The 136498-nt window shown below is 47.4% G+C and overlaps 4 protein-coding genes across 5 annotated transcripts; all 4 read left to right on the top strand.

The window, feature by feature from the left end:
• Positions 1-10789: 10789 nt before the first annotated feature.
• Positions 10790-14825, top strand: FNDC10 (fibronectin type III domain containing 10). Its single transcript, XM_083454283.1, has one exon. It carries the CDS (start codon positions 11298-11300, stop codon positions 12117-12119), a length of 822 nt encoding a protein of 273 aa, XP_083310409.1. The 5' UTR covers positions 10790-11297; the 3' UTR covers positions 12120-14825.
• A 22044-nt stretch (positions 14826-36869) lies between these two features.
• On the top strand, positions 36870-38151 carry LOC310683793 (actin-related protein T2-like). Its single transcript, XM_083454178.1, has one exon. The coding sequence runs from the start codon at positions 36971-36973 to the stop codon at positions 38069-38071; it is 1101 nt and encodes a 366-aa protein (XP_083310304.1). The 5' UTR covers positions 36870-36970; the 3' UTR covers positions 38072-38151.
• A 1285-nt stretch (positions 38152-39436) lies between these two features.
• SSU72 (SSU72 homolog, RNA polymerase II CTD phosphatase) lies at positions 39437-89039 on the top strand. The gene is made up of 5 exons (XM_083454368.1): positions 39437-39871; positions 60500-60643; positions 81788-81927; positions 85462-85580; positions 88316-89039. Exons 1-5 carry the CDS (start codon positions 39792-39794, stop codon positions 88415-88417), a joined length of 585 nt encoding a protein of 194 aa, XP_083310494.1. The 5' UTR covers positions 39437-39791; the 3' UTR covers positions 88418-89039.
• Positions 89040-96990: 7951 nt separating this feature from the next.
• TMEM240 (transmembrane protein 240) lies at positions 96991-135549 on the top strand. 2 transcript variants are annotated; one of them, XM_083454341.1, is made up of 4 exons: positions 96991-97409; positions 99464-99570; positions 129592-129800; positions 132274-135549. In XM_083454341.1, exons 2-4 carry the CDS (start codon positions 99479-99481, stop codon positions 132420-132422), a joined length of 450 nt encoding a protein of 149 aa, XP_083310467.1. In that variant the 5' UTR covers positions 96991-97409; positions 99464-99478; the 3' UTR covers positions 132423-135549. The 2 variants fall into 2 exon arrangements, with proteins under 2 accessions (XP_083310467.1, XP_083310466.1); XM_083454340.1 differs by lacking the exon at positions 96991-97409 and adding an exon at positions 98083-99186.
• Positions 135550-136498: the final 949 nt, after the last annotated feature.

Raw genomic sequence — 136498 nt, 5'->3', positions numbered from 1 at the left:
CTGGCCTGTGGGCCAAATTTGGCCCAAATGAGCCCCGATTTGCCTTGAGGGCCTGCTTGCCCTCCAAACAACGTACACAAGCCCTGCATCTGACGTCAAATGTGACTTCAGGTGTAGGCAGTGAGAGAAGTGGCTGGATCGGGGACACAACTCAGTTTTGTGTTAACTCAATAATGCAGCTGATCACCACCACTGTACCAAACATTTGGCTGCGAGAACAGGATGCTGGGCCCTTAGCCTGATCCAGCAGGGCTTTCATTTATGGTGGAAGGAAGGATGCAGGCAGGTGGGGAGCTGGGTGGGGCCACAGTCACACTTAATGTACCAGACTCAGCTGGTAGCAGCCAGGATGCCAGGTGCAAATGTCAGCTCAAAAGCCCAAGAGTTTGGAGCTGTGTAGCTGACGAAACTGTGAAGCCAGGGATTTCTGCTTGCTTTTGTGCTCTTCCCTCTCAAACTTTGATTTAATGCATCGCCGTCCCTCGCTGCCTGCCATGAATAGCTCTTTCCAAACAGATTAATCAGAAGCTAATTCGTCTGCTGGGCCATGTAGCAGTCAAACGACATCCCCAACTCACTCCGGGGATGCGGCCCTTTTCATCACCAGCTGGGATTCTGATCTGAGCTGACATGCTCTTGGTTTCGACATGGCCGTTTCTCTGCCAAAGCCTCCTCTGAGAAATGAGTAATGGGGGTGGATTTTCTGCCTGAACCTTTGCTCCTGTCCTCCTTCCGCCAATCTCCTTGATGGAATAAATGAGCTGTGCCGCTTGTCCCAGGCAAAGTCCAGAATTATTAGTAGCATTGAAGCTAAAATGTACACGCTACAGCAGCCTTTCTGAAGCTTGGTTCCCCAGATGCCGTGACCACTGTTTCGGCTAGATAGGGATGATGGGAGTTGTAGTCCAAAAACATCTGGGCCCCAAGGTTGAGAAAGGCTGATCTGGAGGGCCAAGTTAAGTTGCCGGTTAAGTTGTCGAGGGCTGATTTCTTGTCCTGTGATAAAATTGCTTCTGTTTCGATCGCCAAACCTTTCAGGGGACCATTTGCAATGGTTTGGCACCATTTTTGAGTAAATTGCCTAAAGTCAGCATTTTTGCTGAAATTGTGACCCCGGGGCTTAGGGATTTTTTCAAAAAAATATTTTTCCGCCGGTTAAGTTGTCGAGATCGGATTTCTTGTCCTGTGATAAAAAGCCTTCTGTTTTGATCGCCAAAGCTTTCAGGGGAGCATTTGCAACCGGGCACCATTTTTGAGTGAATTGGAGAACGTGAGTTTTTTTATGAAATTGTGACCCCGGGGCTTAGGGATATTTTCTAAAAAGCTCTTCTTCCGCCGGTTAAGTTGTCGAGGTCTGATTTCTTGTCCTGTGATAAAAAGCCTTCTGTTTCGACCGCCAAAGCTTTCAGAGGAGCATTTGCAACCGTTTGGCACAATTTTTGAGTGAACTGCCGAAAGTCAGATTTTTTCTGAAATTGTGACCCCGGGGCTTAGGGATATTTTCAAAAAAATCTTTTTCCGCTGGTTAAGTTGTCGAGGGCTGATTTCTTGTCCTCTGATAAAAAGCCTTCTGGTTCGACCGCCAAACCTTTCAGGGGAACATTTGCAACCGTTGGGCACCATTTTTGAGTGAATTGCCGAAAGTCAGATTTTTGCTGAAATTGTGACCCCGGGGCTTACGGATTTTTTCAAAAAAAACCTTTTCCCACCGGTTAAGTTGTCGAGGGCTGATTTTTTGTCCTGTGTTAAAAAGCCTTCTGTTTAGACCGCCAAACCTTTCAGAGGAGCATTTGCAACCGTTGGGCACCATTTTTGAGTGAACTGCCGAATGTCATATATTTGCTGAAATTGTGACCCTGGGGCTTAGGGATTTTTTCCCAAAAAATCTTTTTCCACTGGTTAATTAATTAGGAAGCTGATCTGTTTTTTAAAAAGCCTTAGTACAAGTACGTCGATAAACAGCAGGTGGCTAACACTATCTCAAGACGTTTGGGCTTTTGCAGAGGTGGCAAGTTGCCATTGGCACAGAAAGGAACACTCCTTCCTGTTTCCGGATCATTCTGAGCTGTACTCAGTGGCAATAATTTGGCCTGACACACAAGCTGTCATGGAAAATCTTCTGGGGACTAGGTGAAGGGTAAAGGGACCCCTGAGCATTAGGTCCAGTCAGTGGCGTAGCGTGGGGGGTGCAGGGGGGGCCGGCCGCACCTGGCGCAACATCTGGGGGTTAGGATTAGGGGGCGCAAATCCACGGGTTAGGGGGCTCAAATTACTTGCCTTGCCCCGGGTGCTGACAACCCACGCTACGCCACTGGGTCCAGTCGTGACCGACTCTGGGGTTGCAGCACTCATCTCGCTTTATCGGCCGAGGGAGCCGGCATACAGCTTCCGGGTCATATGGCCAGCATGACTAAGCTGCTTCTGGCGAACCAGAGCAGTGCACGGAAACGCCGTTTACCTTCCCGCCGGAGCGGTACCTATTTATCTACTTGCACTTTGGCGTGCTTTTGAACTGCTAGGTGGGCAGGAGCTGGGACCGAGCAACGGGAGTTCACCCCATCATGGGGATTCGAACCGCCAACCTTCTGATCGGCAAGTCCTAGGCAGGCCACAAAAAATGGCTCAGTGGGCCTATTTTGGCCCATGGGTTGTGGCTTTGACACCCCTGCTGTAAGTTCCAAGCATCCACATGTTGCTATTTTAGAAGCTCAGCTCAGCAAAAGTCAGCATGGTGAGCGAGACATGTCTGGAATCCTAGAGTGCGGTTGCCAGTCTGCGTAGACCAGTCCTCTTCAACCTGGCGCCTCATTTCGGACTGAAACAGGTGCCCAAGCCACCTGGTTTCTCCCACCATGATGAGATGTATCATTTCCCCTTTTAAAATGATTGCAATTATTCCAAACATCTACAAAACCCCTCCTCCTTGGTCTCTGGAGCCATCGTGCAAAATGTGGTTATGGAATTTTAAGAGGCATCCTAAGTCATAGCCAAACGACTGTCCAAAATATATTGTACCTGGGCCTATAAATCAGCATGTGCAAATTAGCACCTTTTTTGCTTTCTCTTTGAGATGGTGAGTTTCCTTTGGTTTTGGCCACCGCTGTCCTCTTTGACGCTGAGGTTTGCGCTGGGAAGAGAGCAGTAGAGTCAAAGATGGGCGTGATGATACTATCAGCTGTGGTTCGCCCCCCCCCCCTTTCGCTTTCCAACACTGCCAATTATGATCTATTTGTCACCATTTGCGGTTCTCTGTCCCTTCTTTAAAAATATCAGTGGCAGTGTCCTTTCTAAAAATGGGACGGAACAGTACCTCTAATCTAATTAGCCTTTTCTCTTACCCGGAGGGAAGAAACAGAAAAGCAATAACCCATAACCCTTAGTTTTCTGCACAATATTTTGCAGTCTTGCTTTGACGAGTCCAGCGCATCTCAGCAGTGAGCAATCTTGAGCAGGGTCTGCTCAGGCAGGGGTGAGATACCCGAGGACTGCGGGCCTAATGTGGCCCTCCAGGCCTGTCAACTGGCCCCCGCAGGACTCACTCCAAGCAGCATTCCTCCCCAGATGACATCCTTTCTTCACAGGCCTTCTTCCTCGCTGGCAAAGCTCCTTATCTGGAAGTGCCCTTGAATGGCAATAAGGCCTTCCCTGGATGGAGTGCAGGGCCTTCAGAATTTGGCACAGCTGGAATGTAGCCTACTCTACAGACAGAGTTAGTGTCCTGTCAGTTGTTCCACCCACTTTTCCTTCTGGCCCTGCCAGCCTTTGCCAGGTGGTCGTTGAAAGGTTGCGCATGATGCAGCATGGCCCCTAGGCTGAAAAAGCTTCCCCGCTCTGGGGCCAGGGCATAGACACGTTTAAAATGGGCATCAAAAGATGTCAAGTTAAATTAATTGGAAAAAGCTTGCAAATACCGGATAGGCTTAGGATTTAAATATGTAATATATGATGAATTGATATGTTTAATACTGAATTGGGAAGGAAGAAAGATGTTAAGTGATTAAGTTAATTTTAGAAGAATACTGATTTGGAAAACCGTTAAAATGATATCCATTGAAATCCAACCAGGGGGATACGAGGAAGTCACTTAACACTGTTAATTAGATTAAGGTTTAAAAAGGCTATGATTTATGTTTGCTTGTTTATTTGTTTGTGTGTTTAAATTTTTGTGAAAAAATCAATAACTTTTTTTTGGAAAAAATAAATAAAATGGGCATCAAAAGAGAGGTTTTTGCACAAAGGAAGAAGCAAAAGGAGCCTCTGTCAGGCGTGCAATTCGGGAACAGTCTTCCCCCATCGAATCATAGTGTGTTACTCCAAGGTTGGTTTTTTCCTGAAGTTTTCCAAAATTCCACACATACATTTCAATGCATAAAAAAACCTTTTTTTCCCCTTTTTACTTCCCACCCTCTTTTCCATGGTGTTTCTGTTTCTCTCCCTCTGCTGCACCCAGTCTTCTATGTCTTAAACCTTAACAAAACTACTATACTGTAATCTTTAATCCCTTCTGTTGCTCATCGTTCAAATCCTGCTGGGGGGTTCATCATATAATATTTCTTTAAATAATCTAAAAATGGTTTCAAGTCTTCCACAAAACCTTTTTCATTAGGTTCTCTTTGTTGGGATACTGCCAGGGAGACAAAGGCCATCTCCATGCCCCACGCTGTCTCCGGACGATCTATCGACCTCTGGTAGAAACGCAGTATCAATCAATTAGCGACAAAAGCCTCGGAAATAGCTTCCCACATTCCAAGACTGTTGCACGCTTTATCAGCAGAGTTCGTACAGCGAAAGATGCACTCAGGAGAACATTATTTACAACTTTATTCAGCGTTGGTCAGAACAAAGAGAAAACATGACTGCCTGCTCCGATGTTCAGGCACAGAGAGAAAAAACGAAAGCATATACAAAACATAAACTTCCTGTGAACAGGAAATACACAACAACCTGCTCCCTTTTTAAGGTGGAACGGAAATATGCTAACACTCTTAATTTAGCTGTTAATTTTGTCAATTCTGCATAATCCATCATCACCTTGTTTAGCCATTCTTCCCTCAAGAGTCATTTAGTCCAACCCCCTGCAATGCAGCGAAGAACAGCTCTGGAACATCACTGATTTCCAGATCAAACTGGTTGCATTTAGAAAAGCTATCTTGTGCCTCCTTAGCCACTGGCAATTTCACCCTAAGTGCTGGGGAGCTGGTCCCTCTGGAGCTGGCAGAGCGGAATGTCGGGAGCCCAAATGGTGGGCGGAGCTGGAGCCAACAGGAGGCGGAGTCAAGAAACAATAGTTGTGTCTCCACCCTCCTCCCTGCTATGTTCCCCAAGGTGTAGGACAGCGGTCAGCAAACTTTTTCAGCAGGGGGGCGGTCCACTGTCCCTCAGACCTTGTGGGGGGCCGGACTATATTTTGGGGGGGAATGAACAAATTCCTATGCCCCACAAAGAACCCAGAGATGCATTTTAAATAAAAGGGCACATTCTGCTCATGTAAAAACACGCCGATTCCCGGACCGTCTGCGGGTCGGATTTAGAAGGTGGGCTGGATCCGGCCCCTGGGCCTTAGTTTGCCTACCCATGGTGTAGGTGGTGAAACTAAGGAGGAGCAAGCTGGCAGGCAAAGCCATTCTCTGGACTGGTCCTAAACAAGAAGGCAAGCTGTAATGCTGCTTTGAAATTTAAGAAGGTGCCTCAGACAAAGTCAGCCGATTGGCCCATCCAGCCCAGCATTGTCCAATCCAGTGTTAAGGAATCTTTGCCAGCATTTCCTTTTAGCCAAACTCCCAAGGGCCACATGCCAGCATTGGGCAAAGAAAGGAATGCAAATGTTATCTTGGCACACTAGGCTGGTTTCTATAGACATGCAAGCACATAGGAGCTTTATACTGTGCCAGACCACAGGGCGATCTCAGTACCGCCTACACCATGGGTAGGCAAACTAAGGCCCAGGGGCCGGATCCGGCCCAATCGCCTTCTCAATCCAGCCCACGTATGATGTGTTTTTTACATGAGTAGAATGTGTCCTTTTATTTAAAATGCATCTCTGGGTTATTTGTGGGGCCCACCTGGGATTTTTACATGAGTAGAATGTGTGCTTTTATTTAATTTTTTTATTTTTTAAGAATGATTGGAAGCTTTTTACAGAAGACTTTACTGGCTAAGACATGATGCTGAATAAATATCTGGTGCTTTTAATTGTTATTTCCTTTTTCTTTTCTTGTTACTTTTATTTTTTTTTTTGTATTTTTTGATGTGGAGAATTTTCCCCCTCTCTTTTCTTTTTTCTTTTTCTTCTTTTCTGTGCTTAACTTTGTTGTACTTATCTTTATTGTAAGATTGTATTTTAAACCAATAAAGATGTATTTATTAAAAAAAGAAAAGAAAATGTGTGCTTTTATTTAAAATGCATCTCTGGGTTATTTGTGGGGCACAGGAATACGTTCATTCCCCCCCCCCCAAATATAGTCCGGCCCCCCACAAGGTCTGAGGGACAGTGGACCAGCCCCCTGCTGAAAAAGTTTGCTGACCCCTGACCTACACCAACTTGAACCAGCTCTCCAGAGTTTCAGGCAGGAGTCTCTCCCAGCATTATTTGGAGGTCCTGGGGATTGACCCTGAGGTGTTCTGTGTGCAGGGATGCAGGTGGCGCTGTGGGTTAAACCACAGAGCCTAGGACTTGCTGATCAGAAGGTCGGCGGTTCGAATCCCCGTGACGGGGTGAGCTCTCATCGCTCGGTCCCTGCTCCTGCCCACCTAGCAGTTCGAAAGCACGTCAAAGTGCAAGTAGATAAATAGGTACTGCTCTGGCGGGAAGGTAAACGGCGTTTCTGTGCGCTGCTCTGGTTTGCCAGAAGTGGCTTAGTCATGCTGGCCACATGGCCCAGAAGCTGTACGCCGGCTCCCTCGGCCAATAAAGCGAGATGAGCACCGCAACCCCAGAGTCGGCCACGACTGGACCTAATGATTAGGGGTCCCTTTACCTTTACCTATTCTGTGTTCAAGACAGGTGCTCTACTACTGAGCTACATCCCTTGCCCCTTCTCTAGTCTCCATCCAGAAATGCAAGAGGCATTAAAAGAGGTCAAGGAGACATTGCAGCCAGATTTTAGAAAATAAAAATACTTTGCATGCAAAGCAGGGCTGGGAAGGGTTATGACCTGGAGAAGAGCTGGGAGGGACAGATGGAGAAATATCAAGGGTCACTTTCAGTCTACTCTGGACCTCAGGGAGAGAGTGTTTTTTTTTCCATTCCCTGCCAGTGTTTCAGCAGGCGACGCCAAGGATTCAAGCAGGTGCCTTCTGCATGCCAAGCACGTATCCAGCCATTTGAACCACGATCCCTCTCTTTTGAGCAGTTTCAGCGCAGGGGGCAGGAAACACCCTGCTGGACAAACGCTTGGCTTGACCCAGCAAATCTGCTGTGGCCCATTAGACAGATTGTATTCTAAATTTGGCTTCATTTGCAAGCGAGACGGCCCCGTGTCCCCAGCGATCTTTTATTAATGAGCCTTTTTGCAGGGAGCTCGATGTTCCCTGGGCGGAGCAGGTCACCCGGAGCAGCCAAGAGGCGGTTGGAAAGGAAGCACAGGCATTTGTCAAAGCAGCCACTACAAGGTGCGATGTTTTGCTTGGGCAATTTCTTCTGCTGCTGCTGAATTCTCTCCCTCTCTAAATGGGCATTAAATAGGAATAGGAAGCAAGAGGGGAAACGACTCTGTTCAGACTGTGACCTGGCAAGCCAAACGCAGCCCTTGCTAGACACGCAACAAGGTTTTCCAAATGCATTACATTCCCCCTCGCCCCCCCCAAAAAAACCCATTTATGCAACTAGAATGGAGCTGGTAGCAGAAAGATGATTTTAAGATTATGGTAAGACATGGTGGATTCGAAAACCCTTCAGGCGTCCTCACCCTAGGAGCAGATGTTGTTGCTGGCATCTTTCTATCTCGAGAATGGAAAATGATTTCTTTTTCTTTTTGCTAGAGAGAGAGGGAGCCATGCTGCAGAGCTCTGTGTGTGTTTATATGTAAATAAAGTAGATTCGCCAATATGCTGAGTTGCTGAGGTTTGTTATGCATGATGCACAAACTCTGCAGATCCCTAAGTGCGCTGGTGTCAGTTGGCATCGGTCGCTGTGATGTTCAGGCTGAAGCAAGCTTTTGAACAATCAACGAGGAGGGAGGGAACGTGCCAGTCGGGCATGTGTCTCTGCCAGGGTCCTACTCGAGTGTAGGCTGAACTCCTGATACTCCAGGAGTGAAGTCAAACCACTGTGTTAGCAGCATCAAAGTGACTTCCTTGAGATGCAAGCCAGGGCAGTGTGTATGGAGTCCTGGGCAGTGGCGTAGCATGGGGGGTGCAGGGGGGGCCGGCCGCACCGGCCGCAACATCTGGGGCGCGCGCTCGCACTCGCAGCTCTCTGCCCCTACCTGGCTCACTCACTCTAGGGGGTGCAAATTACTTGCCTTGCCCCGGGTGCTGACAACCCATGCTACACCACTGGTCCTGGGCTGCCCAGACAACAAGACCCCATTCTTGGCCTTGTTGATGTGGTCAAAAGGAAAGCAGAGCAATACATTTGGCACAGGCTTGGCTGCAGGAGTTGCCAGAAGGAAGCGTACAAGGCACCATCCAACCGTGTTAGGGACTCCAGATTTGGAGAGGGTTTACTCCTTAGCCTGATCCTTCTCCCAAATGTATCTCCTAGATCAGTGTTCCCCAACCTTGGGCCTCCAGCTGTTTTTGGACTACAACTCCCATCATCCTTGACCACTGGTCTTGCTAGCGAGGGATGATGGGAGTTGTAGTCCAAAAACAGCTGGAGGCCCAAGGTTGGGGGACACTGTCCTAGATGGGCTCCCTTCCCAGGTTGACAAGACCCCTCTAGGAGTGGATAGGGACCTAAGAAGAGCCTACTGGATAAGGCCAATCATCCTGATCTAGTCCAACATCCTGTTCTCATCCTGTATTTTTTGATCCATAAGACGCACTTTTTTCTTCCTAAAAAGGAAGGGGAAATGTCTGTGCGTCTTATGGAGTGAATGCGTTGTTTCTGGAGCCAAATTGCCCAGGGGCAAAAAGCAGATCATGCTTTTTTTAAAAAAAGAGGGAAGTGGGTGTTGAAACAAAGCCGCTGATTGTTTGCCAATCGGGGAGAGAGATAAGGGACGCTAGCGGAGGCTGCCTGGGAGTGGGGAGGTAAAAGCCCATGGATCCTCAGGATTTTTACATATGGTCACCCCAAATTCACCATCAGATCACATAGCATGTCCATGGCTACAGCCTGCACCAAAAAAAATCACGCATCCACCGTTGCGTGGGGCCACAATGGCACAAGAACATGGTTACAAAGCACAGATCCACATGGATCCTCAGGATTTTGGGTCACCGCAAATTCACCATCAGATCACATGTCTGTGGCCACAGCATGAACCACAAAAATCATATATCCACTGTTTCGTTCAGAATATTTTTTTTCTTGTTTTCCTCCTCTAAAAACTATGTGCGTCTTATGGTCAGGTGTGTCTTATGGAGCGAAAAATACAGTAAGTGGCCAACCAGGAGCCTCTGGGAAGCCTGCAAGCTGGATCTGATCACAAGAGCCCTCTCCCCTCCTGTGGTTTCCAGCAGCCGGTATTCAGAAGCATTGCTGCCTTCTCCATGGATTGGTCTAATCCTCTTTTAAAGCCATCCAAGTTGGGGGCTGACACGGCTTCCTGTGGGAGTGAGTTCCACAGGTTAAACTACACACTCTGTGAATAAGCGCTTTCTTTTTTGGCGGTCGACATTCAGTTTCATAAGAAGCCCCGAAGCTGTAGTGTTCTGCAAGGGATATATAAACCTTGCATAGAAGCCAACTCCTAGGGGCCAAGGTCTCTTAACTCACTCCCTGAAATATTCCCCCCCCATCCCAAGTTCATGGGCATTGTCATTCAAAAGGTGTGTTTGCGACCCATCATGTGATTGATTGATTCTGTGACATAAATCAAAACAGCTTCAGCAGCATTACTCTGGAACCAGCTCTGGATATGACCTCACTGACTCTGCAGAAAAGCAGAGACTTCACCTTGCCAACAAAGGTCCATATACAGTGGTACCTCGGGTTAAGTACTTAATTCGTTCCGGAGGTACCGTTCTTGACCTGAAACTGTTCTTAACCTGAAGCACCACTTTAGCTAATGGGGCCTCCTGCTGCTGCCGTGCCGCCAGAGCACGATTTCTGTTCTCATCCTGAAGCAAAGTTCTTAACCCGAGGTACTATTCCTGGGTTAGCGGAGTCTGTAACCTGAAGTATATATAACCTGAAGCGTATGTAACCCGAGGTACCACCGTAGTTACAGCTATGGCTTTCCCAGTAGTGATGTATGGAAGCGAGAGCTGGACCATAAAGAAAAGAAGGCTGATCTCCGAAGAATTGATACTTTTGAATTATGGCGCTGGAGGAGACTCTTGAGAGTCCCACGGGCTGCAAGAAGAGCAAACCTATCCATTCTGAAAGAAATCATCCCTGAGTGCTCACTGGAAGGACAGATCGTGAAGCTGAGGCTCCAATACTTTGGCCACGTCATGAGAAGAGAAGACTCCCTGGAAAAGACCTTGATGTTGGGAAAGATGGAGGGCACAAGGAGAAGGGGACGACAGAGGACGAGATGGTTGGACAGTGTTCTCGAAGCTCCCAGCATGAGTTTGACCAAACTGCGGGAGACAATGGAAGACAGAAGTGCCTGGCGTGCTCTGGTCCATGGGGTCACGAAGAGTCGGACACGACTAAACAACAACAAGCTGCACAACCCTGTGAGGTAGGTTAAGCAGAGAGCGAGGGGCTGGCTCAACGCTTCAGAGCCAAGGCCGGATTCGAACCCAGGTCTCGCAGGGGTGACACTCTACCTACTACACCACACTGCCTCTATACAAAATGCACTTTGAATGGTTCCCACGCGCACCCCCTCTTCTCTCCGATTCCACCTCCCAGACCCAGCGAGAGTTAACCGCGCCGCCGCCGCTGCCGCCGGGAGGAGGAGGGCCGCTGGGCGGCGCCCGAACCTCCCGGATCCCACCCGAAAGGAGGCGCCACCGCCGGCGCCAGCGCCTCCGCCTCGCCCTCTTCAAGTTGGCACTTTGAAAATGTCCCTGCCGTTTGCCCGGGAAAGCCGAGGTCGCCGGGGTCCCGCCTCGGCCTGCCTCCGGCCGGGGCTTCCCTTTGCGCCCAAGCCCCGCTAGAGCGCGCCGGATCCCGGCCCGGGAAAACCGTTTCCACCGCGCTGCTCGTGCTCCTGCTCCTCCATGCCCCGGCGCCAGCCATGCTTCTCCGGCTCCTGCTGCTCGCCCTGCTCGGCCTGGGCCGGGCGCCGCGGCCCGGAGGCGTCCCGACGGCTTGGGGAGCCTCGGAGGCCCGCGGCGCGCACCGGGACCCGCCGCCCGGAGGCGCCGAGGACGCGGGTGCGGAGGGAGACCCGTGGTGCCCGTACAAGGTGCTGAGCGAAGGCCCCGACGGCGTCGGAGGAGCCTCGGGGGCGCCGGGCGGGCGCCTGTGTTTCCGCAGCCGGGCGCGGGGCTTCCAGTGCGCGCCGCGGAGCTGCAAAGCGCACCGCTCGCCCGGGCGCGCCCTGCTGGCCAACGTGCTCCTCAACGGCAGCGTCCTCCTGCAGTGGGGCTGGCCTCCCTTGCTGGCCGAGGGGGAAGAAGACGGCGACGACGAGGGAGCCGAAGCTCCCACCTCCTCGGCCGAGGTCGGCCTGCTGCGCGGCTTCTCGCTCTCGTGCTCGTGGGAAGGCGCCTACACGCGTTTCCAGTGCGACCGCGTCCAGCTGGGCGCCGCTTGCCGCGACTACCTGCTGCAGGACGCGCACGGCAGCGTCCGCTACCGCCTCTGCTTGCAGCCCCTCTTCGCCGCTGCTGCCACCGCCAACGGCACCGATCCTGATTCCGCTCCTCCTCCCCGGTGGCCCCCGGAATGCGTGGAGTTCACCGTGGAGCCGGCCGGCATGCGGGAGATCGTGGTCGCCATGACGGCCGTCGGGGGCTCCATCTGCGTCATGCTCGTCTTCATCTGCCTCCTGGTCGCCTATCTCACCGAGAACCTCACGCCCTCCGCCGCGCCCGCCGCCAAGAGGGGAAACTGAGGCGGGTTAAGCCCCGAGGAGCGCGCAGTGAGACCCTGGCTGCCCTCGGGTGGACGGGGGAAGAGAGCCCCAGCGAGCAACCATTGAGCGTGCGCATCTTGCCGAGGAAGCACAGCCTTGATCCCTGCTCCGAATTACTTTATGTAATCACGGGAGTAAGCCATAACGGGGTGTAGCGTCGGAAGCCCACCCCCCTTTCAGATTGGTTTCACATCGGATGGGGGACCTGTGTGTGGAGATTCTTGCATTGCAGGGGGTTGGACTAGATGACTCTGGGGTGCCTTCCAGTTCTGCAATTCTAGTATTCTTTCAGGTTTGCTTGGCTATAAAGCCCCCCTCCCGGGGGTTGCTTTCTGAGTAAGCCTGCCCAGGAGGAAGGGGCTGTGCAGGTGGGATCCCCGGTCACATTTACTTGGGAGCAAGTCTGGACTTTAACTGGCGAGCGGATCCATTTGCAAATTAGGGCTGCAAAGGGTCTTGGCCTGATTGGGGGAAGCACTTCTTTTCAAAATCCTTTTAGCTCAGTTAAAAGGGTGCCTTCTTTGGATTAATGCCACACTTTAAAAAAAATAGATATATTTGGGTTAATTTCTAATATTTCCCCTCTTCTCACACATCTGGGAATGCATCTTCCAACAAGAGACATGACATTCTTTCTCTCCTCTCCCCCCCCCCCCACTTTCACTGCTGGGCATATTTATGCAAATTCAATTGGCTGACCATTTAATCAATGAAAACTCATAGGATGAATCGACATGGGGCCCTTTTAGATTACCTGTTTATATTGCATTCATCCTGATATGTTTGCAGGGTGGTTAGACAACTCCTGAAAGGAAGTGTTGCCCTTCTAGTGTGTTTTCACTGTTACTTTCCTTATTGCAAAAACTCCAGTCTTTTGGGGGAAGCAGGTTTGCTGCCAAGACTTCCCCACTATAATTGACCAGGCGGTAGGTAGCTCAATGGTAGAGCATCTGCTTTGCATGCAGAAGGTCGCAGGTTCGATCCTGACGTCTCCAGCAAGGGCTGAGAATGTCTCCTGTGTCTAAAACCCTGGGTCACTGCTGCCGGTTGGTGTTGCCAATACTGGGTTATATGGACCAAGAGTCATCTTCCTGCATTTCTAGAACCTGAATTTGCTGGTATGTGATTGGACCCCGCTCAAAGAGAGCGATGGTCTGGAAGCACCCTAAGATTTGTGAAGTGGTTATGAGAGTGATGGTAGACTGCGCTGGACCCACCCTTTCTGTTGGGGGGGCAAGGAGAGAGGAAGGCTCCCTCCCCTACTTAATGAAACAGTGGTTCTGGTCCTCTCTGCCTAGAGACCTCTGGGGGAAGCCCTCACACAGTCGCCCAGGACTCATCTCCACACCTGCACACATCACGTGACAACTGCACCATCAAGTGACGACTTGACTTGGGTTTTTGGATTGTGGGTCAGTCACCACCTAATAGGAAGCCCACTTGCTCCAGGTCGCCCTGCTTTCAATGGTGTGAGCTCCCCATTCACTGCCTTTTCTGGTTCTTTGAGAAATTTGCAGGTAAAGTCCCACATGCTCTGTTAACCCCTCACTGACTGCACTCACCTTGCCTGCCTGCACAACGTACAGATGTCGTATTTTAAAGAGGCATCTCCATTTTGGGGGGAGCAGCCCTTTTTGGTGAGAAGCGGTGCAAAATGCCTCCAGTCTTGGAGATCCCAGGGATAAGGACCATGTCTGTGGGGCTGCTGACTATTAGGAAAGAGACTAGTGTCTGCTCTGGGAGCAGGCGGGGAATAAGAGGGGAAGCTAGGACCAAGGGGAATCCCTTGGGTGGGTGAGCAGACATATAAGGGCTAGCTGAAGATGATGCTGGGAACAGCTGTGATGGAACAAAGCAACCTCTGGCTGTGCATTCATTTTTTCCCCTCCCCAAAGAATCCTGGGAACTGTAGTTTGTTCTGGGTGCTGGGAATTGTAGTGCTGTGCAGGGTAAACTGCAGTTCCCAGGTTTCTTGGAGTGGGGTATGCTTCAAAGGCACTTTGTGTATGCAGCCTCTGTTTCTTCCTTGTTCAGAAGTCTGTTCTGAATGCCAAAGCTCGGGTGGTGTAGGAAGTGCAGGAATAAATGCAAACTGTGCAAAGTGCCCCTGAGCGTGCGCAGAGTCCTCTCCGAGCTAAGCAGCGGTTCCCTCCACCAGCTGGTTGGGGAAGTGGGGGAAGCTGGACACTTTCAGAAAAAGTATAGAAGCATCTCTCCACGGCACCTGGCCCTGTTGAAGCAAAGTAGGGTTGCCTCCATTGCATCAGCTTTAGCTTAGAGACACACCTGGACCGGTCCAGAATATGCATCTTCTCATCCATCATGTCTGGGACTTGTTAGCCTGCATCTGGACCGTAGATGGAACTGATGCCTCAAGTAAGGAGAACCAGGCACCTCTCTTCCCCAAGAGTTGAGCTGAATTCTTGAAGCAGAAAACCCCAGAACTCAAATGTGACAATCTGCAGTTTGAAGTTTTGAAAATGCAGTGTTTTTAAAAAAACGATCTCGAAGTAACTTTTTCTATGCTGTCGTAATCCAACACCTGCTTAGACGGGGGACAACGTGTAGCAATGAGCACATATGTGGGTGGCTCTAGGTATGTCCCCAAACCTTTGACCTTCAGCACAAAGAAGTAGATTCTTTTAAAAAAGAAGGGGGGAATGGTTTTCAGGTTTTATATATGGGGGGAAATTGAATTTGAAGTCATTCGTTTCAAATTGTTGTCAAACATCGTTCTGTGTCTAACTGTTCTCAAATAACTTTAGAGGGAGATGGAGGCTTCCTTGAAACTAGAGTTTCCCAGAGACGAAATTCAGGTTTCAAAAGCTTATCAAATCAAATCAAATTTTATTAAACGGTCACAGACCAGATTAACTCGTACAGCTAGTCAGCGAAACATAACACCAGGAAAAAGAAAAAAAAAGGACGATTTCAATGCAGATTAGGCCATAACAGCAATTTAAAGTTAGGCAGCATGAATAGAATTAAGTATTTGCCTGCATATTGACATTGGCAAGCTCTTGTTTCCTACGCCTAATAGCGGCTACACAGAATTTGGCAACATTGATCGTAATTTCAGGAACCTTATCCTCTACCAAGGCTCTCATACGTTGGAGTTCTGGTACATTTTTAAGCTTTTGTAGAACCGGGGCAATAAAGGTCAGGTGTAGATCCTCGTACGGTTTCAAAAGGATTTTAGAAGCATATATGAGTTAGACTAAGGGTGGCTAAGATGATGGTTTCTGGATGCCCCTGAGTTTTAGCTCGCATCATCTGCTGGCTTGGCCCCTCCGGGTGTCGCTGAACTACAGTTCCCACCATCCCTGGCTATTGACCATGCTTGCAGGGACTGATGGGAGTTGTAGCCCAACATCAGTCAGAGGGCACCAGGTTGACTGTCCCTGAGGTCAGACTTTGCATTAAAGCAGATGTGGGGAACTTGTGGCCCTACAGACATTGCTGGACTAAACTCCCATCCTTCCTTGCAAGTGTGGCCATAGCCAGGGAAGATGGGAGTTGTAATTCAGAGACACCTGGCAAGCCAGGGGTTTCCCACACCTGCTTAGAATAAGATTGGTCAACGGTTCTGTTGCTCTGTTTGCTGAATTTTCTCTGGCTTGGTTTCAAGGGAGGAAAAACTTTCATCTCGCTCAGGTGCTTAGATATCGTTTTCTGTTTCTGTGATGGGAAAAGGTAACACAGTGGTGAAATGGGGAGCATAGATGCTCATTTGATCAGACTTCCATGTTTGGGTAGCAGTAATGTGTGTGACGCGGGTGGCGCTGTGGGTTAAACCACAGAGCCTAGGGCTTGCTGATCAGACGGTTGGCAGTTCGAATCCCCGCAACGGGGTGAGCTCCTGTTAATCGGTCCTAGCTCCTGCCAACCTAGCAGTTCGAAAGCACGTCAAAGTGCAAGTAGATAAATAGGTACCGCTCCGGCGGGAAGGTAAACGGCGTTTCCGTGTGCTGCTGTGGTTCGCCAGAAGCGGCTTAGTCATGCTGGCCACATGACCCAGAAGCTGTATGCTGGCTCCCTCAGCCAATAAAGCGAGATGAGTGCCGCAACCCCAGAGTCGGCCACGACTGGACCTAATGGTCAGGGGTCCCTTTACCTTTAACATGTGTGAACTTTCTGCTAGTTTTAGTTGAAAGTCCTGCATCACCGGGGGTTGGACTAGATGTCCTTCAGTGTCTCTTCCAGCGCTACTGTTCTATTAAATGGTCGCTCTAGGGCAAAGATAGGAAATCTGTGGCCCTCCAGATATTGTTGGACTAGAGCCGCACACCAACCGATGTGTTTCTTTATTTATACCCACCGTAAGGTCCTTTTGCAGGTCTCAACAATACGGAAATACAGTATTAAAATCAGTTAAAACAATTGGTAATTGGAAGAACAGGGTGGGCCCTAGAAAACCCTATCGGGCCAAATTTTGGGACCTCCCAGGTATGCGCCACCAGTGAAAAAGCCCTCCTCCTGTGCCCGCTTGCAACTAAGCATCAGGCCGTGGTGATAAATAACTGGACTCCGTTAGTAGTGCCCTTACCAGGCAGTGAAGAAGAAGGTGATTCTTCAGGTAATCAGCTCCAGAGTTATTTGGGGCTTTGTTCGCAAGGAGCAGACCCCTAAAACTAGTTTGGTGGCTACATAGGTGTGGACCCTGACTTGGTTCCCATTGGGATAGCTCAGTCGGTGGAGCACGAGGTTGTGGGTTCGGTTCCCCGTCCTTGTCTGGCCTTGAGGAGGAAGGGCAGGGCTCATTTAAAGGCCCCGGAGTCTGAAAGGTGGAAACGTGAAGTGTAGTGGATGCTGGCCCTTTGGGGAAAATGAGGCAGTGCCCTACTAGCCCCTGGCTGCCCTCCGCCAGGCCATTCCCACCTCCCTGCCTTCTTACAATCAGTCCCTGGCTGGCGGCCTTCCTCTTACCCCTTGTAAAACTCACCAGGGAGGAAGATGGGGTCAAAACTTGCCTGCCATTGCCTTTGGCTCCCCCTACTGTTGGCCTCCTACATTTCAGCCTGACAGACACCAGTCACCGGAGTGAGGAGAACCTTTAATAAGCATGATGTAAAATTGACTTCAGTGGGTGATTTCCCCTGTCACCAATGCACCGAAGCTGTCCTTTGGCAAAGGCACCTCCCATCACTGTGGTCCACTAACTGTTGTCAACTGTTTGGCCATCTGGCTCTCAGTCCTTCTCGCTTGCCGCTTCTGTAACACCCCAGTTGTCGCCATGCTTTGGTATTAACTATCTTGTGCCTTAAGTGTCCCCTCTCCCTTTGTGCTCTCTACACACACACACACACACACACACACACACCCCGCTGGTTTCCACTCCATCAGTTTTACGGGATAACAAATACTTTGCTGTTGTCTCTTTTACAGTAGCTGTAAAGGCATTTTAGTTAACGAGCTGTTAAATTATGTTTAATTTGGTTTGTTGGTGATTTCCCCCACCCCACCACCAAAAAAAAAAAGCAATTGCCAGATCTCATCGTAGGAGATCCGTTTGAGGATCTTTGAATGGTAGTTGTGGTTTTCTCTTTTTTTGGTTAACACAATTAAGCTGTGTCTAGTCGTTCAGCATTTCTACAGCAATACCAATGTGTGTAGATTGTTTTAAAAACCGTTTCTGCTAGTTCCCCCCATGTAAACAGATGGGAGCTGTGCCCCACAGAGAATAACTAGCCCAAGGCTATATGCCGTGTTCCCAGCTGATTTCTTTTGTCATTTTTTTAAATAAAAAAAAACACATTATGAATGCTTTTGGGAGCAAACACGCAAAGTGGCTTACACACAATTAACATATGTATTAAAAATCAGTTTCTGGGTCCTATCTCTTTGTCACCGTGTGGCGTGACCAAGAAATGGAATTCAGGGTGGAGCTATGCAAATAAGGAGCGGGCTCGATTCTCAGTGGCTCCCATTACCTTCTGTCAGGAGCAAATAAAAGTTAATAAAAACAAGTATATGTCTCAGTGTGTTGTTTCTTGCATGAAGATCAGGTCTGTGTTGATTTATACATCCAAGCTATCCGTTTAAAGCAGCATTACGCCTCTGCCCACAAAGCACCCTGGGAACTGTAGTTAGTTAAAGGTGCTGAACGTTGCTAGGAGAACCCTATTCCTCTCCCAGCACTACCATTTCCAAGGTTCCTTGGGAAGAGCGGTTGCCTGTTAAACGACCCCAGGAATGGTAGCACTGGGAGGGGAATAGGGGTCTCCTAACAACTCTAAGCACCCTTAATGAACTACAGCTCCCAGGATTCTTTGGGAGGAAGCCAGGACTGTTTAAAGGGGCATGGTGATGTTTTAAATGAGTAGTACATGTGGGGACACTGGTGGCGCTGTGGGTTAAACCACAGAGCCTAGGGCTTGCCGATCAGAAGGTTGGCGGTTTGAATCCCCGTGACGGGGTGAGCTCGCGTTGCTCGGTCCCTGCTCCTGTCAACCTAGCAGTTCGAAAGCATGTCAAAGTGCAAGTAGATAAATAGGTACCGCTCCAGCGGGAAGGTAAACGCTGCTCTGGTTCGCCAGAAGCGGCTTAGTCATGCTGGCCACATGACCTGGAAGCTGTACACCGGCTCCCTCGGCCAATAAAGCGAGATGAGTGCCGCAACCCCAAAGTCGTCCACGACTCGACCTAATGGTCAGGGGTCCCTTTACCTTTATTTACATGTGGGGCCTACTGGAGAGATGTTTGGCTCTTTTTCAGGTACAGTTGCTTGCAAGGCTAAGACAAGCACAGAAGCAGTAGCCAATCAGATACTATGTGGGTTTGCCCAATACCTAGTAGAGGCTGGACCATTTAAGCTGAGCGGGGCACTGCCTCACCAACCTAAGCCAGCACCCACCTGCCTGCCTTCTGACATCCAGGCCAGAGGGTAGAGGCACTCTTCCTTAGTCTCAATGCTGCCCTTGTAAAACACACCAGGGAGGAGGATGGGGACAGAACTAGAATAAATTGGAGCTGCCTGTCATTGTCTCTGGCGCCACCTACTGTTGGGCTCCCTGCTTTCCACCCTATCGGTTCCAAGAGGCACCAGCCACCACTGCCAATACAGGATCAGAATGCCTCCTTTTCATTGCAAACTTTCGCCCCTGCTCTTCCCACTATCAAAAGAGTCCACTGGAAGCTGTCTTCCTTGTTCCAAAGAACCAAATGACACAGACCTCCTTGGATTACAGCCCTTCGTTTTGCAGGTGTGGACAGGTGCAGAATCACAGGACTGAATTCTCCCATGTGCACCTCTGCACGTGGAAAGCTAGCTCATCAAGGAAAAGGGCTGGATCTAATGCTTTACCCTGCCAGACTAGATTTCAAGATGCAGGGAAGTTTGTTTGTTTAAAATGGAGCATTGCAATAACAGGGGTCAGCAAACTTTTTCAGCGAGGGGCCGGTCCACTGTCCCTCAGACCTTGTGGGGGGCCGGACTATATTTCAACGAATTTCTATGCCCCACAAATAACCCAGAGATGCATTTTAAATAAAAGGACACATTCTACTCATGTAAAAACCTGCTGATTCCCGGACCGTCCGCGGGCTGGATTTAGAAGGTGATTGGGCTGGATCCGGCCCCCGGGCTTTAAGTTTGCCTACCCATGCAATAAAGGTTTCCTCAGGTGAAATTGGAATCTGTACAATAAAAGCAATTTGCAAAGAAATACATTTGCCGATGAGCCTCGGATCACCTTGGTGCTGATGTTTAAGAAGTTGCCAGCATGGCGGAACCTGGTGTGTAAGAAAGTGGAGGAAAATAAATGTCAGAAACATTTATGTGGTTCTAAGCTACCAAATGGGACGCAGGTGGCGCCGTGGGTTAAACCACAGAGCCTAGGACTTGGCCATCAGAAGGTCGGCAGTTCGAATCCCTGCGATGGGGTGAGCTCCCGTTGTTCGGTCCCAGCTCCTGCCAACCTAGCAGTTTGAAAGCACAAAGTGCAAGTAGATAAATAGGTGCCACACCAGCGGGAAGCTAAACGGCGTTTCCGTGTGCTGCTCTGGTTCGCCAGAAGTGGCTTAGTCATGCTGGCCACATGACCCGGGAGCTGTCTGCGGACGAACGCCGGCTCCCTTGGCCAATAAAGCGAGATGAGCGCCGCAACTCCAGAGTCGGTCACGACTGGACCTAATGGTCAGGGGTCCCTTTACCTTTACCTTTAAGCTACCAAATTGGGCAGATCGATGCCAGTGGGATTGTGAAAAGGGTATCCCATTGAGGTTTTTCTCGCTGTCCATTTGCTGCTGCCGCCTTGAGCTGGCGGTGGATATAAATAGGGACTCTTTGCTTCCCCGCCTCCCTGCCTGGCAGGTTTGGCAGATGGTGTCGCATGTGACAGGGGACCCAGATGAACAGATGGTTCTGTGAAGAGCTTATATCCTGTGCCATGCTGGCCGCCGGAATCCACACAAAACAGTGCATCTGCCTTCTGAGGAAATCCTGGGTTGCCCAAACCCTTCTCTCCCGGCTCCCACCCTCAGACAAAAGCCTTCGGCTCTCAGTGTGGGAGGTTATGGGGTTACACAGCTCCAAAGGCCAAATCCACACCATAGATTCAAAGCACTCTTAAACGGTCATGGCTTCCCCCAAAGGATTCTGGGAGCTGTGGTTAGCGGTGCCAAGACTTGTTAGGAGACCCTTACAAGCACAATAAATATGAATATGGTATCTGTGTAAGCCTCTAAACAACGATCTAGACTTGTTTCAGTGTTTTTTATGTTCAGATGGGCAAGGGTTTCGTTCTAAAACAACTGAGCCTCTCGCAGATAGATGAAGAATTGGAGTCTTTCCTTCCTTCCTTCCTTCCTTCCTTCCTTCCTTCCTTCCTTCCTTCCTCTCTCTCTCTTTCTTTCTTTCTTTCTTTCTTTCTTTCTTTCTTTCTTTCTACCCCCCACACTTTTATGTTTTTATTGTATATAGATAAAAGTATTGGTTTGGTTTTTTTTTAAAAAGGGAAAAGATATTAAGTCTTGTATGTTTCTCTATAAACCTTAATAAAATCTATTTTAAAATAAATACATGAAGCAACTGAGCCCATGCTAAGTTAACACACACAGCCCCCCCCAAAAAAACTCAGAAGGTATCACAACCTCTGCACAGGTGAATCAGACTCTATTCACCTCTCCTCCCCACTCTCTCCTTTTACAAAGGACATTAATATCCCTAAAAGCAATCCCCTGCCCTTCCCACGCCCTGGAAATTGCAGCTCTTAAGAAAATGCAGCCAGGGCAATTCTTTATCAACCCTCAGATTTGTTCTGGCCTATCGGGGCGACTTAAAATAACTCCCTCTCCTTCTTTTCAAAGGGATAAGAAGAGGCGCCAAGATCAATATGACCGACCTTGAGCTTAAAAATGGGAGGCAGCAGAACGATCCATTTAGGATGCAGCAGTTTCCTTCCTCCTTTTAAATGGGGGTAATTTGATTTATTGGCAAGATAACACTGCAGAGGCTTGGAAACAGAGCACTGGGGAGAAGGGGGATGGTGATGGGACGTTGTGCTCAATGGACAGCGTTTTTATTTAGGGGAGAAGGAGGGAAAACACCTGAGTTGAATCAGCAATAAATAAAGCTGGCAGTAGCCAGACTTCAGGCTAGTGATTCCTTGCATTTCTGTCTCCCATCCTTCCACCGAGGATATCAGGGCAGAACACAAGGCTAGCTCTCCTTTTTATCCTCTCAAACAACCTTGCAATTTAGGTTGGACTGAGAGAGTGAGGCTCGTTTACAAGGTCACTCCTTTAGCTTTGTGGCCTAGTGGAGATTTGAATGCAGCTCTGCTAGTCTGGCAGTCTAACCACTGCATATACACATTGGCGTTTGTTGTGCTGTGGGGTCCTCTTTGGCTTGGGGAATACAGTGGTACCTCAGGTTAAGTACTTAATTCGTTCCGGAGGTCTGTTCTTAACCTGAAACTGTTCTTAACCTGAAGCACCACTTTAGCTAATGGGGCCTCCTGCTGCCTCCGCACCGCTGGAGCACGATTTCCGTTCTCATCCTGAAGCAAAGTTCTTAACCCGAGGTACTATTTCTGGGTTAGCGGAGCCTGTAACCTGAAGCGTCTGTAACCCGAGGTACCACTGTAAAGGATTCGACCAAAAGAGACATGTCGAGGGCAGTAAGGAGCCAAATAGAGCCTCCAGGCTCAGGGGCAATGTACCATAAAATGACAGCCATTGTGGCGCACACAATAGGGGACGGATGTTTCCTCCCAGTCTTGCTTGCCGGAAATGTATTTCTGGCCACAGTGGAGAACCTTTGGCCTGTTCCAGCTGGGCCCTTCTTATGAGGCTCCCCAGACCAGTCCCCAACACTGCAGCCTTTCTTCACTGGGGAGTGCCTTCGACCCCTTGATCATTGGGGTTGCCCCTTTCTAAACCTTCTCCACCTCTAATGTAGCCTGTTTGATAAGAGGCTATCAGAACTGTACGCAGCATCCCCTATGTGGTCGCGCCATAGATTTTATAGAATCCATATACTTGTAGCGTTGGAAGCGACCCAAAGGGTCGTGTTCTGTAACTTCAGGTTGTCTAGTCCAACCCCCTCATAATCCTCTTTTCGAACCATCCAGGTTGGTTGGTGTTCACTGCCTATTGTGGCAAGGAGTTCCATAGTTTGTGCTGCGTGAACAAGGGATTTCTTTTATTGGTCCTGAATTTTCTAACTTTCTGTTTCGTGGGATGTACATGAAGTCTAGTGTTATGAGGGAGGGGGTGGGCTGCCCTCCCCCAGTCCAGAGGGTCTAAAGATGTAGAGACAAGGACAGCTGCTGTGGGCAGAGTGAGGCCGCCTTGGACCTCCTAGCTCAGCATCACCGCAGTTGTGGGTTTCAGGCAGGGGGGTTTCATCTGACACCCCCACCCACCCAGGGCTTTTCTTTTTTTATATATATAATTTTTTATTAGTTTTTTTAACATACCACTTCCAACAGTAATTAAACATACTTTTACATCTTATTCAATTTTTTTGACTTCCATCAGTCCTGTCTGAAAATTTTCCAATCTAATCTCTTAGTATGCATTTCTTATTTTCCCTATTACATTTCAAACTCATAACCGATATCTCTGTCTTTTTCTACTTTGTAACATTTCATATATTTCTCCTTACAATACTTCTTGTAGTCCTACTAGCGTAATTTGTGGATTACAGTTGCTCTTCAAATAATTCATATACTTCTTCCAATCTTCTGTAATTCTCTGGTCCCGCAGGTTTCGAATCCTTCCTGTCATTTTGTCCAATTCTGCATAGTCCATTAATTTCGTCTGCCATTCTTCTTTCGTCGGAATTTCTTCTTGCTTCCATTTTCTGGGCTAACGGTACTCTTGCCGCTGTTGTTGCAGATAAAAACAATTTAACATCTCCCACCCAGGGCTTTTCACAGTGGTGTGGGGCACCCCCCTGCCCCACTTTTAGGATGAAGCTGGCAGCCCCTATTGGGGATGGTCAACAAAGAGGATTTGTATAATCTTTTCTCATTGGGGTTTGGCTTCCTTATATACCTCCCTGTACCTGAGACCAATTTCTATGGCCAGATCAGTCCGCAAGAGAGACATGTTGACTTTTGCAGACTCCTCTCCCCTCTGCCAACAGCATCTGGGTCCAGAAGACTTCAGGCCGGTCCTTCCGTCAAGTCAGGCAGTCAAGAAGAGAAAGGACAGAACCTCTTCTTCGCTGCACACGAAGAAATGCATTCATTCACACCCCTGGGCACAATCAGAGGCATTTCAGATAATAGAGGGCTATATTTGGAACAGACAGGCACGTGTGTGTGGCAGGAATAGAATGTGGTGATCACACCACTTCTCTTCCCCAAAGGGCTGTAAATAGAGGTGGCACCTTGTCCCCAGGCCAGGGAGAGGAAAGTGGAAGCATAAACACAGGAATGGGGGCAGAAGGTTCAGAATCAATGGCAGGTTTCCCCATTTCTCCCAGCCCTACCTGGAGACACCAGGGATTGAACCTGTGACCCTCTGCATGCAAAGCAGATGATCTGCCACCCAGCTACTGCCCTTCCCTTCAGCCAAAGGAAGGTAGAAGGCTACCTTATACCAAGCCAGGTCGCTGGTGCATCTAGATTAGTATTGTCTACTCTGACTGGCAAGGGATGCGGGAAGGTAAACAGCGTTTCCGTGGGCTGCTCTGGTTCGCCAGAAGCGGCTTAGTCATGCTGGCCACATGACCTGGAAGCTGTACACCAGCTCCCTCAGCCAGTAAAGAGAGATGAGCGCCGCAACCCCAGAGTCGTCCACGACTGGACCTAATGGTCAGGGGTCCCTTTACTACTACTACTACTACTACTACTACTACTACTACTACTGTGTTTTGCTCCAAGGACTGCAAAGTGGCACAAAATGTTTTCCCCCTTTTCTGTTTCATCCTCACAAGAACCCTGCGAGGTAGGCTGCTCTGAGATACTATGGCTGCATACACTGCCTTTAAGCACATCTCCCACCACCAAAGAATTCTAGGCTACCACACCGCCGGATGAACAATAACAACAAAAACTTAGAAGGTGCAGTCGGTTGCAGAATTCAAAAGGATCGCTGCCCTTTCCTATCATGTTCTAGGCTGGATTCTGCAGGGGGGCTTTTTGGAGAAATGTAGCGGAAGTACAGGCGAATTCTCAGAAAGCAGGACCATGGTCAGCTCACTGTGAAGCGAGATACACATCCTAGCAGGAGGCAAGGCTCCCCAAAAGCAGCCAGTGTGGAATGTTGCAGCAGCAATCATCTGGAGCGGATGGAGAGCTTCAGCCAGTGCTGGGAATCCTTTTGTTCATTCTGCGAGCCACATGAGCAACCTACCAGGGGCCACAGTCGCCTAGTGAGCAGAGCCAGAGGCAAAAGTGGACAGAGCAATGAACAGAAACTTTAGCTTTGTGTGGCAGGCTAGTTTCCACACACCCCTTTATCCAGGCATCATCTGAGCCCTTCTTTGTGAGCCTCCTTCACCAGAGGCCCAGATGGCGGCATCACAAGAACAGGGCCTTTTCTGCGGTGGCTCCTTGCTTGTGGAATGCTCTCTCCAAGGAGGCTCGCCTGGCGCCTTCGTTACATATCTTTAGGTGCCAGGCAAAAACCATACTTCTTCTCCCAGGCCTTTGGCTGATTAAACAATCTATGGCTCATTGAACTGCTGGGCGGGTATTGTTTTTGTTTGTTACTATGGCATGTGCTGTTGTCGTGTTGTAAGCCGCCCTGTGAACCTAGGGTGGTATAGAAATTTTAAAAACAAAATAAAATAGCGGCATTTTCAGATTTCAAGTGAATATTTCAGCCAGGCAAAAACAGGGTATGAAGCAAGAGTGGTGAGGGGTGTGGCCTGGAGAGAAGGGGCGTGGCCTGGAGAGAGCACCGAGGGTCAGATAGATAAACCTGGAGGCTCACTAGTTGGCATTTGAATCTCTGCTCTCTGTTAAGGAGACTGTTGGGGCTTAAAGGGACCAGAACCCTTTTCTGCAAGCCCTGGTTGAGTCCAGAAGGCTTCTACTGGTGAACCTTTCCCAAGGAACCCTAATTTAAAAGGCTTTGCTATAGTTTCCCAGTGCTAAAGAAAATGCACTTTGCACCAGCTCAGGAACACTTTGATCTTTCCTTGCTTCCAGCGTTCTGTACAGCCCAGCGCTGGGAAATGGATGCAAGGGGGCGGCTGAGCCATAGGAAGTCCTGGCACATGTTAAGGCCACAGAGGTGGGGTTTCCCCCTCTCCTTTCTTCTCTAAGTCACGCTTTTTTGCATTCCGTTTCATCCTTCTCTCTCCTCTGTTGCTATAAAAGGCTTCACCTGCAATCAGTGACTCAGCAGAAACGAGCCCTGCATGCTAAACACCCAACAGCCTGGTCTGGGAAGCCAGACCTGCCACCTGGAGCACCCGTCAACACGCAAAACAGGGAAAGGAAGATGAAGCTGGGTGTACACAATCATTCCCCCCACCCCATCAATCTGAACTGACTCAGCACATACATGTATATAGGTAAACATGATGGATTGGGGAAGGGCCATAGCTAAGTGGTTAGAGCATCTGCTTTGGGTGCAGAAGGTCCCAAGATCAATCCCTGGCTTCTCCAGGTAGGTCTGGGAATGGCTCCTTGTCTGAAAACCCTGGGGAGCTGCTGCCAGTCAGAGTAAGGTAAAGGTAAAGGGACCCCTGACCATTAGGTCCAGTCGCAGATGACTCTGGGGTTGTGGCACTCATCTCACTTTACTCGCTGAGGGAGCCGGCGTACAGCTTCCGGCTCATGTGGCCAGCGTGACTAAGCCGCTTCTGGCGAACCAGAGCAGTGCACGGAAACGCCGTTTACCTTCCTGCCACAGCAGTACCTATTTATCTACTTGCACTTTGACGTGCTTTCAAACTGCTAGGTTGGCAGGAGCAGGGACTGAACAACGGGAGCTCACCCCGTTGCGGGGATTCGAACCACCAACTTTCTGATCGGTTTAACCCACAGCGCCACCTGCCTCTCTAGTAGTAGTAGTAAATGCAATGACTAAGAAGCTAGGGTAGCTTAGTTGGTAGAGCATGAGACTCTTAATCTCAGAGTTGTGGTTTCGAGCCCCACGTTGGGCAAAAAGATTCCTGCATTGCAGGGGGTTGGACTAGATGACCCTCGTGGTCCCTTCCAACTCGATGATTCTCTAATAAAACATTTGGGCTCTCGATGCAGCTTTCCCCTCTATTCTCCAACGAAACGCCAATTTGTGTAGGTGGGACCTCTCCCTCCTGCTGCTCCTCTCTTAAGCTCCGTAAGGAGAAATGAGTCTTGCGGCAATGGTCTGACCTTCAGCTGAGCTAACTGAGCCAGGAGCCAAGAGTACATTAGGCAGCAACTGATTCATTTGCTTGCTGGCTTAGATTGATAACCCTCCCCCCCCCCCCCTTTTCCACGGACTCAGAAGGGAATCAATCACTCTGCACTTCCAAGAGGAGGGTACGGCAACTGGCAGCCTCTGCCCCGTGGGCTGCCCCCAGCCAATCCTCTGATCCCAACTGCCCCCTCTAATAGCATAACGGTGACAATGACAAGGCCATTATTGCACCATTAGATGCTGGCTTGGGATCAGTGAAATTGGCTGGGGGCGGCAGAAACGCAGCCAGCTGCTCTTATTGCGGCCTTCATCTCAGACGCTGGAGGAAGTGTACACTTTCTGCTCATTCTCAAATGAAAATATCAGACCCTTCCTAACTGCAGGGCTCCCCTCCTATCGTGTCGGTTCCCAGGCACACCATCTCGGTTCAAAACAGTGTCCTAAGGTATCGAAATGTGGACCGAAACTCGCTGCTCCATCTCAAGAACTGCCGTGCCAAATTAGCTGGCGATATCTTGAGAGGTGTTTGAATGCACAGAAGACAGACAGACAAATTGCTTTGCAAAATATTGAGTAGAGAAATAGAAGTTAGAAAGAGACAGAAGTGTTGTGGGCACTTCTGCATTGCATCAAATACTGCAAGCCAGGAGTGATTTGTTACATGTCTGGAACTTCATAATGAAGTTGTTGTTGTTGTTGTTGATAATGATGATGACGATGATGTTCCACCTTTCCCCCAGAGTGGGACTCAAGGTGGCTTACAGGTAAAGTAAAGGTAAAGGTACCCCTGCCAGTATGGGCCAGTCGTGTCCGACTCTGGGGTTGCGTGCTCATCTCGCTCAAGTGGTCGGGAGCCGGCGCCGTCCGAAGACACTTCCGGGTCACTTGGCCAGCGTGACGAAGCTGCAACTGGCGAGCCAGCACCAGTGCCGCACACGGAAACGCCGTTTACCTTCCCGCTATAAAGCGGTACCTATTTATCTACTTGCACTTAGGGGTGCTTTCGAACTGCTAGGTGGGCAGGAGCTGGGACCGAACGACGGGAGCTCACCCCGCCGCGGGGATTCGAACCGCCAACCTTACGATCAGCAAGTCCTAGGCACTGAGGTTTTACCCACAGCGCCACCCGTGTCCCTTACATGTAAAGTAGAAACAGCTAAGAACATAGAGGGGGGAAACAATCATTAATTGTTATTGTTATTTATCCCATTTCTATACCTCTTTATATTCTTAAGAGGGAAAAAAAAAATCTCAATGCGGTTTACAGCATGTTAAAATGTCAAATATAACAACCCAAAATAAAACATTGCTGATGAAAGTCAAATATAAACCATACGTTCAAAGCAACACAATTAAACACTGACTAGAATTAAAAAAAAGGAACGCGGGTGACACTGTGGGTTAAACCACAGAGCCTAGGTCTTGCCAATCAGAAGGTCGGTGGTTCAAATCCCTGCGACGGGGTGAGCTCCCGTTGCTCGGTCCCAGCTCCTGCCCACTTAGCAGTTTGAAAGCACGTCAAAGTGCAAGTAGATAAATAGGTGGGAAGGTAAACGGCATATCCGTGCGCTGTTCTGGTTCGTCAGAAGCGGCTTAGTCATGCTGGCCACATGACCCGGAAGCTGTACGCCGGCTCCCTCGGCCAGTAAAACGAGATGAGTGCTGCAACCCCAGAGTCAGCCACGACTGGACCTAATGGTCAGAGGTCCCTTTACCTTTACTTAGAATCAAAACAATTTTGATGTGGAAAAGATCTATTAAAACATACAGGTAGTTACAATGAACACTTCACAGCACCAGCCCTTTCCTTAAAGACAGTTGGTTCCCCAAAGCTTGCTGGAACAAGTAAGTCTTCACCTGTGGCAAAAGGGCAACAAGGCAAGGAGAGTCAGTCTAACGTCTCTAGGGCGGAAGTTCCAAAGTCTGGGGGCAGCCACTTAGAAGGCCCTTCCTACATCCACATCAAGTGTACCTGCGAGGGTGGAGGGACTGAGAGAAGAGCCCCCCCTGAAGATCTCAAAACCTGGGCAGGTTTGTATGAGAGAATATGGTCTTTCAGATAGCTTGGACCTAAGCCATATAAGACTTTATAGGTCATAAGCAACACTTTCAACTGTGTCCAGAAACAGACCAGCTGAGCTGTTGTAACAAGGGAGTCATGGGCTCCCTGTAACCATTAGAAGTTATAAATAGTCCCCATTGATACCCCCCCCACACACAAAAGATGCACAGCTGGCTGGGGCTGATGGGAGTTGCAGTCTAAAACATCTGGTGGGCACCAGCTTGGTGACGCCTGCTTCAGCACAGACACCTTCCAAAGAACTCCGTTGATCTGCACACCAAACAAGTGGTTCTCCATACCAGGTTTTCCCTTCCAGATCGGAGCTTTCCCATTTTTAATTTTGACAAGGCACTTTTAATAGCAGATTGATTTCTCCTCAAGAGCGATTCCGCAGGCTGGAGATAGACTTTGCAAACGGATTGCGGTCTGTGGTGTTTCAATGCGGCCGCTGCCTGGGCTACAGAAGGATGAAATGGTGTCTGATGGTTTCTCTGGGTGTCATAGAAAATGTCTTGCCAGCTGGCAGAAAGCCATGGATTTTGTTTTGCCCTGTGTTTTATAATTATGTGGGGTGGGTGGGTTCTCTCCCTACCCAATAGATTTCCCTCCCAATTACATTATCTTGACTTCCACACCATTACCGATCACTGATGTGTGAGCAGAAAATACAAAAAGTCATGCAGAACAATTTGTATTATTAATAATATTACTTGCAGTATCATTATTATGATGATTAGCCGATGAACTGGGTTGATTGATTTCTCAGCCTTTGGGCTAGCATCAAGTATCCTGCAAGCATTATTACTGTAGGGTTTAACTGCCAAGGATCCACAATTGAAAGCTGCAATTGGGGGAAGATGATATTCCCTAATCAGACTTTCTGGCCTCCTATTTTCTCCAGAAAGGACTCGCATGGTTTATTATATGCTGCTACTTACGATTGATGACTTGCTAAAACTGCTTCAGCATGTACCCAATTTCCACAGGAAAGATATATACCTCTTCCCTGCCTGTACATTGATTTGTGATCAGAAAATCTCTACTAAAATATTGATCATCAGTGTTTAGCTAAGGGAAACCAGGTATTATTGGGTCACATCCAATTAAGTCTGACCCATAGCAGACCCACTGAAATTAACGGACCTAAATTAGTCATGCGCACAAATTTTCACTGTTCTACTCTAAGTATAATTGAGATTGGATACAGCTGTTCTTATGGTTCTTGTTGCAGTTTTTAGCCAATTAATTGATGTTACTGCTACTACTAGAGTGCCCATGAAGCCCATTATTTCCCCTCTTCTACTCACATGTTTTTCTGCTTTGACAATTTAAGTCTGGCTTTACTGAAGTAGTGAGAGACAATTCCGGTATATTGTATTGTATTGTATATTACAGTGGTACCTCGGGTTACACACGCTTCAGGTTACATACTCCGCTAACCCAGAAATAGTACCTCAGGTTAAGAACTTTGCTTCAGGATGAGAACAGAAATCGGGCTTTGGCGGCACGGCAGCAGCGGGAGGCCCCATTAGCTAAAGTGGTGCTTCAGGTTAAGAACGGACCTCCGGAACGAATTAAGTACTTAACCCGAGGTACCACTGTATATTATATTACCAGTGCTGTTTTTTCCTTTAAAAATGTTTAGGGGTACTCTCATTTTGACTCAAGAAAATCGCCGTTTTATAGTTCAATTCGGGGAAAATACAGTAAATGGACAAAGGTACAAAGACTCACAAAATGTTTAGGGGTATCCGTCCCCCCCCCCGAAAAAAAGCACTGTGTGTGTGTGTGTGTAATAGAAGTGAATATAGCTTGTTTATCTCCCCCTGTTTGTGGCACCAGGCTGCCATCTAGTGGTCACCTGGCCTCTTAACCATCTGTATACAGACCTTTTCCAGCTGGGGAATTAACACGAACAGGCTCTCTTTGCAACAATTTGGAAACATAGAAGCAGCGAAGAAGGCTTGATTCAGAAGTATCTTCTGGCTTCCCTTATGTTGGTGAGTCACCTTATACAAGGGACAGGGAACATGGCCCCCCCAGATCTTTCCCTTTGGCCCACAGGACTCTCTCCCAGCTACCTCTCCTCTCCCCAGGCCATTCCTCTCACCAGCCCCGCTTACAGACTCTCCAGGTGTCCCTATTTTCCAGAGACAGCCCTGGATTTACAGAAACCATCCCGGTTCCTGATTTGAACCCAGAACGTCCCTATTTTCATCGGAGAAATGTTGGGAGGGCATGGTAAAGGTAAAGGGACCCCTGACCATTAGGTCCAGTCATGGACGACTCTGGACATCCCTATTTTAATCTGACTTTATGTGAACCCAGAACCAAGGAGATAAGTAACTACGCAACATTTAGAAGACACCCGAAGGCAGTCCTGTACAGGGAAGGATTTTTTGTTTTAGTTTTTTTAAAAAAAGTTTAATGTTTTTATATATGTTGGAAGCCGCCTAGAGTTTTATCTCAGTGTACGGTGGTACCTCGGGTTACATACGCTTCAGGTTACATACACTTCAGGTTACAGGCTCTGCTAACCCAGAAATAGTGCTTCAGGTTAAGAACTTTGCTTCAGGATGAGAACAGAAATCGTGCTCCGGCGGCACGGCAGCAGCAGGAGGCCCCATTAGCTAAAGTGGTGCTTCAGGTTAAGAACAGTTTCAGGTTAAGAACGGACCTCCGGAACGAATTAAGTACTTAACCCGAGGTACCACTGTATTATAAAAAGATACTTTGTAATGGGTACGCCTTTTTATATATCTTTGAATAAAGGTAAAGGTAAAGGGACCCCTGACCATTAGGTCCAGTCGTGGCCGACTCTGGGGTTGCGGTGCTCATCTCGCTTTCTTGGCCAAGGGAGCCGGCGTACAGCTTCTGGGTCATGTGGGCAGCATGACTAAGCCACTTCTGGCGAACCAGGACAGCGCACAGAAACACCGTTTACCTTCCCGCCGGAGCGGTACCTATTTATCTACTTGCACTATGAGGTGCTTTTGAACTGCTAGGTTGGCAGGAGCTGGGACCGAGCAACGGGAGCTCACCCCGTCGCGGGGATTTGAACCGCCAACCTTCTGATCAGCAAGTCCTAGGCTCTGTGGTTTAACCCACAGGGCCACCTGTGTCCCTTTATATCTTTGAAAAGGTATCAATAAATAAATTTAAAAGGAGAGAGTGAGAGCTTAGTGACGCATCCCAGCCGGGCAAGAATACTTGCTAGGTGGGGGGGCATTGAAGGGTGTGGCTAGGGGAGAATTCCCAGGGCCAGGTAGAGAGGCCTAGGGGGCCTCACTTGGCCCCCTGCCCTACGGTGCCCCATCCTTGTCCAAGCCAAATAATTTACTCACAGTGTTCCACCAGTTTCTGAAAACTTTGCAGCAGCTCTTTGCATTCTGTTGGGCAACTTTCTGCACAGAAAGGAGAGATGGAAGCGGAGGTGGAAGTGGGTGGGGGAAGGAGACAAAGTAATTCTCCCTCAAACCACGCCAAAGCTGCTTTGCACGTCAGTTTTTGATGGAAACCCTTAATTAGGTTAACGTAGTCACTGTCCTTCCCCAGATGGCCGGCCCTTCGCGTTCCACTGCAGTCTAATTACGGCCATTCCTCAGCTGCCCGCACGGCCGGCTGAATGCATTAAAGGAAGGATGTCCCTGAATATCTTTGATGGGCTTTTTCTTCTTTTTTGTGTTAGCAAAGGCACTTAAATAATGCAGGCAGAGTCTGGGGAGAGAAGAAATCATCACGACACTCTACTGAGGAATTGGGGGGGGGGGGGAGAAATGTATAATTTGAGGAGAAAGGAACAGAGATAGCATTGATTTTAATTTTGTTGTTGTTTAGTCATTTAGTCGTGTCCGACTCTTTGTGACCCCATGGACCAGAGCACGCCAGGCACTCCTGTCTTCCACTGCCTCCCGCAGTTTTGTCAAACTCATGCTGGTAGCTTCAAAAACACTGTCCAACCATCTTGTCCTCTGTCGTCCCCTTCTCCTTGTGGCCTCCATCTTTCCCAGTATCAGGGTCTTTTCCAGGGAGTCTTCTCTTCTCATGAGGTGGCCAAAGTCTTGTAGCCTCAGCTTCAGGATCTATCCTTCCAGTGAGCACTCAGGGCTGATTTCCTTCAGAATGGATAGGTTTGATCTTAATTTAGGTAAAGGTAAAGGACCCCTGACAGTTAAGTCCAGTCGCAAATGACTCTGGGGTTGTGGCGCTCATCTCGCTTTACTGTCCAAGGAAGCCAACGTTTGTCTGCAGACAGTTTTTCCGGGTCATGTGGCCAGCATGACTAAGCTGCTTCTGGCGAAACCAGAGCAGCGCACGGAAACGCTGTTTACTTTCCCGCCGGAGTGATACCTGTTTATCTACTTGCACATTGACGTGCTTTCAAACTGCTAGGTTGGCAGGAATTAGGGGTAGCTAAATCACAGCCTGCAGGCCGTATGCCCCACCCGGCAAAAAAATAAAAAAGATGCTCAATTTATTTTTAATCACTCTTTAAAAAATATTGACCATTTCCAAGAGTTTCCGACAGTGATGCAGTAATGACTGTTTAATGGGGAGGGGGCACACAAAAAAAACCTTTGTACTGACTGCTTCCATACGTCCCGCACTGTGATGCTAAAAGTCCCCCAAGGCTTCCTCCACATAGTTCATTTCAAAAATGAAAGAAAAAACATTACTTTTATAGGTTTCCACATTATCATACAGTGCTGTGATAGCCAAAGGTTCCCCCCCAACCCATCTCCTCCCCCCATTATCATACAGTGCTGTGATAGCCAAAGGTTCCCTCCCCCCAACCCATCTCCTTCAAAACTGTAATTCTCTCTCTCTCTCTCTCTCTCTCTCTCTCTCTCTCACACACACACACACACACACACACACCGCCTACCATAGAGTTGTAAATTGGAATGGGACCCAAGGGTCATCTAGTCCAACCCCCTGCAATGCAGGAATCACAGCTAAAGAATCGCTGACAGATGACCATCTAACCTCTGTTTCAAAAACTTCTCTCCGCGTGTACATATAGAATTTAAAATAATGTAGAATAACTGATAGGTGAGTCTTTTATTATTTTATTTACTTAAACAATTTATATACAGTGGTACCTCGGATAACAGACGCTTCAGGTTACAGACTCCGCTAACCCAGAAATAGTACCTCGGGTTAAGAACTTTACCTCAGGATGAGAACAGAAATTGTGCGCCGGCGGCAGCAGGAGGCCCCATTAGCTAAAGTGGTACCTCAGGTTAAGAACAGTTTCAGGTTAAGAACGGACCTCTGGAATGAATTAAGTTCTTAACCCGAGGTACCACTGTACAGCTTGGCTACAATCATCCATAGAGGGAAGTGAGGGGCAGATGGGGTTTGTCAACCTGGGAAGGTAGCCCATCTGGGAGAAGGAAAACTCTAATCCTGAATCTCTGCAGCCTGGGATCTTGTAAGTGCAAGGAGAAAATGGAGGGGTGCACCTTTGGAGGTGAAGGAAAATATTGGAAGGTTGCAGCGCCTGCTGTGGCTGTAGAGAGTGATCCAGGAGAGACATGTTGTGTTGTAGCTGGGGCAGATGAAGGCGTCCGGTTGTGCTGCTGCAGATGTACCACGGTGCTTCTTTTTCCTGCGCTCCTCCCAGCAGGCATCTCTCCTCTATTCACGGCTATGGGTGGACAACCCATCTGTCTTTAGGCAGGGTGGACATTGCCTGCCTTCACATGACATTCACAGAAATCTTTGTAGCACAGAGTTGGTCTGCCAATGGGCTTGGCGCCTGAAGCCAGCTCCCCATAGAGCACATCCTTAGGGATGCTGCCGTCTTCCGTGCTGTGAACATGACGTTCCTGAGACAGGAGCGCGAACATGCTGGGAGTGTGGCTTGGCAGAGCACATCTTTGTTTGAGACTCTGTCCTGCCATGTGCCACCTCGCTTAACTAGCATCCCCTGGATTCTTTGGAAGAAGCTTGAAACCCACCCATCCATCCTTTTTACTGGGCATTCATGATTATTTGTGCTCATGATGACATTGGGACAGTTTTAAATGACTCTGCTTTCAATACTGTACATGTTTCATGGTGTACATACTGCTTTGTTTCCAGAAATGCATGTCCCATAACTTCTGAAACCCTGTGACTTTTAATACCACAAATGCAGTTGTGTGTTTGTGTACATTCTGCTTTTGTTGAGCTGTTGTTGTTGTTTATGTTCTGCTTTTGTCGAGCTATTGTTGTTGTTGTTGTTGTTGCTGCTGCTGTTGTTGTTGTTGTATACCTGAAGGAGCGTCTCCATTCCCATCATTCGGCCTGGACACTGAGGTCAAGCGCCGAGGGCCTTCTGGCGGGTCCCTCCCTGCGAGAAGCAAAGTTACAGAGAACCAGGCAAAGGGCCTTCTCGGTAGTGGCACCCGCCGTGTGGAACACCCTCTCATCAGATGTCAAAGGAATAAACAACTATCTGACATTTAGAAGACATCTGAAGGCAGCCCTATTTAGGGAAGTTTTTTAATGGCTGATGTTTTAATGTACAGTCATACCTCAGGTTGAGCGTTTTCAGGTTATGCTCCGCGGCGACCTGGAAGTAACGGAACGTGTTACTTCCGGGTTTCGCCGCTCGCGCAGACGCTCAAAATGATGTCATGTGCATGCACGGAAGCGGCGAATCTTGACACGCGCAGACGCGGGTTGTGTTTGCTTCAGGATGCACACGGGGCTCTGGAATGGATCCCGTTCACATCCAGAGGTACCACTGTATTTTTAATCTCCTGTTGGAAGCCGCCCAGAGTGGCTGGGGAAACCCAGCCAGATGGGTGGGGTATAAGTAATAAATGATGATGATGATGATGATGTTAATTATTATTATTTATTTTTTATACCCCCTCCATCCACTCATTACAGGGTGGTAAACAATATAAAAATACAGAAATACATAGCATAATAACAAACAAAAATAATAACTCCACCACAGTTTAACGATCCATAGATCGTTTAATTAGCCAAAGGCCTGGGAGAAGAGGAATGCTTTTGTCTTGTGTCTAGAGATAATGTAATGAAGGAGCAAGGCGAGCCTCCCTGAGGAGACCACCAAGCTATAGCACAGGAGTTCCCTTCTAGACAACAGTATTATGGTAACACTGGAGAAGCACTGCAGAACAACTAATACAGTAGAATTATGTGTGAATGTATAGGTCTCCCAATAACATGCTTATTGTGTCAATGGCACATTGCAGAATATACCTGCAAAACACATGAAGGAGCGCCTATGATAAAGTAAGGGCCCCAAGATAATTTAAGTGGGACAAGCACAAGATAAGTTCACATTCCTGCCAACATTTTTTGATGAAAATTCGGCCTACTGGAAGGTCTCCCAGGCCTGTGCTGCTTCGGGAGGCGCGGTGCAGACTGGAGGAGCCTACCAGAAAGTCATGCTGGCCTCCCCTGCATCTAGAGATGCTGTGTGGACCAGAGAAGCCTACTGAATGGTCAACCCAGCCTGTGCAGCTTCGGGAGACACTGCGCGGACAAGACCCGCCTCCTCCTCCTCCTCCAGTGCCACAGATAAAAGTGCCATGGCAGAGGGAGGAAGAGGAGAGATGACATGTGGGGTGAAGGTAACTTTTTATTCCGTTTCTTGGTCTTGCAATCTGGTTTGAGCCAACTGACTCACGCCAGAACTGAAAAATGCCAGCCTTTTGGTCCCACGCTCTGGCATGGCTGGAGCACAGGAGCCAAAACGGGCATCTGCAATTGGGATCAGAAGCTGGGGTGGCTTCTGTCAATTTGGGGTGTCCCGGTTAAATCGGGACACTTGAGAGGTATGAGTTCAGGGTGTAAACAGAGCTGGAATTTCAAGCAGCTTTGCCTGTTTGTGACGCCAGAATTCTAGAATGTTCTACGGTCAGACGTTGCAGCATCTTTTAGAGATGCCTCATGGAAATCACTGAGCTCTTAGTATTTGGGTTCATTTGCCAACAGTGCAATGTTGGATATCAAGCTGCTCCAAACACCAGCCGTGATAATTGATAATGGATCTGGGTCATGCAAAGCTGGGATCTCAGGTGAGTCTGAACCACAATCGCTTATTACATCCGTTGTTGGACACCTTAAACAGAACACGGAGGATTACTACATTGGGGAGAAGGCTTTCTCTAAGAATGGTGCCGTGTTGCTGAATTATCCTGTTGAGCGTGGCGTGATTACTTCTTGGGATGACATGGAGAAACTCTGGAAACACATCTATAAACAGGAGCTTAAAGTGAAAGCCAACGAGAGGCCTGTGCTGCTCTCTGAACCACCACTGAATCCACTGCTGAATCGGGAGAGAACAACAGAGATGATGTTTGAACACTTCCAGGTTCCAGCTTTGTACCTCTCGGTCCAAGCAACACTGGCCCTTTACGCGTCCGCACGCACCACTGGGTTGGTGATGGACAGCGGAGATGGAGTAACTCATACTGTCCCCATCTATGAAGGATACTGCCTACCCCACGGAGTGTCCAGACTTGATGTGGCGGGGAGGGACATTACCAATTACCTGGCCAGCCTCCTTTTGGAAAACAGCCAGCCTTCCTTAAGCAGGACCAAGAAAATCATGGTGCAGAGCATCAAAGAGAAGTCCTGCTATGTGGCCTTGGATCCCAAGCAGGAAGCAGAAAGAAAAGCTGAGGTCTTCAAGCTGCCAGATGGAAGCACCATCACACTCAATCTCCACCTCTGCCAAGCACCAGAAATCCTTTTCGTGCCAAAGATCATCGGTGTTGAGGCGCTGGGCATCCAAGCCATGATCACCAAGAGCATTAGAAAGTGTGACAGGGATATTTGCAGCCTCCTCTATGGGAACCTCGTCCTCTCAGGCGGATCATCACTTTTCCAGGGTCTAGATGAGAGGATTTTTAAAGAGATAGAACACCAAGTCCCACAGGGGGTTCCGCTGCGAATCATAGCACCTCCAGATACAATGTGCGCTGCCTGGCTGGGAGGATCCATTCTAACTCACCTGGACTCTTTTGTACCCATGTGGATTACCAGTGAGGACTACCAAGAATTTGGTGCGGGTGCAATCCACCGAAAGTGCTTTTAAGAAGGGTGTATACTTATTATGATGATTATAAAGCTGATCTGCAAGATTGTAACTTTAATAAAAGTACAAAGAGTGTTCAATTCTCCAGTCTCTTTCTCTTTGTGTTTATGAGCGTGACCTTCATGTTATGATAATTATGTTTGTACTGTATTTTGTTCTGAAGGGGCTTTTGAGACAGTGAAAGGATAGCTTTCACTCATTACTCTGAAAAAAGCAGGGGGCGTGAGGTTTTTTTCTTTTTAATTCTCCCGGTTTTCAATTCTTCTCAATGAAAATCAAAAGGGGGAGAGGAACGAATCCTATTTTTTCACAAATATCCATTTTTTTCGCCTTCATACCACCTTCACCTCCTTCTGGGCTCTGCCTTAACTCTTGCAATATTTTGTGTGCTTTTCCAGAATTGGCAGCTTTGTGACACCACAGGCACTCTCTTATAACATCACCAGGGCCCTGCATTGTGACATCACTAGCTTTGGGATACTGCCGTCATGGCAACCCTGGGCTGTAACCCTTCCCTAAGGATCTTGGCGAGGGATATGGGTGGCACTGTGGTGTAAACCACTGAGCTGTGCCAACCTAGCAGTTCAAAAACATGCCCAAAAAGTGCAAGTAGATAACGCCACTGGATTTAACTGTCAGGGGTCCTTTAGCTTTTTAAGGGTCTTGGGAAACTCTTCTGCATAGGTTAATCAAAAGAGAGGGATCACTACTGAGAATTTCCTGCACCACATTCCAACTATGTTTTTAATGCCTCATTTTTAACATTTTAATTGATAATTTTAATACTTATTGTAAAGCACTTAAAGCTTTTGCTTAAGTGCTATATAAATGTTGTTAAATAAAACTAAAATAAATAAATAAACTACAGTTCCCAGCATCCTTTGTGATAAGGCGTAAAAGTTTTAATAACCTTTTCAGTTTTGGAAGGGCCACACATTTCCCACTCAGAGTTAATCCTGCTTTAACTGCCATTTCCTCTGAGAGCCCGTCAGATATGTTTTTGCCTTTCCGAGGATCACATTTCCCAGGTTTCCTGAGTGGAGGGCAAAGCAAACTGGGAAATGTAGTCCTGAGACCCGAAGAACTCCCTACCAGGGAATTTGTTTCATGCGGCCCCCTAAACTACAATTCCCAGAATTCTTTGGGGGAAGCAATGACAGTTAAAACTGAGGCGGCGGCGGCTGCTCCCCTCCCCTTTTCAAAAGTTCTCGCTCGGCCCTTTGCCCTTCTACCCGTTTCCATAGAGATATGCAAATGTCACTCCGCTCGGGCGGGGGAGGAGGCTCTCTCCCCCTGGCGCATAAATACCCAACTTCCCGCTCATTGTCGTCGTTGTCATGGGAAACTACGAGAAGGAGGTGGGGGAGGAGAAAGGTAAAAAAAAAAAAAAACGTTGGCGAGACACTCTGCCCTTCACTTCCGCTTCTCTATGATTGGAAAGGGAAGGCGAAAAAAGTCGCAGCGAAAGCAGGCGGGGCGCGGCTCATAGAGCCGGACACGTCGGCCAGCCCCGCCTCTTCCGGTCCCAGCGGACGCCATTTTGTGTATGTGAGAGTGAGCGAGACGAGAAGGGAAGCGCCGCTGCTGCCGCCGCCGCCACCACCGCCTGGGAACCTCACCGCGGGCCCTTCGCTGCCGTCACCCGCCGCCTTTCCCTCTTCGACCCTTCCCCTCCCCAGGCCCCCGCCCCGGCCCCTTCCTCGCCGCCGGGCGTCCAGCCATGCCCTCCTCGCCGCTCCGGGTGGCTGTGGTTTGCTCCAGCAACCAAAACCGCAGCATGGAGGCCCACAATATCCTCAGGTAAAGCAACTCTGGGCCTGGGTAGGCCTCGCTCAGCTACCTCACCCCTCTCCAATTCCGTTCTCTGGTTTCCCGTTTGAAGTGAGGGGGGGTGTTTGACGCCACATTGGATCAAGGTGGGGCCTCCTCATCCTCGTCGTCGTCACAGTGACGTCACTTAACCCTTACAGTCCCCCCCAATTCTCTTGGTAGCGGGAGATAACGTCAAGGAAAGCTCTTCCACATCGGGTGGAATAATTTACGGCAAGGAGCTCCGTGACGTAGATCGAACTCCCAATTTTGTCAAGAAGCTGGGCGGTGGGTTATTATTATTATTATTGTAGTTATTACATTTCTTAACTGCCCTTCCCTGTAAGGTCACGGGACGAGTTCCAATAGTGTGAAGATGCCACTTTCAGATTCGATTAAAACGATTATTGCTTACTGTTAATTGGCTTTAAAAGAGACTTCGGCAAGTTCATGGAGGAGAGCGGTGTCAATGGCTGCTGATCATGGCGGCTGTGGTCTGCCTCCATTGCTGGAGGCAGTAATGCTTCTGAATGCCAGTAGCAGGAGGGGAGAGTGCTCTTGTGCTCTGGCCCTGCTTGAGGGTTTCCCTTTGGGGCATCTGCTTGGACACTGAGAACAGGGCGCTGGACTAATGGACCATTGGCCTGATCCAGCAGGCTTCCCTTATGTTATTATTTAGGTTTCTTACCTGCCATCCACCATAAAGTCCTGGGCGTGGGTTGCAGCAGTGTAAACATGAAATACTGAAAATGTTTACAACACTTAACAATAATAAGAATAGAGCATGGTCTTTTAAAACTTAAAAAATCTTAAATCTCTTAAAGGCCTGGATGAAGAGTACGTTTATCCCACTTTATATCCCTGAGAGGCTCTCAAGACTTATGAAAATATTTTCACACAACAACAAAGCATTTTAAAATCTGGTATCAAGAATGGAAGTAACACAAGTTTCCTGTGGTGGTGGGATTATTCCTTTCTTCATCCTGGTTCTTCCCTGGTGCTGCCCTTGAACCTCTGCCTATTGGAGAAGAGCCATATCTGATGTTCTCTGACACAAGGGGGTAGGGGCTGATCCGATCACAGTGGAGCCAAGTCTTGACTTCTGTTTATAAAAAAATATGTACTCCAGGATGTGTTGTGCAATACATTCTACATAAACCAAAATTAAAACAGAACCAAAATACAGCAATCTGGCAAGTAGAACAAAACAGCTTTATGCTTATTTTGTGGGGTGGGGTTTATGTATCATGGCAATCCATGGGAGATTTTGAAAACAAGGCTATTGCATTATAAGACTATGCAATATTGAGGGGTGGGATTTCATAATTGTCATTGACATGATTTAATATATTTTTTATTACAGGGTTTTTATACTGCCCTTCAATAAAACTCATTTTATTTTATTTGAGGCTGTGGCAGCGTCACAGTTCTTGATAAGCTTTATGTAAAATGAGAGTGAGGGAAAGAGAAGAGATAGTGTTGATACAATCTTTAAAGGATGTGGCAGTTTCCTTTTCTGTCTCATTTTTACTTCCTCCTCGGATGCCAGCATGTGAATCTTGAAGTAAAGGAACTGTGACCTTATTGTGATTATAGATTCCCCTCCCCACTCTGGTTGAAGGGCTGCAGAAGGAAAAGATGCTGCTCTTGAACCCTTATTTGAGGGCTCTCTACTTGCTGTTATTCTCTTATTTTCCACTCTTCAAATTCACTTAAGGTTCCTAGGTAGGACCGATGTGTTTTCATCATGTCTTTCCCCACCTTACAGTCTTGGCATAAATACAATATTTATATTTTGTTTACAAACGTTCAACAATGCTCTAATAGTGAATTGTGGGGGTGATGTGTACCTGGAGATATGTAGCTAAAAGAGGACAACTGAGAAATGGGAGGGAAGTATCTTTATGCTTAGGAGCTACCCTGACATTTGCAGGTGTGTAAACACCCTAGAGAATCCATAGGAAAAGCAAGGGTGGAGTAGAATGGAATGGAATATCCAGGAGGAGGGCGGCTTGACTGGTTGGTTGTCAGCCATCCTAAATAGGCGCACTCCTGCCTAAGGGGTGAAGAGACACCACTTCATTTTGTCCTACGTCCCACTTCTTATCTCCACAATCCTTACAACAACCCTACGAGTTTGGTGAATATCATCACATTTTGAATTGTGTGAGCTGAGGAGGGGTGAGAGTGTTTTGCCCAGGGGTAGGCAACCTAAGGCCCATGGGCCAGATGCGGCCCAATCGCCTTCTCACAGCCCATGGGGAATCAGCATGTTTTTACATGAGTAGAATGTGTCCTTTTATTTAAAATGCATCTCTGGGTTATTTGTGGGGCAACAGGAATTCGTTCATCCCCCCCCCCAAAAAAAAAATTATAGTCAGGCCCACCACATGGTCTGAGGGGCAGTGGACCAGCCCACGGCTGAAAAAGGTTGCTGACCCCTGGTCTTGCCTAAGAATCTCAGTGAGTGACTGATAAGAGAGTAGGCTCAAACCAAGGATTTTTCTTAGCACACTTTCTTAGCCATAACTCTGAACACTTCTGTCCTCCAAACACACAATCCTTACAAGATCCAAGTGTGGTCACACCACACTCCAGCATTTCTAAACAGACACAAACACAAGCACCTGAGGGATACGCAGCAGCAAGCAACCTACCTGTGGGCTGGAGGCAAGATGTGTGTTTTCATGGAATAATTGCTTTGTGTTTGCGGAACACTTCTGGAAATGCTTAATGATATGGAGACTTGCTGGTCTGACTCATTAAGTACTACTCCCCAGACAATGTGGAAGTACCAGGGGTGGGGAGCAACTGTCAACAAGGAACTGGCTGTAAGGCATTGACTCATGGGGCCATGTAATGCATATTTCTTAGCACTGTTAGCTTTGCTCTTAAGGATTAAGTGTTTAGAAGTTTTCACAGTTTACATATTAAAATATTGGGACATATTCAGGTTTCATACAGTGGATGTGGGGAATGCAAGGGGGCGCTTTACAAACCCCACACGTATCCTGTACCTATTCCAGATTCTAGTTGGCATCAAAGGACATGTGTCCCAGAGCCCAGTGTCTTAAATTTGATTGATTTACTCTCAAACAACTTGGTACCTTCAGCCATGCTTAACTACAGCAGATGCAAATTAGAATTTTTGCTACTCCATGGGTAAGCATATGTCAGGCTTCCTCAACCTTGGCCCTCCAGATGTTTTGAGACTACAATTCCCATCATCTCTGACCACTGGTCCTGCTTGCTAGGGATCATTGGAGAGGGAGGGTGTCTACCCTTTTCCTGCTTGGGCATTTGTTCAATAGTTTGCGTCTGGGTAGCTAATGAATATTATGTTTGTAGTTAAGTAGGTGCCAGTGAACATCTAAGACACTAATTGAAGAAAGAGTGATGTTTTATGTTTGATTAAATGACCCCAGAACTGATGGTCATGTGGTTTTGAGTGGCTCCAAATTTTAGGGTTGATAATATTAATCCAATAAATGTGTGTATATTCTTTTTGAGTATTCTGAAGTGCTTAAATCCCTCCAATCCTAAACTCCAGGTGAGTGCTGACAACTATTGATGTTTAGGATAAGATCCTGATCTTTTGGAGAGATGTGTGGCTGAGCCTCCTGTCTCCTCTTATCACATACCATTTCCTGTAAGGACTCTTTGCTCCTGATGGGTGTCCTCATCAATTTACAAACCGTCTTGTCTTTTTGCTGCATCTAACCAGATTTGTTGATTATTGTCCTCCTCTGCATAGTGACTGTGTATTTGGCAGCTAGGATCCAAAAATGCTTTGGGTGGAAGAGCTTCCCCATATTAGTGCCACCTCCTTCCAAAAGCCCCCTAAGATAGGTCTCCCCCTGGCGTGGAAACTCTTATGAAGGGCAGCTAGTAAAAGGAAATATGGCTTCTCTTTGAAGCATGTGAAAATGCACAGAGGTGGAGTTTGGATTTGGTGAGAAAGAATGTGAAAGTTTTTGTCCAGTGCTAGACCTACAAGTTCATTCTGTACAATGGCTGATGCTACCACCAAGGTGTTGGCATTTTTTGTTGCCACCTGAAGAATACTCCTCCCCCTCTGTGGGGGTGCTACAGCCATCCCAAACTAGGATACAAGTCTCTTAGCTAATATTTATGCTCAGCTGACCTCTGCTTCCTGTATTAGATGAGGCAAGACAGCTCTGTTCTGTAGAGACAGTTGAAGTTGGCTGCCCCCAGGCTTCCTGCTAGCTGGAGGATATCCCAGGAGACAAGCGCCAGTATTACCACTGACCATCAGGAGGCTCATATTTCACATTATTCATAAAGTGAACTGTCCTGTTGGAAAAATAAGTTTTGAGTTCTTAGCATTGCTTGCAGATAGCATCATCCTCTATATGTTTACTCAGAAGTCTCACTTTGTTCAAGGGAGCTTTGTAATAGTGTCTTATCTGCTCACGCAGAAAGTGTTAGTCATTTCTGGCCTGAAAGGAAAAACAAAAGCCAGCTTCTGTATAACTTCTCTTGGGGCCTTGCTTAGGCAACCGGACAGCCTACTGCTCATCACCATGGTTTAATGGGCCTTCTTAGGATTATTGTTATAAAGTCCTCTTCAGACCATTTATCTGCCTTCATTTCCTCACCTTTCACCAAAGAACAGCTGCACAGTTCAAGCCAGTTATGGGTGTTCGGATGAGGGCGGGGTTTTCTCCTTGAAGAGGAAGCTGCCTCTTTCGGGGAGAGAATGATTGCTTGTTTACCATCACTGGCTGACCTTTTCCAGCCATTTGCTCACAGTACAGTATAAGTAGGAAGTACCAGTATCCACCCCCCTCCCCATGGCTTTTAGGTGATAAGAACTTACAAAGTGCCAAAGGTCTATTTAGCAAGGATCCTTCTGCCCACAGTGACCAAGCAGATGGCTCTGGGCACCTCTGATACAAGACAAGAGGGCATGTCTGTTCTCCAACAACTGGTGTTCAGAGATGCACTGTCTCTGAACCTGGAGGTTAACCAATCTTAGTTAACCATTAATAACCTAATCTTCCATGGATTTTTAAAATTCCCTGTGGGCCTGCATTCAATCAGGCTGTTTACTCAACGGGTACAGACTCAGACACTCACCATTTCCAGGTTTGCTCTAACCATAGGTTGGTGTGATCTCTGAGTTGGGGCAATGCTTTTTGTTACACTTGAATCCTGCACTTTCTCCAAAAACTCAGTGAGACAATGTCCATTATTATCTTTGATCTGTTTTTCCCTTTATAACCTATGTGAGGAAGGTTAGGTTGAATATGTGACTGAGCCATAGTCACCCACACCCAGGCAGATTTATGACTGAGTTGTCTTGGTCCTAGTCCAACACTATAATGATTCTTAACTATAGTTAGCTATAGTTAGTACTGTTCCTCAAACCGTGCACTATATGATTGGCACAACGCAGCAATAGTTTGACAAGATCAGTGCGCCAGAAGAGGGGTGGTCTACATTGAACCCAAACTTGGTTTTTCCAGTTGTTGATTTGTATGAGAGATGGGCTGTACATTTCATTGTGGTGTCTAGTACTAAATGCAGCCTTGTAATTAAACCTTTAGAAGCTACTGGCCTACACATCCCATCTGCGAAGCCTGCATTTCTCTGCTAGCCATGGAGAAAGGGATGACTCCTCCTTTGCAGACAACATGGCAACTCAGGGTTCAAAGCTTTGTCTTCTGCTAAGTAGGCTGGCAGAAGAAAGATAGATTGCTCCATTACTCCTCTGCCAGTCCACTTGGATTTTGTGCTGGGTACAGGGCAAGGGGCTCTTTTCTGTCTCTAACATGGAAATCAAGCAGGCTGCAGAAGGAGTGATGGAGCATTCTATTTCTTCTCCGTCTGCCAGTGTGTCCTCTCACCTGCATGGAATTCCTTGCTTCCTGTAGAGACCAGGCTTGTTACTTACAAGATTGTCCCAGTGAACAAGCCAGCTAAACCTGACTGCTTTGAGTCAAGCCTATTTTGTTCCACATCTTTCACGAAACTTAAATAGCCTTGAATCCAATTCCCTAGCTTTCAAGTGCCAGTGGATTGGGCTGCTTATGTACTTAAGTGAGAGATTTGGGTTGATATTGGCTCCATCAGAATTCATAGCGATGAGTAGTTGTCACTTCACCCACCACCTACCTATCTGATTTGAGAACATGTGCTTTTCTTGCAGTCCAGATAAACATTAGAAGCACCTTCCATGTACAGGGTGTTCTGTGCTTTCTTAAAACGGCTTCAAAGCAAAATGTAAGAGTTTTGTATAAGATGAATCATGTCCCAAAATTTCAAGCTGGTGCCCTTTTAAGCAGATGATGTAAGATTACTTAACATCAGAAGATTTCTATAAATGTCTTAAGCTCCATTCTGGATGGACGTGAGTAGGTTGTGTTTATTGCCACACTAGTTTCTCTACACTGGTATTGCAGGGATTTGTCACATCCCTAGTTTTATGCAGCAAGCTCTCACTTAAAATCCTGGTTATTGCTGTTGTGCCTTCCAGCCTAATTTCTTTGCTTTAGTTTCTGTGGCTCCTTAATTTGGCAGATGCTTGAAGAAAGTGGGCTTGAATTATTGACTGTTTCTCATTCTTTTTTAAAAATCCTGCTCTGCCAAGGAAGATGGCATACATGGATATTCTTCCACTATTCCTCAGAACAACCCAGGCAGGTGGGTTAAGCTGGGATATTCTAACTGGCCACGGTTACCCAGCGAGTTTCATGACTGACTATGGAATTGAACCCAGATCCCTCTGGTCATTTCCAACATGGACCACTCGGTGATCGCCTACGGTAGTTCAGAACATAATCAAGCTAGCTTTTAAATTGCCACAGCATTATTTTGAATGTTACTGCTGCAGACTAACTGGTGGCTCTTTTTTCCTTTTCTGATGTGTCTTCCAAATCCCAGCTTCTTCACTGGGCGAGAATCATTGGAGACCTGTGCAAATTCAAGGATATTTTTGATCAGAAATCTATCTTGTCTCACATGTACATGCACATAAACACCCCCCACAAACGTTTATTTACAAATGTATTGTTTAATAGACACTGCCTTGGTGAGCAAAAGGGTAGGACTGTGCAGTCATGAAAACCATTGGTGTAGGGAGCACATACATATCCAATGCCCCATTGTTCCCAGTATCTAGAGGGCAGTGGGTATCCCTTTTCCCATATCAAAATTTCCCCTGCTTTCTGATCCCTTCATTCCTCCCTTGGGATTTGTGTAGAGGCAGAGGTAGGGTGTGTGTGTGTGTGTGTGTGTGTGTGAGAGAGTGAGTGAGTGTGAGTGTGTGAGAGAGAGCAAGCAAGCAGGGAGTGAAGTGTGTGAGACGAAGGTGTGGGAAGACTTATTGTGTAAATGGAGAATGCTTGTTTTCCACTCCAGACTTGGTTGTTCTTGGACCCTGCTTCCCTCCATGCTGTTTGGTTGCAATTCTTCCCCCTTCTGTGGAATCCTGGTTTTCCTTTTGGACATGGAATTGGGGTACTCCGCACACTTAGCAGCTACTTTTGGGGGGAGGGCTTTGGAAGTTTCTGCAGGCCCCACCCCTGTGATGAGTCTCAGGACAATATCTTTCACATAGGGCCTGAACAGTTCTTTCCTCACCCACTTGCTATGACAGGCAGCTTGGAAGAATAAGATAACAATGAGTTATACACATAACACTCCGTTGCATCTGATTTGCCTCTGAAAGCTTTGCATAGCTATTTTGGGCTTTGACTGTGTCTTTATTTCATCAGGTGAACAGGTTGCTTCACTAGCCTGTTGCACACACAACCCTCTACTGTTCACACTCTAAGCATTCTCTGACACAGAAGGGACTTGCATGTTTTAATGTGCCATTTATTCTCTGTGTGTCATTTATTGATTTGTATCCTGGCTCTTCCCCATTTTTATCTTAACAACCCTGTGAGATACATTGATATTGACTAGCTCAGTACCACCCAGTGAGTTTGTGGCTGAGTGGGGATTTGAGCTAGTGGCCAGCCCTGGACTCACACTACATCTGTAATCACCACACCTGCATAAACAGTGAACATTTATCAGTATATCTAGACCTTTAAATTGTGGGTCTTCTGGCTCAGTTTCTACATTGTGCTAAATTGTTATTTATGCCAACTTTATTTTTAAACCCAAGCCATGGTTTGAGTTTCCTAATGGGCCACAGGCAAACCAAGGCTTACATTTCATTGTCTGCTTTTCATTTCCACCTTCAGCACTTCATTTGTTCACACTCACCTCCATAATATAAGTAAGGTAAAGGACCCCTGGATGGTTAAGTCCAGTCAAAGAGACTGTGGGGTGTGGCGCTCATCTTGCTTCAGGCCAAGGGAAATGGCATTTGTCCACAGACAGCTTTCTGGGTCATGTGATCAGCATGACTAAACTGCTTCTGGCGCAACGGAACACCCTGACTGAAGCCAGAGCACACGGAAACACTATTTATCTTCCCACCGCAGTGCTACCTATTTATCCACTTGCACTGGTATGTTTTCAAACTGCTAGATTGACAGAAGCTGGGACAGAGCAATGGGAGCTCACCCCATCACGTGGATTCAAACCGCCGACCTTCCAAGCAGCAAGCCCAAGAGGCTCAGTGGTTTGGACCACCGCGCCACCCGCTCCCTCCCATAATATAGTGTCCCAGGGAGATAGAGGAGATGGCTGAAAATAGTTGCCAACTCAGACATTATGCAAAGCCATGTTTTGTAAATCCACTGCAAATCTTGGTGGCCTGTGACAAAACTTGGATGGTGAGCAGCACCATGATTAAGCTTCTTTAACCATGGTTTGGCATGGTGTCTGAATTGAACCACTGTGTCTGTTATGCCAGATCTAACAAAAATGTATTGGGAGACAAACAGCCAATAGTTTACCAGGTGAATCTGTGACAACCACACGTATATAGATTGCTTGATTGACTACTTTGTGTGTGTTTGAAATGTGAATTATAGTACTTCCTTTATAAGCTGTTTGTTATGCACCTGAAGTAACTAGTTCTGATGTTACTTCAGTGCCGACTTCCACTGTCGGCATGCTTCTATGCCTACAGTTGCTTGCAGATGTGAAGATTTCCTTCTGCATAGATGGACATGAATTGCAGTCTTTGCTTCCTAGGAAGAAGAAAATTTTTAAAGGGCACCAAGTCATCTTGGTTGTCTTCAGCTCCAATTAAATTGTTGATTTCTCCTGAAACGGGGTCCTCAGCTTCAAATGCAGCAAGAGAGCATACAAGACACTTGTGAACACACCCACAGGAGCCAAGGGACCATGTATCTAAAAAGCAGATTGCTTCAAATGTAAAATTGGTGAGGAGTTGGGGAGGTGTAGTTTATAGCACAAAAAGGGCCTGCAGGAAGGAAAGGAGGTTGGCTGTTTTTCTCACAGCTAGGCTCATCGTTAGTGGAACTCTTCTATTAGGGAACAAAGCAGTGGGTGATGCAAAGGTGTTCTATGCTCTCCACCCACCTACTCAGACAGGCCTGTCTTCAAAGACACTGGTCTGCTTCTGATGTGTGGGAAGCCCTAAGGCAGGGGTGGGGTTGGGGGAAACCAATTGCAGCCCAAAGGCCACATTCCCTTTTGAGCCAACTTCCAAGGGCCACATCATAGTAGTGGATGGGGCCAGAGGCAAAAGTGGGCAAAATGACAAATGTAAACTTTACCGCTCTGCAGTAGGCTAGTTTCGGTACACACTCACACATCCCTTTCTGCCTTCCATCCTGAACACTGAAGCATTACCAGAGTTCAAGGACACATACCGTACAGGCAAAAACACTCAAGGAAGGTGTGAAGCAAGTCCAATGAGGGATGTTGCCTGGGGAGAAAGTCCCTAGGGCTAGACAGAGAGGCCCGACCTGAAGTTCCCCGTCCTAAAGGAAGGTAAGCAGGATTCCTGCATTGCAGGGTGTTTGGGTTGGTTGATTATTGGGGTCCCTTCCAGCACTACAATTCTATGATTCTGGGGAATACCAGATACAGAAGATGGCGCCTATCAGTCTGAGATTTCTAGGCAGCTCAGTAAATTAAGTGCTGTTCTGCAGATGTCTTTGCTGAGAACTTCCATTGGTCTCCCAAACATCAATTCCAACTTGTTAATTTCTCAGTGAATTTTGCTGTTGTGTGCATATTGTTTCTCATGCATATCCTTTGCTATTGTTCTGAAACCACCTAACCTTTGGTGTGCGGCTCCAGATTTGCAGTGTGCAATCTGCTGCTCCTGGATAACACAGGCCTTATTGTTAGTGGCGGCTGCTTAAAATCTAACACCAAAGGCGAAACATCATCAGATAAACTTTCTGCAGTGTGTGTTTTCAGTTGTCGCAGCAGATGTCCATCTGTAAACCATTCTCGGTGAAGCCTGACTCATCTCTCACGTCCTATAATTAGTCCCATAATTTACATTTGGAATGAGACGCAGTGTTCTCTCTGGATGGCATTCTCAGTTTGTAGAACAGGACTGCATTATGTACTGTGGTGTGGTGAGGAGTGTGAATGAGTGTGTGTTGTGTGGAGGGGGGAGCAAATGAGCCTTTCATGAGGAATGATTGTTCTCAGTTCTAGGTCGGTTGAATCAGTTTTGGGTGTTGTGCTATAATAAACTCAGTTGGGATCTGGTGGATGAAGAGCATTGCTGGGCTTTGAGTGTGATCATCTGCTGTTGGGAGACGAGCTGTGACTGGTGCTTTGAGAGTCTTGAGTAAGAGTTCAACCCCTGTAGCTCCATTTCACTGGTCTCTGTTCCTAACCCAGGGATTAATCACTGTAGTACTATCTGGATGCTGCTGGACTCCAGCTCCCAACATCCCTGACCTTTGGCCTTTCTGGACTGTAGCACAACAGCTACATCTGGAAGGCACTACGTTAGCTACCTCTGTGCTAGGCTAAAGGATGGAGTGAGGGGAAGAGAAACAACCTCACTAAAATCTAGGGTTTTTATTGATTGTCTTCCATCGCAGGGTACATACTGTGGTACAGAAGATTCCCATAGGTCTCTCTCTTCCACTACAAGGGGTTCAGTCACTGGGGTGGACCTGGGTGACTTCTTAAGGAGCTTTCGAAATGTGTTTACAGTAGTTAGCTGGTTCACGAAAACTGATGCAATGCAACAGGGTTTCAGCTCCAGAATACGTGAAGAAAGCAGTGATCTCTGGGCACTACTAAAATGCCTTTTAATGTAAAGAAGGAAATTGCATTGTCCTGGCTATTTGTTGTTTTTTGCTAAAGCAAAGAGGTATGAGATCAATCCCAATAGCATATGGTCAGCAAGGAGAGTCATATAGGTGCTCATATCAGTTCATATGATATATCAGTTGAATGCTGTGGTGCTATATTCCTGTTTGAAATGCCATCTTCAGGATAAATTAATACAGTATAGCAAAGGAAGGCAACGCTGCATTCCTATCAATTGATCCAGTTATGTTTTAACTGCTATATAATGTATTTTCAAACACAGTACTGTCAACTGCATTGGGAAATCCGCAATCCAGTCTCGTAAATGGCATTGGCACTTTTACTTGGCTCTGCCTATTACTGTTCTGCAGGAAAGGCAAACAGCTAATTGAGAGTTCACTTCACACCTTTTCCCTGAGGGCAGCCTCTGGCAAGGCAGAGGTAAATAGGGGATAAATGTTCTTTTCAAAGATGAGTGCCAAGCAGTTTGTTGACTTGGGGTGCTTCCAGTTGGGTGGATGTGCTGTGGGATCTGTGCTGCTCACATGTGCAGATTTTTCGGTGTCCATGTGACATTGTCAGCATCAAAACGCCAGCCTGTGTTTTCTTCCATTTAACCCAGATTAGCCCTTTTGTGAAAAATCTGATGTTTTAAAAACAACCAATTGCCAGCGACCAATTTGTGTTATCTGAATAGCCTGTTAGGCTCCCATCTGGAATCACGTTTGGTCTCTGCTTCACTGGGTCTTGTTCAGTGCAAAAGATTTAAAAAGCAGCAGAGCTCTTTCACAACAGAAGTCTCTTGCTTTGCTTAGCAGAGTACTGCATGCCCACTGAGTTATAAAGACCAAGGCTGTGCACACTCACTGTATTTAAAGCACTCCCACTACAGCCTGGGAACTGTAGTTTATTCTTCCCAGAGCTACAGTTCCCAGCATCCTTAACAAGCTACAGTTCCCAGAATTGGGAGGGGCATGCTTTAAATGCATGGTGGGAATGCATTCCAAGACACATGCTGGGGAATGTGCTGTAAATCAGAAACTCTTGAGTTTCCGCTTGTTTGCCCAAGCCAGTTTTCTAGTTTCTGGTAGCTGTCAGCTAGTATATTTTGAAATACTGCTTCTCAGTATACTAAAGCAAGTCTCAGCAATTAAAAATTCAATGCACAATTCTAAATGTAAATTGAAACATGGCTCTGCCACCAGGCTTGTGAACTAATAAAATGGGAGGGGGGAAGGGAGTAGAGGGTGAAAGGAGTTGGATGTGGGATCTACTTGGCAGTGCCAGCAAAAAATGAGAGATAGGCTTTTACATTCTGTTTTGGGGTCAGGCTTGTTCCCCTGTTGCTTCTCTTGTTGAGGGGGGCAATTATGTATTGCCCCTATGGTCTTTAGGCCCCTGCCATCTGCCAGAGTACTAAGTAGCCTTCCTCTTGTGCCTACAGATACAAATATTGCTCTGGTTTGCTTGTCATGCTAAGCCAAACCATAGCTTGGCAGAGCCTCTGGGAGAGGATTTCCTTCTTTCTGGTCATTCTGCTGCTGCATCCAAACCAGGACATGGTTCTGCACGCTCTCCCAGGACTAACTGTGAGCTATAACCAAGGTTGGTCTTAGGAGTTACGGCTTGTAGTTTGTCCTGGAGAGCAAAACCATAAGCCCAGGTTTGGACAACTCATTAAGCCTGGCTTGGACAACTCATTGGTGAGGAGCAGAGTAGCCACAGTCTCTCTAAGAGCCTGCAATTGTGCCAAGCCAGACATCCCCAACCTTCGGCCCTCCAGATGTTTTGGACTACAATTCCCATCATCCCTGACTACTGATCCTGTTCACTAGGGATCATGGGAGTTGCAGGCCAAAACATCTGGAGGGCCGAAGGTTGGGGGTGCCTGTGCTAAGCCATGGTTTTGGCCTAATGTCAACAATCGAACAGGGCGGTTGTTAGTGACACTGCTGCATTAAATTTAGAAGATAGGCCCTAGTTTTTATAGCTTGAGATTAATTGCCATGTATAATTCTTCATTTGGTCCAGGCCTAGGCAGATGTCATGTGGGAGAGTGCATACATTAATCAACTTTGCCTTCTTGCTTCCCTGCATCTTCCTCCCCTCTCACATGGTCAGCAACAAAAGCCAGCAGAGAGAAAATGAAATTATAAGTATTAAAAGCAGCCAAATTTATTCATTTTCCAATTTTGGTACTGCAGCAGCTGTGTGACTCGGCAAAGCGTTTTGCTGCTTTCCAGACCTCTTTCTGATAGGAGTGGTGGGAAATCCCTCTCATTGGATTGCCTCAAAAGCTGGTGCTTTAAAATTTGAACACTCTGGCCCTGCTTTAGGTTACTTCAGCTCAATTTCACTGATTGTCATGTACAGTTTCCAAAATGAGTGACTTGAAGCTTGCAGTGAACTTGGGAAATATTGGCGGCCAAGTCAGAAAGGTGCCAAAACACGGGAGTCTAGGAAATTGTTTTTTTATATCTCACCCCAATTCCACCCCCAAAAAACCTCCTTTCCTGGACCTGCAAGGAGAGACTCTTATTTCCAGCAACATAAAAGGTCTCTGATAGTCACAAATAAGGGCTGGTAACTATGTGGAAGAGCACTTGAGTTGCACATGAAAGGTCCCAGTTTCTGGCATTCCTAGATGTGGCTAGGAAACAGCCCTCTCTCAGATTCTGGAAAAACTGTTTTTAGCCAGGGTAGAAAATACTGGGTTAGATGGACCACTGAGATTACTCTGTCTAAGGCAGTTTCCTGTGGATGCAGCAGTCTCTTAGACCTATCTGTCTGATTCTGCTAAAACACAGAGTATAATATTTAGTTGGGGAATCACTGTTTTTTTTTTGTGTAATAGCAAAGTATCTAGTGGCCCTTATTCTGTGACTATGCTGGTAGTGTATGGACAGCATCTGGTTGAATTACCACAAAGCTAGTGAGGTTGCCCAGTAAGAGTCTTAAGTAGACAGAGGGGTGGGGTTTTAGTGTAGTTCTTTTTGCCCTTTCCTATAACAAGGAGAATAAATTACATATTAGAATTTAGAATGATAGCGCATGCGTGCTTGGAACAGGTTGCGGAATTTGGCTTGTGTTGAGGTGGAATACTGTCTCTTAGTAAAGGGAATAAGTAGTCTTGTTGATTGATAAGTGAATGGCGCTTGCCATTGAGTTGTAGTGAGCGTTCAAGATGAAAGTCAGCTTGAGCAAAAGAGCAAACAAATCCTGGAGTAAAGTGGGATTGAACCCACTGAGAGTTCTTTTGTGCCAAGCACACCACTTGGGCATCAAAAGTGCAAGGCATTGACTCCTTTGTAGTGGGCTTCTCTCAAGGTAAGTGCATCACAAAGTATCTTAAAATGATCTGCAGGTTTTAGTTGTTTGTTTATATGTACACCATTCCTGTGACACTTAATATTTTTAAAATTTTCTTAAGTGGTGTACAAAAAACTGAAGCGACAACAGACAACTTGAAACAAAAATATCACAAAAATACACAGTTACATATGAAACTTTGTACATTAATACAAAGTTACTAATATATAAAAATCTGTATCGTTTCATTTTCCTTCTGACACAACTTCCCTCTCAGCCTCCAGGTTCTCACCCAGGGTCCAAACAAAACTCAGCTCACCCACAAAAGTATCATGATAAGAAGAGTTCCTGTAAACAGCAGACATCGCCCTAGTCTCTTACTATAGACTTGCTTTTTATGGGCAGGCCCAAGGTGGATGGTAGCTTATGTGCCTAGTCAACTTAATTGACTAGAAAACCACCACATGGGCTTAGCGCAGGTGGAAATATCCTTGTCTCTTAGCCATCGTTAAGAGGTGGCCTCTTCTCTTCCCTCTTCAGCATTGGTGGTGTAATTATGATTGTGGATATGTTGGACGCTAACCATGGTTAGCTTTAAATCTGAGTTTGAGGTGTGGGATTTAAAGTGGATGTACACACTGGCTAACTTCATTGTAGACACAACATTACACGTTAACGCTGTAGGTGAAGGTGTGGACTTTGGTGAGATGGAAAGGAAAGGAGTGTTAATGTCTGGAAGTTGCTCCTGATCTAACCATGGGTAAGGGGCTTGGAAATGTTGAATCAGCAGTGCCAGAATGTCTGCTTTTATCTTATTTTGTTTGATCTCAGACAACAGGCAGGTATCCTCACTGCAGAATATCACCTTTTTCCTTTTGTGCTGTCTGTACTAAAAGTTCAACATTCTGTGCTATTTGCAGTATTTATTTATAGTATGTGGACCCTGCTCTTTAGTCAAAAAGGCCCTCTGAGTGGCTTTCATGCACATTTATTGAGTAACTTCAGAAAATTTCTCTTAAGTCTGGTTTTGCTGGTCATGGTGAGCAGAAGCCCTACTTTCAACCCCTGGGGTCTTATTCAGCCATTTCCCTAGCCTCTGAGATTTTAGCAGACATTACGTAATATTTGTAGCAACATGGATTAGAAATTCACTCTTAAAAACTAGCTGAAGTAGGAACCACATCTATTTCGGTGCTTTCTACACAACACTATGATAGGAATAGGGAACATGTGGCCCTCTGGATGTTGGACTAAAACTTCCATCAATCCCATCCAGCATGGCCCAGTGGTTAGGGATGATGGAAGTTGTAGTCCAGCCACATCTGGAGGACCACAGGTTCCCCATCCCTGGGGATATAGCTGATTTATTTGATACTATATCTCCTTGTCGCCAGCATCTGGTAACCATTCTTTCAGGTAGTGGTTAAGACCCACAAAGGGGTCTCACCCTGACGTCAGGATGGTTGCATTAGTGGTTCTACTACCATGTTAAAAACAGTTTGGTGGGAAGCTGACTAAAGGTGGGAGAATAGAGGGTGACTAGATAGAGGGACATTCTTCAACTTACCACCTAATTTGAAAAGCTTGAGCCTGACGTAAATTTCCTCTGCAGCACCTATTTGGGGCAGCCTTGTATTTAAGTGCTAGCCTGATACCCACAGGTGAAACAGTTCCATGGAGGCAGGTCACTGGGCTGGCAGAGCAGGGGTGGAGGCCTCCCTCCTTTGCCAGTTCACAACAGGCTAGTAGACTTTTTTTTTTTGCTTGTTTACGAGGCTGTACCAATGTCCATTAAATCTGGAAATAAAAGCAAAAGAGAGAAGTGGACATACACAGCAAAATAACAGCAACCTCCATTTATTTGTTATAGATTGAGGTTACGAATGTGTCCTGAATTCAAAAGTGCAGTTTATTTTCTTTCGCAGCGTGCATCCAATCATTTATGTTTGACTGCTTACACTTGGTTATTCCACCAGTGTTAGAGCTCCCTGTTGGGAATGTGTTACGTGTCCAAGTGGCAATTATCTGTGTGCAGGAGAGCACTTCCATGAGCAATGGCACTTGTGTAACACTGTTTGGTAAGCATTTATGCAACCTCTGCATTGTGGCTCTCCCACCGAGTGGCATTAACACAATTCCAAACCACTTATTTTCCAGCTTCGAGTGAGGCTAATAATTTCCTAGAAGTGACACAGGCGGCGATAATAAAAAAACCTTTACCAACAGTAGTTACTCATGTTCTAAGTCATTCATTTAATGATTCACTGGTTTACGCTTGGGATGTTTTCAGAAATTATCCCTGCAATCATAAGGGCTAAACAAATTTTAAGTACACGTGAAAGAACAAAAGTGGTTCCGGTTCCCCTTGGTGAGAAAGCGTCTAGAAACACGTTCCCCACAAAATAAGGGCAGAACGAATTTCCTTGCAGTGCTGCTGGTCTTGAGTGGTTAAATATTTCCACTTGATGATTGAAGCAGTAGGAAAAGCACTTGGTGATTGGTCCAAAGCGGTTTGTGAGTTGCTTAGCAGGGAGGAAGTTTGAACCCTTGTGCATGTTTCATAACAGCGCTCCAGTGTGGGGCAACTGACTTCAGCTAACTTCAAATGATCTCTTTGTTGAAAGCCAGTTTCTGTTGAGAGGAAGTGGCATGTCAAAGGGTTGCCTGCCTTGCAGCAATGGGGAGAAAATTCGTAACAGCTAATGCCAGGTGATGTGCTGAAAACCGACTCCAGGCTATAGTATTGTGAGTGGAAGAAGTTGAGAGCTCCTGTTGTGCACTAATAACTGAGCACAAAACACAGACGTCATAATTCTGGTTCAGGCTTGTGGTCCAGCGTTCTTCAGCTTCCTGTTTATAGCTTTGCTTTGTGTTTTTAAAGCATTTAATAAAACCTAAGTGTCACAGTCAAAGAGTCTCAGGCCCTTCAGAGGTTAGAGTGGGTGGTGAAGAATATTTATTCAACCAGAGGGCAATGTTCCCTGCTGGACAGCTTTTCAAGGGGTCACCTGCCATGGGTGAGCAGGACCTCAAGCCAAAGGGGGTGGGGCAACAGAAGCAAATACAACCTTTGTACACAGAAGGCTGATTTTTACACAATACCCTTCTGTAGCCTCCATCCAGACAAGCAGGAGGCGTTATTGGAGTTCAAGGGCAAATCCCTGCCAGGCAAAAACAGGAGGGGGTGAAGCAGGGCCATTGAGGGTGTGTGGTCTAGGGAGAGTTCCTTGGACCAGAGGCCTTGAGGGCCACATTCTGCCCCCTGGCCTGAGATTCCCCACCCCTGACTTAGGGCAGCTGGTCCTTCCTTTCTCTATGTCTCATTGAGTGCGTGAAGAGATAGCCTAACCTACTTTATCCTCCCTCAAGATTATGCCTCCACCTTCTTCAGGACTCTCCACTGCCCCCTTTCCCTAATTCCCCCTGAGGCTTATAGGTCAAGAGGAGGAACTGAGAGCCTCTTTTCAGCTTAGCCCTTGTGCCCCCTTGCTGATTACTGGTTGAACTACTTGTGAGCAAGCAGCTGGTCTTGCGGCATTCCCCGCTCCCCCCTTAAAAAAATTACAGAGCTGCTTAAATGCAGGTTTGAAATTAATGTAGCAAGGTTGGGAGGCCAAAGCAGAGATTCTGGAATGGCAAGGCCATGGAGACAAACCAGATGCAGTAAGTCTAGTGCCCTTTCCTAATTTTTCGCCTAAAGTTGCTTGGCCTGTAACCACCATCTTGTTGTGACTTATAACAAGCACCTTAGAAATTCTGGGAACCCATGATCTGGTTTTAGGACTGTGGGAAAGCTCGCTTTCTGGTTGTCATTTAGATTTCCCCAACACTGAGAATATCACTGAATCAGAAATATATTCATGATCTAAGGCCAAGGACCCGCCAAGTGGCTTGCCTGGGTTGGTCCCAGCCCACTGGCGAACAGAACACCCACCATTGCACAGATTCCTATCTAGAGGTCTAATTTCCAATACAGGATAAGAGAAGACCCTGGCTTGTATCCTCTGTTAGTCATACTTGGAGTAGACCCATTGAAATGAATAGGCATGGCTAACACAGGAAGTCCAGTGGGTCTGCTCTGAGTGAAATTTGGATATAGCCCTGTGCCTCTTTCCCTATCTGCATGCTGCAGAAGGTGGGGGAAGGAATTGGTGGTAACACTAATGACTGGCTGGTAAACCAAGCGAAACACTTGACTTCCTAACCAAGTAGCAGCTAGATAATAAAGTAGGCTGCTCTGTTTTACTTTACTATCTTCTGACACCCACCCCTTTTGCTGACAACAACTATCCAGGCAGCAATGCACATGGAGTTCTATGACACATCAATCAGTCCAGAAGTGTTACTAGTCAGCCATTTTTTTTTACTGCTTCCAGTTTCCCTTCTTCTTGGCATGCAAAGGGGGCTTGATTCTTGTCTTACTTGTGTAGGATATGGGGTAAGCAAGAAATGGGGGGGGGGTCCTCCCTGGCTGCTTCAAAGAGGATCATGCTTCAAAATACAGTTGAAATGAGACCTATGGGAGTAAGAGACAAAAACGCCCCTCAAATTAGTTAACTGTGTAGAATGCAAAACGAGAGATCTGTGGTGTCGTGGTCACTAGAAGGCAGTGGGGACCTGCTCATGAGAAATGGATTTGTTGATATGTGTGCATTAAAGAACATTGTGGTTCAGGATGAAGATACAGTAATAATAGGAGCATCCACTCCCTGCATCAACCACAATTCTTTTCCCTCTCATTCCCTTACGTGGCTCTACATCCGCTTCCCAACCAAGTTGACAAGCTGCTAGCTTCAGAATTGCAGAAATATTTTTACGGAGAGAAATTCGTTCGTTTTGTTCCCTGGTGGGGGAAAAACAGCCTTCTGTTCATTTAAACAAGTGGGTCTCTTGTTTAAAGTGCGCCCCCCCCCCAGCCGCCACCCCTCCCGGCATGATCTGCAATAGGGAAATGTTCTGTGCTGGTACTTCTGCAATCCAGTTTGCTCATGTAGAAGGAGAAAAGTAACTAAAAATAGTGCTCGGCATTCACTGCACAGCTGACTTTATTTCGGAGATTGCTGGGTTCTCTTTTGAAACGTCACATGTTCTTTCTGAAATGGCAAATCCAGGCCCTTGAGGAAGACTTGTCTTTGAGGGTCAGAATTGCTTTCTGCTTAATGGCTTAATTGAGGAGTGCTTTAAAATCGGCCAGTCTTCTGAAAGAGCTGTTATTAAGAGTATTTTTTTAAAAAAGTATGTGAAGCCATAGAAAAGTTACACAAGATCTCTCTGCTTGTGTCATTTTCTCTCTCACTGAGTGAAATTCTTGTCTTGGTTGCTCTTATGAGAGCAACAAAGTTAAAAATAGCAAATTATGTTGGGAATAAGTAGCAAAATCAGAAGCTGTCGTATTCAGAACCTGAATAACCAGCACAGACTTCTAGATTGCTTATTCTGCCGTAAGGGATCAAGAAGTGGTAATGCTTGAGAGGGTCTTCTCTGAGGCGGGCTCTCAGGTTGTGGAATGACCTCCTTTCCGATGTGCATCCTGCGCCATCTCTGTATGCTTTCTTTGCAGTAAGTGCACCTCTGTGCCCAGGCCGTTGGTTATTGCCCTGTCCTGCTGTTTCCCTTCTGTCATTGGTGGGTTGTGGTCTTATTTTATGTTATCAATGTAAAATTATACTTGATTTTCAGTGGTGACAATTTTGTAACCCGCCCTGGGACCATTAAAAGTGGGCTGGAGCACTTCAAATGTAGAATGAACCTGTGAATTAAACCTTCCAGTGGTGCAGTAGCCTCAGTATTTTCCAGAGTTTCTCTTATTTATCTTTCAGATTAATAAATTGCGTCATAGCCAGAAGCTATTGAATCAGTGCATAATAAGATAAAATGAGGTAAAGCACAAAAGATGCAGACACTTAAACAATAAAACTAATTCTTAAATTTCTGTAGTTAATATTCCATAAGTGATTCAGGGAAAGGTTTATTTAACAAATATACCTTCAGTAGCTTCCTAAGCATCAAGATACTAGGCACCTGTTGGATTCCAGAGGGTTGTGTAGTTGCTATTTACTATGTATTGTTTTGGCATGTAAACATGAATCCATCCAGAATAATTAAGCTTCCCTCTTTTTTCCTCTTTTTGTCTTTCAGTAAGCGTGGCTTCATTGTTCGATCCTTTGGGACGGGGACTCACGTGAAATTGCCAGGACCAGCGCCGGACAAGCCAAACGTTTATGATTTCAAAACGACATACGATCAGATGTACAATGACCTGCTTAGGAAAGACAAAGAACTGTATCCCTGTGGAATGCCCTTTTCAAAACCCTGCTGTTCACCTTTCCGAAAGCTGTTCTTCGCACGTTTGCATAAGGAATATGCTGCTACTTGACTGTGGCAAGGTCTTGGTATTTTTCCAGTTCTAGGCAGGTGCTTCACATGATTGAAGGGCTCTTACCACAACCCTTTAAATGCTCTCTTTACCTTCCAACCCCCGGTCCATTAAGTAGTGGTGCATGCGGTAGAGGAGATTTGACACTTTCTTGGGATGTGATTTGCACTTCTGTGCTCTGGATGACTATGTTGGGTTGCCCCCCATAACTGGCTACTCAAACGGCAATAGCTCTATAGTCATGAAATTCACTAGGAACCTGACAGCTGAAGGTTTTGGCTTGATATCCCAATTCCTGACCGTACACAGCTGCTTTCCTTTCTGGCCATTCTCCCTCTTAGTTTTCTGTCCTCTCCCAGACTTTTCCTCAAAACCATTCCCATCTCCTGATTCATTCCCCAAATCCCCCTGCCCCTTTGGCCAGCCCTAACCCCCAGGCTCCTGTTGACCCTCCTGCCTTTCCCACCTCTCTGGGACATCAGGGGTAGCTCAGCCACTGACTGCCAGAGACTACCACTACAAAATCATCTTTATAAAATATATATTTAGAACTGCTCAGATGCTAAGCATCTTGTCTCTCCCCCACCCCACCCTCTCCAGTTGTACTGGAAAAAGCACTTAGGACATTGTCCTTCAGAGAGAGCTACAGTAGAACCATTTTGTCCTAGAATAATTCAGTTCAATGTGGGTTCCCCCAGGATGATCAGAGCTAGTGTAGCATCTTTCTTGCACTAGCAGGTTTAAAATATACCTCCCATTGGATGTGTGAACCTTATTGTGAATGGATTGGAGCAGTACAACGAGTGGTGTGAATGCATCCTTAGAAACAGTGTGAGGGTCTGGCACCTTTCCCACACGGCCTGGCAAAGATTTGTTCTTTGCAATGAACTGGCTGTGGACTACAGTTCAGGCAAGGAAGCAGGTAAGAATTATAAAAGTAGACCAGCCTGTACCTTGACCAAGACGGAGGTGTGTGATTAGGTGTCGCCACCCCTTTCAGAGCAGCTAAAATGCAGGTCCTGCAACTCTTCAGTACACTCATCCATATTCAACTCTAGCATATAGACTTAGATGTTCTTTCTGGTGCATCTCAAAGTGTTCAGGATCCATTGGTATCCTGGATTTACTGGGGTGGTGTTTTTGTCAACCTGGGGGGGGGGGGAATTAACCCTGCTTAAGCAAAAGCATGCCTGCTCCTTTCCTAGGATTAACTAATGGCATTTGTAACAAGAATGACACACTTTCAAAGGTGTGTTTGGTCTAATGGGGTTCCCCCTTCATCTCAAATATGACCTGGCCGAATTTTAAAAACAAAAACAAGAAAACTGCATACACTTTGGAAATAAAGGGGCTTTAATGAGTTCATTACCAGCCAAAGGTTTAGGCTGTAGCAGCCCTGGAACCTTTCTAATACCAGATATGAAACTCACATCTTTTGAGAAGTGGAATTTAAAAGTAACCTTTCCAGATACCTTAGCAGCTGAGGATAGCCAGGAAAATCTGCCTCGCTTGAAACCTGGGGCCAGTAGTTCCTGCTACTTCCTTTTTCTCTGGAGCTTGAATAGGAAGTAATGAAAGGGATTGGCCAGGAGGGACAGCACTGTTTACACTCTCAGAAGGCTCAAATAGGTTAAAAGAAGATGACATCCAGAAGTAGATGCTTAAAAACTAGCATAAAGCTGGTCCCAGACTGCTGAGTTGAGAGGATATTGATAACCAAATACCCACAAGGTCAGTACAGAGAACAGTCTGGCAGTAACAGGCCCTCATTTCGTCTCCTAGTCTTGCTTTAGATCGTTAAAGTGATTGTCAGAAGACCTGAGGGAGACATCAGGGGGTCCATAAATCCACATGTTTTTGGGCAGAGTATTAGCTCTGTGTGCGTGTGTTAACTGGTGGGACACCATTAAACCTGAGAGCCTACAGCTCCCAGTAGTTACGGTTTTCATTTTGTTTCAGGCTTTCCTTAAACCCACATCACCACGTTTCTCTTTGGGGGCCGCATACACCACACCTGGAGTTTTTCATTTAGGGGGTGTCTCGTTTTATAAAAGGATTTCCCCATCACCAGTAATGCTGTATGTGCCAGGGCTTGAGGAAACTTGGAAGGTCTGCGGTGGGGATTGAACTGGGAGCCTGTAGCCCTTGAGCTTCTCTTGTAGGTATAGTTCTCACTGAGGTCGCAGAACTGTGTCTGGGCCCTTCTACTGTAAGCTGGGAGGCGGGGGATGCAGAATCCATTGATGGAATATAATCCCTTTGATGGACCATGGGTCCATCAAGCACCACGCTTTGTCTGCCATGGTGCCTAGATGGCTCCAGATCACAAGCTGGGCATATCCCACTAGAGGTAATACTGGTTCTGAGCAGTTGAGTGTCTCTCTTTAACTGTCATGGCTAATGGCAGACAAATCCTCCATGAATTTGCTCTTCTTGGCCACCTGAGTCACTGGCGGTTGTCACACCCCCAAGTAAATTATGCATTGTTTGAAAGATGTTCTTTTTCTTCTACCTGTCTTCTACTGCTACTCAGTTTCAGTGGGTGACCTGAGTGCTAGTACTGTGACAGAAGAGACAAATATTTCTGTATCCATGTTTCCCCCCCACATCGCACACAATCCTATCATTCCCCATGTTGGTTATCTGCCCCCAAAATTAAATTGCCCCAAATTAGCCAGGTATGGGAAAATTTATGGCACCCCAAAAGAGTGATAGAGGAGTTGTGGTCCAACAACATCGGGAGAGCCACAGTTTCCCCATTCCTGCCCTGTACATGGAAATGTAGCTGGTTTTGGAGAAGGCGAGATTAGTGCCCCTTCTTGGCATTCTGTGTGCAGGGATTTGGGGCGGGGGACCACTCCATCATTCAAACCTCTGTCGACAAGCCTCCATTAATACTGTCCAGACCCAGTCAAGACCTCAGTGAGAATTAGCACCCGAGAAGCACTACGAAAAAGGACTGGCCCCATAACATACCTCATATGGTTGGGCTGGTTTTTGTTTTAAATATACTTTTTTCCTGAGATGGTGAGCATCTCAGTGGGGCACTGGCGATTCTCTTAGAAAATGGGTAAGACCATAGACATTTTGAGGATCTATGTGATGGTTGCCTTTCTTGTTAAAATGATTTGTTGTACTGAGAACATAACAATTAAAAAAGAAATACAATTGGCCCCATGTCCACGCTCCTGGAGTTGCTTTTTTCTTAGTTCAGCGCTGCATTGAGAGGCAGAACTGTGGCCACCAAGCACTCCTTGCGATGGGGTGGGGTGGGGGAAGTGGAGCAGCCAGTTGCATTTGGGGCCCTAAGGGTCTACGAAAGGCACCAAAAAGTTTTTAGGGGCTCTGACCTCTTGTTCAGAAGGCAGTCCTCCTCTGGATTGCAGTTGAGAAGGCAAGAGCAATCTTTCACTCACTGTAAATTACCAGTTCTCTACCCCTCACCCCCACTTGCTGTCATTTTGGGGGCAGATCTACGTTTGGCCTGGTGGGGTGGGAGAAATAAGATGAATTGTTCTAATAAAATAGTTGCTGCAGGGAAGAATGGCTACCGAGGAGCTCTGCTTTATAGATGGGAGAGCCCATCTTAAGATGGGCAAGTTGCGTGGGGTATCTCAAAAGACGTGTGGATGGGAACCGTCATCCAGAAGCTGTAGCTCAGGAATGGGGAACCTGTGGTCCTCCAGCCATTACTGGACTTTAACTCCCATCAGCCAGTAGCCAAGGATGATGGGAGTTGGAGTTCCAGCAACTCTTGCTTCCCCAGTTCTGCTTATTTTCAGGTAGGTGAGGGCTTCTCCTTCCGGCCTTCCATGTCTGAAAAGAGCAGCTCCTCTGTGTATAAATGGGCAAGCGTTTTGTGTCTGCGCCTCCATGGTGTGTGGAAACAGGTCCGTGTCTAAGCACCAGAAGGGGGTCTCCCTGCCCTAGCAGAGCATGGAAACTAGGGCACACGGTGGACGTTTGTGGAAAGGCTTCTGCTACCCATCTTCCCCCCCACCTCCCCCCCACCCCTCCAGTCCATCTGGTCAGTCAAGGAAGCAGCCATCCCAACCAGGCAGAAAAAAGCGCTACAGCGACTTACATCAGGAAACCAAGGTAAAAAAAGAAAAAGAAACAGCTGCTTAGAATGGCAACATGTATGTTTTAAAAAACAACAACTTTTTTCTACCCTTTATAGGGAAAATGGGCAGGGGTGGGGAATGAACCCCATTTGGTGTTTAAAGGAAATGGAAGATACTCGTTGTTTTGGCTGAGATGACTTTGGCTGAGATGCACAACGCACAGTCATACATGCAGGGCTGCTCCCTATTTCTCCTTTGAGAAGGTGTGGAAATGTAGGCAGCTCCATGTTTACTTGGGAGGATGAAGAGTGGCCATAGCTCAGTGGTAGACCACACGCTTTACCCGCAGAAGGTGCCAGATACCATCTTTGGCATCTTTCTAGGGAAAGGATCTTGAGCTGGAGATATGGGAAAGACCCCACAGAGAGCAATTCCCTGTCAGAAGGATTCCCAAGTGCTGGGCTACATAGACCAGCAATCTGATTTCAGTACAGTGGTACCTCGGGTTAAGTACTTAATTCGTTCCGGAGGTCCATTCTTAACCTGAAGCATCACTTTAGCTAATGGGCCTCCTGCTGCTGCCGCGCCAGTGGAACACGATTTCTGTTCTCATCCTGAGGTACTTAACCCGAGGTACTATTTCTGGGTTAGCGGAGTCGTAACCTGAAGCGTATGTAACCCGAGGTACCACTGTATAAGACAGTTCCTACACTGGAAGATAGGTGTTCTGTTCTCATCCCGAGGTACTATTTCTGGGTTAGCGGAGTCGTAACCTGAAGCGTATGTAACCTGAGGTACCACTGTATAGGACAGTTCCTACATTGGAAGATGGCACAGCCTGTTAGAACATGAAAAATTTGAAGCATATTTGGATGGATAGGAGGAAATGGTAAAAGGCAGTTGTTGACGAAGCTTCAAGGTGGGCTTGGGGAAACCAGTGGCCCTCCAAATGTTGTTGGACTTCCAACTTGACTCAGCCAGCATGGGCAGTAGTCGGGGATAAAGAGCCGACTGTCGGGCCAAAAGAAAGGGCTATGGGTGAGCAAGACTCATCTAAATCCTGCCAGAGCAGCTTACAGACAGAACACCTTTAGTGAAAGCTATAGAGGGATTCAGTTCTGCAGCCCATTAGCACCGATTCACACAAAGCCCATTTTTCATTGCAGCAGATGGTCATGTGACAAGAGCATAGCAACTAGCACTTAACCTGTTAAGCATTTATTTTTATTGTTGCTCTTGGATCCCACCCGCCCTCTGAGGAGCTGAAGGTGGCATACATACTTCCTCCTCACATTATCCTTACAACAGCCATGTGAGGTAGGTTATGCTGAGAGATAGTGACTGGCTCAAAGTCATCCAGTGAGCTTCATATCTGAGTGGGGATCTGAACGGTCTCCTAGGTGCTGCTCCAACTCTGCCAACGCACCACACTGGGTGTACCATTCCATGGAGTTAAGCAGCTTTTAGTGAAGTTTCCATGCTACTAAAACACCAGTACATGTTTCTTGAGAGGCTGAAGGAGCTTCTGTGTGTAAGAACTTAAAATGCAGAGAAAAATAGCTTTATGAGTCTTTGGTAAGAAGGCAAGGTATCTTTGTTGCTCGTCATTTCCTCCAGAACCAAATCGGCACCACAAAAACAAGAATCACAGACTTAACTCCATCACTTTAAACTGTCCTGCACAGGTGAATCAAAAGCTTTAGTTGATCAGTCTGATGATTTTAAATTTTGCAGTCAGTGAGTTCCCTTTCTGATTTTAAAAAGCAATATTGATTTCACCCTCCGTAACCTTTCTAACACTGCCCAGCCATGAAGCGTTTGCTTAAAATACTTGATGTATAGCATCACTGTGCTTAAAAGACAGTTGAATTAGGCTATGCCCATGGATTTGGTTTTTCAGCTATATTAGAAGTGCTTCATAAACCATTTGGATGAATGGGATCTCTGTAATTGGGGAAACTTTTAGGCTAGATTCCCACCCCCCTTAAAAATCAGAACATAAAAGATTAGCTGATTAATTTTTTTTTAAAGTTCGTTGTAGGGAATTTTTTTTTATCTCCCTCTTTCTCAGGCCCAGCCACCAAAATCTTAAAATAACATGACTGGCCATAACTTTAGCTCTTGAGAAATGGTTTTCAACTTGGGTTGGAAGTAATGCTTGTGGAAACAGGTGCTTTTTAAATTACTTATATGTAAGTCTCTCCCACATATCAGTGTGTGCACACTGCAGTAAGCTAGTTTAAATGGGTAAAAGTTACTTCGTTATGCACTGAATGTGCAATTCCAGCAGTGTGGTCCATTCTGGTTGGCTTCAGTCTGCACTGACAGTATCTGTGCAAAAATAATTATGTGTAAGCCCCCTTGAGCGCTGTTGATGACGATGGAAGGGTAGCACTTTGTACTTCACCATACTACTGCCTTCACTCACTTTATCCTGTAATTCTAACCATTGCCTTTGTAAGAGGCTGATTTTCCCAAATTGCACATGGCAGGAGGGAGAGGTGGGACGCTGCAGGAGACCTCTTGAATTGGGGAAGGGCCACAGCTCAGTGGTAGAGCATCTGCTTTGCATACAAGAAGTCCCACATTCAATCCCAGCCATTTTTAGGTAGCTCTGGGAGAGACCCCCTGCCTGGAGAGATGCTGACAGTCGATGTAGGCAATATTGAGCTAGATGGACTTAGTATAAGGCAGCTTCCTATGTTAGACACACACACACACGTACGTTAATCATAGGGACTTCCTGATCCGTTGTGCTATCTTGGCGGCATCAGTGTTTCAGGCTTTTTCATCCTCAGCTTGCACCCTGCTTAGAGGGCAATCCCTGGGCCAGAAGATGGCTAACAGTGATAAAATGCAATGCAGAATCGAAACAAAGGAGTAAAATTAAAGGAGGCCATATCACTTCATACCCCCAGCAGCTTATAATTCAAAACCCAGTGAAGTAATTGTTGCTCTCTTTCAAAGGGCCAGTAGAAGAGATCTGGCATGTCTCCTTTAAAAGGGGACAGGCTTCAGCAACAACACCCCCCCCCCCATCTGCATACTTTCTCTCTGGTAGATCTTAACAAGTGATGGTGGTGATGGATCATCACAACCTCAACTTCGGTTACGGAAGTGGGGGAAGAGCTGGGCCAATTACATTGCTCCCAAAGCACTTCAGCCAGACCTTCGTGTTCTGCACCAGCACAAAACCTGGTGGTCAGGATTCTGAGGTTCCCAGTGTTAGGGGAGTATGGGAAGTACCCTATTTCAAATCTCGCTTCTGCCATGAACTCTGTTTCTCCCCTTCTCCACACTCAGCCCAGGCAGTTCAGGCATGAAACCCACATCTCTATAGTAGACTGCATGCATCTCCTGTTGAAAGGTTTGGGCGCCTGTTATGAGAAAACGGCCTTCATGATCTAGAGATGCTGGAGAGCTGTTGCCAGACAAATTTGACCAGGTATGGGGAACTTTTGACCCTCCAGATGTTGCTGGACTACAGTCTCATCTCTGGTCAGTGGCCATGTCTGCTTGGGCTGAAGCATCCTTGCAGTTCAGCAGCATCTGGAAGGTCAAAGGCTCCCCACACCCAAACTAGGTAATGCAAGGCTAGATGGGACAGTTACACAGACCTGGTATAAGGCAGCTTCCTCTTATGTGGGGCAAGCTTCAGCTTCTGTCGAGAGAGAAGTGAAGAACACCTGCTAGCAAGAAGTGACCTAAATGATCTTCTCTTCCAACCCCCTGCAGCTGTAGCATCTCTGGCAGGTTCGTCATCCATCCTCAGCTCAAATGCTTCTGGTTGAGAGCCTCCCTCCCCTTTCCATGGTGGTCTGTCTATCATTGTACCGCTCGTCCCATTAAGAAATTTCTCCTAACTTTTAAGCCAAGATATGCTTCCCAGCATATCTAAGCAGTTTGCAAAAATATAAAGTAAAGCATCAACATTCTCAGTAATTAAAAACAGTTGAAAGCAAGTACAGTGGTATCTCAGGTTTTGAACGTAATCCGTTCCAGTAGACCGAGTTCTGAAACGTTCGAAAACCGAAAACTCAACAGCTGACAGCTAGGCCTCAGAATCTTGCACTCAGCGGAAGCTGCGTGGCATGTTCAACTTACGAGGCGTGTTCGAAAACCAAAGCATTTACTTCCGGGTTTGCGGCATTCGTTAACCGAAATGTTCGTCAGCTGAGACATTCAAAAACCGAGGTCCCACTGTACTTAAAAGCATTCAAAATAAGACTAAAACCAACAGGCACTAAAATGTGATAAAAACACATATAACTTCTCCATGTCTGGATAGGCTTGTCTAAACAAGAATGTTTTAAGCAGGAGCCAAAAAGTACTGCAAAGATGCCTGTCTGATGTCAATAGGCAAGGAATTCCAAAGTGTGGGTGCTGCCACACTGAAAGGTGGATTTCTTCCGAGTGTGGAATGGATCTCATGTGGCACCTGTAACAGGGTCACTTCAGCAGACCTAAGCATTCAAGTCCTCAGAGCAACAGAGAAACCAGTCTCTCCCATCCTCATTGTGAAAGCCCTTCAAATATTTTTCCCAATTTCACCAGGCTAAGTACACCAGCTCTCCTCAACTGTTCTTCATAGTTTCCAGGCCCCCTCGCATTCTGGCTTTCCCCCCCTTTTTTCTGGATACCATAGTACTACAGATGCTGCCTGGGCTATTACTGCTTCCGACCCGGATACCACTTCTGCAATCTGAGATTGCATTAAGCTGCTTTGGATTGCACATTGCTGGCTTGTGTTTTTCGCTTTTCGCCTTAGATGCCCCTAGATCCTATTCACATGTATGACTGCCCTTCCAGAGCTCTTTTACCTGATAGATGTGCCACGGATTCTTCATATCTAAATGCAGGTTTTTACATTTTAATCTCTGTTGAGGTCCATCCTGGAGTAAGTTAGCTACGTCCATTAATTTTAATGGGTCTGCTCTGAGTAGGGGTAATGTTGGGTACAACCTAGAGTTCCGTTGGTACTCTTGACAGATTGATTCAGAACTATTCATGATCACTCATTGGGATCCACCTAACAGTAGTATTAGGTGTCATGGAAGACCTTGTGAAATGCGTCACTGAAATCAAGATAAACGACTGTCCTTATCTATAAACCTTAGTAACTCTACCCCCCCCAAAAAGAAAGAAAAAAAAAGATAAGGTTAATTTGGCGCAACTCAGTCTATATAAAGCTTGCCTGGCTCCCAGTAATCCATTCTTTTTTGGTTGCTCACGTACAGACAGTTTAATCTGTTCTAGAATTTTGCCTGTTACTGACGTTGAGTTGATTTTTCTCTAGCTTCCCAGATTTAATTCCCCCCTTTCCTCCCCTTCTGAAGATATATAGGGACAACATTCATTTCTAGTCACCAGACAGCTGTTGTACCCTGAAATAAAATCTTGTTGCAAGCCCCTTCAGCAACCTGGGATAGGATTCCTCTGGCCCTGGAGACCTGAACTCCTTTAAAGGAGTAGTTAGGTGTTTTCTAGCTACCTCCTTAGCAATCCTGAGTTGCAAATCCCTCCTTGCATCGTTAGTTCTGCTTTTCCTGGTCAAACTCGGTTCCCTTTTTGGGAGAAGACCAAAATAGGAATTGAATGGTTCCTCCTTTCTCTGTCAACTCTTAACACTTCTCCACCATCCCTAAGCGGCTGTCATTATCCTCCCTTGTTCTTTTTGCTCCAAACGTGGCCTGATAAGTTCTTTTTGTCGTTCTGAGTGTCCCTTAAAAGTCCCTGCTCATTTAGCTTCCCTGATACCATCCTTACAGCTTTGGACCTCTTTATTGTGCTCCTCCTTAGTTATAAATCCCTCCATTTCCTATATGTATTCTTTAAAAGTCTCAGTTCCTTGGAGGCTTCCCTGTGATGTCTGCAAGTGGTAGAGCATCTGCTTTACATGCAGGAGGTCCCAGGCTCAATCCCTGACGTCTCCAGTTAGTGCCGAGAGAGACCCCTGTCTGAAACCCTGGAGAGCTGCTGCCAGTCATTGCATACAGTGCTTAACTAGATGGACCCAGTGGTCTGGCTCTGTATAAGGCAGCTTGCTAGGTCCCTTACAAGTCTCCTGTTTATCGTGGTTATTGGGAGGGTCTGAGATTGTGGTATCTGCAACATTCTTCCCCGCTAGACCTCACGAAATTTTTTACACCAGCCGCTGATTTTCACAGTGTGTGGTGGAATAGATGCTCAGCGGCTGGACCCAAATCTTTCTTTAGTTTCTTGGACTTTTTCAGGTGGCACTTTAGAAACAGCAAGCACTAATACAACCAAAATTAAAGGGTAGAATAAAATAGCAGCAGTGCAGCAAACAATTGCTGGAGCTGAGTCAAGAATCAAATGGTCTTTGCCTGTAGGGAGTGCCACATTGGAGACGGTGCCTGAGGAGAGTATTCCACAATAGGGGGCCATCACCGAGAAGGCTCTTCCACTGCCCTGTAACATGTGCCTGTTCAAATTCTATCCCATGCAAACATGGAGCTGATCTACTGCACCATGCTTGTGCTTCTTGGCCATCATCTAGTTATAAGCGATTCTGTCTGTATGGGGGACCTCTGGCCTTCCAGATGTTGAACCACATCTCCCATCAGCCCTAGCAAGTGTGGTTGATGGCCAGGGGTTATGGGAGTTGTAGTTCAGCAGCAACTTGAGGACCAGAGGTTCCCCACACCTGACATATTTTTGTGGGTCACAATCTTCAATAGATATATTTACCGTTATCCTGAGCTGTAGGCATCCATGTACAGTGGTACCTCGGGTTAAGTACTTAATTCGTTCTGAAGGTCCGTTCTTAACCTGAAACTGTTCTTAACCTGAAGCACCACTTTAGCTAATGGGGCCTCCTGCTGCTGCCGCGCCTCTGGAGCACGATTTCTGTTGTCATCCTGAAGCAAAGTTCTTAACCCGAGGTACTATTTCTGGGTTAGCAGAGTCTGTAACCTGAAGCGTACGTAACCTGAGGTACCACTGTACAGGATAAGATGCAATTATATTTGGTGAGCACAGAGGGAATGAGATGGAGTAAGTACACTCCATCTTTTTCTTTTGCAGAAAAGAAAAAATAGCCCTGGAGGCCCATGATCTTCCTTCTGCCTGCCTGGAGTTACATGATGTTTCAGCTTCATTGGATAGACCCCAGTTCTCCCTCTTGGTCCTAGAACTTGGGATCATCCAGCAAGGCTGGAATTTTGGAAGATTCAGGAAAGGAGAAAAGGAAGTACTTATTCATGGAGCGTATAGTTGAGCTATGGATTCCATTCCCACAACATGTAGCATTGACCAATTTCAATGGCGTTAAATGTGGATTAAACAAATTCACGGAGAAGACGATCGGTGGCTACCATCTACGATGGCTGTGTCCTCCTTCCACCGTTGGAGGCAGTATGCTTCTGAATACTGGTTGCTTGGAATCACGTGGGGAGAGTTGCTGTGGGGAGAGTTGCTCAGGTCCTGCTTTGGGTCTTCATATGTAGGCATCCGGTTGGCCACTGTAAGAACAGGATGGTATGTTAGGTGGCCTTTGGGCTGATCTATCAGCCATGCTCCTCTTACTTTCTTATGATACAGTTTACTGCAGGCTAGTGGCATTTAGCTGAAGATTCATTTTCATTTAAAACTTTGGAAATGTCAGCCTGCCTCCTCTTCGATCCCTGTGGAGCTCTTCTATTTTCCTGATAGGGTTGCCAGCTGGCCCAAGTAAAATGCTGATGTTTTTTCAACTGGGCTTCTGCTGCCCGGTAACTAATTGGGCTTGACAATTGTGCATCCATCACATTAAACCTACAAATAAACCTAGCTGAAATGCCACTTGCTTAAGAAGCTTTTTGATTTCACCAGTGGTCTCAATAGTTTACTGCACCTCGATGAAGGTGGGAGCTTAGACATGTTATGCCCTAAAGCATAGCATTACAATTAATACTCTCTCCAACCGAAACTTCAAACCCCACCTTCCCTTTACAAACTCCCGAACCAGCAGCATTCCTTGAGAGAGAGAGAAATCTGGATTAGATTTATAACGTCAAGTTGTCCTCCAAAGAGGAAGCTTTACAGCATCTGCACTTGGTGGAGAGAAGTTAGGATTGAGGAGAGTCTTAAAAGATTTGAGGAAAAGCTAGAGAGATCAGGAGGTCTTTAACCACAAATGCTTCTGCAGCCTTTCTGTCTTCAACTGGTAAGTTGAGGAGAGGAAATCAAAAGCAGGTCCCTGCCCCAAGGAGACGACAATCCTAACTCTCAACCGTGGGGCAGATGATGATGATGATGGGAGAGGAGATGGGGAAAACATTGGCAAGGAGAAATGAAGGTGAACAGATTTTCTTAAGTTAGTTTCATCTTGGTGAATGCATCATGAAATAACGTGAATCTCACTGGGCGTGCCACCACTTTCTTTTCAGTTGTTTCTTTAAAGGGGGGAGCAAAGTGAGGAGGAAGAAGTATTCAGCAATAAAAACAGATTTAGGAGTTTCATATTTCAGGTCGAACCAGTCCTCAGTTGCCAGTATTGTAGTATCCACCCTTGGCACCCAACTGAGTGTCTTCCCTTCCCCTAGCAACCCTACACTTGTGAAAACCCTGGGATGTGTCCATTGTAGCACTAGGTTTAAGTCACTTAGTGGTATACTCGTTGCACTGGTATAACTGGTTGTGCACTGGGAAACATGAGTACATTCCGCTAGACCACAGTGCTAACATCTAGACCAGTCATAGCCAAACTTGACCCTCCAGCTGTTTTGGGACCACAATTCCCATCATCGCTGACCACTGGTCCTGTTAGCTAGGGATGCTGGGAGTTGTAGTCCCCAAATAGCTAGAGGGCCACGTTTGGCCATGCCTGGTCTAGACGGTTGCACTATGGATTGCACAACAAGCCTCTGCCAGTACAACTTCTTGTGTTGGATTCCTTTGTTGTGCCAGCTTTAAAACTGCCATCCATAGTGCAAAGGGGTCTTGCATTAGTGGGCAGAGAATGTTGGATGCAGCCCCCTGTAATTTCTGTGGCCAAATAACTTCCTATGTCGCTGCAGGAAATCCATTTTAAGCCTTTGGCAGCTTCTGCCCATCCCAAAGATGGGGAAAATATATTTGGCAGTTGTTTCTCAGTTAATCTTAACAGTAGTGTTCACCTTACTGCCAGTTAGCTCTCTGTGGATCAGGAACAACTCCTTCAGTGCATGCCCTGTGAAATGCATTCCTACGTCTACCCAATCATGCGCTAGTTTGGGGTCATGAATAACTTAACAAAAATACCCTTCCTGATTAACTTATAATTAATTATGCAAAGCAAGTGAGGTGTATGCGGCAATGGTCCCTTGCCATTTTATTTTACTGAAAGCTTTTTTTTAATGTTTACTTCGCTGTTCAGCCAAGCCAACCCCCCCCCCCCCCCTGAGCTGCTTACAAATGCCAGTAATAAGACAGTCTCGGTCCTTAGGCATACAATCTTAAAAGTCACAACAGGAAAGGGAGGAGGAGGAGAAAAGCAACATTGGGCTTTATTCCCCAATTACTGGATTCTTGTAGTGGCCAGCTGGGGTTGAAAGATTTCCACGAGAGGAGGTTTTTGTTCCTAGTGTGAAGAAGAAATACTTTTGTGGCAGCTAGACAGTTGATGGCTGTCCCAGTGAAAGGGGGCTGCCTTGCTTGTGGCAGGACGAGGATGAGGAACCTCCAGACGTTGTTGGACTCCAACTTCTATCATGTCCATCCAGCGCGGCTAACAGGGATGATGGGAGTTGGTAGCCCAGGGACATCTGGAGAACTGTAGCTTCCCCATCACTGCCATAGGACTGCCTCTGCCCATTGCTTGCTTGGGATGGGAGAGGGGCACAGACAATGCTGCAATGTTCCTAGTGTCACGTCCACAATGTAAGGGGCGGCTCCTTGCCAGAATGCCCTTTAAAGGGGGAGTAAGACACAGCCGTGACTTTGTTGTTGTTTAGTCGTGTCCGACTCTTCGTGACCCCATGGACCAGAGCACGCCAGGCACTCCTGTCTTCCACTGCCTCCCGCAGTTTGGTCAAACTCATGCTGGTAGCTTCGAGAACACTGTCCAGCCATCTCGTCCTCTGTCATCCCCTTCTCCTTGCGCCCTCCATCTTTCCCAACATCAGGGTCTTTTCCAGGGAGTCTTCTCTTCTCATGAGGTGGCCAGAGTATTGGCGCCTCAGCTTCAGGATCTGTCCTTCCAGTGAACACTCAGGGCTGATTTCCTTCAGAATGGAGAGGTTTGATCTTCTTGAAGTCCATGGGACTCTCAAGAGTCTCCTCCAGCACCATAATTCAAAAACATCAATTCTTCGGCAACCATCCTTCTTTATGGTCCAGCTCTCACTTCCATACATCACTACTGGGAAAACCATGGCTTTAACTATACAGCTATGACTAGGCCAAGCATTTTGAGAGTAGCCCAATGGAATGGTGCCTCCAGGCTCAGCAGTGGTAGATACCTGTAGGACCACACCACAACTGGTGGCCAATCACATTCATGTTTTGGTTGTGGGCTTCTTGGAAACCTGGCAGGACACTGCCGGGAGGGTTGGGCTGGAAGATCCTTGGTCTGGTTTTAGCAGGGCTCTTGGCGTTAGGCGTTATCATCTTGGACCCAGGAGCATTATGGGTTGTTTTTGGGTTTTTTAAGTATATAGGAAGAAGCCGGGGGATGCCACAAGGATTTCCTTCTCCACAGCGAAGCAAAATAACAACATGAACATCCCACCTTTTTTCCTCCGAGAAGCTCAAGGTGGCATACATGCCTCTCTCCTTGTTATCCTCACAACAACCCTGTGAGGTAGGTTGCGCAGAGAAGGTGCCTGGTCCCAGGGTGCAGCCCAGTGAGCTTCATCATGGCTAAGTGGGGCTTTGAACTCTAGATTCTCAGGTCCTAGTCTTGACACTTCATTAGTGGCATGGTGAAGCTGGTATTGTAGGCAGGCTCTATATGCTTGCCAGCACCCGAAGAGCTAGATGGATCAGTTACCTGACTGATCAGCTTCCTTCTGAACTGACGGTGCCGTGGGTGCCAATACTCTTTCAGAGTGGTAAGAGGCAAGGCCATATTTAGATGGCTCCCAAGTGAGCTACTTCAAGCAGGTTGAAGGTTTGTCTGAGCTTAGGACAGTCTCTCCAGAGTGTCCCGAATTTACCCAGAATGCTTCTTTTTCTCCTCTGTCATAACTCCCTAGCCCTTGGACCCATCTTTCTGAAATCTTGCAGGCTACTTTCCTAGAGGCACCTCTCCCAATACAGTGGTACCTCTGGTTACAGACACTTCAGGTTACAGACTCCGCTAACCCAGAAATATTACCTCAGGTTAAGAACTTTGCTTCAGGATGAGAACAGAAATTGTGTGGTGGCAGTGCAAGGCCCCATTAGCTAAAGTGGTACTTCAGGTTAAGAACAGGTTTCAGGTTAAGAATGGACCTCCGGAATGAATTAAGTACTTAACCCGAGGTACCACTATATATACCTTTTACATAGCAAGATGCATTTCTCACAAAGCCACAAGGAAGAAAATACAGTGGTGCCTCGCAAGACAAAAAGAATCCGTTCCGTGAGTCTCTTCGTCTAGCGGTTTTTTCGTCTTGCGAAGCAAGCGCATTAGCGGATTAGCGCTATTAGCGGTTTAGCGGCTATTAAAGGCTTAGCGGATTAGCTGCTAAAAGGCTATTAGCAGCTTAGTGCCTTAGAAAAAGGGGGTGAGGAGCGAAAAAAAACCCCCAGGAATCGCAAGACATTTTCGTCTTGCGAAGCAAGCCCATAGCAAATTCGTTTTGCGAAGCACCTCCAAAACGGAAAACCCTTTCGTCTAGCGGGTTTTCCGTCTTGCGAGGCATTCGTCTTGCGGGGCACCACTGTAAACTTTTCATGTACTTGCCCCCAAGACTGTGGACCTGTTCGTTTGTTTGCCAGCCCCTGCCCACTCAGGTGGGAGTACTTACTGTGCCTTCACATTTCACCCAATTCCATCAAAAAGGGGGGAGGTTTAAAACTTCTTTTAAAATTACCCCAAAATAGTGAATTGGGGGGAGTCATGATTCACCCCCTGGAATCAGGATTTGGCTGGAAACCCTAAGCTGATTCAGGCATCCTCCAAATAGGTTAGGAGCAATTTGGGCTGTTTTCCAAAGTGCCACATCAGGGTCTGAAAAAGAGTTGGCGCACTTTCCTAATAAGCAGGAGTTTAGAAAGATTAGGAGATCAGGTTATCACTAATTATCTATTATACACCTTAATATGACAGGTTTCATGTGCTAGATTGACAGCCCTTAGTTGCACTGTAAGGGAATATTCAGCTTCCCTTCGCAGAGTAAAATGGCAGAACGAAAATTGTTTTTAAAAGGCCCTTAGTTTACAGCCTCCCTTAAAAGCCTTAATTGATTCATTTTGATGCCTTCTCCTTATAAAACATGTTTTCTGATATTATATAATTTATTCCAGCTTTACTAGTCATGGCAGTAATTCTTGATTTCTCACCACTGGAGCTCCTGTCTAGCATTCACTTATGGTTTTTTTGAGATTTTCACAGGCATTGCTGATAAGGCTTTGAGTTCATCTTCGCAGTCTTAAGGTTCATTCGTTAGAGCATGAGACTCTTAACATCAGGGTCATGGGTTTGAGCCCCATGTTGGGCAAAAGATTCCTGCATTGCAGAGGGTTGGACTAGATGACCCTTGTGTCCCCTTCCAACTCTACAGTTCTGTGATTGGATGACTAGAAAATGTGATCCCCATCAATAAATGAAAGAAAAACAAGAATTGGGATGCTAAATTTTGAGTTTCACTTTCACTTGGCAAATGCAGAATGCCTGACTTAATCCAAACAGAAAACTGACATATGACTGTTTGAAAGAACACCATAGATTTCTTATTAACAATTTATTATTATCAGTAGTAATAATTTGCTAGAATCAATTTAGATTAAACATGTTTTTAACAATTCGAAGTAGTTCCTCGACATTCCTTCCCCACCACTGTCATTTCTCAAAAACTGGAACATCTAAGGGAATTCTGCGGCGATTTATCTCTTGAGCGAGCTGAACTCGATGGGAATTAACTTCCTACTAAAATAACACAGAGGGTTTGCTTTGAAAAACAAGAGATTTTGCTGCATCAATAGAAGAAGATGGGGTGGTGGTGGGATAACACAGGCAAAACGTTCCCAGATGGTTCTGTATAGTATAAGTTGCCCTCAATCTCTGGGAGAAGATAAGAGGAGGAAGATAAACATGTTCCAGAAGGGATGCAGCAGTGAAAAGACAAGGACTCGGTTCTGCTCTTCTGACCACGAGATGCCTCTTATCCATGCCCCTGCTCTGAAACGGTGAACGAGACAGACAGATGTTTTGTGTACAGGTGCATCATACAGCTACACTTGAGGAGCTGGGATGCGCTGTAGGTTTCTGTTGAGTGTACGCTCTTAACCCACAAGGCAGCCCAAAGAAGTGGTGTTTGCGCTGCGGGTTGCTGGAATGGCGGTGGTGGTGAAATCTTAGCTGCATGTGAAACTTGGCAAACTTTCACCACAGGGGAATGATAATCACTAAATTGCAAATCTCTTTGCTCTGGGAGAACTGGACTGGGGCTCTAGCCCACAGGGCCGATTCTCCATAGGCAGGGTGCGACAAGAGTGAATTTCTCCCCCTCCCCCAGGCTATTTTGAACAACACAGTGGTGGCCTTGGCTCAATTTATACACAAAGTGAAGCAAGGGTTTAAAATAAAACTATGGTTTGTAACCCTCACAACCACTATGCCCCTCTGCTGCTCCTAACTGGGGCATTAAGGGGAGGAAATAACCTGGGAGCCTGGCTTCTTGCCATGTTCAAACCTGGGGTTGTGGTTTGTTTCCCTCTAAACCAGGGATGGGAAACCCGTGGCCTTTCAGATCTGTTTGGAGTGCAACTCCCATCATTCCTGACCTTTGGCCATGCTGGCTGGGGCTGATGAGAGCTGTTGTCTAAAACATTGGGGAACGGGAGCCTGGGGTGAGGAGAGCAAAGTTCCCCATCCCTGCTGTAAACAACTCACAAAGAGTAAACCACAATGTGTTATTGGCTTGTGGCTCGTGATTGATTTGGAGGAGATGGACCGCAAGTGCAGGCTTGCATTATCACAATGAGCCAGACCCTGGTTTGTTTCTTCCCCCATTCTGCACAGTTGCCAGCAAAGTGCCTGTGCGCGTCAAACCATAGTTTTGTTTTATTTTATTTTATTTTAAACTTTGTGTTGCATGTGAACTGGCCTGTAACATACTCTGCTGCAAACGCAGCCGTTAGAAAATGTTCAGGTAGGGCTGTGACTAGCCTGCGGCCCTTCAGAAATTGAGGGACTCCAGCTCCCATCAGCCCCAGCCGGCAGGGCCAGTTGTCAGGGGTGATGGGAGTTGTAGTCCAGGAGTAGCCGGAGAGCTTCGGATGAGCTGCCCCGGCCGTGGAGCCACACATGGAGAAGGCCATTAATGGCTACTAAACAATGTCTCTGTTCTACCTCCACTGTCAGAGGCAGCATACTGGGAATCCTAGGTTCGAGCACTGTTGGCACTCAGGTCTTGCTTTCAGTCTTCTCATAGGCATGTGGATAACCACTGTGAGAATGGGAGACTGGACTACATGGGCCTTGGTCTGATCTAGCAGGGCTGTTCTTATGTTAAGGGGACCAGGATAGGATTGCACAGTGAATGCCTTCCAGGTACCGCGAAGGAGACAGAAGAGAGAGCTTGAGCCCTGGAGTAACTGTAGGATCCTGTTCCTTGATACCATCCATCTGGCATCATCTATATCAGGCTTCCTCAACCTCGGCCCTCCAGATGTTTTGAGACTACAATTCCCATCATCCCTGACCACTGGTCTTGCTAGCTAGGGATCATGGGAGTTGTAGGCCAAAAACATCTGGAGGGCCGAGGTTGAGGAAGCCTGATCTATATAGGGGGCAGCTTTTTGCAAGTCCTGCCAAGAGCAGTAAAGGGTACGTTACCACATCTGATAGAAACAAGCGGCAGCCATTAGCTAACCTTTCAAGTTGGTGCATGTGGTACTTTCCAGTTTAGGGTAGGTGGGGTATGGCTTGACCAAAACACAGGTCAAAAGGGAAAGTCTGGTGTGGTTCTCTGCTGTAGCTTTACAGTATCCCTGCCCCGAGGAGCTTACAGTGTAAACAACGGCAACAGCTAAGTAGAAAAATCAAAGGGATGCTATCAAAGTGGGCCTGTGATGATTCAACATTTACAAATAGATTCAGAAATAAATTCTACTGTGTCCTTTGAGGCTAAATATAAAAACATCTATTTGTTGCATTTCTTTCCCATATTTTTCTCTTGAGTTCGAGGCGGTGTAAATAGATCTCCCTTTCCTCATTTGACACCCACAACAACCCTGGGAGGTAGCTTAGGCAGAGAGGCACTGACTGGCCCACAGTCACTCAGTGAGCTTTGTGGCTGAGTGGGGTTTTTTCGAACCCTGGTCTCCCAGGTCCTAGTCCAACACACTAACCACTGTACTACACTGATATTGTGAATTGCAGTCTTGCTCGTGCTGGGGTGTGATGGAATGTTCGGGTACTGATTTTGAAAGCTGAGCTTATTTGAAGCTCTGCGTGCTTGGTCTTTAGTGAGTTCAACAGGTTCAGTACGACGTTTGCCCAAACAGAATCACGGGCAGAATCACAGTTGCCTTATCCCAAGCAAGACCTGTGGTCTGTTTTGCTAAGTATTGCCTACACACTTGGCAGAAGTTGCCCAGGATTTCAGCCCAGTCTGTCCCAGCACTATCTAGAGATGCCAAGGATTGAACCTGGGACCCCGAGGCGTTTTGCAATGCAAGACAGATGCTCTAACCACTGAGCCCTTCTCCCGTCATGGAAGTATGCGTAGTGTTGTATCTGTGGTTCTGTTAGCTAAAGGTGTAGTGTAACGCCTACCTGCAAAAGAAAAAGGTAATTGGCAATAGAATTTGACTTTTCAGCCTTTTTCACAACTGGCCAGCACATTTGATAATCTTTAAACTCCATTTCATATACTTTGCTGGGGGTGGGGGGCATTAGCGGAAAGATAGATGCCTGCTTCTTAGGACTTGGCAAAGGAGGAGGTTGGGACAAAAGTGGTTGTGATCGGATAACAAGTGAATGTGGTTATATGGACTTTGATGTGATGCTCTTGGGGCTTCACTGTTTAATTCAGAGATCAGGAACCAGGGGCTGCTGCAGATACTGGATTTCATCTCCGCCTCATCCCCAGTCACTGGCCTTGATGGATGGGCCTGATGGTCTCGTAGACCATAGCGTCACAAGGACACTGGTTTGGGGATGGCTGTTTTACGATTTTCACGTTCCCCATTTCCAGGTATAGACAGTGCATTGGACCAAGTCGATATGTGTGAAATCTCAGATTCCTGACTATTTCAGGTTGGTTTGCAAGAAAGCAAGTTGCTAGTCCTTGTGACTACCAAGAGTGCCAGGGAGATTTTAAAAGCAAAATGAAGCTTTTTTATTTTATTTGACAACAGAAGCGCTTATAAAAAAAATTGAGGTAGCAAGCATCATCATAAAAAAGAGGGCTTTCCTCCTTCTCTGTCAGATAGGTGGGGGTTCTGTTTCCATGAAGCCGTCTGCTACAGCATGCATTATCAGAAAAAAAATGATGTTGTGTTTCTAGTGTGAGAAATGTTTTACTTGTGTGCAAATTCAATCCACACACTTGTCATTTTAATCAGCTAAACTATTTCAAGGCTTCTTTGATCTCTAAGCCTTATTTTACCACATTGAGATTTCATATCCTAGGAGGAGTGCAAGGGATTGTCTTGTACGTTCAAAGAGTTAAACTTGGGAGGGCAAGGGGAAATCTGATGATTCTTGGGATCGCTTGTTCTAAATTTACCTTATCCCCCCCCCCCCACAACTGCCCTAAGTGATTGCCAAACAAACGAAACGTAACCACTAAAATCAACCCCAACGACAGCAACCTTTTTGACTTGTAAGTTCCTTAACCCTGGGAACCTCAGCTATACACAGAACGGGATTTTACACATGTTGGACAGAAACAAGCGGATCAAGCCACGACCGGAGAGATTCCAGAACTGTAAAGACGTCTTTGATTTGATCTTGACGTGCGAAGAAAGGGTCTATGATCAAGTAGTAGAAGGTAAGGAGATGAAAGTTGTTTGCTTTAATGGCAAGGACCAGGGATGCCAGGGTTGGGGGAGCTGAATATGGCCCCCGGACTTTCTTATCTGGCCCTTTGGGCACTCTCTGGGCCACAGCCCTCCTGGAATTCTTCTAACATAACTGGAATGTGTCCTTGAACTGTTCATCCCTCTAGCTTGCCTGAATAGAGATAGAGAGGGGTGTTTGTGTGTTTTACCTCTGGCCCCTGGAATGCTCCTTGAAAGGGAAGGTGGCCCCCGAGCTAAAGGACATTCACCACCGCTCCTTAGCTGTTGGCGTATTGGACTAGGCCGCAAAGATTTTGGTTCAAAATGCTGCTCACTTCTCAAGCTTGCGCTGTGACCTGCAATCAGTCGCTCTTTTTCTTTCTGGCCCACTTTGCAGGGGTTGTCGTGAAGATTTGCTGGAGGGCAAATTTTTCACAGAGGCTGGGTGGCCATCTGTACTCGTGTTGCAGAACGTCCATCAATCAGGGGGTTGGTCTCATCTACCTTTCAAGACCTTTCCAACTCCAAGCCTCTTTATGATTCCAGACAGGGTTGAGAGTGGGCAGTGAAGACTGCCTACCATTCCCCTGAGCTCTCTGAAGAAGGGATGGCACAAAAATATGATGGAAACCATCTGGGCTCAGACTCAGACGGGGTTGTGTGTTCTGTGGTTCAGCATAGGTTTCGGAGAGAGAATTCTTCCTGGGAACTACAGACCTAGGAAGCACCTTCCCCCCCCCCAAACACGGTTCTGCAGTGGGACCAACGGAATGCAAATCCAATTAGGTTTCTGCAGTGACGCTGCATTCCTGTTAGTGCAGCATTTATTCTGCTCTGCTATCCTGCTGTTCCTCCAAAGAGGCCTGGGAATCTATGCATTGGATTATTTCTGCTTCACCCTTGCATCAGCCTGGGCTTAGGCATGAGAGCAGATTATTGGCCAGCTCTTGACTCATTGACTTTTGTGGCTGAGCAAGGATGTGGAGGTAGGCTTCCTTGGTCCAGCAGTCTTATTTGCTGGGTGAAGTCCCAATGGCGGCTTGCATATCCCCAAAACAGGAGACAGGAGACAGCACAGGTTTGCGTCCGGTCTCCATTGATGAGCGGCTTCAAGGGCCCCTCCTCTCCCTTTACAAACCACGCATGGGACAGGCTGCTCTTCAGATAGAGGACTGCCCTCTGGAAAGTAGGCCATGTGGCCATCTTAGGTCTGGGCCTTCCTCACAATGGAATGGGCCCATTATTGTCCCTGCACATTCGTTTGCCCTCTCCCTGAGTGCATCAGAAGGGCCTCACTGGGTCCAAAGGTCTGTCTAGTTCCGCCTTCTTATATCCCACAGTGGCCAGTGAGATGGCTGCAGGAAGGCAATTGCCCTCCCTCCCTTTCACTCATAAGAAGTGCCATGCAGGTGATTGGCATTTGGAGGCACAGTGCAGAGGGGGAGAACGTGCCCACAGTGACTGGTAGGCCACCCAGCACTGCCCATACAAAGAGAGAGGCCAGCAGGCAGCCATCGCAAGGGGGAGGAGAAAAGGATGGCCTTGTCCGAATCACAAGCAGGAAAAGACACTGTTGCACTTGCGGGCTTCCCATAGAACAGTGTTTCTCAAACTTGGGTCTCCAGCTGGTTGCTGGATTACAACTCCCATCATCCTTGGCTAGCAGGACCAGTGGTTGGGAATGAACCCCTTCTAGGTTATGGTAAGGCAGGTCCGTAAGCAGCAGCATGGCATCGGACTTGCTGTTAAATGTGGCTCTTCCTCGCTTTTTAAATTTAAGCTAGGCATTTACACAACCCCCGTGCAGCAACTCTGCCTAAGCCTTAAAAACAAAAAAACCCAGCCTGCTTGGTGGTGTTGGCAGATCTGCCGCTCATCGTCTCTCCGGCTCCCTGGCTTTGCCTCGCCCCCCCGCTAGGATGTGGCAGATCTTCTTCAAATTTAGGAAGCAGCCGAGCGGACACTGTGGTGTCTCATAAATAAAAAATGCCCGGGGGCAAGGTGGGTTCCTCACCGGCCAGACTCCGCTCCAGGACTGTCCACTCAGTTGCCGCAGAGCTCAGAGTGCATTACAGGGAGCCGTCTTGGAGCCTTCGCCGGTTTCCTTAATGAGTCGCCGTGCCGAGAGATGAATGAAATCTTCACTCTTTGCTTCGGGGGGAGCTGTCCTCCTTGAGACAGAGGGTTCATTTTGCAGCAGTTGGGGAAGGCGAAGGCCGTCTGCTTGCTAATTTCCACCTTCTTTACCCTCTTCCCTCTCTCTTCTGAATGCAATTCTTCACATAAGTGGCACAGGAGAGAGCCCGAATCCCTGCTGGCAGTCCCCGCTATGAACAGATGATGAGATTTTAAAGCTGGACTGACTACCTCGCTTTGCTTTGCTTGGCCTGATCTGCAGGAAACACTGTTCAGGGAGGGGGAGGGGGGCGGTGGACCAGTTTCTGAGCTTTACATTTGCAGGTCAGAATCTTGAGGCTCCTTAACGCTGCCTGGGAAACCGTGTCTTTTTGGCTGGATCCATGTACGTGCCAGCATTGTCTGCACACCGGTCTTAAAAATAAGCAAATCTCCTGTCCTGCTGTGGGTTCCGTTGGCGGAACAAGAGAAAATGCAGTTATATTAAGAGAGATGCAGTAGAACATAAACCTAGGCCCACATTCCCTTCTCAGTGCCCTTCTGGGGGCTGCATGCAAGTGATAGGCAAGGCTTGAGACAAACGTGGGCCGAGCAATGAATGTCAGTGTGTTACCTCTTTAAAAAAATAGTGGGCTGGTTTCTACGCTCGCTCTTCTCTATTTACCTGGATGAGTAAGAGGTGTTCAGCGCAAATCAAGGACACCTTCCAGCCAGGCAGAAGCACTCCAGGAGAGTTTGGAGCAGGGTGTTGCTTGGGGCCCAAGGGCCAGAGTTTATAGAGGGCCACATTTGGTTTTTCCCAATCCTTGCATTAAAAAGAACCAGCCAAGTGGCCACCAGATTAGAAGCCTCAAAACTGGGATTCCACCAATGTCCATGCTGCTGTCAGACCCAACGCAAGGAGTGTTTTTTCAAAGAGCCTGGGGAAAGCGGCCTTAGCTCAGTGGCAGAGGCCCTACTTTGTCCAGGGTTCAGACTCCCAACGCCTCCTGTTTAAAATAGTTTGGGCAGCAAGCCGTGGGAAAGAGCTTGCCTGCATTCGTGGAGAGCCACTGGCAATAGAGTTCCTAGACAGGCAGATTGCGGACTTGTCTAAGGCCACTTCCCGTGCTCAAGAGGCTTTGCATTATTTTAATTCCAGTCACCCAAGACATGCAAATGTTGCTCCTTTGCTTCCCCTGATGTCTCCTTCGCCAACCTCGCACCCCCCAGACGTTGTTGGACCCCCCAACTCCCCATCAGCCCTGACGGTCGGCCAGCACCGGCTGGGGCTGATAGGAATACAACTCCCAATAACATCCAGAGGAGTCATGAGTTGCCTACTGCCAGTTTGAAGGCTTGATTTTGACCTGCACCCAAAACCACTTTTCTTTGTTTTTGCCCCTCAGACTTAAATTCTAGAGAACAGGAGACATGCCAGCCTGTACATGTGATCAACGTGGACATTCAGGATAATCACGAAGAGGCAACGCTGGGAGCTTTCCTTATCTGCGAACTATGTCAATGTGTAAGTATTTTTATTTTAACCTTTTTAATCCCAATTTCCTCTTTGGGGTACCAGAGGATGCCTTTCCCCTGTGGTGATTTTGAATCCCTGCTAAGCCCTTCTGCTCCTAATAAATCTCTGTGAAGCTCACAGGCAGGGGGTGAAAGCGAAACGCTTCCCCTCCTTGCTGCTCAGAGGTACACTGCCCCTGAACATGGCTGTTCCATTCCTCGCTATCCATAAAGACACCCACCTGGACCAGCAGCCTTGCAGCAGCCGGCCCTATCCCTCCAGGACAGTGGCCTTCTGCTGGTGAGTTAGGAACCACCAGTGGACCGCTGACGTGATCCAAGGCAGGCTGCAACGGGAGCACTTCTACCATGCAAATGCTGAAGCAATGGGCCCCCCAATGCATTTGTGCCGGCTCTGGAAAGGTTGAAGGTCTCTGCTCCAGCGTGATCTGAAGCCAGAGGCTACACCTCCCTCCCATTCATCCCCAGCATCTGCTTGGGAAGTTCAGATCGCACAGCCAGTTCTTACCTTTGGCAGCCATGTTTGTGTGTGAGAAAGAGCTCTATCTCGGCACATGTGCACAAAATCATAAGGCAAGCTGCCTTCCTTCCTGGGCAACTTTCCGAGGGTCGCTTGCCAGGGGCGGCCGCAGCCAGATAATAATAATAATAATAGTAATAATAATAATAATAATAATAATAATAATAATTTATTATTTATACCCTGCCCATCTGGCTGGGTTTCCCCAGCCACTCTGGGCGGCTTCCAACAGAATATTAAAATACAATAACCTATTAAACATTAAAAACTTCCCTAAACAATGCTGCCTTCAGATGTCTTCTAAAAGTCTGGTAGTCATTTTTCTCTTTGACATCTGCTGGGAGGGCGTGTTCCACAGGGTGGATGCCACTACCGAGAAGGCCCTCTGCCTGGTTCCCTGTAACTTGGCTTCTCGCAGCAAGGGAACCGCCAGAAGGCCCTCTGATCTGGACCTCAGTGTCCGGGCTGAACGATGGGGGTGGAGATGCTCCTTCAGGTATACTGGACCAAGCCAGAGGGTGAAAGCAGCTGGAACACCAAAGGAGCGCCTCTCGCCTCTCTATCCTCTGCCCTAGCATGCAAGAGGCATTGTCAAAGGCACTTTCTATCCAGGCCAAAACACTCAAGGAAGGGTGCTGAGCAGAGCCACCAGGAAGGGTGCCCAGGAGAGAGGCAGCTTGAAGGGCTGTGTTTGGCCCCCAGTTCCCCACCCCTGCTGTAGAATCTAGGAGGCAAGCATTGAAGTCCCCTCCCTCCACCGCCCCTTGGCCATTGACCCACTATGCTCCATTCCAGGGTGTTGCTTGCTCTGTGCGCAATTTGAGTGAAGGGCATTGTATTTGCAGCCAGGGTGGCTTTTTACCTGCCCAGCCTGCCATTGTGAGCATATAGGGAAGTAAGGCAAAACCCTGAACCTTGAACGGAGCTGCTTCAAAGAGAAGAAAAGAAACCAGCTCACTTCTGTGGTGGGTTGTTTTTTTTTTATAAAGTGGGTCAGCCAGCCCAGGGCAGACTTGGGAATAGAACTCTCCTCTCCACGGGGTCCCACTCCTGCAGAAACTAGGCCACTCTGCCTGCATCTGAATGGAGCATCAAGGAAAATGAAAGAAAGGCTTGAGCTCCTTCTCCGCTTGTCAAGTCTGGAGGCACTTTGTTTAGGCCAAATGGGGAAAGGCTGCTTTCACTCCCGGTGGCGTGTGATTTGCGTGTGTGTGTTTCAAAGCAGGTCCAGAGGCTGTTAGAATATATAAAAAGTCAGAGTGGTTTAGAGCCATGCTCTTCAACCTGGAAACCTGGTCATTCCAGATGTTTCAGAACTTCCATCACCCCAGTCTGCTTAACCAGTGTTGTTGCCCACGGTTGAAGAACGCTGGCTTGGGAGACAGTCCTTTGGTCTGCTCCTTTCACAAAGCTTATGCGGCTTTCTTAGGCATGGGGTTAGCCGACGCAGCGCCTTCCACGTGTTTTGCAATGCAGTTCCCATACATAACTCCCAACTTTTGGCTCTGCTGGCCGGGGCTGATGGGAGATCATGGAATCGTAAGAGTTGCAAGGTGCTGCCAAGAGTTATCTAGTCCAACTCCCTGCAATGCAGGAATCTCAGCTAGAGCATTCATGGCAGATGACCATCCAGTCTCTCCATAAACATCTGAAGGGCACCATGTTGACTATCCCAGGCTTAGAGCAGGGGTGGGAGTCTTGGGGCCTTCCAGTTGTTCCCATAACTGCATCCTGACCATTGGCTGGGGTTGGCCCCAAGCCCAACAACACCTGGAGCATCATCAAGTTCTCCATCCCTGTTCCTTATTAGATCCAGGGTGGGGAGCCTTTGGCCTTCCAGGTGTCGCTGAACTACAACTCCCATCAGCCTCATCCACCATGGCCATTGGCCCAGGACAGTGGGCATTTTAGTTCAGCAACACCTGGAGGGCCAAAGGTTTCCCCACACCTGTTTGAGATGATAGCGCGTGGTCTTCTTGTAGCAGACATCATTTCAGAAGAGGTGTCTGCCCTCCTGGTGCACAGGAAAAGTGCTTCTTTTAAGGCGGGTGGCGACGGGACTCCTCTTCTTCAATGGGTGCTTTCCATTGGGTTTTTTTTTGTTTGCACTTCTCTTTTTTTGTAAGAGAACAGAGCAGCACAACCCTCCTTTCAAAATAAATACTTGAGCCCTAACCCTTCCTCTCTTGCCTGTTTGCTTCCAGATACAGCATACGGAAGACATGGAAAATGAAATAGACGAGCTGTTACAAGAATTTGAAGAGAAAAGCGGAAGGACTTTTCTGCACACGGTCTGCTTTTATTAAAAGCACCCCCGCCTCTTCCTCTTAGGCCTTACTTGCGGACGAAAGAAGCATGTGCTAGTTCTGAATCTACTGGACTGTTTTCTCCCTTCCTCTCGGAGAAGTCGACTTAACAACCTCTTTCATTGTTGCTGTTTAATTTCTCTCCCCAACCCAACCTGCGCGTGTGTTCGTTTTTTGTTATTTTTTAAATTGTTTGTGGGATGTTTCCACGCAGAAACACAAACGAACTTTGTGTGTAAAATGAAAGAAATTCTTTACATGAAACGCTGCTTTATTTAAGAGATGTTTTTTTAACGAAAAAGAAATCAAGGTTTTGTTTAACTCTGCCCCTATCTCCTGTCTTCCCGCCTCCCTCTCTTGGATGCCCTTCTTTAATTGTTATAAGTAGGGTTTTAATTATAAAGAGAATATATGCAGATGATATCATTTATATTTTCCACCGTAAATATCTTATTTCAGTTGTTGGGCGTTGGGGGCGGGGCGGCAGCGAAGGGGAGATGCTTTTCTTTTAATGCAACAGAACTGAACGGCTGGGATATGCAAAGGTATGAATGGGACAATTAATATCTGTATAATATTAGGAATGAAAATTGGAAGTGTCCAATAAATACAAACTGCGCCATTTCTGTCCTGTTCCTTGTGTTCATATAGAGATGTCTAATATATCTTCCTATATATGTAAACATGAAGGTTATCGTCGCACAGCCACTGTCGGAGGAATTTTAGTGCCACATCGCAATCCTGGAAATGCATGAAGCTGGGGTGCGGTAGGGGAGCAAGACTGAAGACAGGTTGCACAAGAGCGACCACAGCATGAGAGTGTGATGAGGGAGAAACTGATGGGGAAACTGGTGGTTTTAAACAATGGCAGGTGTTTGAGAAAAGTACCTTCATAAAGTGGAGTGTTTGAGGATTCCGCATCCTGTATCGTCACACGAGGCAATGAGGAATGGAAGAGGCAGAAGTTTGAGTACAGTGAGAAGGGAGTTACACTGTGAGGAAGACAGGTGGCTGTTTTAAACAACAGCAGGGACAGAGGGAAATGGAAAATGTGGCAATTTTCAACAATGGCAGAGGTTTGAGTAAAAAGTACGCAGGGGTTGACCCAAGGAGGGGACGTGACAGTTTAAAACAAGGCTTGAGTACAGTGAGAAGGAAACCGAAATATGTCCTGTTTTAGCTTTTTGGTGTTAGCTTTTGTGTTGTACCCATCTCTGCTTTTTCTCCTTGTTAAAACGAGTTGATTCAAAACGAATCCCTCAATGTTTCTCCAACTCCTGCTTTTCTCAAACTTACCTAGTTTGAATACAGCCAGAATGGAGCTACACTGAAAGGAAAGAATCTGGCTGCTTTAAACACCATTTAGTGTTTGACTAAAACTCATTTGTTTGCCCCGGGTTTGCAGCCTTTGGAATTACCATTATGCTTAATTCACCGTGAATTCTGCCACCCAAAGGTACCTTATCAAGATCCGTTCTGACCTTGGGACATTTCAAGATCGGGAATCCTTCCAACAGCAACAAATACCTTTCAAGATAAATTTTGAGAGTGGCAGGCATGAGCATAAAGTGATGAGCTGTCCTAATTTGTTACAAGAACATGGCAACACTCCACAAACTTAATGGATTATGCTGTGTGTAGCGGGGGAAGGGAATCTTACAATGGGCCAGATAGATAGATAGATAGATAGATAGATACATGGCACTTGGAAACTTTATACAGTGGTACCTCAGGTTAAGTACTTAATTGGTTCCGGAAGTCTGTACTTAACCTGAAGCGTTCTTAACCTGAAGCGGACTTTCCCATTGAAAGTAATGGAAAGTGGATTGATCTGCTCCAGATGATGAAAAAAAACCCCTTAAACAGCAATTTAACACAAATTTTACTGTTTCACGAGACCATTAATCCATAAAATGAAGGCAATAATCAATGTGCTGTACTATAAAATAAATAAGACAGTATTTTAGATGAAAAAAATTAAAATTTATTTCTAAACTCACTGTTTGGAGGGGGCTCGGGGTCCTCTTCCACAATTACAATCGGCTTGGCTCCTGGCATTCATGGAGGCCTCAGAGAGCTCATGTGGCTGGAGCCCAGTTGCAGAGCCTCTGCAGCCACCGCGGATGTCGGGGCTTGGCTCCTGGCATTCGTGGAGTTGCTCTAGGCACTGCAAATGCCAGGGCTTGGCTCCCAGCATCCGCAGAGCCGCTCTAGGCACCGCGGATGTTGGGGCTTGGTTCCCTGCATTCGGGGAGACCTCCAAGAGCTCTGTAGGCCCCGCCGATGTCTGGGTTTGCCTCCAGGCAGCAGCGAGGCCTCCAAGAACTTGGACAACTTACTTCCAGGTTACAATCGTTCGTAACTTGAAAAAACGTAAGTTGAAGCGTTCGTAATCCGAGGTACCACTGTCGTAGTTTGTATGGTACACATGCCAGAATTTTCAGCCTGGGTTTCTGAAGGGACACAAGTTGCCAATGATAAGAACAACAATTAATAAATACCGGGCATTTGCAGAGCCCCTCACTTATATTAACTTGTTGCCACTTTACAACAACCTTGTAAGGTAGGCTGGCTGAGAGCAGGCTGAGCTTAGTGGAGCAATGCCCTGTTCTCTGCACTGAACCAGCCTCCACTGGGTGATGGGAAAGTCCTGTGCTTGTTAAGTTCCATTGAGAGATTCTGCTAGGGTAAAGAGCACAGGACTTGATGAGCAGATAACCTCTCCTAGGGGTTGGGGGAGAAATTTGGTTGGGTTCGCATTTTCATGTGGAACGAGTCCCTGAAACAAGAGGACAAAAACGGAACCGCAGTTCAAAGGGTGTGCTTCTCCTAAGGTTGCGGGTGCAGTTCTCCAACCAAACAATGTCTTCAAAGAACATCTGTTCATGCATAAAGTAGTGAAAATAGGGCATATATCGGGAGAAAATTGCACGCAAATGCTGGTGGATTCCCACCAGGACATTTGGTTTAAAACTGAACCTAAGTTTGGAAACAATGGAAAAGGAGAGAAAATGAAACTGACAGATTTGACCCATCTTTAGCCTGACCCGGTATTGGACAATTTCTTGGGCTCCTGAATTAAGAGAAATAGAAAAGGTACTATTTAAATATATATGTATACAGGCTGAAGAATAGGGGAGTGTGGTCTGAGCCGAGTCTTGATTCTCTGGATCCAGTTTTTGAGAGTGTTGTGTTTTTTTTTTTTTAATAAATAATTTTTATTCACTTTCCAATAAACATTTTTTCCAAATTTAACATTTGTTTTGACATAAACATCTTTTTTGACTTCCATCAGCCTATCTGAGAATTCTCCATACTCTCACTACGTCTCACATTTCTTACATTTATATTGCACATTATATCTCTTAATCTTAACCTTTCTTTTTAAACAACATTTCTATCAGTCTTTTTCACAAAGCCTCCTGAAAGCCAACAAGCGTTAGTTGCTCCTCACATTCAGTTTTGATATATTCTGTAAATTTACTCCAGTCCTCGGAAAATCTCTGATCACGCTGGTTCCTTATTTTTCCAGTCAATTTGTCCATCTCTGCATACTCCATCAATTTCATTCTCCATTCTTCCTTGGTCGGCATTTCTTCCTGCTTCCATTTCTGGGCCATCAAAATTCTTGCTGCTGTCACTGCATATCTAAACAGTTTCACATCTTTCTTACTAATTTCATTCCCTACTATCCCAAGTAGAAATGCTTCTGGTTTCTTGATAAATGTATATTTCAACATTTTCTTCATCTCATTATAAATCATTTCCCAAAAGCATTTCACTTTTTTACATTCCCACCACATGTGGTAAAATGTTCCCTCTTTTTCTTTACATTTCCAACATTTGTTACAGATTTTATACATCTTACCAAGTTTCACTGGTGTTACGTACCATCTATACATCATTTTCATTACGTTTTCTTTTATTGTAGTACATGCAGTGAATTTCATTCCCTCCTCCCACAATTTTTTCCATTGATCGAACTGAATATTATATCCGAAATCTTTGGCCCACTGGATCATAACCGATTTCACTTCCTCATCTTTCGTATGCCACTCAAGCAATAATTTATACATTTTTGACAGAACTTTAACATCATTATTCAAAATTTCCTGCTGAAACCTCGATTGCTTTTCTTGGAAACCTCTTTCCCACAATGTCTTTTTAAACATCGCATTTATCTGGTGGCAATGCAGCCAATCATATACATTTTCCTTAACTTCTTCATATGGTTTTAGTTTCCATTTATTACCTTCTTTCACCATCAAATTCTCATATGTAATCCAATTCCCTGACATATTGACCTTTCTTACACTCATAATTTCCAATGGTGATAACCAGTATGGTGTTTTGAATTCTAAAAGGTTTTTATACCTATTCCAAACCTCATTCAGCGGTCCTCTAAAGATGTGGTTTTCAAAACCTCTATGCACTCTATTCTTTTCACACCATAAGTATGCGTGCCACCCGAATCTATTGTCATACCCTTCTAGATCCAACAATTGTGTGTTTTCTAATTTTATCCATTCCTTTATCCAGCAAAGACACGAAGCTTCATAGTACAGCTTTAAGTCTGGCAGGGCAAAGCCTCCTCTTTCTTTCACATCTGTCAGTATCTTAAATTTTATTCTTGGCCGCTTGCCCTGCCATATATATCTTGATATTGTTCTTTGCCATTCCTTAAATACTGTCACACCCCTAATTATTGGAATTGTCTGAAACAAAAACAACAGTTTCGGTAGCACGCTCATCTTTATCGTTGCGAGAGTGTTGTGTTTTTTAACTCTCCAATTTACACACCGAATCCTGGCTCTGAATGATTCCTGTTGCCAGCTAGTGATATATTTCTGCTTCTAATGACTGAGCATCCTTGATCTCCGCTGTTCTTTCCTAATTTGGGCTCTGGACCAGTGGCTTTTGGCAAGCCTGCTCCAGCTGATCGTCACATGATCTGTGCTCGTAGTTTAAGGACAGGAGGTGGCAGAAAGGGGTTCCCGGCCTACAGCTTACTTCTCTGTGTTTTCCAAGACTTTGACTCACAACAACTCGAAGAGGCTTGACCAAAATTCCTAATAGCTGTTGAGGTTTGTGTTTGTATTTATCTGTAATATTTATTACCCCAACCCGCTTCACCATAGTGACCAAGGGCAGGCTTCAACAATGCGTTATCGAGGTATATAAAAAAACAGATGAAAACATTCTGTGTCATGTCCTTTCCCCTTGGCATACAAGAAACCATCTGGTGCTTCCAACATATTGTAAAGACTTATCTTTTTGTCCAGGCTTTCCTTGACCCATAGGACTGGACACTGATTTATGTGAGTGAGCCCCTTGACTCTCCAGTTTTCTTTCCTGTTTTATTGTTTTTTAGGCTATATATTTTTGTTGTTGTTGTTGTTGAAATGGATCTTGCTTTTCTATTGCATGTAGCCTACACCACTTGGAGATTTTAAAATATATTAGGTGGTTTAAAAAATGCTTTTAAACAAAACAAAGAAGGCCGATGTAATCGTCGAAACGGGACATGGGTGGTGCTGTGGGTCAAACCACAGAGCCTAGGACTTGCCGAACAGAAGGTTGGCGGTTCGAATCCCCACGACGGAGTGAGCTCCCATTGCTCGGTCCCTGCTCCTGCCAACCTAGCAGTTCGAAAGCAGGTCAAAGTGCAAGTAGATAAATAGGTCTCTGGCGGGAAAGTAAATGGCGTTTCCGTGCCCTGCTCTGGTTCGCCAGAAGCGGCTTAGTTTAGTCATGCTGGCCACATGACCCAGAAGCTGTACGCCGGCTCCCTCGGGCCAATAAAGCAAGATGAGCGCCGCAACCCCAGAGTCAGTCACGACTGGACCTAATGGTCAGGGGTCCCCTTTACCTTTAATCGTTGAAACAAATAAAACGGTTCAAAATGGAACAGAACAATTTGAGTTTTCTTCCACTAGGTGCACAGCCTTTGGAAGCAATGCGCCTAAATTAGTCCTGTCCATTAATTTTGATGACTCAACTCTTGAGTAGGATTGACGTTTTTTATTATTAGTTATTAAAATTTTATACCGCTTTATACTCGTGGGTCTCTGGGCGGTAACAACATAAAAAACATCATAGAAAAACAAAATACATAATCAAAATAACGCAGCCCAATAAATTCAGCAGAAGAGGTGTTTCTCTTTCACACACACACAACCTTAAGTGTCAAAGAGGTGTGTCTTCAGCTCATGGTAGATGCAAGGTGCATCTCTGTGGGTTCCGAGTGCCAGACTCTGGGAGCTGCTGCAGAGAAACCCATATCCTGTGTTCTCAATCCCCAAACCTCTGTGGGTACCAAGAGAACAACCTCTACCAGTCTTAAGAAGGTCAGTACAGATGGAGACAGACTTTCAGATATTTGAGGCCTCTGGCTTGTGTGAGCAACACTCAGAAGAAACCCACTTAAACTGAGTTAGCCATGGTCAGTGGGTCTACTCTGAGTAGGGCTAGCACTGGCAATACACTTAAGCTCTCTAGGGTTGAGCTGGGCCTGCTATGCAGAGACTGCCACCCTATACTGGCATCTTACCTGGGAGTAAGCACCATTAAACACAGCGGGACTTCATTGGCAAATGATCTTGCCCAGGATTGCTGTGTTAGGCTGTAAATCCTAATGATGCTTGACCTGGGATGGCGTAAGGCCCGTGGCAATCCTGGGCACGTAACTCCAAACAAATGTGTGTAAGACTGCACTGTTTTTTTTTTTTAAAAAAGATTTTGAAATTGAAATGAAAAATTTCTCTCTGGGAGGCACCCGCCTGTTTGGCTTCCAATAGTTTTGCTTTTGGAAAACGTGTGTGTGTGTGTTCCTATTTTTCCCTTGAATAATAATTTCATCTCAGGGGAATGTATGTCTTCCAGCCACATCATGGAATTTATTTGTCACCTGAATTAATTTTAATCTCTTTTTTAAGGAGAAGTGGGGGAACCCCAATTGCCTATTACAAAGTACAGTGGTACCTCAGGTTAAGAACTTAATTCACTCCGGTGGTCTGTTCTTAACCTGAAACTGTTCTTAACCTGAAGCACCACTTTAGCTAATGGGGCCTCCCGCTGCCACTGCACCGCCGGAGCACGATTTCTGTTCTCATCCTGAAGCACAAGGTACTATTTATGAGTCTGTAACCTGAAGGGTCTGTAACCCGTGGTACCACTGTATTGCAAAGAGCCCCAAATACAGATGCATCATTAAAATTAAATGTTGTCCTCAAATTAAAGCACAAATAACTCCACGAATGGGGGGGGGGATGGGGATGTCTGTTAACCTTACTGTAGTTTATACGCACAAACAGGCACATGATTTTGCATATGATATGATGCTTATTATGGGGGATAAAATAACTTGGTTCCAGGGATGGATTTGTCGATTTCGCTTCTCTCCATTTCTTCCGACTAAACATTTAAGAGGAACTTTCTGATGCTTTGACAGTGGAACAGACTCCCTTGGAAGGTGGCCGAATCTCCTTTGCTGGAGGTTTTCAGCAGAGGGTGGATGGCCATCGGTCTGGGGTCACTGAGCTGCGATTCATGCATTACTGGGTTTTGGATGACTCAGAGAAGACCCACTGAAATGAATGGGGCCTAAGTGAGTCGCGACTTGCATCTGCTCATTTCAAGGACTAGCGTTCGGTTGCAAGCCAATTTTTGTGTGTGGATCTTTCTTTTTTCCTTTAAAGCCTAAAGGTAAAGGTAAAGGGACCCCTGACCATTAGGTTCAGTCGTGACCGACTCTGGGGTTGCGGCGCTCATCTCGCTTTATTGGCCGAGGGAGCCGGCATACAGCTTCCGGGTCATGTGGCCAGCATGACTAAGCCGCTTCTGGCACACCAGAGCAGCGCACAGAAACGCCGTTTACCTTCCCACTGGAGTGGTACCTATTTATCTACTTGCACTTTGACCTGCTTTCGAACTGCTAGATTGGCAGGAGCAGGGACCGAGCAACGGGAGCTCACCCCGTCGTGGGGATTTGAACCACCGACCTTCTGATCAGCAAGTCCTAGGCCCTGTGGTTTAACCCACAGCGCCTGATGTGCAAATGAAGCAACCTGAACTTAATATTGGATCGGTTGGGGGGGGGGTGATTGAAAGGAACCCAGACCAGCGAGATATGCTCCCATCTCTAGCCTAGCAAGCTCATTTCTAGTGAGCCTGATCTCTGAGAGTACCTAAAGCGTCCAGCAGAGGGCGCCCACGAGAGCAGCAGTTCCTACATCTGGTAATCTCAATTTCTCAGCCTTATGGGGAGAGGTCGCTCAGGTCCCTGCCTAAGGAGCGGAGGTGTGCTTCGTGTCCTTTTGCACTTGGGTCGTAACTTTTGCAATGGAGAGCTCTCCTCTGGGAGGAAGAAAGATACTCTCCACCCATAAACGAGACCCCCTCCCTTCCTCCAACCATCCCCACCCCCCGACTCAAATTTCCTTCTTTTTCTAATTCTGCACCCTTTCACAACAGCAGCAGCACACAAAACCAGCCCTTCCTGATGGTGAAAATCACTTTTGTGGGTGTGTGGAGTGAGCGGGGGGGGGGGTCACTACCGTCCCCAGGTGAGAGGTGTCAGTGAAGATCTGTGTGTGTGAGAGAGAGAGATGAACGGAGCCTCTTTTCCACCGGGGATTTCCAGGGCAAAATAGGAGAGGTGTGATGGCTTTTTCTCCCCCGTTTCTTTTTTTGGTGTGTGCTAATACCAAGCTAGAGATCCTAGGAAAAAAAGGCAGAGCGGAGAGCGAGCGAGCGAGAGAGCAGAGACAAGGATTCCAAATTTGATCAAGCACCATTTTGATTAAAGGAAGGGAGAGTGGGGAAATTTGTGCAGAGAGAGAGAGAGGGAGGGAGGTTAGTAAACACACACAGAGAGAGCACAGGATCTGCAGCGTGGAGGGTTTTTTTCCCCCCTTTCCTCTCTCCCACCCACCCACCCCCCTCCCTCCTTAAGCAACGAGCCTTTAAGATGGAGCGGCGCCACCTCAAATAGGTAAAAAAATCCTTTCTCTATGCAAGCGGGTGGGTGGGAAGGGGAAAGAGAGAGAGAGAGTGCGCGCGAGCAGGGGGAGCAAAAAACCCCAAAAAACCACCTTGCTAATTTCTTAGGATGAAATCGACAAGACCCAGTTGCAAGCCCCTTCTTGCAAGCGGCGAGAGCACCCCCCAACCCAAAAGGAGGGTGCCACCCACCCTGCCGTCCCACATCTTAAAGTCCCGGGGCGGGGCTGGCTTGGTGCGGTGGGTGGGTGGGTGGGCTGGGGAAAGGAGGGCTACGATTATGATTATGGTTAATTATGATGATGTTGATGATGATTTAAAGAGCCTGATTTTGGGGGTGGGGGGGTGGGAATCGTTCATGCTGACTTTGCAAAAGCATTAGCGTGTTGTTGTCTTTTTTTTTAAAAAAATAATAATTTCTCTCTCTAAAAGAAACCCCCATTTTAAACAAAAATGCATCTAACTTAGATGGTGCAGGAGGTGTTTATTCCAGCTTCAATGTCACCAAGAGAGAGAGAGAGAGGGAAGGAGGGAGGGAAAAGGGGGTGGGTGGAGAAAGAGAAGCTGCCAAAATCCATCCTCAGGTCACGTTTTGTGGGGTTTTTCATTCCTCCTCTCCATCCCACCCCCCCGGGAGGAAAAAACACAGCAGCAGATCCGGGCAGGCAGCAGAGCCTGGGGTCTCTCTCTCTCTCTGTGTGTGTGTGTGCGCGCGCTCTCTCTCTCGCGTGTGCGCGTGCATTTCCTCCCCATCGATGGGTCTCCTCCCCAGCAAATGGAACAAGACCAGGCGACTATCTTTTTAAAAGACTCCAACATGACGCCACCCCGTGCCCACCAACATCTCATATTGCCAGCCGCCTTCTTCCATTTTCCCCCCTGCTAAGGGGGGGGGGAGTGGAGGAGAGAGAGAGAGAGAGAGAAAAGAGAGCAGAAAGGGGAAGCAATTTTTAACAGCCTTCCCTCTCTCCCAGTCTTCTTTGCACCAATTGCTCACCCATACCTTCCCCCCTCCAAAAAAAAAGGATGGATCCTTATTTTGAGCAGAGGATGCCGTGAAGCTCCAGAGTGTCATCTGATGGCCCCAGAAGCAGAATCTACTCTTTATCATTCCTTTCCACCTCCCTCCTCTCTTTCTCTCTGCATGTTGGGTATTTTTTTTTTTTCATTTCTTACTTGGTTTCGTGTTTTGCTTTTCTTAAAAAAAAATCAAAACCCCCACAAATTATTATTTTTTGGGGCTGGATCAATTCCTCTGCCTGGTGTTGGCTGTGCACCGCTGTGATGTGGTCGACCTTTCGCTTGGACGGCTTGAGTGGATCGCATGATTTGCCCTAGGAATCTTTCTCTTCTGCCTACCTGCCGATCACTTCTATCTATCGATATATGTTGGACTAATCCGAGGAAGAAGAAGAAGAGGAGGAGGAGGAGAGCGGGGTGGAAAGCGAAAGACCCAAACAGACCAACAAACCGGCCAGAAGGTTCAGCTTGGATAAGAAAATAGAGGAGTGCATTTGTGTATGCTTGGAAATTGGGGGGGCCAGGAGCCTGCCCCCCCTTCAGGACTGCAGATCGGTTTGAAGACCTTGTACCTGACCATCTCTGACCTCTATAGGAAAAACTGGCACCCCTTTCTCTCCTTTTTCATTCTGGGCAAGGGGGTGGGGGGTGGGCTGGGGGGTAGTGACACAGCGGCTGTCCATTTCCAGTTGATGTCCATGAATACAAACACCATGATATTTATGATCTTGGGGGCCTCAATTGTTATGGTAAGGAGACACTTCGATTTCCTCTTATTTCCTTCTCTCTCTCTCGTCTTCCCCTTCCCCAAATTCTTAGGTGCGGTTGTGGAACGTCAGATCTGTGTGCCCCATTTCAATGTATGTGTGTGTATGTGCCATATATAATTCTGAGGGCAAGTCGTTCTTTCATAGGCCTGGGTTTCCTTTAATATATATTAGCAATCAAACACGAGAGACTGTTTTATTCCAACACTTCTAGCCTTATGGGGTTGTGTGATTATGATTATTATTATTATTGAAACAGGCAATTGCGTGCTTGATGGATATGAACGCACTTTTGGACCGATTTCACAATTATATCTTACCGCATTTGAGAGGGGAAGACAGAGTCTGTCACTGCAACTGTGGAAGGTAAGGCCAGCGGCCAGCGGCCATGCACCATCCCATCCCATTTTGGGGGGGGGGGAGTTTGTACACTGCATTTCTCACCTCCCATTGGGAGTGCAGGGGTGGGGGTGAGAAAGAGAGAGGCTGAGAGAAATGTGGCCACGCAGAACAAGGAAGGATGAGGGATGTACTGTTTGGGTATTTTGCCAAATTCCAGGGAATTCGTTGCCTTGGAAAGTGGATGTCATCAGGGATCTCTTGAATGTTTCAAACGGTTACAGGAATCACCCTTAGCCATTCTGCCGTACGCTCCCTTGTAGTTATTCCTCACGACAACCCTGTGAGGTAGGTCGCGATGGCAGTGCCTGTACTGCAGTCTGGAAAGGGCAGTGTTGTTGGGGACCTTACCTGGCGAGTTTACATCAGGTGAGATTCAGCTGCTAGGGTGCCCATTGCTGAGTTTCTCATCATTTAACCTATCCACCAATGTGCAAATATATACGTTCTGGTATACCTCTGCAAGGTTTGTGGTGATGGCTGGCAGCTTAGACGACTTAAAAAAAACAACAAAACCCACGAGGGGGACATCAAGCAGATTAATTGAGAATAAATCGGCAGCTGTTTACTTTTGAGGAGAAAATGGAACCTGCATTGCCAGCAGCAGTCTACCCTCTAGCGCCGAATTACGGGGGACGGCCAATCAGGGAAGGCTGTCCCCTTTGCGTTTTTTTTTTGCTTCTGAGTTCCCCAGTGACATCTTGACTTCCCGCTCTTGGAAGACAGGACGTAGGGACCCGGTGGATCTTTGATCTGACTCGACAAGCCTGATTTATAAGAGCAGTTGTGGCAGGCGCACAAATGGGGCGGTGGGCGGTGGTGGTGAAAGAGAGGCTGAATTTCCTTTGAAAACACTTGGTGTCCCGTCCCCCCCATAGTTCAAAGACAGTGCCACTTCCTAAGGGTGTTTTGTGGATATCTGAGAAGTTAGAATCGGGAGCTGCTCAGGAATGTACGAGGCAACCTTATCCTGAGTCACACCATTCGTTCAGTACTGTGTACACTGACTGGCAGCATCTCTCCAGGGCTTCAAACAGAGGTTTCTCCCAGCTCTACCTGGGGGGATTTGAACATGGGACCTTTTGTATGCAAGGCCGATGCTCTACCAATGAGCTACAGCCTTTGGCTGTGTTTTATAAGCTCTTGGCATCAGCTGAGCATCTTGGCTCCCAGGCTCTCTCTCTCTCTGCTCCCATTTTGGGGCTTTCCTTTCAAGATCTACAGTTTCCTCACATTTTTAGTGGTGTCTTTCTTTGATGGTGGTGTTGGAGGAGGAACGGACGAGCTTCTGTTTTTAAGAATTCAAATGCAGGCGATGCCCTTTCGGAGCAGAGAGAGGTGAAGTGAAATGGGTTTCAGAGGAGGCCAGAAGCCTCTGTTTCCCATTGCCAAGTGCCGCTAGGTGCCAACTCCCGTCATCTCTAACCATTGGCCCTGCTGGCTAGAGGAGATGAAAGTTGAAGCGCAGCAAGATTCGGAAGGCAAAAGCCTTTGCTCATCAAGGGTATGTTCAACGAGTCTTAGGTTGAAGGAACTAGGTTTGGGGAAGAGTTGAGGGGGACTTGCATACCTAAAGTGTTGATGCATAGGAACACAGGGAAATGGCTTATGAGTCAGATTGATTGGTCTAAGTCATGGATAGGCAAACTAAGGCCCGGGGGCCAGATCCGGCCCAGTTGCCTTCTGAATCTGGCCTACGGACGGTCGAGGAATCAGTGTGTTTTTACATGAGTAGAATGTGTCCTTTTATTTAAAATGCATCTCTGGGTTATTTGTGGAGCATAGGAATTCGTTCATTCCCCCCCCCTAAAAAAAATATATAGTCCGGCCCCCCACAAGGTCTGAGGGACAGCGGACCGGCCCCCTGCTGAAAAAGTTTGCTGACCCCTGTCTAAGTAGCTCAGTATTGTCTGCTCTGATTGGCAGCAGCTCTCCAGGGTTTCAGATGGGAATCCTTACCTGGAGATTCTGGGGGTGAAGCCTGGGGCCAAAGCAGGTCTCTGCCTCAAACCTGCAATCCCTTTCTTTAAAGATAAGTAAGACCCTAGTCCTCATGTTTCCAAGACATGAGTTTTTCGAACAGGAAGCTGCCTTTGTACTGCACCGGACCATTGACGTATCTAGCTCAGCGCTCCCTACACTGACCACCAGCAGCCAGCCCTCCAGGGTTTCCGATGGGGGTCTCTCTCAGACCTCCTTGGAGATGGCGCCTATTGTAGCCAAGGCCCCTACCCAATGAAACAGCAGCATAGGAGCATACCGAATCAGACTGTTGGCGTATGTAACGCAGTGTTGTCTACACTGACTGGCAGCAGCTCGCCAGGGTCTCTCCAAGCCCTACCTGCAGATGCCGGCACCTGAGGCCTTCTGTATTCAAGGCAGATGTGCTGCCCCAGCACTGTGGCCTTGAGGAGGGCAAAGGCTGGGCCTTTGCTGCCACCGGGCACAGGTACGACTGTAATGGGCTCAAGTTGCCAGAGGGCAGTGTGTCATTGAATCTTAGGAGATGGTGAGAGCCGTTCAACAACTGGAATGATCCCTCAGTGGGCCAGTGGGCATTCCCTGGCTGGGACAGTGGAGGCTGGTGCATTAGCGCAAAGGGGGCCCTGCCCTGCCAACTTCAGCTAGCCCCCACCTGCCTGTCTTCTTACTAAGATCCAGTCTAGCTTCTTCCTTCTAATTCTCAGGGTTGTAGAGCTCAGCAGAGAAGAGAAGGGTGGCAATGAAGCTGAACTGAGTTGGTTTGGCCTATTGTGGGCTCTGGCGCCACCTACTGTTCAGCTCCCAGCCTTCCGCCCAAACAGGCGCAACGGGCACTGGGCACCCCCTGATTGGGGATGTCCTGGTTTCCGATTTTCCTGCTGAAGCCGGAGGGGCGAAGTACGTTCCCTCAAGACCCTCTACGGCTGCGTACAAACCATACATTGAAAGCACATCACTTCCCCCCAAAGAAGTGGCGTTTGACCCTGCAGAACTACAGTTCCCAGGGTTCTTTGGTGGGGACACCATGTACTTTAAACATATGTTGGGTATGGTGGCTGAAATTTGGCCTCCTACCGTTTAGCCAAAACCTGTCATTTCCACCCGTTTGTTCTAGCTCTGCCTTCTGAAACGACGCTGTACATTTCAATCACATTGAAAGCTTCCGTCAAAGAATCCTGGGAACTGTAGTGCACCCCTTGGGAACTGTAGTATACCCCTAACAGCCCTCAGAAGCTGTAGTCTCCAGGATTCTTTGGGGGGAAGTCTTGGGCTCGAAAAGGAGAGCGCGTGATGCCGTGGTGATCATTCAACCTTCTTGTCGTGTTGTCGTCAACTTAAGGTGAGCGATGAAAAATGCACCGCAAATAAACCTAAGCGAGGAGGCGGTTTGCAGAGCTGTGCGTCAGGCGCATCGTGCTCCTTTTGCTTGGGAGAAAAGGAACAATCATGTGCGCCGCCAAGGAGCCAATTTGTAGGGGCCGAGGTCCCTTTCGGGCCCCCCAATAAAATATCTAAGGGGGTTTGGCCCCCGTTGATCAGCACTGCCATTCCTGATTATGTGTGGCAGGGCTTACCTCTCCCCCCCAAAAAATATTTTATTCAAGTTGGCACTCTGACGCGCATCATGTAAAGTTTGGACTCTGGCTGTGCTGTGTCCACGCCATACATTTCTCCAAAGAGCTCTGGGAACTGCAGTTTACCTCTGCACCTCCCGGCACTTTGAACAAACTACCGTTCCCATGATGCTTTGGCAGACAACCATGTGCTTTAAATGTATGGAGTGGACAAAGTTTTGCAGCAATTAGCAACCTTCCTCCAAGGGAAGCGGCATGGCGGAGTTATCTCAGGAAGTTGAACGAGAGCAGAGCCACGGAGCCTGTGTCCTTTTTGCGGGAGAGGCAGTGTGGTACAGTGGGCGGATTTGTGGCACCTGAACCAGAGATGTCTGTGTTTATTTCATTTAAAAAATATCCACGTTTTTATGTGCTACATGATTGATCAAATTAATTTGTTATGCATTGATATCCCACCTTTTTCTGCAAGGAGCTCCCAGTAGCATGCAAGGGCTTTCTCCCTCCTCATTTAATCCTCACGACAATCTTGTGAGGTAGAAAAGTCTAAGAGAGGTCATCACTGGCCCAAGGTCACCCAGTGAGCTTCTTAGCCGTGTGGGGATTCGAACCCTGGTCTCTCACGCCCTAGTCCAACACTCTAACCACTACACCAACTACCCCCTCATTATATCCAGGCCTTCCTCCTTAAGCAGCCCACGGAGGCCATCAGAGTGTGAGCGGCAAACAGATTTTGACCCCTTCCCTTGAAAGACATGAACATAATAATAATAATAATAATAATAATAATAATAATAATAATAATAATTTGAGATTCGTTTTAGACAAGAGGCACCTTTAGCTTGACAGATCACTGGGTGGAAATAATGAGAGAGAGAGAGAATGAGAATTGCTTCCGCGTCAATTGATTCAGGACTGTAATGTCAGAAGAGCCGTAAATCTCACTTTGTTATCGTGGTCCATGTGCTTTGCTTCCACTGTGGACCACTGTGTCAGTGGGTTTGCGGTGATTATCTACTGGTCATTGGTTAATGCATGGGAGGGGGGGACATATTAATTGGGGATCTTTCAAACAAACAAACAAACAAACAAACAAACAAACAAACAAACAAATGTCTCCCCGCTTGCCGTGAGCAATTAAACTGGACTTTGCTCAATTGCTTTGGGCTGCGGTCGGAAACTCGCTCTTCGCGGTTGTCGTCCGCCCTCTGACAAGGCCTCAGGTGGGGCAGGGATGAGAGAGGGAGGACCTCAAAGTTGCCTCCTTCCGTTTCAAGAGCTGAGCATGAGTAAAGGTCCCTCGCCCCCGATATAAGGGCCTTAAAGGACAAAACTAACCCTTCTAATGGGGCCCGGAAACAACTAGGCAGGCAGTGGTGACCAGTAGAGAACTGACGGCATGGGGTACTGGTGCTTGGCGTCTAGAGGCACAAACTTGTTGCGTGAGATAACATGGGTTCAAATCACTGCGCTCTCCACTCAAAGGGCTTCTAGTAGCCAGAACAGGAAAGCTTTAGCGGAGGTCAAGGCAAATAAGGCAAATAAGAAAATAAGACCCTGCTAGATCAGGCCAGGGACACGGGTGGCGCTGTGGGTTAAACCACAGAGCTTAGGACTTGCTGATCAGAAGGTGGGCAGTTTGAATCTCCACGATGGGGTGAACTCCCGTTGCTCGGTCCCTGCTCCTGCCAACCTAGCAGTTCGAAAGCACGTCAAAGTGCAAGTAGATAAATAGGTACCGCTCCAGCGGGAAGGTAAATGGCATTTCCGTGCGCTGCTCTGGTTCGCTAGAGGCGGCATAGTCATGCTGGCCACATGACCCGGAAGCTGTATGCCGGCTCCCTCGGCCAATAAAGCGAGATGAGCGCCGCAACCCCAGAGTCTGTCACGACCCACAGCGCCACCCGTGTCCCAGGTAAAGGTAAAGGGACCCCTGACCATTAGATCCAGGCATGAATGTGGAGGCAGAGCATATCCATCATGGTCGGTAGCCTCTGTGAATTTGCCCTGTCCTCTTTTAAAGCCAGCCGAGTCGGTGGCCATCACTGTTTCCTGTGGCAGTGAGTTCCACAGTTTAACTATGAAGAAGTGCTTTTGGCTATCTGTCCCGAATCTTCTAATGTTCATCTCCGTTGGGTGTCCAGTGTTATGAGAGCAGGAGGAAAACTTTCCTCTGCCCACGGTCGCCCTGCCACGCATGATTTTATAACCTTCTGTCATGTCACCTTTTCTCGAAACTATAAAGTCCCCAGTGTTGCAGCCTTTCCTCACAGGAGAGTCCTCCATCCCCTGAATCATTTTGACTGCCAGCTTTTTCCAACTCCACAATAACCTTTCGGAGGCGAGGCCAAACGTGGCACTGCTCCCTGCCTTCTTACAAGTCCAGCTGCTTGGCTTGGCCAGAGTTGTAGCCGCTGTGTCCTCAATTCTGAGATGTGGGGTGAAGAGGAGGCCGATATATCATTCGGCTTCCCCCAGGATTTGCCCAACACCTAAATCCTCCGCTTGCCAGCTTGGTTGTGTGAATTGGCTGCCTGCATGTCCTTTCTTTCCAAAGCTGGCCAGTTGGCTAGAAAAATAATACCTGGCCCGTTCCTCGCCCTCGTTCTCTGGGCCAATTGCCGTAATGTTTCCCGCAAGAGCCAAAAATGTGTCCCGGTTGCCCCAAAGCCTTTCCCCCTCCCCCAAATTAGTAAACGGTCACACGGTCCATTTCACTCGGCCTGGACACAGTTCAGCTGTGTATCTGAAGGGGAATCAAGAGGATCCCCGGTTTCTGATCTCAGCTACCAGGCTGGGTGTTGCTACCCAATGGTAATTGGTGACATGATCCAGCCCTGGTAGGTTTGCCAGCTTTAGCAGTGGCGTAGCGTGGGGGGTGCAGGGGGGGCCGGCCGCACCGGGCGCAACATCTGGGGGTTAGGGTTAGGGGGCGCAAATCCACGGGTTAGGGGGCGCAAATCCACGGGTTAGGGGGCGCAAATTACTTGCCTTGCCCCGGGTGCTGACAACCCATGCCACGCCACGGAGCTTCAGGGGTGCTGTAAGGTCATTTTGGACTCTTGCCTTCGTGGTCTCTTTTTTTTATGCATATATAAATTTTTATTAGGTGTTTTTAAAAACATTTTCAACAATAATTAAACATGCTTTTACATCTTATACAGTTTTTGGACTTCCATCAATCACATCTGAATTTTTTTCCAATCTATTCACTTAATATACATTTCTTACTTTCACTATTACATTTAAATCTCATAACTAATATCTCTGTTCTTTCTCTACTTTGCAATGTTTCGCATATTTCTCTTTACAAAACTTCTTGTAGTCCTACTAGCGTAATTTGTTGATTACAGTTGCTCTTCAAATAGTTTGTATATTTCTTCCAATCTTCTGTGAATCTCTGGTCCCGCAGGTTTCAAAACCTTCCTGTCATTTTATCTAATTCTGCGTAGTCCATTAATTTTGTCTGCCATTCTTCTTTCGTCGGAATCTCTTCTTGCTTCCATTTCTGGGCTAACAATACTCTTGCCGCTGTTGTTGCATATAAAAACAATTTAACATCTTGTCTATTAATATCCTCACTTATAATACCAAGTAAAAATGCTTCTTTTTAAAAAAAAATGTATATTTCAACATCTTTTTCATCTCATTATACAGTAGTACCTCAGGTTAAATACTTAATGCATTCCAGAGGTCCATACTTAACCTGAAACTGTTCTTAACCTGAAGCACCACTTTAGCTAATGGGGCGTCCCGCTGTCGCCGTGCCGCCAGAGCACAATTTCTGTTCTCATCTTGAAGCAAAGTTCTTAACCTGAAGCACTATTTCTGGGTTGGTGGAGTCTGTAACCTGAAGCATATGTAACCCGATGTACTACTGTACAGTATATCATTTCCCAGAAGTTTTTTACTTTCTTACATTCCCACCACATATGATAAAATGTTCCTTCTTTTTCTTTACATTTCCAACATTTATTATTTGTCTTATACACGGGCTTTGTGGTCTCAATGGGAGCTTAGAGGTAGAGCATCTGCCTTGCCTGGAGAAGATCCCAGGCTCAATCTCCAGCGGTGTCAGGAGCGAGCCAGCAATAAATCACATCAGGCATGTTGGAGTTAACCCTTTATTAGCAAAAGCAGGATCTGTGCAGCCCTAATGAGCACAGCAACTCATTAGATCAGGCACAGGCAAGCTCCGGCCCTCCAGATGCTTGGGACTACAATTCCCATCATCCCTGACCACTGGGTCCTGCGAGCTAGGGATGATGGGAATTGTAGTCCCAAACATCTGGAAGGCCGGAGTTTGCCTATGCCTGCATTAGATCTTGCCCCCATGAAGCAGTTGCTGAGACTGAAGGTCCCTGCTTCCCATCAGCTGTCTTAAGTCCTCTCCACTCCAGGGTTTCCCCCCAAGCAATCTGAGACTGCGCCTGCGTGCAGCCTGCTGCTGCTCTGCTCATTTCAGTCCTCTGCTAGTTCTGGGAGGCAAACGGGGAGGGGAGCTTGTCACTAGCAGGACCAGTGGTCAGGGATGATGGGAGTTGTAGTCCAAAAACAACTGGAGACTCAGGGTTGGGAAACACTGGCGAAGCATCATGATGCTGAGAGGGTGGATGGGGCCTAAGTCCCTACTCTGTAAAGCGGAGCCCTTGAAGTCAGCACACCTGTTAGTCGTGCCCATGAACTTCAGTGGGTCTACTCTGAGTAGGACTGGCATTGGATGCAACTCAAAGTCCAGACGATCACGTGGTGCGTTAAAAAAAAAATATGGTGAAGGGCCAGCCATACTGTGAGGAAGAAGTGATTGTAGAAGGTTGCTTTCTTTGTACGACGCTTGGAGCACTTTTATTGATGGATAAAGTTAGATGGTGGCCATCTGTCACATTCCTGCATTGCCGGGGGTTGGACTGGATGACCTTTGGGTTCCCCTCCAGCTCTACAATTCTGTGATTCTGTGAAGTGGTTTCTCTAAATAGGTAAAACAGTATTTGAAAAAAAATGTTGAGAGCATTCCCATAAGTTGAGTAGACTTGAAGCTCTTTGAGAGCATCAATTATTTCAAAAATAAATAAATCATGATGAGAAATATATATTCTGTCACCCTTATGGGTGAGTATGTTTGGGGTGTGTGAGAGCAGCTTAAAGGGGGAAAGACCCCCGGTTCCTTGCCTTTACCTGTTACCATGTAGAGGTGACCTGCTCTAACCATCTGTGCTTTCGTAGGCGGACACACTCTTTTATTTTATGTTTTTAAATCTCCATTGTTTCCCCTTAGTCTCCTGGAACAGCTCTCCCACTGAGAGCCAAGTGCCTTCCCCCTTTCTATTACCTTTATGGATGTCGCTTTAGGAGGAAAACTGGTCTTTCAAGCCAATTCTGACTTCCCTCAAACCGGAATTGTCAATTAATTTCTTTGAAAGAGCCAAAGAAAACCACACACACAGAGGCCTCGTGTAAGAAATCATTGCAGGCATTTTGATCTGCTTTACGAGAGAGAGAGAGAGAGAGAGAGAGAGAGAGAGGCATACAGATGTATGTGGAGATCAGGATCCAAAGGGGTGAGGAAGGGCTGCTCCGTGACAGAGCACGTGCTTGGCATGTAGAAGGTCCCAGGCTCACAACGCAGTGGCATCTCCAAGTAGGGCTGCCTGGCAGACCTTGAGATTTCAGGGCCCAAACTTGAGACCTAGGGGTGACTCCTGGTGATGTCACACGGGTAGGCCCTGGAGATGGAGGTTAATTAGGAACGGGGAGCATGTACCGTATTTTTCTTCCTATAGGGCGCACCGGCCCATAGGACGCACCTCGTGTTTTTTTTTGGGGGGGGGAATGAATAAATAAAAATTATTTCCCCCCCCAGCCGCGGCTGCCACCCCAAGCTTTGCGCACACCTGCCCAAAGCACGGGGCGCCCTCCGGAGGGCTCTCCATGCTTCGGGCTGCAGGCTGCCGCCCCAAGCCTCGCACGCCCGGCGGGACCTCCCGCCGGGTGCGCGAGGCTTGCGGACACCTGCCCGAAGCACGGGGCGCCCTCCAGAGGGTTACAAACGCTTCGGGTTGCAAACTCCGCTAACCCGGAAGTAGTTGCTCTGGGTTGTGAACTTTGCCCCAGGATGAGAACGGAAATTGCGCACCGGTGGTGCGGCAGCAGCAGGAGGCCCCATTAGCTAAAGTGGTGCCTCAGGTTAAGAACAGTTTCAGGTTAAGAACAGACCTCCGGAACGAATTAAGTTCGTATCCCGAGGTACCACTGTACGATGATGCCTCTTGCTAGCTGGATAGAGAGATGTGTGTTTCGGGTGTTGTGTTGTGTGTGCAAACATCTGACTTGTGTGTGGCAGGATTGCACCATACTGTGCCCACCCATTGCTGCGCCCACTTTCCCTGTGGACCTGCTCCCACCTATAGGAGATTCTCTGTGAGCTACCGTATTTTTCACCCTATAGGACACACCGGCCCATAGGACGCACCTAGATTTTGGGGGGGGGGGGAAATAAAGGGGAAAAAATTATTCCCCCCCCAGGCGCGGGGCTGGGGCGGGGGAAGCCCGAGCTTCCCCCTCCCCCAGCCCCCAGAACATGACCCTTGCGGGAGCTTGCGGGGCTGGAGGAGGGGGAAGCCCTCTGCCAGCCTTCTAACCAATTCGGAGGACAGCGGGAAAGGCGCGCTGTGCCTCTCCCGCTGTCCCCCGAGTTTGCGGGGCTGGTGACAGGGAGGAGCAGGCTTCTCCCCCCCACCAGCCTTCTAACCAAGTCAGGCTTCTCCCCCCCCCCCCCCCCAGTTTGTGGGGCTGGCGGTGGGGCTCTCCAGGCTTCAGCGAAAGCCTGCATTCGCCCCATAGGACGCACACACATTTCCCCTTCATTTTTGGAGGGGGAAAAGTGCGTCCTATAGGGCGAAAAATACGGTACTTTGGCCCTCAAGCTACAAAGAGAGCCAGCATGGTGTGTAGTGGTTAGAGGGTCAGACTAGGGCCTGGGAGACCAGGGTTCAGGTCCCCACTCAACAGGGGGTGACCTTGGAAGCCGCTCACTCTCAGCCTAGCCTACCTCACAGGGTTGTTGTGAGGATAAGATGAAGGAGGGCTGTGCATGTTGCCTTGAGTGCTTTGGAGGAAATGGTGGGATAATAATAATAATAATAATAATAATAATAATAATAATAATAAATTTTTATTTATACCCTGCCCAGCCAAGACCGGGCTCACGGCGGCTAACAACCAATAATAAAAACAAGCTGATTAAAATACAGTTTAAAAAACAAGATTAAGGATTTTAATCTTGCAGCCTCTTCACAGGGGGAGAAGGAAAAAGAAAGAGGGGGAGGGAATCAAACTGATTCTAAGCCAAAGGCCAGGCAGAACAACTCTGTCTTACAGGCCCTGCGGAAAGAAATCAGATCCCACAGGGCCCGCAGGATAAAATAAAATAAAAGTTCCCTGCCCCTAGGTTAGAAGCAGGTGAAGAAAAAGATGGAAATTTGATTCAATTTGCATTAAAAGCTGAATCTATCAATTGCACACTTTCTGAAGCAACGTGAGAACCAAAACACAGGCACTCTAAAGAAAGAGGCACTTTCCTGAATTTTGCAATGCAGTTCGCCAGCCAAAGAAGGTTAACCCAAAATGCATCTGTTAGAGGAAAGCATGCATAAAAAGCAATGTATTATTGGTAATAAACATACAGAAATGCAATATATTATGAGAAATTGCCTGCAAAAAAGTATACAAAACTGTACACAGGATAAATTTGTTCTCCGATGCTCAATACTTTTTAAATGAGGATTTATTTTTTAAAAAAATGCAAATTGCTGCAGAAATGTAGAGAACCGCATTTAAACTGGAAAAATGAGAAAGGGAGAGGATCCCAATGGACAAGATTCTTCTACCCCTACTGGGGAGAAGTGAAATTGACAGGTCCTTCCACCTCTGCCAACCTAGCCAAGCCTTGTCCAAATGCACAACACTGAGGTAGAGAGACAATTAGTCTGACCCAATATAAGGCCTCTTTCTGTGTTCCTAAGGACACAGCAGCGTCTTCATACATGCCTGCTTTTCTCAGCGACGGAACACACCTTGGTTGGCAGAGCATGGGTTGTGGGTTCAAGTCCCATGCTGGGCAGAAGATTCCTGCATTGCAGGGGGTTGGACTAGATGACGCTCGTGGCCCCTTCCAACTCTACAAATCTGTGCTTCTGTGACAACCCTCCATTTGGCAAGTATGGGGAATGTTTCCCAGGGCCACATCCCATGCTGCACAGCCTTTCAAGGGCCACATGTCAGTGGTAAGCGGAGCTAGAAGCAAATGTGGAGAAAGCAAGGCATGTAAATTTTACCCTTGTAAAGTAGTTTATTGGTTTGCTTTTGTTCTCTATTATGTCTTTTTCTTTTTTACCTTGTATTTTCATGTTGTGAACTGCCCTGAGAACTACATATGAAGGGCAGTATACTACTGCTGCTATTATTATTATTATTATTATTATTATTATTATTATTAGATTTGTTGTTACACACGTTTGCACTCACACCTCTCTCTAGCCTCAAAATTTCATTTGTATGCAGCTTCTCCATAGTTAAAACCGTGCTCCAAGTGGCTTGCAATATGAAAAGAATTAGGTAAAGGTAAAGGGACCCCTGACCATTAGGTCCAGTTGTGGCCGAGGGTGCCGGCATGCAGCTTCTGGGTCATGTGGCCAGCATGACTAAGCCGCTTCTGGGGAACCAGAGCAGCGCATGGAAACACCGTTTACCTTCCCACAGGAGCGGTGCCTATTTATCTACTTGCACTTTGACATGCTTTCAAACTGCTAGGTTGGCAGGAGCAGGGACCGAGCAACGGGAGCTCACGCCGTTGTGGGGATTTGAACCACTGACCTTCTGATTGGCAAGTCCTAGACTCTGTGGTTTAACCCACAGTGCCACCCATGTCCCTTATGAAAAGAATTACACGATTGCAAAAGGAGCCATAAGCAATAAATAAAAGCGCACCAAATTGAACAGTTTCTGCATAAAACGTATCAAGAGCCAAACATAAAGATACAATTTTTTAAAATATCGGTAACTCAACAAAAAAAACCCAACAACCCTCCCTAAACAATACCGCAGCCCAAGAGTCTGTTCAGCAGCCTCCGTTTTTTGTAGCTGGAGTCAGTCTGGGCCCCGCCCTCCCAGGCCAGGTGGGAAAAGGCCTGCAGGTCTTCCAGGACTTGCAGCCGAGATGATCAGAGTTCAAGGGCTGAAACACTCAAGGAGGGAGCATAGCAGGGCTGGGGAGGAGTGTGGCCTGGGCAGAGTTCCAGGGGCCAACAGAGAAGCCCGGAGGACCGAATTTCCACCCCAGTCCTGGGTCTGAGATTTGCTGCTGCCGCCGCCGCCGCTTGGCAAACTTTGGAAACAAACAGGGGCGTGGGAAGAGAGCGGCGGGGTGGGGCGCCCCAGGTGCCCTCACTGAGGGGGGTCATTTGGCGCGCCACCCGCCTGCGGCTCCCAAGCCTACCCCGGGCTGTCGGGGGAAGGGGCGGAGCTGTGCCGCCTTGCCTACGGCCTTCCCCCTTTGTTTTGACTGCTTGGGAGTTGCGGGCGGGCGGGTGGTGCGCCAAATGTCCGCCATCGGCGGCTCGCTCCGCTCCTGGTTGCAGGGCATGCACACCGCTCTGGGCACCTAAGTGGCTATCCCGCGCCTGGGAGGGCACCCTCCATGCTATGCCCCCCTCGGGAGAGTGCCCACTTTGGGCAGCACGGGCATATGCTCTGCCGCTGGGTACAAAGCAACTCAAGAGCAGATTGTGATCCTTGAACAGAGAAACGAGGCGGCGCAAGTTACATCGCACGTTGCAAATGAACAGCTAGTCAGAGCCGAAGAAGGTTGCCAAAACAAACAAACAAAAGCAGCAGATTTTGCTGGGGGTGGGGAATGGAATCTTTTGTGAAACGCTTGGAAAACTGAGGCAATCCTTTGAGCTGGGCTGGCGCGTTCAACCTTTCTCTGATGAAAATGGGGACGTACTATTCCATCATCAACATCATCATTTTATTTATACCCTGCCCATCTCACTGGGTTGGCCCAGCTTCCAGCATATTGTGGTACCTTGGGTTCAGTACTTAATTCGATCCGGAGGTCCATTCTTAACCTGAAACTCTTCTTAACCTGAAGCACCACTTTAGCTAATGGGGCCTCCCGCTGCCGCCACGCCGCCGGAGCACGATTTCTGTTCTCATGCTGAAGCAAAGTTCTTAGCCCGATGTAATATTTCTGGGTTAGTGGCGTCTGTAACCTGAAGTGTATGTAACCCGAGGTACCACTGTATATAAAAACATAACAAAACATCTAAAAACTTCCCTATACAGGGCTGCCTTCAGATGCCTTCTCAAGTTTTTATTATATCTTAACTCTTTGGCTACATGACTTTATACCCTTTGACATTTCTCTGACGAAAATGGCAGGACATTCTGGGATCAGAAATTTGCAGATGGCCTCTGCAAATCTGGGACTGTCCTTGGAAAATAGGGACCCTTCTGGGTCTGCGGTCCCTGCCTGCTTGCTCTTCCTCCCTGGCTCCCATTGGGTGGGCAGGTGAATGTCAGCAATGGGGCGATGGAGGGGGGGGGGGCTCAACAGAAGCGTCCTCCATCTGTTTGCTTGCCGCCTTGTCATCCGGCCAGTGTGTGGGTGGCATTGGGAGCAAATAGAAGGGGGAGCAGCAGCTGGCGACCGTGGTGACATGGAGGAGGTAGGCCTGCTGACTGAGGGAGGGGGGACCTACAGTGAGACAGCCCCCACCCCTGCTAAGCAGCCATTGAGGAGAGCTCTGCCCCAAACCCTCCGAAACCCAAAGCCGGCATTTGCACACGGATGTCAGTACGCACATCTGACGTGACTACTGTTCCTTTAAATATATATATATTTATCCAGTTTTTACATTTAACAATTAGAATCACATGTAAATCAATCATCACAAACACACAGGGTTCTCCAAACCCCTTAACTTCCCTCCACCGGTTCCATAGTTATTCTTTCCCAACTGCATCGTATAATGTTCTCCATATTTCCTTAACACTCAGTTCTTACCATAGTTCTTGTTACATTGCAAGTGTTTTTAAAATCCTGCCAATGTTCTTTTAAGTAACTTATAACTTTCCCCCATTCTTTATTAAATTGATCATCTTCTTGGTTTCTGATCTTCCCAGTCATTTTTGCCAGTTCAGCATAGTCCATCATCTTTGTTAACCATTCTTCTTTAGTAGGTACATTATCTTCCTTCCATCTCTGGACCAGCAACATCCGTGCAGCTGTCGTAGCGTACATAAACTGTCTTTTCTGTTCCTTTGGTATTTCTGGACCCAAAATTCCTAATAAAAAGGCTTCTGGGTTTTCAAACATTTTCTTCAACTCATTATAAATCATTTCCCAATATGCTTTTGTCATCTTTCACGCCCACCTCTTCTGGTAGAATGTGCCTTCCTTCTCTTTACACTGCCAATAGATATTTGTAGCAGTCCCATACATTTTTTGCTATTTTAGTAGGAGTTAGGAACCAATTATACATCGTTTTCATGACTACTTTTCCAGCAAGCGAGGTTTGTTTTGATCTGGTTCATCGTTTATAACCACCCCATTTCCCACCCCTTTGGAATATCTCTCCCAAAAAGAACCAAACAACCTTGTGGCTTTTGCATCCGTTGAAGGAAATGCTCCCACAGTCCGTATGGGGAGGTCTAGGTGTCGGCTGAGAGTCATATTGCCTTCTGAATGTTGGTGGACTCCGACTCCCATCAGCCCTAAGCCAGCATGACTATTGATGGAGGACAATGGGAGTTGTAGTCCAGCAATATTGAGAAAGCCACAACTCCTGTCATCCTTGACCCTTGGCTATGTTTTAGGGGTGGGGGAGAAATCTGACTGAGTTCACATTGAGAGGTGAATTTACATGCACTTTCTGGAAAAAATACAAGAACCAAAGTGCCCCAACCTTTGAAATCCGTGCTTCTCTGAAGTTTGCTACGCAGGTCAAGCTGATGAATGTGTACCAAAATTGCATCTTATTAGGATACAATGTACATAAAAATGCATATATTTGTAAAAATTAAATCTGGGGTAAGGGGAAATTGCTTTGCAACAATATGAATAATGGGCAAGAACTGCATGCGAAAAAAGGTGAGAAAATCGCACCAGAATGCAAACAGATGTGGGGTCGTGGAGAGCTGAGTATAAGATTCAGATATTTTCGTTTAGGGAAGTTTGTCCAGACATGTAGATGTTTTATCTCCATCTCTGCTGATTTTCGCCATCTTCTGGATCGTTCTAAATATATGGTTTTGCGCTGGTCATTTTAATCAATGATTCAAAGCTTTTGTAAACCATTTAGCGGTTTGTTCGTTGCTGTGGTTGCTGTTTTACAGTCGTGGTATATAGATTTTGTTGAATAAACGAAATCCCTAGCCCTGCTGGGGAGATGGAGTCAATGTGCAGCTCCACAAACCCTAGTCTAGGCAGCCTCCGTACCGGATTTTTGGATGGGGTCTATGCCTGGCGCCGCCACTGCCTGCCCAAAACACCTGGCTGGTGGGCGCTAGGTTGGTGAAGTCTGGCCTAGAAGTTGGTGAAGTTTCTTCCCCCGTTCCCAGGCTCTTTTATTCTTTACAGTGGTACCTCGGGTTAAGAACTTAATTTGTTCTGGAGGTCCACTCTTAACCTGAAACTGTTCTTAACCTGAGGTACCACTTTAGCTAATGGAGCCTCCTGCTGCTGCTGTGCTGCCATCACGCCATTTCTGTTCTCATCCTGAAGCAACTTTCTTAACCCGAGGTACTATTTCTGGGTTGGCGGAGTCTGTAACCTGAAGCATCTGTAACCCGAGGTACCACTGTATAGTGGATGCTCGGGTTGCGAATGTGATCCATGCGGGAGGCACGTTCGCAACCCGCAGCATCGCGTCTGCGCATGCGCGGGTTGCGATTTGGCACTTCTGCGCATGCGCATAGTGTGATTTAGCGCTTCTGTTCCAGTACTTCTTGGTTTCGGCACGTCTGTAACCCCCCAAAAATGCAACCTGAAGCGCCTGTAAATGTGTTGCATGTCCTCCAAAGTTCTTCCCATTTCTTCTTTAATCCCTATAACAACAGTCCTGTGAGGTAGGCTGGGCTGAGAGGCAGTGACTGGCCCAAGGTTGCCCAGGGAGCTTCATGGCTGATTGGGGGATTAAAGAAGGCAAGTGGTAGGACACCTGCTATGCCTGCAGAAGGTTCAATTCCTGGCACCTCCCAGGAGAGCAAGGATTGCCCCCGACGTGCAACCCTGGAGAGCCACTGCCGTTCAGTGTAGGTGATACTAAGTTTGATGGGCCAGTGGGCAGACTCGGGATAAGGCAACTTCCTATGCTTCTGTGTCTCCAGCAAAGGACCGCAGATCAGCATTGGAGCAGCTGCCTGGCAGGCAGAAGATGCAGGTTCAATCTCCAGTCTGTCCAGGAAGGGCTGCCTCTAAAGTGCTAACAGTCATTACTGACTAGGGTGGAATCTAAAGGTAAAGGGACCCCTGTCCGTTAGGTCCAGTCGTGGACGACTCTGGGGTTTCGGCGCTCATCTCGCTTTACTGGCTGAGGGAGCCGGCGTACAGCTTCTGGGTCATGTGGCCAGCAGGACTAAGCCGCTTCTGGTGAACCAGAGCAGCGCACGGAAACGCCATTTACCTTCCCGCCGGAGTGGTACCTATTTATTTACTTGCACTTTGATGTGCTTTCGAAGTGCTAGGTTGGCAGCAGCAGGGACCAAGCAACGGGAGCTCACCCCGTCACGGGGATTCGAACCACTAACCTTCCGATCGGCAAGCCCTAGGCTCTGTGGTTTAACCCACAGAGCCGCCCGCGTCCCTCTAGGGTGAAATCTAGACACAAATAAAAAACGCTGTGAAAATGCTTTTTTAAAAAAAAACTTTTAAAAATATATATTGAATTTGCCATAAGCTAACCATCGCCATCTAGTGTCACATTTGTATAATGCATTTAAACATTATATTTCCATCTGAGTTCCAGGCTTCTTCTAGACCCTCCAAGTGTCCCTATTTTCCAGGAACGGCCCCGGATTTACAGAAGCCATCCCGGTTTCTGATTTGATCCTAGAATCTTAAGGTGTCCCTGTTTTCATTGGAGAAAGGTTGGAGGGGATGGAGATATGCAACCCCTGAGCCAAGGAGATAAATAACTATACAACCCTTAGAGGACATCTGAAGGCAGCCCTGTTTACATTGTTAGAAACTGAGCTATGAAAGTTAGGAGCTAAATGGCACCTTAAACCCAGGTTAGGGACGCAACAACGGAATGCCTAGCCGTGCTTTTTTTGTAGCAAGAATACAAAGCTGAAAATGAATGAACTGCAGCTAAAATATTATGTTCATTTTTCACATAGTCTAGTCCTTCCCCTGCCCACTCCCCTAATATTCTTGAGAGGGTCTTTTCTTCAGTCTTCAGAGAGGGGCTGGAAGTGGGGAGACAGAAAAAGCTCCTCCTTTGCTTCCACTCTGCGGTTTTAATCTGAAATCTTAGGCGCCCAGAGCTCAGAAACTGCTCGCGCTAATGAAATTCCTTGTCGCAAAATGCGCCTAGAGTAATGGGAATTTTGAACACTGCCTGTCTAGGGAAGTTTTTAAATGTTTGATGTTTTACAGTGGTACCTCAGGTTAAGTACTCAATTCGTTCCGGAGGTCCATACTTAACCTGAAACTGTTCTTAACCTGAAGCACCACTTTAGCTAATGGGGCCTCCTGCTGCTGCACGATTTCTGTTCTCATCCTGAAGCAAAGTTCTTAACCCGAGGTAATATTTATGGGTTAGCGGAGTCTGTAACCTGAAGCGTCTGTAACCTGAGGTAACCACTGTATTAGGTTTTGATATATGTTGGAAGCCACCCAGAGTGGTTGGGGCAACCCAGTCAAATGGGTGGGGTATAATTATTATTATATAGGACATCTCTATTTTCGTCAGAGGAATGTTGGAGGGTATGATCTTCCCAGACGATTGACGTTTGCCCTTGATTCAGAACCTTGAGGACTAGAACCTCAGTCCGTTTTTAAGGGCTTATACTGTAGCTCAGTGCCGGAGTGTGGATTTTGCCTGGCTCAGAGCTCAGCCGGGCTAGCCTTGTGTCAAGCGCCGCACGCGGAGGCCTGCATATTCTCTTGGGGCAGCATCAAGACGTTTCCCGAGAACCAGAAAAGACCAAACCCGGAGGGTGGGCAGGAGCAATGACAAGAGAGTGAATTAGAAGCAGGGAAAGTGTGTGGAGCCTTGTCTGATTTCGTCTCTTGTCTTCCCGGCCCGGCTCTATAGAGTGACACACTTTCCCCCAGCTAATGAATTCAAGACCGTTTGTGCGTTCCCCATCTTGCGTTGTCAGTCGGCGTTATGCTCACCCGTGTGTCAGGAGAGAGGCCTACCAGCCGATCTGGGTGGTTTCTCTCTTTCTGTCTCTCTCTCCACATTCTTGCACTCTGGAAAAATAATAATATCGAATTTGGATCCCTGCTCCTGGGGAAATCTGGCAAAGTGGCTGTGATAACGATCTGCTGGTCCTCAGAGCCACCTGTGATGGGAGCATCTTCTTCTCAAAGTGACACGGAGAGGCATGTGCCCTGCGAGCCACAAATGCCGGCATCCATTGCGCTGCCGGGTTTGCGAAAGGCTCGGCTGCTTCTAGGGACGTAGGAAGCGGCCTTGTGCAGAGTCAGAGGCCTTGAGTTTGGTATTGCCTGCACGGACTGGCAGTGTCTCTCTCCAGGGTTTTTTATTTTATTTATTTACTTCGATTTATCGATTCGATTTACAGACCACCCTTCGTCCTGAGATCTCAGGGCGGTTCACAAACAAAATACAGGATAAAAACAAGTAAATAATTAAAAATGAAACATCGAAACAATAACCCACTTACATCTCTTCTGTCTTGGCTGGTTAGTCTATTTGGGTGTTTCTGTTAAATCTCTGTTTTCTGTATGATTTAAGTTTTGTTTTAAACGATAAACTCAAGCCACCTTAAATCGACCAATAAATGCCTTTCAGAGAGGGGCACTTTCCAGCCCACGGCCTGTAACTATACTGAGTCCGACCATTGTGCCATTGAGCTCAGTATTGCCTGCACAGATTGGCAGCAGCTCTGCAGCGTTTCAGAGAAAGCCTCTTTCTCAGATCTGTTTGGAGATGCTGGGACCTTCTCTATGCTTAGTTGCTCAAACTACTGCATTACAGTCCTTGAGGTTGCGCCCCAGAGAGAAACTGCCAGTCAGTGTAGACAGTATGGGGCCTGATGGTGTGGCTTGTTATAAGGCATCTTTCTGCACAGGGGAGAGAGGCAGTGGCCATGGAGTCAGTTTTGGATGTGAATTTTCCCTGGTTCTATTCCAAGTGGTAGGAAAGATGGCAGCGACCTCTTGCTGCCCGCTCGGCACAGAGGGCACAGATTTCTTGAAAACTCTTCTGTCCTGCCTTTCTTAAAAGTTCAAGGTGCCTAATACAGGGCTCAATGGTGAAAAAGGAGTCAGATTCCGGGCTAAGGGGGCGTGTGGATATAGGTACCTGCCTCACCATTGGTCCACCCGTCTCAAAAGTGGGCGGAGCAACAAATGCAAACGTTGCCTTTGTCCAATAGGCTGGTTCCCACATGCATATGCTTGAACACACCCCTCTCCATCCTCTATCCAGGCAAGCAAGATACAGGTGCCCAAAGTTGGAAGCCATGAGGACTGGAAACTTATTTAGGGAGGTTCACTGGAGGTTCTTTGCGTGCCAAATTCCTCACCGGATACTCCATTCCGGGTAGGACAGATGCTTGATTTGTCTGGCTGCGGAGAGCCGCAGATGTCCAGCTACGGAATTATTATCGTTGTTATTTTTCTCCAGTGTGTGTGTGTGTGTGTGTGAGAGAGAGAGAGAGAGGGAGGGAGGGAGGACGAGATCTGCAAGCAGGGTGACTCCGGGAAGCCCCTTGCGAATAAGCGCAGCCACTAATGGATTCGTGTAATCGCCACATAACACGATGGAGCATGAACAGCCTTGTGGGGGTCTTTCCAATGACCTTGTTAGCAGCCTGGCGCAGGGAGAAGGCGGGCAGTGCCCAGCCTGTCTTAATGCGCTGGCTTTTGCTGCTATCAGCAGCGATCAACTTAGGAAAATTATCCCATCGATCGGCCCTTTTAAAAAGCAATGGAAACTTCTATTGCCTTTTAATTCACCTCGTCTTTTGGGACGCTGGCAGAGAGGATGTCCGCCCCCCCCCTTCCCCAGATGGCTTTCTCCTGCGTTGTGCATTTTGCTCCCCCTCCAACCTTGTTGTCAGTGGACGCATTTGTCGTTTGAACGACTTGGTTGCCTCAGAAAAGGATATTATAAAGTTTCAGAAGAGGAAGACCAGGTTGATCAAGGGAGTGGGGCGACTCCCCTGTGAGAAAAGGTTTGGGGCTTTTTGGAAATCACTTTAGCCAAAAGTGGAGGCATGACAGAAGCGTATGAACAGACAGAGAAAAGCTTTTCTCCCTGTCTCGTAACTCGAGAAACGGTGGACATCTGGTGAAGCTGGATGTTGGAAGATTCAGGACCAGATCTAACGTTGTTCTGAGTACGTTTGTAGAAAGGGAACAAAGACAGCAATTTGAAACACACGCTCTGGGAAGGAGGCCTGATTTCCTCCAGTGCAGGGGTCTGCAACCTTTAAGACAAAAAGAGCCACTTGGACCCGTTTCCGAAGAAAAAAAAACCTGGGAGCCGCAAAACCATTGCGACATTTAAAACAAATATAACATATATTAAGCACACTGGTAAACCAGTCTTGTCAGTAGAGAATGCAAATGATTCTGTCCATGTATCATTAAACACTCTGTTTTCTTCAGAAATTTTTCTTTTCTTGCCTTTATCCATGGCTGGCCTACCGGGGGTCCAAAACAGGGACGTCATTTCCTTCTCGCAGTTGTAGACCTGCATGCGCGCCACTGCCCTCCGATCTGACAGCGGACGGGAAGGTGACGTCGGGACGGTGCGTGACTAACGCACGCACCGCCCCCATGCGACGTCACAGCCAGTACAGCGCCCGCCACAGTGGGGAGTGTCAGGGCGCACGATGCGCCTCCTCCCCTCGCTAGTATCCGCCCCGGAGCCGCGGCAAAGGTGTAAAAGAGCCACATGCGGCTCCGGAGCTGTGGGTTGCAGACCCCTGCTCCAGTGGAACTTGTTCCTGATGAGGAAAGCACTGCAAAGCTTGCCAAAAGGCTATTGGAAATGAAGGAAACTGCCTGATTGCGAGTCAGACCTTTGGTGTAGTGAGCACAGTGTTGTCCGTACTCTCTGGTAGCGGCTCTCTACAGTGGTACCTTAATTCGTTCTGGAGGTCCGTTCTTAACCTGAAAGTGTTCTTAACCTGAAGCACCACTTTAGCTAAGGGGGCCTCCCGCTGCTGCATGATTTCAGTTCTCGTCCTGAAGCAAAGTTCTTAACCCGAGGTACTATTTCTGGGTTAGCGGAGTCTGTAACCTGAAGCGTATGTAAACTGAAGCGTTTGTAACCCAAGGTACCACTGTAGAGAGTTTGAGGCAGAGGTCTGTCTCTCCTACCTGGAGACGTCGGGGATTGAACCTGGGACCTTCTAGATGCAGAGCAGGCGATTGCCCCATTGAGCTGCGGTTCTTCCCCCACCAACTCATGCCAAAGAGAGCAGTGAATGGGGAGGCTTTGCAGAAGCAAGAAGTACCATTCCCCTCCCCCCCCCCCCGTAATAATGGATCCGGTTCTCCCCAACGATGCTAATTTAAGCAAATGGGAAACTGGCTGGGATAATTTGTGACTTGGGCTCCCTGCTCATAAGGAAGTATTTGGTTGCCAATGCAAGCTGGCAAACTCCACCTTCCATAATCAGATTCCCTTGGTGTGAGCCAGGGCTATACCTCTCCCCCCACCCCTGTCCACCCACCAATGCCTCTGTTCCATTAATAGCTCCCCGGGCAAAATGTATCAGTCCCTGTGAATAGACTCATACAATCATAGAATTGGAAGGGGCTCTGAGGGTCATCAGAAATGAGGGGGTTTTCCAAGGAGTTTGGCAGGCTGTAGAGAAAGAGCTGTAGCTCATTGGCAGAGTGTCCACTTCTCATTCAGAAGGTCCTGGGTTCAATTCCTGACATCTCCAAGTAGGGCTGGGGAAAACCACTGCCTAAAACCCCGAAAGAGCTGCTTGCCTGTCCTGAGCCAGCCTCTGAAGCAGGGGACATTGCCTTAGTTCACCTGACAATTCCCTTTTTCTATTAAAGAGAGAGAGAGAGAGAGAGAGAGGTTTCATAGAATATTGAATCCCAGAATGGTGTTGGTCTTTGCTATAGAATAGCTGACCCTCAAAATACATTCCAGCAATGTTTCTGTATTTCTGCGTCAAAGATCTCGGTGCACTGCCCTTTCTCTCCAGCAGTTCAGAGTCTCTGCAAATGTGTGCCTAGGACATGGGTAGGTAAACTAAGGCCCGGGGGCCAGATCTGGCCCAATCGCCTTCTAAATGTGGTCCGTGGGTGGTCCAGGAACCAGCATGTTTTTACATGAGTAGAACGTGTCCTTTTATTTATCATGCATCTCTGGGTTATTTGTGAGGCATAGGAATTCATTCCTGTCTTAAAAATAAATAAATATATAGTCTGGCCCCCCACAAGATCTGAGGGATAGTGGACTAGCCCCCTGCTGAAAAGGTTTGCTGACCCCTGGCCTAGGAGGAGCGAACTGCCAAGACCACCGCGGAAATGGAAGTTCACTCGATTTACAGTGGATCAAAGCGCCCTCTGGCGCAACCAATCCACTTAAAAACAAACAGGCTTTATGCAGTTAGGAAAGCGCGTCGCAGGGTGTTGGAATAGATGACCCACAGGGTCCCACACAACTTCACAATTCTATGATTCTATGGGGAAAAGTGTGAGAGGAAAGTGTGATTAATAGGAAGGCATCTACATGCCCTGCAAGCAAATCAGAAACAAGGCTCTATAAGGAGCAGACATAGTGTCTTTCCAGTTCTGGGGTTTTTAATATGGGCGTATTCTGCAACATGCCATTGCCGCGGAAATAGCATATTAGCAGTAGATTTGTTCAGGACTGTCCACACAGCATTCTGCTCTACTACTTGTTCTGTGCTGCTTCCTCCATATAACCCCGTGATTGCCATCCAGGGGAACACTCTTGCATCGCGGCATAGCAAAAGCGAATTGTTAAACTATGGAACTCTCTGCCACAGGAGGCAGCGACGGCCACCAACTTAGGTGGCTTCAAAAGAGGGAGAGGCAAATTCACGGAGGACAAAGCTATCAAGGGCTACAAGTCATGATGGCCATGGTCTGCCTCCACAGTCGGAATATACTTCTGAATACCAGTTGCTGGAAACCACAGGGAGGAAGAACGCTCTTGTTTCCCACAGGCATCTGGGTTGACCACTGTGAGAATAAGAAGCTGGACTAGGTGGGCCATTGGCTCGATCTACCAGGCAGTAATGTAATGTCTTGGTGGGGCGCAAGCCTGTCTCCTGGGTGCTGCAGACAGTTGAATATGCATGCATACTCTGCCCATTTCCCTCCCTCCGCATCACCCCGGGTACTGACAACCCATGCTACACCACTGCTACCAGGCCTTATTCTTATTCTTGGATGGCTTTAGAAGAGGATTAGGCAGGTTCATGGAGGACAAGGCTATCAGTGGCTATGAGCCTCAGTGGCTATGTTCATTTTCCACCAGAAGAGGGAACTTGCCTCTGAATATTAGTTGCTGGAGAGTTGCTTTGGTCTTCCTATGGTTGCATCTGGTTAGCCACTGTGAGCAAAGGCAGTTTAGGGTGGCGTGACTGGTACGGGTGCATTGGGTGCCGTGCTGCAGGGGGTGACACAACCGTACTGTGGAATGGAGCGAGAGAGGCAGGGGGCACAGGATTTTAGCGCAGCACAAGGCGCCGCAGAAATTTGAGAGCCCAAAGTCTGCCAGTGCTGTGAGAACAGAATGCTGGACAAGATGGGCCACTGGTCTGATCCAGCGATCTCTTTTTTTAGGTTCTTACAATGAGAAATAAGCCAGAACAATTATTTCAGCAGGAAGTTACAGGACAGACACTGATTGGAAACGAAGAAGTATCCCCACATCGAACCACTCTGTAACCACCATAAGCACAGATAACCTCCGTGTAAGCTTTGGGAGAGCAAATTGGGATGAAGGCTCAAGAAACGGGTTATCTGGAGGAGCCCTCTGGGTAAATGCATACCCTCCGACATTTCTCTGATGAAAATAGGGATGCGGGTGGCGCTGTGGGTAAAACCTCAGTGCCTAGGACTTGCCGATCACATGATCGGCGGTTCGAATCCCCGCGGCGGCGTGAGCTCCTGTCATTCGGTCCCAGCTCCTGCCCACCTAGCAGTTCGAAAGCACCCCTAAGTGCAAGTAGATAAATAGGTACCGCTTTATAGCGGGAAGGTAAACGGCGTTTCCGTGTGCTGCGCTGGTGCTGGCTCGCCAGAGCAGCTTCGTCACGCTGGCCACGTGATCCGGAAGTGTCTTTGGACAGCGCTGGCCCCCGGCCTCTTAAGTGAGATGAGCGCACAACCCTAGAGTCGGACACGACTGGCCCGCACGGGCAGGGGTACCTTTACCTTACCTTTATTCAATAATAACAATAACAATAATAACAATAATACTTTTATTATTTATACCCTACCCATCTGACTGGGTTGCCCCAGCCATTCTTCCAACATAATAAACATAATACAGTGGTACCTCGGGTTACAGACGCTTCAGGTTACATATGCTTCAGGTTACAGACTCTGCTAACTCAGAAATCGTACCTCGGGTTAAAAACTTTGCTTCAGGTTGAGAACAGAAATCGCGTGGTGGCGGCGTGGCAGCAGCGGGAGACCCCATTAGCTAAAGTGGTACCTCAGGTTAAGAACAGTTTCAGGTTAAGAACAGACCTCTGGAAAGAATTAAGTCATTAACCTGAGGTACCACTGTAAACATAATAAAACATTAAACATTAAAAAAACTTCCCCATACAGGGCTGCCTTCAGATGTTCTTCTAAAGCTTGTATACCCCCTTGGCTCGGAGGGTCACATAACTCCTTACTCTCCAACATTTCTCTAATGAAAACAGAGACATCCAAAGGAAAAGCGGGATATTTCGGGATAAAATCAGAAACTGGGACGGCTTCTCTAAATTTGGGACTGTCCCTGGAAAACAGGAAGACTTGGAGGGTTTGCAAACGCACACCCACTCCACCGAAACTTAACTTCTTTGACATCTGGGCAAGGTTGTGACTTGATACAGAAACTCTATGCCCATATGGAGATGTGGAAACACCTTCCATTATTTTAAGGGACCCCCCCCCTAACATCTGGCCACCGTGGGCACAAAGAGGAGCGGCGCCTGTCCCTGACAAAGCAGGGAGCGAGAGTCGAGGGAGCGCTTTCCTGCCGCTGTGCTTGGAAGTAATCGGGAGATGTGCTCTTTCGCTGCTGCTGCTGCTGCTGCAGTGACCAAGTTTGACTCTGCAGTGGCTCGATGCGGGCTGTTGCGTTGCCGAGGGGGATGTGGGGGGTGCTGAGCGTCCTTCTTCTCTGTTGCAGCCTGGCTGTCCGGCTGCCAGAGCGAGGTGCGCCGCCAGGGTGGTCCCAGGGGCGGGCTGAACAGAGGGAAGAGGCCGGGAGCGCAGCAGAGAGGGAACCGGGGAAGGGTCGGCGGCTGGGGAGGGAAAACAGCACGCCTCCCAGCCGTGCCTGAGCCTCCAAACGGGGCTTGCGGTCGAGGCGGCTGTGGCATGACGCAAGGTGACAAAGCTGCTTCAGCGGAGCGTTTCTGGACACCGTTTACAAGGCACTTAGGCGCAGGGATTTAGGAAGGCGCCTGATGCGGAGTCAGCTGATTGGCGCATCCATCTTGGTGTCGTCTGCACTGACTGGCAGCTGCTGTCCAGGCTTTCAAACAGCCCTACCAGGAGATGCCAGGGATTGTGCTGAGTCAGATCACAATGTGGCCTGCACGGACTGGCAGCAGCTCTCTAGGGTTTCGGATAAGGGACCTTCCCAGCTCTACCTGCAGATGCCATTAGGGTACGGTTACCAGATTTTTTTCAATGAATTCGGGGATACTTTTCTTTTTCTTTGAAGCTGAGTAGCAACAGGGAGTCAGTAGTGGGGATGGTGTTAGCAAAAGACCCTGGGCCCAAGCACACATGCATATTGTATAAAGGTGCAAAGCCCTTCTTTCACACCCTGTCAAACATAAATGCACAGAGTTTTTTAAAAACTTGGCAATGGTGCTTCCCGAGCCCTCCCCGATCTCCTGCCCCCTTCCCCCTTTGTTTTGACAGATTGGGGGAGGCTCAGGAGTCAAGGGCAGGTGGCCATTGCCCAGGAGGGGCGCAAGGTGTGCGGGTTACCTGCCAGGCAAGGTGCAAAGCCCTTATTTCACACCCTGTGAAACATAAATGCGCAGAGTTTTTAAAAAACAGGGCAACAGCCGCCCGCCTGCAACTCCCAAGCCTCCCCCGATCAGTCAAAACAAAGGGGGAAGGGGGCAGGAGATTTGTACCGCTGGACGTCCCCGATTCAGCTCTGGCAGTGGTGGTGGCAGTGGCAGTCAGCAGTCCGGAGCCAGCCTGGTAGCGCAGTGGGCTCTGGCTGGCTTCAGGAGTTGCTCGCTACCGTGGCGCCCACCATTTTTCCTCGCCGGAAGTTCTAGCAAGGCAAAATGGTGGGCGCCACAGCAGCGGGCAGCTCTTGAAGCCAGCCAGAGCCCACTGCGCTATCAGGCTGGCTCCGGGCTGCTGAGAGTGCTGCTGCCACATTTTCCGGGGACAAATTTGCAAATTGGGGGACATTCTGGGGACGGAATTTGTCCGGGGACAGATTTGCAAATCTGGGGACTGTCCCCGGGAATTGGGGACATCTGGTAATCCTATATTAGGGATTGAAATTGGGACCTTCTCTGTGCAAGGCAGATGCTCTGTCCTGGAGCTGCAGCCTCACCTTGAACCATTTGGCCCAAATTATTGGGGAGGAGGGAAAGGGCAGGGTCCCTTTAATGGTACCCATGAGCTCTACCCCCTTAATCCCTCCTACCCATTGCCAAATTTCAGCCTCTCCTGTAACCTTGCAAAACCTGTAAGGGGCCTCCTCTCTCCACACCCCTCCCCAGTAATTTACCTAAAGTAGTTAAGTTAGCCTCTCCTACTCTGCACTGCTCATATTTTAGTGGGTGGGAGGTTGTTGGATGATATAGAGCAGGGGTGCACAACCTTTTTCAGCCGTGGGCCAGTCCACCGTCCCTCAGACCATGTGGTGGGCATGACTATATTTTTTTTGGGGGGGGGGATGAACGAATTCCTGTTGCCCCACAAATAACCCAGAGATGCATTTTAAATAAAAGGACACATTCTACTCATGTGAAAACACGCTGATTCCCAGACCATTCGCGGGCCGGATTGGGAAGGCGATTGATGGCGGGCCGGATTGAGAAGGCCCCCGGGTTGCCTACCTCTGTTATAGAGCAATCCATATAGCTCAGTTGGTAGAGCATGAGACTCTTAATTTCAAGGTTGTGGGTTCAAATCCCATGTTGGGCAAAATATTCCTACGTTGCAGGGGGTTGGACTAGATGACTCTCATGGTCCCTTCCAACTCTATGATTCTATGATCCATTTAATGGATTTGTATTGTACATTATGTTTTTCTGGCTTTTATGTTTCCCTGTTTGTATTTTACCTGGTTAGGTGGCTTTGAGATACACATACACACAAAGGGCTGCCACCCCTGCTTGCTGTGCTTATCAACCCTGCTCATTCTTTTGCCTGCTGTCCTTCCCCCACATGTAAAAATACACCCTCCATTCACAGCCCCTCTCACATATCCCACCACAACTCACCTCCCTCCTTCCATTAAACCTCGCAGCAGGCTTGTTTCACGAAATACTTGCCTGCATGCCGGCTATTCAGCATGCTGCAGTTGCAGCGGCCACCTTCTGGTGGCCACAAGAACTGCAGCGTGACAGCATTTTACATTTTCATGTATATAGGAAGATATGCCACAACTAAGTCATTCAGTAAATAAAATAAAGATACAGTGGTACCTCGGGTTACAGACGCTTCAGGTTACAGACGCTTCAGGTTTCAGACTCTGCTAACCCAGAAATATTACCTCGGGTTAAGAACTTTACCTCAGGATGAGAACAGAAATCGTGCGGTGGCAGCGGGAGGCCCCATTAGCTAAAGTGGTGTCTCAGGTTAAGAACAGTTTCAGGTTAAGAATGGACCTCCAGAACGAATTAAGTTCTTAACCAGAGGTACCACTGTAACTACTTTGAGCCCTGTGACCAGCTCTGCTAAGGGGACACCATCCAATTGGACATTTACCAGTGCAAGCCTCGTTGAACTGAAATGCTTCCTGCAGGGAAATATGCTGGATCAGCTCCACAGTTCAGTTGGTTGTGGGTTGTGCTATTTGGATTCTCTCCCTCTGTCACACGCACACCCCGAACCTGTTGAAATTAACGGACCAAAGCAAGTCATTGTTGTTAGGAGACCCCTACTCCCCTTCACAAAACTACAAACCCCTTAGTTCCCTGGGAAGAGAGACTGATGGCTAAACCAGTCTGGGAATTATAGTTCTGTGAGGAGAACAGGGGTCTCGTAACACATCCCGGAACCCTAAACAAACTACAGCTCCCAGGATCCTTTGGGAGAAGCTATGGCTGTTTCATAACGCTTTAGATGTAGGTAGGCAGGGATGCAGGTGGCGCTGTGGTTTAAACTACTGTGCCACTTGGGCTTGCTGATCAGAAGGTCGGCAGTTCGAATCTCCGGGACGGGGTGAGCTCCCGTTGCTCTGTCCCAGCTTCTGCCAACCTAGCAGTATGAAAGCACGTAGTGCAAGTAGATAAATAGGTACCACTCCAGCGGGAAGGTAAATGGCGTTTCCGTGCACTGCTCCGGTTCACCAGAAGCAGCTTAGTCAGGCTGGCCACATGACCCGGAAAAACTGTTTGCGGAAGCGGACAAACGCCGGCTCCCTCGGCCTTTAAAGCGAGATGAGCGCCACAACCCCAGAGTCGTTCTGACTGGACTTAAATGTCAGGGGTCCCTTTACCTTTTAGCCCTGTTTAGGTATCTGAGGCAGTATTAGCCAGTGACACGGGAGCTAGTGAGCCAGTAGAGGGGGTGGACTTAACACGCATTGATGTTTTTAAACGATGCCCCACCAGATCCAGTATCCTACCAATCAGCTTTGGGCTGTTTCATTGCAAGAGCCCAGACAAGGGCTCAAGGATTCCACCTGATGGCACCGGCCTAGGACCTGGGCGGAATCCCTAATGGCTGCAAATCCATCTGTTCTCCTTTTTTGCCCTCCAATCTTTGATGCTTTCCTCCTTTTCTTTCTCTCCCACTCTAACCTCACAGGCACCATGTTCATTACGTCATCCCCTACGACGGAGACCAGTCCGTGGTGGATTCGTCGGAGAACTACTTTGTGACTGACAATGTCACCAAGCAGGAAATCGACCTGATGCTGGGACTCTTGCTGGGATTCTGCATAAGCTGGTTTCTGGTGTGGATGGATGGAGTGCTCCACTACGCTGTACGGGCCTGGCGGACAAGCCGACGGTATGGTAAGTGAGTGCTCACCGGCCTGTTGCCGGAGGGGTGTCACTGGCGATGTGCCAAGGGGAGGTGATTTCGCGTGCCCCAGGGGGAGCAGGTTCCTCGTGGTTTCTGGGTACCTCAATTTTCTGCTTCCCAGGCTTTCGTCCCCATTTTGAGGATCATGTCTCTAGCCCTCAAGGATGTGAAAATGTGCTTATGTTGAAGGGAAAGCCAGGTGAACGTCACCTTTCTGGCTCTGAGCTAAAAGATGTCCAGCAGAAACGAAGGGTTGTCCCCTCCAACAAAGCCCTACTCAGAGCTGACCCGCTGAAATTAGTGGGCCAAAGTTATTCATGTTCATTTATTTCACGTGGGTGAGCAGAACATTGTATTGGATGCAGCCCTGAGTGTTTGAACCATGAGTCAACAAATTTATGGCCCCACTATTTTATTTTATTGGGGCTTTTAGATTTAGAGAAAAGGGGGGGGGGGGAGGGACAACATGGTAGAAGCATGTAAAATTATGTTTGGCATAGAATGCTCTGTGTTGCCTGCCTGTTTGGTTTTAATTAAAAGCAACAACTACCCAATGTCACAGCAAGCGATTTTTTAAAAAAACAAAAAAACCCCATTATTATTATTTATTAATTAAATTTGTTAGCCCTTTTACTTTGCCTAGGGCAACCCAAAACAACTTCCATCCAAAGCAGCTTACAACCAAACAACTGCCCCCCCCCCAAACACCACGTAGATACATTAAGACAAAGTAGGGAAAGAAATGCATTAAAAAAACACCCCACCCACTTCTAAAAGGCCACAGAAAGTTAAGGGCTGGAGGTTATAAGGTCTTATTTTCTTGCCATCTAAAGATGTCTAATTAAGGCACCAGGCAAGTCTCCTTGGGGAGAGCATTCCGCGAATGGGGAGCCACTGCAGAAAAGGCCCCGTTCTCTTGCTGCCGCCCTCCAGACCCCTTTCAGAGGAGGCGCATGAAAAAGGGTCTCAGAAGATGATCTGGTGGTCTGGGGCGGCTCATATGGGGAGTGGCAGTGCTTGTGGTCCTGAGCCATCTAAGGCTTTATAGCTGAAAACCACCACTTTGAATTGGGCCTGGAAACTAATTGGCAGCCAGTGCAGTCGGTCCAGGATTGGCGTTATATGCCCAAACCGTCTTGCCGCGTTGAGCAACCCGGCTGCCTAATTCGGCACCAGCTGAAGTCTGTGAACCATCTTCAGAGGCAGCCCCATGTATAATGCGTTGCAGTAATCTAACCTAGAGGTTACCAAAACACAGACAACAGAAATTAGGCTATCCCTGCCCAGAGAGGGGTGCAGCTACGTACCTGCTCCTTCAGAGGGAATATAACCCCATCAAGAATGCAGCAAATCAGAAATAAACTGGTCCCAAGCTGTTAAGGGCTTTTTTATGCCCATAATAGCACCTGTAACTTGGACCAGTAGCAAATCAGCCGCAAGTGCAGATCTCTGGTCTTCTACACTGAGAGAGTCTAGCATGCAAACATGTACATTAGTCCATTAAAATTTTATGCAAACCCGTTGGTTTGATTTTTGGAGATGTATTTCCTCTCTTTGGGGACTCTGTAGTTCAAAGTAGGATGGCTGCCTGATTAAATAAGTCTTAACTAATCATAGGAATTAAATTGAGCTAATTGATTAAATTTGCATATAAGTTAAAGGAGAGTTTCAAAGCCCAAAACTCCATAAATCATGATAGGTAAATCATAGATCGGGATCTATTGGTAGAACAGTGGATAATTTGATGTATATCAGGAAGGAATTTCTTCACTCTTTCTAGAGTGCAGCCCTGTTTAGGGAAGTTTTTAATGTTTGATGTTTTATCATGTTTTTAATATTCTGTTGGAAGCCGCCCAGAGTGGCTGGGGAGGCGCGGCCAGATGGGTGGGGTATAAGTAAATAATAATAATAATAATAATAATAATAATAATAATAATAATAATAATAGTTCTGGCTGGGAAAAACGCTCCTATTACAAATTTAGCAAAAGTAGTGATAAACAAGAAATGCTTCCCAAAGTCTACCACCAAATTTAACTATCATGGGCTGGGTTTTTAAGCATGGCTAAGCTTTTGGCGCTGTGGGTTAAACCACAGAGCCTAGAACTTGCCGATCAGAAGGTCGGCAGTTCGAATCCCTGCGACGGGGTGAACTCCCGTTGCTCGGTCCCAGCTCCTGCCAACCTAGGAGTTTGAAAGCACACCAGTGCAAGTAGATAAACAGGTACCGCTCCGTTGGGAAGGTAAACGGCGTTTCCGTGCGCTGCTCTGGTTCGCCAGAAGCGGCTTAGTCATGCTGGCCACATGACCCGGAAGCTGTACGCCGGCTCCCTCGGCCAATAAAGTGAGATGAGCGCCGCAACCCCAGAGTCGGCCACGACTGGACCTAATGGTCAGGGGTCCCTTTACCCTTTACCTAAGCTTTTGCTGAAGTCTCTCTCTCTCTTTCTCTTTCTGTTGACAGACACCACTTGGTCTTGGATTCCAAAATTTTGTAACTTCAAGGAGTTCAGGAAACGTCACCACCGGCAGTACGACGAGCCGACCGGGAACATGGTGCACATCAAACAGAAGTTGTACCATAACGGGCACCCTAGCCCCAGACACCTCTAAGAAACCCGAGACTGTCGAGGGGTTGTAGAACTTGGCCTTTTTGCCGTCTGTCGAGGGGCCCCATCCGTTCCTCAATGGACGCCACTTTAAGGACTTACGTTTAGTTACCCTTATCGGTGTGTGTCAGCCCGGCACACCCAGAGAATGCACAATCCAATCCTGTCCCGGCTGCGAGGCTCCCGGGACGTTGCACTGTGGTTACCATTTTATTGGTGGACTCCTGTATATATGTAAACAAAAAAACAAACACAAAACGGGAAAGAGAATTTGCATTGTACTTCCGCAGCCCACCAACCTCCTCGATGGTGTGTCCTGCAACGCCGATGTACCCTTTTTGCGTTTTGTTCGTTATTTCTTTGTTTTGGGGGGGTTTCTTCTTCTTTTTCGGAAATCTGTTGTTGTTCAAAGTCTTCGTAGGTGAGTTTGGACAGAAGATGTAATGTTTAGCCTAAAGTGTGTCCATGTCCCCCACCCACCCCCAGCCCTGCCGCCGCCACCCCCCAAACCCTTCCCGGATGCAGAACGCATCTCGTTTCCAGTTGCAGATTTGGCTTGAGGTTCATAACGCCCGGTAGCTCTGTTGCGTACAATAGACGGCGCCCCATTCTTGGTTCCTTTGAAACCAAGTTGCTAGCTTGTTGTCACGACACCCTCTCCCTCCCCATTTTTACAATTTTGTTCTGTTTCTTAAATTAATGGGATCTGTAGTTCATCCTGTCTGATTTTTTTACTAGCTCGGAAGAAGCGACCGATGCTGGTTTGCCGTGGAAAAAAATGTTAAGCAGGTTAGAAGCCAGGCGGAAGGACACCGGCTTTTGTGGAATGTGTTTGAGGGCCTGTTGACGCTTATTTCTGACCACGTCAGCCCCCCTGGGTGTCTCTGCCAACTGTTCGCATCACCCTGCCTTGAGAATGATTTATCCCTTGATAAACGTTGCGTCGCTAATGCGTTAGGAGCTCAAAACGCGTTGATTACCAAACGGCATTTGTTGGTGTTTGTCATAACTTAATCACTTGTCCAGCGCACATGGCAGGGTGCATGGCAGTGAAATGAGAGCTAGTTCAGGCAGCCATCAGTCTCATGGTGAAACCATTGAGCCCTGTATATGTGTGTGTGTTGTTGACTGGTCTTGTAAATGTAGAATTGTAGGGTTGGAATAAACCCCCTTGGGCAGGCCTAGGCAAACTCGGCCCTCCAGATGTTTTGGGACTACAACTCCCATCATCCCTGACCACTGGTCCTGTTAGCCAGGGATGATGGGAGTTGTAGTCCCAAAAACACTTGGAAGGCCGAGTTTGCCTATGCCTGCCCAAGGAGCATCTAGTCCAACTCCCTACAATGCTAGAATATGTTTCTTGAGAATGGAGAGCGCTGCTTTATATCAAGTCAGGCTCTTTGTCCATCCAGCCCAGTATTGTCCGCACTGACTGGCAGCCGCTCTCCAGGGTCTCAAGCAGAGAAGGGTCTTCCCCATCACACTGTCCTTTTCACTCAGGGGTGGGGAACCTTGGGCCCTCCAGATGTTGCTGAACTCTCAACTCTCCCAGCAGCCCTTGCAAGCATGGCCAAGAGCCAGGGATGATGGGAGTTGTAGTTCCGCAACATCCGGAGGGCCCAAAGTTCTTCCGTGCCTGTTTTAAGTAGAGATTTGCTGGCCAGATTCAGAAGGTCTTCTTGGCCAGGGGTGGGGAAACCTGCAGCTCTCCAGAGGTTGTCCAACTACAACTCCCATCAGTCCGACAACGCCTGGAGGGCCACGGGGTCCCCATCCCTGTTTTAGACCATGGTGATTCTCAGCTGGAAGCTGGAATCTTCTGTTTGGATGGGAAATGGGGCCCAGAGTCCAGGCATAGCCAAGAAGCGTAGACGTTTCCGGACTACAACTCCCATCATCCCTGATTGGCAATGTTGGCTGAGGCTGATGGGAGCTGGAGATTGTGACTACGCCTGGACCAGACAGTCAGGGACTGCCATCTCTAACTATTGTAGCATTTTTAAGACCGGCTACCTCCAAGGCTTAACTCCGCCGTGGCTTCAGGATGTTGAAGGAACAAACCATCGTCGTGTGAGTTGGCCGTAGACCTTTTCATGCACTCAAAAGGACATGTGAGGCATCAAGTGTGGAAGGAGTTTATGTGTGTGAGAGAAAACGAAGGGCAGGGGGGGAAATTAGCTTCATTTAGGATTTTAATGCAAACCTACCTGATTCGGACTTCCCAAAACAGGATGCAAACCAAGACACAGCTGCCTTTCGGAATTCTGAAATTTTGCAATGCAGTTCTCCAGTGCATAACAAAATGTGTACATTAGGGGAAAGCCTGCATCAAAATACATATATTAGGGTTTTTGTTTTTAAAGAACCCCCCAAAATGCATTATTTCAAGGAAATTTGCATGCAGATTTCAGGGGAAATTGCGTATGAATTTTGGAAAGACTTAAGAGCCAGCATGGTGTAGTGGTTAAGAGCGGTAGACTCGTAATCTGGTGAACCGGGTTCGCGTCTCCGCTCCTCCACATGCAGCTGCTGGGTGACCTTGGGCTAGTCACACTTCTCTGAAGTCTCTCAGCCCCACTCACCTCACAGAGTGTTTGTTGTGGGGGAGGAAGGGAAAGGAGAATGTTAGCCGCTTTGAGATTCCTTCGGGTAGTGATAAAGCGGGATATCAAATCCAAACTCTTCTCTTCTTCTTCATAATAATAATAATTTTATTATTTATACCCTGCCCATTTTGCTGTGTTTCCCCAGCCACTTCTACACTTATAGATTATAGACTTACAGATTTCCGTGAGGATTTAAAAATAATAATCGCAATTCTAAACAGAAGTAGAAAATGTGGGGAACTGAATTTAGGCTTGGAAAAAGTAGAAATTGGGGGAAGTGTAATTATTATTTCTCATTGTTCTTAAGGATAATAAGAAGAGTAATAGTAACAACCTGCTCTTCACCTTCTAAGGCTGCAGGGCGGGTTTCAACAATGGGAATGCCATGTTTAAAACGCATTTAAAACAGCTTCCAGCCACAGAGAATAAGCTGTGTCCTAAAAAATATAAATCTTTGGGTGTCCAAAGCCGGGGAAGAAAGGGGGGAAATGGACAGATCTGTTCATTCCTTGGTGGCACAGGGCTCCCGGCCAGTGGCGTAGCGTGGGGGGTGCAGGGGGGGGGGGCCGGCCGCACCGGGCGCAACATCTGGGGGTTAGGGTTAGGGGGCGCAAATCCACGGGTTAGGGGGCGCAAATCCACGGGTTAGGGGGCGCAAATCCACGGGTTAGGGGGCGCAAATTACTTGCCTTGCCCCGGGTGCTGACAACCCACGCTACGCCACTGCTCCCGGCATCCTCAGTCAGTTGCTCAATTGCAAGGCGGCTTCTGAGCTCATTCAGCCAGATTCCTTGCTCAATACAGGAAGGTGAGAAGTTGAGTTAGTGAGGATTTTAGGATCGGTGTTGGTCCTCTGACACTTTATGCCCTCATGTCTTCTTTTGGATGCATGAAGTGGGCACCTGCCATTTTCATGCATGCGGAGATAACTCCCAGTTCCATTGCTGCCTGTTTATTAACTCACCAACCAGGATTCATATGAAGAGTGATTTATTTATTTTTTTAATGTGTATTTATGGGAAAAGGCTTGGTCCCATTTTGTGTGTCAGGTGGCCTCATCCAACCAGGGGGTGGTCTCTTGACTGCCCTGGCTCATAAAGGGGCACGGGACTTTGTTACGAGGCAGAAATTCCACCGCCAGACATTAAAGTTGCTGCCATACCTGCAAGAGCTATGTGGCAGGCAGATATCAAACAGGTGCTGACTCATCCATCATTGCTGGGGGGGGGGGAGGAAGCGGAAGCAGCTGCACCTGTTGAATTCCTGTCTGCCAGGCACAAACTCTCCCCCACTTTGAATGCAGACAAAGCCATTTGCATCTGTCGTCTTTTTCTTTTTCCAACTGCCGGATGTCCCACCAGCCAACCGTTTCGACCGTTTATTTATTTTTGAAATTTGAAACGATATCCCGCTTAACTTTTCTTTCTTTTTTATATATATAAAAAAATATAGACTCTAGGTGGCTTACAATTAT

Source organism: Podarcis tiliguerta (genome assembly GCF_965153285.1).
Source record: "Podarcis tiliguerta genome assembly, chromosome: 8".
NCBI lineage: Eukaryota > Metazoa > Chordata > Lepidosauria > Squamata > Lacertidae > Podarcis > Podarcis tiliguerta.
Note: the sequence above shows the minus strand (reverse complement) of the source record. Positions and strands in the feature narration are given on the sequence as shown.

Bases quoted from the DNA above. Each gene is read 5' to 3' on its own strand.
- LOC310683793 (XM_083454178.1), top strand. From the start codon at position 36,971: ATGTTGGATATCAAGCTGCTCCAAACACCAGCCGTGATAATTGATAAT.
- SSU72 (XM_083454368.1), top strand. From the start codon at position 39,792: ATGCCCTCCTCGCCGCTCCGGGTGGCTGTGGTTTGCTCCAGCAACCAA. The intron at 39,872-60,499 runs GTAAAGCAACTC...TTTGTCTTTCAG, and splicing joins GAGGCCCACAATATCCTCAG to TAAGCGTGGCTTCATTGTTC. The intron at 85,581-88,315 runs GTAAGTATTTTT...GTTTGCTTCCAG, and splicing joins TCTGCGAACTATGTCAATGT to ATACAGCATACGGAAGACAT.
- FNDC10 (XM_083454283.1), top strand. From the start codon at position 11,298: ATGCTTCTCCGGCTCCTGCTGCTCGCCCTGCTCGGCCTGGGCCGGGCG.
- TMEM240 (XM_083454340.1), top strand. From the start codon at position 98,938: ATGCTTGGAAATTGGGGGGGCCAGGAGCCTGCCCCCCCTTCAGGACTG. The intron at 99,187-99,463 runs GTAAGGAGACAC...TTATTGAAACAG, and splicing joins TGGGGGCCTCAATTGTTATG to GCAATTGCGTGCTTGATGGA. The intron at 99,571-129,591 runs GTAAGGCCAGCG...CTAACCTCACAG, and splicing joins TGTCACTGCAACTGTGGAAG to GCACCATGTTCATTACGTCA.